Below are 144,179 nucleotides of genomic sequence, written 5' to 3'. Positions count from 1 at the left end.
GTCAGTAGGTGACTGAAATTGGTTTTCAAAAGGGGTGATGACTAAGCTGACTTCAGCTGAAGTCAGACGAAGGGTGATGGTGGTTGAGTCAGAGGAAGAAAAATACAGCCTCATTTATTGAGAGCTCACTATGTACTAGGCAATATGTTAAGCATTTTATGTATCAATACATTATCTTATTTAGTCTTTACAGTAACCCACATGATATAGGTATCACAAATCCCATTTTTATAGAAACAAAATTAGGTGTAAAAATATGAGGAACTTGCCCAAGTTCACAGAGAAAATACGGAGGGTCTGTCTGGTTGCAAAGCGTGTGCCCTTAACATGATGTCATCATACAGAGGCCAGAAATGTGGTTTAAAGGAAACACCAGAAAGGAAGTGACCAGCATATCAGGTGTTTTGACTCATTCCTGCCTGGGTTTTCACCTTCTGATCTGTTCTAGCTCCACACAGTTTCCCCTGGATCCTGAGTTGCCATGGAAGCCACCACATTATGGATCTTTGTGGTCAGTGGTCTCCGAACTGACATATGGGTGTTTATTTAAACATTATATACATATTCCACTGGATTGCATATTACGTATGTTTTAAAACATAAGAAAAAGCTAAACAAATTGTTGAAAGCATAAAATAAAGCAAACATACATGTTCTCAGGTTTCCTTATGCGTCACCCCCTAGGGTGAACAGATCCATTTTGCAGATCACCACTCTAGATAGATCCTACTGCTTCTCTTATCTGAACCTGGAGTTCCCTTCTCCTTTATTTTAACAAAGGTAAGGTTTACATTTATTTTCAGAGTAATATGGGCTTGAAAACTAAGTGAAAATGACAATGAACATAAAACATAAATCTCTTAACCTGACTTAGCCAAAGCCCCGCCATCACTAGCTTAGCTGGGGTAATTTACAGGATTCCAGAACTCTATTCCTTTCTGCCTCTCAGACTCTTTAATAGATAGGGTGGAGGTGAGGAAAAAATACAGATGGTGGGTGTCTCACCAGTTGCACCAGCTATGCCTGGCTATGACACTTAGCTTCAGTTAACACTCGTGTGCTCTGCAAATGTTTTGAGGTCTATACTTTTCTACTGGTTTTCTTTACTCTTGGTTTCCTGTTAAGATCCCCTTTTGAAGAATTTCTATATAGTCTTGTTAAAACTAATATCAAAGGGGATTTCTTCTACTGTAATCAGTTGGGGATGAGCAGAAGGTCAAAGACATTGGCCGCAGCCATTTTGGTTCAAGATGGCAGGAATGGTGGGCAGAATTGGAGCAGTTCCAAACTGGCAAAAGCCAAGTGAAGAAATGAAGCAAGCTGAAGTGGCCACAGGGCTTTCTCTCTAAGGGTTCTAACTTTGTCAGAAATACTGATTCATCCTTGTTCACCTGTTTGCATTTGGAGCCTTCAAATGTTAGCCCCCGTAATTCCTGTAAAGCAGCACAATGGAAGGATGAAAATTTGCATTTCAATTCTAAGAAAGCTTTTTTGTTATTGTTGTTGAAGTTGTAACTGAAGAAATTCACTTGATAGTTTTTCATTATTAGGGGGTTAAGAACATATAAACAAAGCTGAGGATCAGAAAATTCTAAAGCAACCGTTATTAAAACGAACAAAGATGTTTATGAAATCAGACAAGCAGTTAGAGGGAGTGAAATGATTAGCTCTCTGCACGTGTAGTCATTTTTTATATCTAAGGATGAAGAAGCAGATGGTCTTGTTATCAGTTTGCATATTTGTCTAAAAAAAAGCAAACACCACAGGTGTAAGACCCATATTCCTTTCCACATGGTACGCATGTAAGAGTCTGGCTCTGAGTTTGTAATTATAGATGCTGCTTATAGAACCTGACATCATTTTACTGCATCCCAGAGTGCACTGAATCTTTTAGTGAGAAACCAACCCATTTCTAGTAGCCACACTCCAAATCCATTTGTCCAAGAACTTGTTGATATTGCCCTTGGAGGGAGTCCTCTAATGATTCTTTGGTTTTACTGATTTATCAGAAATAATTATAGAATGATTACATTGACAGGCACTGTGCAAGGCACCCACTTGTACCTATAGCTCTTTTGGCGGAGATAAATAAGCACATAAACCTTGATTACTACATTTGTATATCCACCAAGGGGTCCATGATTTCTTATACATCATATGCAAATGCTTTTGGAAGAGAGTTTTATGAGAAAACTTCTCATAATTATAATTCAAATTCGGGTATCAGCAGCACAATGATACCTGAGATTTGGGAACAATGATTATCTATGGATTCTTCTGGAAGGCAAGTACACAAGATGGCTGCCCATACGCCAAATTCAACCGGCTGATGTATTTTGCTTTGCAGATCGTGTGTGTGTGTGTGTGTGTGTGTGTGTGTGTGTGTGTGTGTTGTGTTTAGAGTATTTTTAGACAGAACATTCTCAGTTTTCTACAGTCTTTATCAGTCACTCTTATCTTATTCCTTCTTGGTTCACATGTTAAATTAGTTGACCAGTCTATGGGTCTTCAATTCTGTTAGCTCTGATAGACATGGGAAGAGGAAAGGGAATAGGAAAAAGCAGTAGGAACAAATAGAAAGAGTAAAAGAGAGGGCTGGAACGGAATATAGGGGATTATGTAATGCAGAGGACAGGTAGCCCCAGGCTGAGGACTTGGTCTAGAGCAGATACCACCATGAACAACATGGGGCATCAATGTAGGGAGAGAGGAAGAAACCAGAGGGAGACAGTTACTAATATCTATTATGTATCACAGCCCAGGCATTTTACTCTCATGATCCCTTTTAATAAACATAAAAATCTACCACCAACCAGGTATTCATATAATGAGGTTATAGTCAAGGAAAAGGAAGTTTGGAGGTTAAACAGTTCGCCCAAGATCATGAGTACTAGCAAAGGAGTGGGGCCTCAATCCCAGGGTTATGTGACTCCAAGGCTGATATTTTCCCATTTTTCTACGACACTGGGATTCTATATATATATAGTACTTAGTACTTATATAGTACTAGTACTAGTATATAGTACTTAGTACTATATATATATATATATATATATAGTACTAAGTCCAATTCTGGAGAAAATAAAAATATTTCTTGGTCACATTCTTTTTCATCTAAAATTAAAATAGCTTTATCAAGTACTACAGAAAAAAAGTGTGTATTATTGTAACTTAAATTACCCATTTTACCGAATAAAGGATTGCCCATGAGGAAATTGGAATTACTTTTATCCACTAAGAATGTTAACCCCTCAGATGTAGAAATACAGTTCAAAGAGCAGATCCAGGTGAGTCTGAGTGAGGGTTACTCAACATCTACACTGTGAAGCCATGCCAGGCTGAAATTATAGGTTGAATCAACCGTATATCCCTGATTCTGATTTTTAAGCTAAAAGCAAAAAGATGCAGCATAAGAGGAGATATGTCACTGCTTTGATTACAGAAGTATCTTCTCAGAAGAGTCACTGATAGTAAGAGTGGAAAAAATGGTCTTTGGTAGATCTCACCTAGGTTGTCAGGGACAGGGAGAAAATGAGAAAGTTAGTTGATCACATGGCAAAGCATTAAAGTAGGGGAGAGGATGCCTAACAAACAAACCCAGAGAGTCATATTTAAAAAATGAGAAAAAATAGGCCCTATTACTAAAACTACAGGATGATAAAATCATGCCTGAAATCACAAAGATATAGAACTTCCTTATAATGCATGGTTAACAAGGCACTGTCGTAAAGGAACATAGAAACTATCAGGAAATAATTAAGAGACTGTAAAAGTAGCTCTTGATAAAAGGTACTTAAAAGACCACTTAGCGTGTTTGGACATATGTACAACCGGGACATATGTGTTTCTATTAAGATGTTGGTGACAACAGTAGTTAACAGTAGTTGTTGGCCTCTGAGGACTATTATGAAAATCCATAAGAAGTGGAAAGTGGTAACGAGTTTGTTTTATTGGTGGGCATTACAGTAGTCCAGGAACTCATGAGAAGCCTGCTTGTTTCCATCAAGCATTTCTTCTGATAAGTGACTTGAGTGACCCACCTGTGCTGGGCAGTCTCTGTTTGCCCCTCCAGGTCCCCCTTGCACCTCCTTCACCCTGCTCTGTGCCCTGGGAGGCTGATGTGTATGAACGGCATCCAGATTCCCTTGCCTTCTGGCTTCTAGTTGAGCTTGGCCTGCGGAGGCAGCAGCAGGAGAGGATAGGGCAGGAGAGTGTGTTCAGGGCGTTGATTCCTCTGGCTGCCTTCTACTGTGCTGCCCATTCTTTGTTTCTCTACTATGGACCACAGCTCCTGTGTGTGGAGGAGAAGACGGCGCTTTCCTACAGCTCTGGATGAATTCATGCCACCAGCCGAGGGTGGCATGAGCTCCTGGCTGTTGAGAGCTTCAGTGGGCTTCACGTGAATTCTTCCTGCATCTTTGTAGCCCATCCCTTTCTAAAAGCTCTCCTCAAGTTCCCTGTTGCAGTATGCCTTGAGTGTGCCTGTGTCCTGACTGATAAATCACTGAACTTCAACTTTGACATTTGTACAGTGAGTTTTTGAAGGTCAGGCTATGAAGCTCTTCTAAGGGCTCACAGAAATAATTTTAAGTAACGTTTCAAATTAGAGTAATAAAAGTATTATAAATAATATTATCAACCAAATTGCAAATATGGAAACTGCTTTGAATGAGAGGAAAGAAAAGCCATGTGAGTGTTTACATTAGAGAGTCTGCAGAATCAGCTGTCACAGGAGGACCCCAGGAGGTCTCCAGTGGCAGAATTTTCCTGATCCCTTTAGTTCCCTTTTCATGGATTAATGTCGGGTTGGCCAAGATAAGGCTCAGTGTTAGGCTTCCAGGCTATGCCACAGGGCAAGGCAGAAGGTAAGATTCTGGATGAAAAAACTGCAAATAGCTCACGCTTCTTCTTATGAATTGTGGTAAGTCTTATTTCGGAAATATTTTTTCATCTAAATGCATCCGTAGAAAAGGCCTTAAAATTACATCTCAGCGTCAGATCAACACAGTCAAGTTCATTCTTCGTTGAAGCCGCCGGCTGGAGAAGAGGGTTCGTTTTCACATGGGGTGGAAAATGGTGACTTCAAATTGTCTTCAGTTGCTTTCATTCAGCGAGATTCCAAATGCTTTCCCCATACAACAAGAGAATGGGGAACACCCAGGTTTTTTGAGGTGAAACAACTTCAGAACCAAGGATGGCTGTTTGAGGGCACGTCACAGATCACAGCACTGCTCAACTGGAGAGAAATGAGGTCGGGAAAGAAAAGTCCCCTCCTTCCCAAACCTTCTGGAGCCGTAGAAAGAATCGGATAAATATAGCATCTTGTAAATACTTAACTGGTCCTTGGCCAGAGCAGCAGGGCCTACACCTCTGTTCAATGCTTTTGGCCACTAGAGTAAGCTCCACAAATTTCTGCTTCCCTGCCCCTGTTCCTCAGCATCAGGGAAGACCTCAAGTCTGGCCACTCCCATCACATCACAGGGTGGCCTGCATTTTGTTTATATGCTGAGCTCTGTGCAAAGCTCTCACTAGGAATCATTAAATATAAAATATCAATTTCCCAAGTTTAAAGGCAGCCATGAAAAGGAAAATCCAGTTGTATTTTGGATGTGCTGAGTGAGGTTGCTTCCCCAGGCGAAGAATTTCAAGGTTTCAAGGCTTTCGATCTATATGGTTTAATTATTGCAATATGTAGGGAGGCTCTTGGAGACCCAATCCATCAGCGTTACGAGATGGCCCGAGTCAGGCAAGGCCTCATTAGCTTCTACCATTTTTCACACGACAGGGAGGCCAGTGGGCAGACCTTAAAGTCCTAGGGCTCTTTCCAAAAGCATCAGAGTAAGATACATCCTCTGGGATCCTTTATCAAGGAAACAGGAGGCAGACAAGTGAGAGAAAAGCTGCCAAGGTTTTTAGGTCTTAGAAACAAGCTATATGACTAGTAGCATCAATATTAGGAACCATACAATCCTGTATATCCTTTTTTGTTCCTCTTCTGGAGAAACAAGGGCATAAAAAGGCAGAGAAATTGCTAGTTATCGAACAGAAATAGTGTTAGATCCAGCTTTCCCTTCTCAGAGGCAGTGTTATCTCTGTATCTTTCCAAGTTTTGTTGGCTTGACAGAATGCTGCTAAAAAATGAACAGTCTGTATGCAGGCAACGCTCTAGCTATAATCCTCCATTTAGTAGGAAAATAAGAAATCGCTTTTGCATGATTTGGTAGCCTCTGCCGTAGTATCGTATTACTGAAAAACATGGTATAGTTTCCTTTCCATAGCCCCCAATTGTCTTGTTTAACAATGTAAGGAGGAATTTAAACTAGGTCCTAACTCAAAAAGTTAAAACAAATATTAACCTAGTTATGATTTAAAGCCAAATAATCTGTCCTAATGCATTTCCCTTGTGGAGAGGTACAGGGCAATTTAAAGAGATCTTACAAAAATAATAAATTCTACCTAAGGGAAACGGAAATCTACAGTTCTTTTTTTTTTCTATTTTTTTTTCTACAGTTCTTTTAAAAAGCGATTCACATTTCCAAGGAGCTGAAGGACGGAGTCTCTTGTTAGCAGACTCCATCAGCTGTAGGACCTGACATGGTAGAAGCAACCCAACAGGGTATCTTTCTCGTTTTCATGTAATCGGAGATTTTTTCTTTTTTTTTGTCTTTAAACAATAAGCGAGTCAAGTCATGGCTGAATGGATGTATTGCTCCGGTATTTTAATGTATTACAATTTATGGCAGTATTTACTTCAGCCCTTGGCTTGCTGACACTAAAATTATCTTAAACAGGAATTATAACATAAAATTAGATTAGATATACTTTAACAAGTTTATCTCTAACAATAAATATATACAAATTCTGAAATGAAGTACCCTGCAATTTTCAGCCAGTGCTTGAAGTAATTACACATTCTGTGGTGATAACACCTTCCGGTTTTTTATTGTGCCACAAGCTGGTGAGATACCTCTACCGCGCATGTTAATGCTGATTAGCAGATAAAGTGTACATCTGAGGAGCCTTGAGTTCTGTTGCTTTGCCAGTTTTCTCCTGACTGGAAATTGCAGGCCGAATTTCCTCTCATTCCGACTCGGTCTATTCAGGCATCGCCTGAGCTGTCTTTCTTCAGTGCGTTTTAATCCATCAGAGCTGTTCGCCATTGAATGCCTCACCATTTGTTTTTAATTCAGCAGACTCACACAGTTTCCCCTATAGCTGCCTTTTATAATCAATCATAGGAGAATTTTGACTCTGCAGAACAATAGGTGGGGATGACATGTTTACGCCACGCTCCCTCATCCCTGTTGTTTAGCTGCTAATAAAGTGACATGTTGAAATATGTTCCCGAACCTAGAGGGAGAGAGGGAGGCTCTGTACAAACTTTGTTTCCACTTATGCATCCGGCGCCCTCGGCCTGGAGGAACGCGCCCAGTGACTCCAGTTACAATGAGACTTAAGAGGGATGCTAATGTTTGGGAGCGGGAAGGACTGTCCACCCTGTGCTCTGGGATGGCAGAGATCCAGAAGGTGTGGTCGGCAGCTTCCACAGTTCAAGTTCAAGTTCAAGAAGTACTTATCCGTAGCCTCCATGCAAACTTTAGGCACATTCCGTGACCTCTTTGCCTCTCTTCCCTATGGCCCAACTCTACCTTTGAAGTCACTGGGAGATCCTTTAGGAAGAGTTTTTGCTTTGAGCTGTTGGGTTTGATTAATCTGACTTTACATTCTGGCCCACAGCAAATACCTTTGAGTTTCATTAACCAGGATGTGCTCATCAAGGACCTTCCACACTCTTTTTATTTCCACCTGCCTTTTTGATTTCTACCTCTACATCAATTATTCAATAAAAAATCTCCCCTGCTATCCCCACCATCTGTGTGTCCTCAGCTGTGTCCACGTTTGCTAAATGCCTATTGAGTTCTTAACTGACTGTGTGTAAACCACCAGGGCCCCAACGATGAGCATGAAATGTCCATCAGCTGGGTATGGAGAAGAATCAAAAGGCCTAGAAGAAAAAGTGGTTCAGGAACATTTGGAATTCACTTGTGTGTGTGGGGAAGAGCACTGCTGCCTCTTCCATGTCTCGATAACATGGGTGAAGGTTACCAAAATGATGTGATTGCTCAAAAAATTAACTACGAGGTTAAATACTTATGCATGATAATAAAAATGATTTTGTTGCACCACGATGTTTGTATTAGTCAGCTTGGGCTGCCATAACAAAATACCATAGACTAAGTGGCTTAAACAACAGAAATTAATTTTCTCATAGTTCTGGAGGCTGGGAAGTCCAAAATCCAAGTGCCTGCAGATTCAGTGTCTGGTGAGTCCTCTCCTCCTGGTTTGTAGCTTGCTGCCTTCTTGCTATGTTCTCATATGACAGAAGGGGAAGAGAGAGAGAGAGAGAGAGAGAGAGAGAGAGAGAGAGAGAGCACATTAGCACGAGATAGAGCAAGCTCACAAGGGAGCTTCTCATGTCTCTCTTTTTTTAAAAGCTAAGGACACTAATCCTATCAGATCAGGACCCCACCCTTATGATCTCCTTTAACCCTAATTACCTTCAGAAAGGCCCAGCTCCAAATACAGACACATTGTGGGTTGGAGCATCAACATATAAATTTTGGGGGAGACGCAAACATTCAGTTCAAAACAATGTTTCTTTAGGCACCAAGAAAGAAACTTTAGGCACAGAGGAAAGAGATAGTGATGCAGACCCTGAATACAAAAATTTTATTTTTCTGGACATGTGGTGTGATGTTTAATTGTTTAGAGTTGTATTTCTACTTTTATTAAATTTTAAGAGAAATAATATTAAGTTTTATCTGTAGTAAAGTTCTAATGTCCATTAGAGAAGATTTCGAAAATATAGTTAAGAAAGAAGAAGAAAAGAATTATCTCCAGAAAACTCACCACCCAAAGAGAGTAACTGCTAACACTTTGGTGAATATCTTTCTAGAATTTTCCTATGCAAGCATACACATGCACACACACACACACACACACACACACACACACACACACACTATGCATTCTGTTTTTCAATATGAATTCATAGAGCATTTGCATTTTAGAAATTTGCTTTTTTCCTTTACCAATATATCTTGAATATTTTTCCATGTCATTAAATGTTCTTTTATAACATGTGTTTCCATTTTTTTAATGAGAAAAAAGAGTGGTTTCTGCTGTAGGATTTCATGGTCAACTTGTTTAAATTTATGGCAAGAACATTTTTAATTGAAAGTGTATCAGAATGACATGCCCAGTCCTGGAGAGGAAATGGAGCAGAGGGGAGAAAAAGGGTGTAACCCGAGGACCTGGAAACACACAGAGGACAAATTACTGAGCAAATCAATACTTGAAGATGTGCAAAAGTCACTGTGCCCCAGTTTCCAGCAAAATTCATTCTGTCTCTTGAAGACATTATTTGCAACAAGCCTGGAACTCAATAAAGTTTGTGTTCAGTGATGGGATATGAAGTTGATTTAATAACCAAGGACCCTGCAATTTACTCAGCTGGCGTAGAAAAAGTTGATCCTGTGGTATGACAAATGTGTGAATCTGTCGGATTATGTGGGAAAGTAGCAATCAGCTGCTGTTTAAATACTTGTAGGGATTACTTGCCATCTCTTAAAATCAGTTTCATAAAAACACTTTGTAAGTTTACTTTCTGAACAGCCCTTGTGCATTTGATACAAGAATGCTAATTTGGTGATCGACCAGAAAGTGACTGGCAGGAGCGTCGATGACACTGGGAGCAGACAAATTGAGGCTAAAGCTGTCCTTTGGTTGAGAAAATGTGAATAAAGACATTAAAATGTAGGACAAAGAGGAAACCAGAGGTGAAGGAAGAACTGGGAGTCTGGTTAGCATAATTTAGGAAAGATGACACTTAGTGGGATCTCCAGTCAATTGTCTGGAATATCGTATTCATCTGACAGAGGTCAAATACTTCTGGGACCATGACAAATGGTGCACTTTCAGTGGAGAGAAGAGTCTGAAATGGTGAAGAGTCTGAAAATCATGGCACATTAAGAACGTTTGAAGAGCTGTGTGCATTTAGTGTGAAAAAAGCAGAGCTGCAGTCAGCTACATGTATTTAGCTTGAGGTCTGATGACGTACGTACATACACTCATTCTGTGTTACAACAGATGGCTTGGAAGTTTCTCGCAATGATCTGGCACTGTTCTAGGGTGTTTGAGGCAGGTCTGCGTTGTGGCTTGTTGCTGTAGAAGATCTCTAACTTTCCTTTTAATTGAAGGTTTCCAGGGCCTCACCTTCCTGCAAATTAGCTAAAAGCTCTTTGGTAGAGATGGATGAAAATCCACCAGAAGTTAGTGTTCTCCTTGCAGAGTAGGGAGCGATGGTTGGCAGAAAGGTGCCCAGCCAGAGGCTCTATTTCCCATTTCCCTCCTAGGTGTGGCCATATGACACTTGTCACCAATGGAAGGAGACTGGAAGGGATGGTGCTCACTTCTGGGTCAGGGCTTTTTAAGATACAGCCTGGGCTTCTTCCATTCTCCATTTCCCTGTCTGCCAACTGAGTGCAAAAACCTTCAAGGCCCAGAGGCTGGTGAGCTACAGGTGGAGGGAGCAGGTCCCTTAATCACCTTAATCACTAAACTACCTGCCCATCAGGAACACCAGCTCTGGACTATTATGTGAGAAATCAGCTTTAAAGTGTTAAGCTGTTAAAATATGGGTTTTTATTTGTTACAGAAGCTAACCTAGTGCTTTCATCTGGGACAATTCTGGATGGTGTCCTGTACAAACAAGAACAGAGAAAACAGATCAGACCTTCAAATAAAATAATTATAGGGCAAGTACAGGGATTGTACCTGGACAACTGGGCATAAAGAACTTTGCCTAGGACCAGAGGGAGGTGAGGAAGATGAAATAATGATAATGATGATAATAAAATATATAATTTAATATAATTATTTAATATATTTATAAACTTAATAATTATTATTATTATCAGTTAACACGTACCAGCACTGCACTCGGTAAATTACATTTGATCCTCACAATAACTCTGTGAGTTTACCAATACCTTCCCCATGACAAAAATGAGGAGACTGAGATCCAGAGAAATTAAATAACTTGCTCAAGGTCACACAGCAAGTACGTGACTAAACCAGGATTTGGATGGAGGCTGTATAATGGCACCATTTAATTCTAAGCCTGTGACTTGAAGAAGAAAAACCCTTTTAAATCCTGGGGTCATACTAGCTTTGGAGGGAGAACTACAAGAAGGAACCTTTCTGTTTTGCAGAGATATTGGAACTCTGCGCCATGGTGCACTGTCCAATCTCTTCTGCTAGCGTAAGATTGTCTGCTTTCTTGTCTTCCTTAAAACGTAGCTCCTGCAGAGGCTCCTAAGGTAACAGGAAATGCAGCTTCAGTTCGAGCTCTGCAATGCATTCTAGAAGGGAGCTCATCTGGATTCCCTTCACTGAGTAGAAAGTGTAGCTTTCAGCCAGAAACACTGCCTCTAACTGCCAAGGATCCTACACAGAGTCCAGAATATTCCATTCACCCTACTCTCCACTATGTATCTTAAATCTGTAAGAGGGACTGTCTTCGTATGTTGAATTGTAGTGAAACACACAACTCATGTATGTCCGTGGTACCTTTAACCTGTGATGTAACTTTGGCTTCAGAAGCTCAGATGAAAGGACCCTTTTCTTTCCTGCCTTTAACTGGCTGTTTGTGGATACTCATCTCAGATATACAGATTGGGCCATTTTGTTATTTTGTTGCTGGGTTGTACCAGGCACTGGAGGAATTTGTGTAAAGTTACTGCTGACTCAAACTGAAATTTCCTGTGTCTGGGGAGGCATAGGTACCTACATATTTATTAATACACTTCTCATGCACACAAAAGTTTTGAGAATAATGCTTTATAGGATTGTAGAAAACTTATGTTTCTATAAAGTCTGAGTCTTTCTGCTTAGACATACAGACAGTGTGATGTTTTCTGAGCATCTTTCTAATGACTGAGCAAATGCTTCATTACATTTACTATGTCTAGAGCTCTGTCCTAAGAGCTGGAGATAAAACACACTCTTGAAGCTTTCAGTCAGTTTGGGAAGCAAAGTCAGCTTTTATAGTGCACTGTAGTAAATTATTGCTATGTTTTGTTCTGATTGATCTAGTAAGTTACTTGACCATGCCGCAGTACCCTGACTTCCTAGTTAAATTTTCCATTACAGGGGTGAGTATTATCTCAGGAATCTTTTATAGGGGTTCTCAACCTTGGCTGTCGGTAGTTTCACCTGGCAAATAAAGAGAATCTTGATGCAGCCTGGACCAATTAAATCCAAGTGTCTGGATTGGGGATCAGTGTTTTTCCCCAGGTTTTAGTTCCAATTTCAGGCTTAGCAGGATGTTTCTCTCCTCTGCCTTCCTGTGTATCTGTCCTTTGGGTGCTAGGAGGATGCGTGTTTCCCAGAGACATCCATCATCAGCGGAGCAGGATTTCCATTCAGATCTGATAGAAGGCCACGTACTTGGCTTCCCATCTGGGATGCGAGGTCCAACTCTTTAATTAGGCTTCCCCCACGTCCGCTATTGTATCTCCTTGTAATTACAAGAAGTTGGCATGGCTTGTGTTTGAGCAAACCCATGAGTGATGTAGGCCTGTTTTCTGACATTTAAATTAGAAAAATAGGGGGCTTCCCTGGTGGCACAGTGGTTGGGAGTCCGCCTGCCGATGCAGGGGACGCAGGTTCGTGCCCCGGTCCGGGAGGATCCCACATGCCGCGGAGCGGCTGGGCCCGTGAGCCATGGCCGCTGAACCTGCGTGTCCGGAGCCTGTGCTCCGCAACGGCAGAGGCCACAGCAGCGAGAGGTCCGTGTATCGCAAAAAAAAAAAAAAAGAAAAAAAAATTTGCCAAGAGCAGAATGGAGGGGTTACCAGAGAGCCCTGGACCGAACAGTCTATCTTTAAAAACATCATTTCCTATTTGTTTGTATAAAGCATTTCAGGAAGTCTTAGGTGTTGGGATGATGAGAGAGGTGTAAAGCAGTTCTACCAGCCACCCACAGGTAAGATGTTAATTACACTGGGTGAGAGCCCAACACCAGTTGAAAACTAGATCTGTGAACACTAAGACGGGTGATTTTCCACTGAGAAAATATTTTTCCATTCTGGGGGTTGTGCTTTTGACCTGAGACAGTGATTTAATAGTAGAGCCATTGAGCACATCCCCGATCTCTTCTTTGCCCAGGACTTTCTCAAAGTCTAGGCTAAGGCGAGTGACAGAATCTCTGGCGCGGAAATGCAGGCTCTAACGTTCTCCATTGTTTGCGCATTTCTCCAGATGCCAGTCCACTTCGGCCTGGGTGGTCCAAGCTTGTGCTTCAGGCAGCTGCAGAGGTTCCAGCAGGCTGCAAGCCTCTGACGCAACCTTCCTTGCGAGGACTGATTGGCCAAGAGCTGGCAGCCAGCCACGGGTGTTTTTTTTTTGTTTTTTTTTTCCTTCGCAGCATTTGCACTTTTATGTCTAAGCTGCTACCTCTGCTGAGCTGGATGGAAGCAAAGTGTTTGAGCTTTATTTTCAAAACCGAGAAAGGTTTGTTGGAAGAAGCTGGTAACCAGGTTCTCATGTGCATTTCTAGTAGAGGATGATGACAGTTTATTATTATTCTTTTGGTGGGCATTTATAGATTCAGGTATCTCAAAGTTTCGTGAGTTTTTAATTTCTACTTTATGCTTCTGAGAGCATCACTGATTAAAATGATTGAAAGGATGACACAAGGAGGCACTTTGCTACTTATCTTTTGCATTCTCCCACATTGCTGGTAGAAGACTCAAACATAAGTGGAGCACCTAATTTAAAGAGAACCCCACTTCGATTTCAGGCACAAAGCAAAATGATCACTTCAGTGTCTTGTCTTGACATGTTTCCCTTATCCATTGAGGATACTTGGACTTGAACCAGGGGAGGGAAGAGATTGCTCTTTGTTGAGGGGCATCCAGTTCCATGTATTTTCAATGGCCTGAATCAGCTAATCCTCACAGCAGTCCAATAAGGCAGGCACTCTCAGTGTCCTCATTTGACAACACAGGGAATTCAAGCTCAGAAGGGTCAAGCAACTTGGCTAACATTACAATGTAGGGATGCCAGGAGCCAAACCCTGGTTCCTGAGACTCCAAAGTCCATGTTTTACCATTGCCATTATTTTTACTTCCTTGGCTCAGTCTAATTTGCAGCAGCTAATTCACAAGGCTGGGGCTCAAACCTAGAAGCCATTTAAATAGAAGGAATGCTTTGAACCAGGGGCACTTACTGTCTATCTTATTCGCTGCTACATTCCCCGAGTGTGGAATAGAGTCATATATATGTGTATATACACACACACACACACCCATACACAAGCACACGCACATATACACATACACACACATATATAAAATATATATAGTAGATGCTCAGTAAATATTTTCTAACCAATTGAATGCTTTTTTAAAAAAAACCTTAACTCTTACAATAGTGTTCTTGAAACATGTAAACTTTGATCTCAATTAAGGTCTTTTTTTGTTTTTGTTTTTCTTGGTGTGGGTCTTGGACGCCTCTTCTATATCTTCTATGCTTTGAAGGAAATGAGAGACCCCATTGTCTGGTTCTAACTGGTATAGTGAATGTCAGCAACTTAAGCCCTTTCTGCGGCCCACGAGGAAACCAACTATTGGACATGTGCCTGTGAGGGAAAAGTACAATTTGTGTCTTACCTGATTTGAAAAGCCTTGTCTTGACATTCAGAGGCAAACTGGTGAAGTCCAGGCACTGTCATATCTGGTGAGCTCTGTTTAAATGCAAAACTTATTTAAGGAGACACTGCTCACGCTAGAAATGCCAATAGCCAATGGATATGAGGCCAGGTTTGTCAAGATGCAATATTTTCCTGCCTTATTTTATGGAAATGCAGTATACCATATGTCTCAAGGATTGAAAAATCTGTGGCAATATTGGATACCTAAATTATATCAAACTGTTCTGGCCTGAGTAGATTTACTTAGTGGAACATGTAAGGTAGGAAAGTAATTTAAATGTTAATCTTTTCTGAGAAGCAAAATAATCAGTCTCTTCGCAGAGTATTTTTCTTTTGACTAATCTCATAAAGTATGAAAAGATAGTTATAGTAAAGATCCTTCTGCAATTCACTGAAGCTACTTCTAACCTCTTTTTATAAACTATTTTTCTGCGAGAATATTTAAGAGGTCATATAGAAGGAGTAGAGTACATTTATAATAATAATAATACCAAACGACAGATATTTTTTGTACCAGTTACTGGTACCAAAAAGGACTTTAGCTGTATTATCTCAAAGGTGGGTATTTTTAATCTACATCAGTGTGAATATTGCAGCTCTGAGAGGTTTAAGATCACACAGCCAGGAAGAAGCAGAAATGGGCTTTGAGTTCAGGTTTATCTGAGAACCAAGTTCACGGCAGGCCCTCATCTGCTGGGTACGCTATTTCCTGGTAATAGAGTGAAACATTTTGGTTAGTGTGATTCCCTTACTATTGTCCTTCCTAAAGTATAATCATGCTTCTGGTAGATATTAACTATACTTCTCTAAATATTAATTAGTTGTGTATTTATTAATTAAATTACTTGGCTCTGCATACTGAGGGAGGTTTTTTTTTATGTTATTAAGGAGAATAAATTTATTATATTGTTACAGAGAGGAAAGAAAAAATATTACGCACCTAAAAGTGCAATTGGGAAGGAAAACTTGGAGCTAAATATAATATTTGTCTTGGGATCCAAAACAATGAAAGAAGTTTTATACAAAGCAAAGTAAGAAATTGATTCTTGGATACATTCCTTTCCCATGCATCTGAAAAGTATCAATAAGAGCATCTACAAAACAGTCACAAAATCATGGATGATTCCTTAATATTAGATCGAGCTTCTATTTCAGAAAGATTTTTTATTTTTAATGCAGAAGTGGACGTTTGGATTATTTCTAGCCTTTGGCCATTAAAAGTAAAGCTGCTATGAACATTCATATACATGATATTTTCAGGTTTTTAAATATTTTTGGATTATTCATAGTTATTTTATAGAAACACAACTGGTTTTTGAGTGTTGATTTTGTGCCCTTTAATGTTGCTTAATTTAGTTATTAATTTCACAGGATTTTTGGTGGAACCTTTAGGGTTTTCTATGTATAGGAGTACGTCACATGTGAACAAAAAAATTTTTACTTCTTTCTTTCCAAATTGGATGTCTCTTGTTTCTTTTTCTTACCTAAGTGCTCTGGCTAAAACTTCCAGTACTGTGCTGAATGGAAGTGGTAAAACTGGGCATGTTTGTCTTGTTCCTGGTCTTAGGGGAAAAGCTTTTGGTGTTTCAACACTAAGAAAAAATGATATTAGTGGGACTTCCCCGGTGGTCCAGTGGTTAAGCCTCCGCACTTCCACTGCAGGGGCCATGGGTTCAATCCCTGGTTCCTGAGGTAGGCTGTTTAGATGAGGATGCCCTGCTGTATTTGGCAGAGGACATCCAGACCCAGGAACCCAAATATCACTTTGTAAAATATGATCAGATCTTGGGCCAATGAGGCAATGCAGGCCGTATATTTAGGGAGGAAAACTTTGGTGACCAGAACAAATATAAGAAGATGTCTTAATTCATGACTGACAATGTGATGATGTCACTTGAGAATGTTTTATGGAGAGTTTTCTCTCTTGTTGAAGTTTGGTTCAGCTCGGTATGATTGTTGGGTCAAATTTCAGTATGAGGGCTTCCCTGGTGGCGCAGTGGTTGAGAGTCCGCCTGCCGATGCAGGGGACACGGGTTCGTGCCCCGGTCCGGGAGGATCCCACATGCCGTGGAGTGGCTGGGCCCGTGAGCCATGGCCACTGAGCCTGAGCGTCCGGAGCCTGTGCTCCGCAACGGGAGAGGCCACAACAGTGAGAGGCCCGCGTACCGCAAAAAAAAAAAAAAAAAAAAATTTCAGTATGAGATGTGGAGTGATATGGTGAAGAAGAGTGGGGAGTCCAGGGTAAAACTGCCTGAGTTTGAATTTCAGTTCCATTATTTACTAGTTGAGCATGTTCCTTCAACTCTCTTTTTCTTGGTTTCCTCATCTGTAGAATGTGGATAATGTCCAACTCATAGAGTAATTGGGAAGATAAAAGTGAGATGATCTTGGTGGATATTTTTGCCTAACAGAGGAAGTACTCAACCAAAGTTGATAATAACTGTTAAAACTATATTTCTTTATTATTATAGTTACAGAGAGTGTTGGATGAATCTGGTGATTCCAAGTCAGCTGGATGTTGCTAAGCATTTTCTTCAGCAGGTGTAGAAAGCCTAACAAATGGTTTTTCTCCACTATAGAGAAATGTCCAAGAACCAGAGTCTGGCATGGAGTTCCCACTTCTCTTGCAGGAGCTAAAAAAATAGACCCATTGTGTCTTACTTTCCGATTCGCATTTTCTGAGAGGTTGGGTGTGTTGGGAACTACATCTTCCTGTGTTCCTCCCTTCCTCTCCTGCTACAACCAAACTCATAACCTTTCTAACACCAGATGTGTAGGTTTTTTTTCCCACACCGAGCAATTCTCTCTGATAGCAGCTGGTGTCCTCCAAGTCAGTTCAATTCTGACATTGACTGGAGTTAGTGCAGACCCCAGAGGTGAAGGGCTCAGCCCCATGAGACTGACCCCCACTTCAGATACCAATCGCAAGTTGTAGGTCCCCAGGTTACCCACCACGTCTGTTCAACTTGGCTAAAAGTTTGAGGTGCCTATGACCCACCTCCTTGAATTTGATCACAATCTTCCCTCAACTTCTGCAAGGGATTGGCTCTAGGACCCCCTGTGGATACCGAAATCTGTGGATGCTCTAGTCGCTTATATAAAATGGCCTGGTACTTTCATATAATCTAGGCACATCCTCTCCTATACTTTAAGTTGTCTCTAGATTACTTTTCGATGTAAATACTATGTAAATAGTTGTAAATACAATGTAAATAGTTACCAGCACGTGGCAAATTCAAGTTTTGCTTCTTTGAACTTGGGAATTTTTTTTCCCCTGAGTAATTTTGATCAGTAGCTGGTTGAATCCATGGATGCTGAGCCCACGGATGCAGAACCCGTGGATCAAAAGGGCCAACCGTACTTGCTAGAACAGCTCATAGAACTCAGAGAAACACTTATTTTCAACAGTTTATTGTATAATAAAGGATATGATAAAGGACAGAGATGAGCAACTAGATGAGGAGATACCCCGGGCGAGGTCTGGAAGGGTCCCAGCACAGGGGCGTCTGTCTCCATGGAGTTGGGGCATGCCGTCGTTGGGTGTATTCACCAGTCTGGAAGCTCCTTGTACCCCATACCATTGGCATTTCTATGGAGGCTTCATCACATAGGTGAGATGGATTACTATCTCAATTCCCACTCCTCTTCCCTTTCTGGAGAATGGGGGTGTAGGGCTGAAAACTCCAAGCTTCCAGTTATGGCTTGGTCCTTCTGGGGACTAGCCCCCATCCAAGAGCCCACCAAGAGTCCCCACCTCATTAGAACAAAACACACTGCTCTCACCCAGGAAATTCCAAGGGATTTAGGAGCTCTGTCTCAGGAACCAGAGTCAAAGATTAAATGTTGGAACCCCAGAGTCCTCTAGCACCACTATTCAGAAAGGTTTTAGTGGCTTTGTGTCAGGAAACAGAGTGGGGGCAGTGGTGGGGGAAAGAGACCAATATATATATTTCTAATTATTTTACAGTGGGCCAGACTTTGTTTTTTTTGATATCAGTAACAGACTGAAATTCAGCATCCCTTTTCCAACGCTCCATTGCCCAGCCCACCTCACGCTGCCACTGCCATGCTGTTGTGCCTCCAGTCCATCGTATGTGTATTTTCATTCTCAGTGGTGTCAGGTGTTTGTTCCTTTCTGACACCAACCTTGGCACACACCTCACTTTGGATCTATAATGACTACAGGTCATGTGTTACAAAAAGGCTTATTGCACAGTCAGAGAAGTTGCTTTGGTAACTTAATTGTTTCCCGTATTTTTCATAACCTAGTTTAATACTGCATTAAAGATGCTTTAGTTACTTCACTCTGTCAAGATGCTTTCTTTCTCTCATGCCCAAATCCATTGTAGGGTTATTTTATGCATTTTGGGGGGGGCGATACTTTTAAAAACGTTCAGTAGAATTTCATTTATTTTGATTCTTTGAAAGTTGAGCAACCGTAGTTCTTCAGCCATTTCCAGACTTGCAGAAGTATTTAAAAATAATAAGTTAATTTTTCTAAAAGTACTTTATAATTTGGAACTTTCTAGTTCATACATGGTTCCTTTCCTTTTTTTCCCTTCACTTGAGTTAATGTAATTTATTTTATATATGCTTTGATGACAGATACATATATGTTAAAAGATATTATTATTATATTATTACTCCGTATATTTTATTAGTGTTGATCATTACTACTAATAATCACCAACATTTATATGTAAGATATAGCTTGCAATTGCGTCTGCCTATGATGTTATTATTTCCGTTTAGCGGATTGGGAAATGACATTAAGTGAGAGATGACTAGCAAATGGCAGGGTAGTCATGTCAAGCTGGACCTTCTAACTCCAAAATGCATTCTTTTAGCAAAATACCACGTTGTTTTTTTATTGAGAGTTACTGTACTTACGTATAGGTAAAAGTAAGTGAATCTTATGGAGGACTGTGAAATCAAGATCACCCCTTATCTGACTCCTTCTTTCATAAACATGGGCTCACGTTTCATATTGTGCTAAGTATGTACATGCTTATCTTCTACAAGGGTTTTAACCTTGCTTTTCTAGTCTTAAGATTAAGTGCTTCTTAATTTCTCCTCCCCCTTCCTTTGGTTTTGGTATAGTGGAGATCTGAGGAACTGTAGTCTGTGATCCCCTGTGACCTTGAGCAATTTTCATGACTTTTCTGAGCTTGTTTTACTTTGGAATGTGCCATACAGAAGTCATTTAATATTATTGTTGCATTCATGTTGTATATTATTTATGGGGTCGATTTATAAGAGTTATGGAATTAACAATTTTTATGTTAATCACAGAATAATTCATTGCATCACTCCCAGTTCAAACATCACTCCAGAGCTTTTGATCATTGGCTGAAAGGGATCAGAGAGGCCTTCAGTGAACTAATTAATTAGTTGACTAATCCCTTAAAAACTGTCATCCATATTTTAGTTGAAATAAGAAACCAAGCTCAGAGAAGTGGTGAATGATTGGGAGTCACAGAGCAAGTTAAATGAGAGAAAACAAACAAAATTAGGTCTTCTGATTCCAAACTGGTGGGCAACATCCTTAGTGAAATAGCATGGATCTGGAAAGCACACGGCACGCATGTATCCTGGTTCAGAGGCAACTCAATTAACATGTTCACATTCAGGCATTTTACACCTCTTCCCAGAGTGGGGGACTCACAAGTGTCCCACATGTAAGGTTGTTTCTTTAGAGACTAAAACAACTTCCCAGATATATTAACCTAGACACCCTGGCCCACTCTTAGCTGTTGTAACTACTTCCTGAGAATCAATTCCTGGTACCAAAGGCTTTCCTAAACCCAGACACCAATTATCTAAAGACAGTGTAAGCAGTGCTAGCACCTTTCTCTTCATATTTAGGATAGAAAAGTGGTTTTACATAGAATTCATAAAATTAGCCTGAAATAAATATTTGGATTCGTCCATGAAAGTTCACCCATGCATTGAAACTGTTTATGCAGGTGACCTAGGGATTTGACGCAAATAGCTTTAAGGATCACAATACAGAAACTCTCATGCATGATTAGCTGTCCTCAATGTTTTAGACAAATAAATAGAAAATAATGCCAATTTGCTCCTGTTTACTTTGAGGCCAAACTGATAAACATAAGAAGGAAGAACTGATTTATTTAATAACGTTCAGGAGTTTCGTGCTGTTTCCTCACAGTTGTGTAACACTTTTCCCTTGTCGTAATATTTGTTTGTATCTTGGGGGACCTCTTTTCAAGCATTCTTGGAAGCCGATTCTGTTACTGGAACACTTAACTCCTTTAATTATGTTGATGAATGCTCATTCATGACGTCCATCACTGGCTCTAGAATTCTCATAAGAGGTGCATTTTGTACTATATACGTGTCTTTAACAGGATTGAATGCAAGAGGCATACAGAGTGAGGGTGATAGACTTTTAAAATCATAATTACTGTGAATGGCTTCAGTCTTTTAGATAGTTCTATAAAGGGTTTTTCTGTGACAGGTGAAATTCCAATCAAGTGAAAAGGTGATCTTTTAACTCAGCTACTGTGGGACATATCTTAAAGGTTTTTTTGTTTTTTTTTTTTCCCTCCACAAATCTTTACAAAGCTTGTGAATCTGCATAGGGGAGAAACAGCTCCACAGAAAACTCGTTCAAATGACAGATTTTTACGGTCTAGACATTCCAGAATTTCATAAGATTTACAAGGCTCCAGCAAAATGTGGTAGAAAAACTTGTAAAACTCCAGTGGCTTGAAATGGAACATTTTCATGGAGTGGAAATCAACCTGCTTTGATTAAAATACAGTTCAAAGGAGGTAAACCAATGTGATGTAACAGATTTAGTTAAAATAGTGCCTTTTCATCATCCTCCACCATCCCTTTCCATTTCCTTCTCATCAGTGGAAGATGGTGCATTACAAAGAAGTTACTAATTATTTATTTATTATTTCCATGATCCTGCAACTGTGTCCTTGTTAGGTATATTAGGAAGGAATGTTGCTTCCCTGAAATAGTATCTTGTCAAGCACATACCTGTGCACACACATGCACCTTTTAGACTTTCACTTGGGAGAGAAGCAACTTGTAGATCTCGCTCTAATTGAGGGAAGTGCCATTTACGCCCAATTTAAATGTAGTTTCCACGTCGGATCATAGGGGTTCTCAGCCAAGCTGAATCCTTTCCCACTGAATTTATTGTGTGCTGTGAGTTTGGAAACAGGTGTAGGGGGATACAGTTGGTTTCTGTTCTTCTTGGTCCAAGTCATAAAAATTTTCTTCTGGGGGATGGTTGTGTGTGGATGGTGGCACTGGTGGTGAGATGTAGATCTTTTAGTCTTTATGTCTGCTCCCTTGGTTGATTTTTCTCTTGTTTTTTGCATCTCTGCAGAGAAGATGTTGTGGCTAAGAGGCTGAACCGATAGAGGTACCATCAAGAGGCTTAGTAGGTTGAGAAGGGAGCTTGTCATTAGAGTTAGGGTTGTCAGGCTCTTAGAATTTTCCCTACAATAATAAAGATTTCAAGAAATTATGGTGCGCCAAAATGCCAGTTATTTAAGGAGTGAGATATAGTTTTCTAGTAAGCAGATTTCTCTTGAATACTAGCCACACCACCCTTTTCCAGGATCATGGCACCTGTCAAATCAAGTCAGTCATCTCAAGGTTACTTCTGAGCACAGAATCAGAGCACTGAAATATGGATGGTCTACTATGGTTCTGTTTTTAATTTGTTTGCTTTTTCTTCTTCCAGTTTTATTGAGATATAATTGACATACAGCACTGGGTAAGGTGAAGTACAGCATAATGATTTGACTTATGTACATTATAAAATGATTACCATAATAAGCTTCACGAACATCCATCATCTCATATAGATACAAAATTAAAGAAATAGAAAAAAATGTTTTCCTCGTGATGAGAACTTTAAGGATTTACTTTTAACAACTTTCATGCATGTAAAACATCCGGCATACACTGTGATTCTTACACTTTAGTGTGTCTGAGAATCACCTAGAGGGCTTGTAAAACACAGATCAATGGACCTCATCCCCAGAGTTTCTGATTTAGTAGGTTGGGAGTGGAGCCCAAGAGTTTGCGTTTCTGACAAGTTCCCAGGTGGTGTTGATACTGTGCTCTGGAGGTCCATTTTAAGGACTACTACTTTACAGCAGTAATGTGTTGCTCAAGTTGTATTACAGCTTTGTGACTCATGTCTTCTTTGTCATAGAGTATAATTCCCCAATGACTAGGATACTTGTGTCCACCAAATGTAATTATTTCTCACCTCAGATGATACTTGATAAGCACCAACAAACTCTTTTTTTTTTTAACATCTTTATTGGAGTATAATTGCTTTACAATGTTGTGTTAATTTCTGCTGTATAATAAAGTGAATCAGCTATATGTATACCCATATCCCCATATCCCCTCCCTCTTGCGTCTCCCTCCCGCCCTCCCTATCCCACCCCTCTAGGTGGTCACAAAGCACCGAGCTGATCTCCCTGTGCTATGCAGCTGCTTCCCACTAGCTATCTGTTTTACATTTGGTAGTGTATATATGTCCATGCCACTCTCTCACTTCATCCCTTCCCCCTCCCCGTGTCCTCAAGTCCATTCTCTACGTCTGCATCTTTATTCCTGTCCTGCCCGTAAGTTCATCAGAACCCTTTTTTTTTTTTTTTAGATTCCATATATATGTGTTAGCATACGGTATTTATTTTTCTCTTTCTGAGTTACTTCACTCTGTATGACAGACTCCAGATCCATCCACCTCGTTACAAATAACTCAATTTCGTTTCTTTTTATGGCTGAGTAATATTCCATTGTATACGTGTGCCACATCTTCTTTATCCATTCATCTGTCAATGGATACAGGTTGCTTCCACGTCCTGGCTATTGTAAATAGTGCTGCAATGAACATTGTGGTACATGACTCTTTTTGAATTATGGTTTTCTCAGGGTATATGCCCAATAGTGGGAGTGCTGGATTATATGGTAGTTCTATTTTTAGTCTTTTAAGGAACCTCCATACTGTTCTCCAAGCACCAACAAACTCTTATTAACCAATACCTTTCCTATATCCACCATCAAATATAATATTATTGAGAGACTCTACTTCCTCGATACATTACAGTGTAATTAAGATGATCATAACTTTCTTTAATAATTATTAGATATCAATTATGTTCTTCTGAGCACATCTCTTTGGTGCTTTGCTTGGTTGATAACTGGATTTCCTAGGTAGGCGTTTGGGAATCTGCTTTTTCTCATTAGCAAACAGCTTACAAACCATCTCCTTAAGATGAGGCTATTTCTCTGATAGGCAATCTCTTCTATGAGGGGTTCTTTCACTTGCTTCAATTCCAGAAAGTGGCATTTTTTCTGACCCTGTCCCCCAAATCAAGTGGGGTGAAGTCTTTGTAGTTTCTCATGTACATTTATGATGGGTAATGATACCTCACAATTATTTAGGGCTTATTATGTGTCAAAAGTTACTCTAGACACCTTGCATGTCTTAACTCATTTAATCTTCACCACAACCAAATGAGGAATGCACTTTTATTATCCCTACATTAAAAATGAGAAGATGAAGCCAAAGAGAGGCGAAGTCGTTTGCCAAGGGTCCCACTGATAATACATGGACCACCCAGGATTTGAACCCCAGGGGTAGATATTTGTCTGTTGGTTGTGGTTGGTCCTCCCCAATGTGGGTGTTGAGGAGGGGAGCTTCTCCTCAGTCATTCTCCGTAGTATAGGGCCTCCATTGCTGCTCTGCAACCTGGTCCCGCACAAAGGAAGCAGGACAAGAGGTTGAGAGCAGCTGAAACTGTGCTGTTCTCAGGTCACCAAGTCGTGTCCACCTTGGTGTGGGCTCTACCATCGGGAGTGGACCTTCTCCAGCTTCACACATAGGCTCTGTATAGGTTAGTGCTGATTAGAAAGGAACGCTTGCTCTGCTTTCCTGGGAGGGAAACCGATGAGAACAACATTTTGGGTCCCTTTCTCGCCTCCATGTCTCTGTAAAAGACATTTTAGTACATCCTTGCTGGTGTCCGGCTGTTCCTGTGATGGGGGAGGTGGTGACGAAGTTAAATTCGGGGTGTGTGTACAGGTGGTGGAATTAGAAAGCCTAATTGTGGCCTCACATCTAAGCAAAGTGTCTTAGGTTGGGTTCTCCAGAAGAAGAGCCTAGGAGGGATGTGAGTGCACGTGGTTTATTGAGAAAGTGTTCTCCAGGAAAACCCATCAGGGAGCGAGGGAAGCAGCACAGGCAATGGGGAAGACTTGGGTGAGGAAGAATGTGGCCTCGGGTCAAGTTTACCTGATCCGCAGGGGAAGACCCCAACACACAGAGACCACTGCAGAGCTACTTCTCCTTGAGACAAAGGGGTGGAAGGGCCACTGGGGTGGGTAGGGAGGAGGGAGTGGTGGGCTCGTAACTTCCCAGGTAAAGTGACCCCATCAACTGAGGACAGCTCTTCAGATTAGGGGGGCATCTATGCAACACTCACAGCAGCTGAGGGTGGGTGTACTGGGCCCTGAAGGGGATCTGGATGTGGTAGCAAGCTCTGTTTGTAAATTTAGCTTTCATAGAAATAAATATCTGTATTGTCTTCTGTTTGACTCCTATATCTACTCTACAGATATATGAGGAAAAGAGTTGTGATTCTCACTCTAAAACCCCAGCAGTAGGCCACCAAGCTTCACTCTGCATTAATACCAGCTTGAGATGGCTTAGTTATAGATAAATCACACATTTACTGAAGCTTTTCATTATAGCACTGTAGGATTGAGTTTGTCTAGAAGAAAGAAATGAAAATAAGAATTTGTTCGCTTTGATTATTTTTTTCTAACTAATGAAGGGTATGGCTTCTAGTTGCATATTGTAAAAAAGAGAACAAGAGAAGTCAAAGTAGATATATAAATGGTACTTTTGGCTACTGTTCTTGAGATTGCTCTAGCCATGAAGCCTCCATGAAGACCTCACAGCATATTGGAGAATATCCAGGCTTTGGAGAAGAACAGAGACAAATTCAAATGGAGATTCGGCTTCCACTTAGGAAAACTACTTAATCTCTGAGATTCATTCTCCTCATTCATAAGGTTGTTGGGAGACGCAATAAGATGTTGTATATGAAGCTTCTCTTACAGTCCCTGGCACATAGTAGGTGCATAAAACACAAAAACCACTTGTTCAATAAAGATTTATTGCCTGTACTACGGTAATACATGCTGAGCAATGCACCAGGCACTGGGGCTGTCAGCACGAATACAACACAGTCCTTTGCCCCCGAGTCTCGTGAAGGAAAAAGACACATGAGTAAATAATTACAACATTAAGTGGGACAAAAGAGGTGTAGCTTGGGGAGACCAGATGAGGAAGTAATTGCCTGAGGGAAGTCCAGAAAGTCTTTGCAGGGGAGAAAAAAAATTGAGTTGGATTTCACAAGATGGGAACAAGCTTGCTATAAGGTAGAGGAAACTGTAGAAGGCATGGATGCATGGAAAGTTATGTGGTATTTGAACACTATGTAAAGGGTCCCCAACAAATAAATATACAATAAGAGTTTCTCAAAACTCTGTTTTGGGTCAACCTGATGCTCATACCTCTTGCTATAAACCAATACCCACATTCCATTTTTGTCCTATAAACTTTTGAACTGAATGATTGTTTATTTATGACACTTTATTTCCATCCCCAAACATGATTTCTGTAGGTATCAATGGTCATGATGATAAAGATTGATGATAAAGATTATGAAGATATATTTAATTTGATATAGGGGTATTGGATGCAGCAAAAGTGCATCAAAAAGTTGATAAGTGTATTTTGTTTAATTTGTGTTCATTGAAATGCCACTTAAATAATTGGAGACCCCGTGTTTACATAAATATGGAGTTGGAACATTTAAGAAGAGGCTTTTTTTGTATTAAATAGCATTCCTAATATATCTATATAAATCGGTACCTCCTGTTTTGGGATAGTTTAATCTGAGAAGATTATGGCTTTAAGATCTTTTAATCACTAAGGAGGAACAAATGTGTATCAAGCACGTAACATGTGTTAGGTGCATCACAGTGTCATTCAAGCTTTTCAACATTCTTGACAGATATAAGGAGCAGTCATTACTGTTTGCCTACCTACCTCTACACTCCTCATTACTAACAATACTCTGATTTGTTCAGATGTGTGGTGGAGCAGATCCCTTTCCTAGCCATTGGGGATGAACAATGATACAGCCATAGTGCCATGTCTCTTTACCAGTGATTGGTTTAGACGTGGACATACAACCCAGTTCTGGCCAGTGGGACCTGAATTGACATCTGCTGGGTGCTTCTACGTAATATTTTCCTCTTGGTGGAAAGGCAAAGCTGCAAAAGGGAAGTGCTTCTCACCTTGTTCCAGCTTTGGACATTTTCATATGAAAATATAATTCTTGGAACCACTTTAGCCATCTTGAGATCATGAGGAGGAAGCCAAGGCAATTGCAGAGACCAACTCAATTTCGGAATACTTTAGCTGCAGAATCAACCCTGGAGCTTACCACCTTTGGACTGTGTGATATATTAGAAAAATAAGCCACAACTGTTTGAGCCAGTTGTAGTCAGGTAATCCATTACTTGCAGCCCAAAGCATCCTAATGATATATTCCCATTTTACAGGTTATGTCACTGAGGTGTAGGAGGCCAAATCATTTATTCAAGATCTTACTGATATTGAGCAGGGAAGAAAAACCAGGTCTGTTGAAATCCAAAGCCCGGTCTCTGTGTCTTGTAAGAAAAAAGAACTTAAGTTTAAAAAATTGTCTTTTCTCTTCCTCACATATTGAACTCTATTTCATTCATTTTTTTTTCCCCCTGAGGAATTGTCAGCAAGTGCCTCTTGTCAAACACCAGGATCATGAAGCAGTTCAAAAGCACATGGATGTCCCATTAAACAGCTTTACTATAGAATAGCTAATAATTACAATTTATTGATAGTTTTATATATGCTTTGTGCAACGTGCTTTCCATGAATCATTTTGTTCTTGCAACAACTTTGTGAGGTAGGTTGTTTCAGGTGAGGAAGATGCATTTCTGCAAGGTTAAACCACATGCCCAAAGTCACATAGCTCACAGAGGCAGAGCCAGGATACAAACCCACTTTTACCAGTGTGTTTAACCACTGTGCTATACTTTGCATAGCCCTATAATCCTGCTCGACCTAAGCTATCTGAAAATCTTGAGAAGAAAATAAACAGTTTTCCCAGCTTCTTTTCTGCTTTTACAAGGCAACCACACTGCCAATAGACTTTTCTGCAAGAATACATTTACTTTTGCCAGGACAAAAAAGGAATTAACTTAATGTGGTGCCCATCTGTTTGCCAACAAATTATAGCATCTTAGTTTGGAAGAGATTGTAGCAGCCATCTTGTTCAGGTTTTCTTTCCCAGACTGGCCTCCCCAAGCAGAGGTTATTCAACCTTTGTAGAGAAACCTCCACTGATCTTGTAATGGCTCACCTCGGCATTGCTCCAATTGTTAGAGAACTCTTCCTTTTTATTGATTTTCTTTGTTTTTTTTTTTTTTTTTTTGTAACATTATTTTAGCAATTCTAGGTCTGTCTTCTGTAGAAGTAGAAGCTTTGACATCACAGAGATCTGGGTTGATATCCTCCTGACTGGAATATTGTTTATCCTTGCCCAGTTCGAGTTTGCCTCTTACTAAGATGAACAAGAGCATCTCTAATACTACAGGGTCAAAGTAAGAATTAAAGGAAAGGCTCACAACTCTAGTACAAATTCCCAAGGGAATCCAAGTGATTTGGTTAGACGCTATTACTTTAGGGGTAACACTTTTGAAGCAAGTGACCTCATAGGCCACTCACTGGATTGGAGATAGTTTGCCTGTCTTTGTATCAGGTGCCCTGTTGTGCTCAAGGACCAAGTGTCACATGATAGAACGTCCCATTTTAAGAGTATGCCATGGGTGTACCTCATCAGAGACTGCACATCTTTCAGTTACCTTCTGTAGAGGGCCTCAGACATGGTGGTAACAGAGCGTAGAGTCCCGTCTGGTACCCACACTTAGTTTGGTATATAAGTGCTCAGTAAATATGAGTTCATTTGACTCTTTCTTATTCCACTAGCCAGGCTTTCAAGTTCTTAGAGACGGCGCTCACTCAATTCAATTCATCAAATACTCACTGAATGTACTGTGTTTGTATTAGTTTCCTAACTCTGCTGCAATTCCCCCGATTCAGGGATGCATCTTCCAATTCTTTAGTCTTATTCTGTAGCCCTTAGATAATGACAGATTCCAAACGGGACAAGCCTTCAACATTTGACAATCACCCCAGTTGATTCCAATACACCATTACACTGAAATTTTCATTCTTCAATGAAGGAAGCAGAATTATGTCACCAAGTTATTTTGGGGCCTCCACAATTTCTAATAGCCTTCTTTGGATGGTGAATGGCTGAAACTTTTAAATCTAGTAGAGGTTGCACTGGGATACTCTGGAGGCTTTTGACTGGCTTTCTACTCTTCTACATTTTCTGTTGCCATAGTTGAGACTGTGTCCTAAGCTAGCTCAGCTTCTAGTCAAACAGTCAACGTTTAGTGCACATAAGAATCTCTTGGGGACATTTGCAGATTCCTAGACTTCATCCCCCAAGGATTCTGATTTATATGGAGCCTCAGAGTTGACTTTTTAAAATAATAATCCCTAGGTTATATCATCATTTTTGAGAAGCATAGAGCTAGGGTAAATATAAGAACCCTTAGATTGTCAGCTCAGTGATTTTCCACGAAAGTAACCTTGCTATGGGTTCAGCAGCGATCATCTTCCTGGATTCAGATTCTGGGCTCTTATTTCTTCCTTGTGAGAAAATACTTGCTTTTCGCCCCAATGTTGACCCTTGTCTTGTAACTACTTCCCCCACAACACACACCTCTCAGAAACTGGGAACTTGGCACTGAATCCCAGTCCATTATGACTAGGTTCATGTTCTCTGTACTCAAGATATGGAGTTCTGGACCCAGAATGAAGTAAGGGGCGGGTAATTGATTAGATGAAGATGCAAAGGCAGAATGTCTGATTTGGTGTGGCATCTCCGGTGTGATAAAATTGAACCAGAAACAAAGTAATTGAACCACTGGCACCATCCCTGCAAGTTGTTTTCCTTGAATGTTTCTTCATTGCTCAAATTGCTCTTGGGTTGCTAGCTCATTTGACCCTTGTTTTTGGTTTTATGGCTCTGGATTTTGAATGTGTAAACTCCCTGACTCTCTGGCCTGACCCTGTACCGCATCTAGACTATGTCCTAGTTTAATGTTCTGTCATGTATTCCTATTGAAAACTGATATAATGATAATAATTATGGTGGTCCTGCTACTAATACTACTAAATATCTGTAGGGTACATATTGTCAATATATGTTTTACATTCACAGCAAATATCTGAAGTAAGTCCTATTTTTATTCCAAGCTTTAAATAAAGAAACTGAGGTTAGAGTTATACGGCTGTTAAGTGGCTGAGCCAGAAAGGATATGCAGGCAGTCTCGCTCCCGGAGCTGTGCTCTCGTCGAGCATACATTACATTGTTCGTTTCCGTCGCTGCTATGCCTGCCATTGCTCACTGAGTGACAAAGAAGCCCCCAAAACCCTTCCTTTTTCTTTAATGTATATGGTAAATGGAGATAGGGGACGAAAGTTCCCAATAATTCATTTTTGGAACTCCTTGAGCACCACTGAATTTCAACAAAATTTTTCCCCCAAAGAGCATTTTTGAAACCATGACATTCCCTGTTATCTCTCCTAACTAGTGAGATCATCCCAATGATTCTGGGGGGGCCTCATTGCATTTTATCAGTGGCGCCTTTGTTGTACAATTTCCACTTTTGCTCTTGAAGATACAATAAAAGATTTATGCCTGATGGACTATGATGTGGTTTGCATCTAAGAGAAAAGCAATTCCTTCCAAAAAAATACCATATCCCCAAATGATTTCATAATTGCAAACAGTGTTGACGAGCTCTTTGGCTTAAATCAGTTTATAACATATTTGCTGTGTTTTTGTGTAGATATGTTTTGATGTGCTTGCTAAGGAAAAATAATTAAAACCCCTCTGCCATTTCTAATTGAGAAGAAAGAAATGTAACCCATTAGTTGATGTCTACCATAATAAGATTTTTTTCTCCCTCATTTCATTCCAGATTTGTTTCAAGGATTAACTTGCATTAAATGGTTTCAGGTCTGAACGTCAACCATGTTTCTCATTATTGGAGATCAAAATGGCTTAATTCCCTTTGTGTGTTGGTGCCACTAAAACACAAGGGAATCTTAAAACTACAAACCTCTGATAGAAGCACCACATTTTCCTCGTCAATCTGCCCAGCAGAGCTTGTGTTTTTCCTCCATTTACTGCTGGAAAAATGCTGTGTGCTGACAAGTTTTGGGGTTCTGGCGTCATGCACAGGCTAGGCAAGACTTCCTTTGAATCTAGTTACTGTTGTATTTTCAAATATGCTGATGTGAACTTTGCTTTCTAATGCTCCTTGAGTCAACTATTGTCTTTGATCTTTAAACAGAATGTGGCCATCCATCTAGTGGATTGGTAAAGGACTAGCATCGAGGTTAATCCAGGGGCCTCTGGATTTAAACAGACCTGACTTTAAATTCTCATTCCACCACTAGCTATATAACCTGGGTCAGTTTTGAAAACTTGCCTTGTCTGTAAAATGGAGCTAATGATAGTACCTATTTATTGGCTGTAGAGTGGCATACAAGACCGCATGCATGTTAAAACAGTGCTGAGCAAAGGAGAACGTGTTAAGTGACCAGTTAGTTCTATTGTTATGTTACCCTATTGTAGAGACTATTACCCAGAGTGTTGTGTTACCCAGGATGAGTTGGAGTCTCATTCCCCGTCTGGTATCTGGGTTGGCCTCAGCGACTTGATTAGCCAACAGAATGTGGCAAAAGGAACATTCTGGGACTTCTAAGGCTGAGTAATAAGACACCTGGCAGCTTTTGTCTGGGTGTCTTGGAATGCTTGCTCTGGGGAAAATCAGCTGCATGCTTTGAGAAGCTCAAACCACATAGAAAGGCCATCGATAGGAGCTCAGGTTGACAGCCCCAGCTGAGCTCCTGGTTGTCAGGCCAGCCATGTGAGTGAGTCATCTTGGATGTGCAGCCTTGAAAAGGCAAGAGTTGATTTCAAGGCTTTTGGAGATTCTCTTTCAGTTCTAGCATTTCCTTGTGACCTTGCTAAACTTGGTTATCTGGTTGATTCAAGCTAAACAATTAGACACAAAGAGAGAATTTTGGGGGGCATAGGAGCATAAGGGCAATAAAGAGTACCCCTTTCCTCTGCTCAAGATCTGAACCGACGGAGAGAGAAGACCAAGGAGTAAGGGAGATGGAGACCGAAATATCGCTTTTATGAGCGTGAAGACCGGGCATGTGTCTATGGTTTCCTCATGGAGAACCCCAGAAGGAATTAGGTTTATCTTTTCAACTGGCCCGGGGCACTGACCTCACTCTAGAGGAGCAAAGAACCTGACAGCCTGCTCTCAAGAGGAGATGTCTGGGGTCTTCATGCTCATCTTAGACTCACCAGTCAAGGGGAAGGGGCTGAGGTGTGGAGTGGAGCCCTCCACCTGGAAGGAAACATCGGGAACGGGAATGGGTGCTCCGCTGACAGGACTGTCTACCTCAGTATCTACTGAGTTCAAGAAATAAGTGACCCAAGTTTTACTTTGTGAAGACACAGTTTATGGTGACAGATTCAGACTGAGGCGTTTCACTTTACTTGGAGGTTGAATTGGTTTGTATCAATGATCCCATTCTTTTCTTCTAAGTCCAGAGAGTTCTGGCAACATCAAGTCCCATGTATTTACAAAGATGGAATTAAGTAAAGAACCTTCCTTCAATCATTCTCTCTTCCATCTTTCCCTAACTTCTTTCAATTTATGACCCTAACAATGAATCTTAAATAAACTGCTTCAAAGTCTTCAGCCTAAAGGAACTGATGGGATGATATTAGCAATCACACCGTTGATCGTGAAGTTAAGGATGAAGGTTCAATTTTAGCGTGCCTTAGCTTTAAATGGAGGTAAGTTGTTTTATTATTACAAGCCTTGGCGCCCTTGCCCTTGCCCGGCTATTTAACAAATGTGTGTCCTTGTTTACCAGTGGAACCCAACTAGGGGGTATAAATAGCTGAGTGTGAGCCTCAATGACTACACTTCAAACAACTCCAGGGACGTGTCCTATCGATGGGGTGTGGAGAACGCAGGCAGCGCAATCAGGATGCAGATGTTCTGAGGTGTGTTTTCAAGTTGTGCTTTGCAGGAGGTCTGAGCCACACGCGCGCGCGCACACACACACACACACACACACACACATACACACACACTTTCAGAGTCTTGGAATCTCACATGTATTGATTCCTTCCTTTCTATGCCTTCACTTGGAGGATCTTCTCAGGATCAGGAGTTCTTGCCTCTGTGCTCACTCTTCTCTTACTACTTTTGTTAGAGCACTGATATTGTTGCTTTTTACTTTTTAAAAATCTGTTTCGAATGTTGTACTAGGGTCTGAAGTCTACGGGAGCAGGGTTGAGGCTATCTCATTCAGAGTTGTATATAGCACCTAGTACAGTGTCTGAGCCCTGGAGGGGCTCAGCAAATATCTCCTTGGATTGAATTGAATGACAGCTTGCTTCCCAAGGCAGAGGAGTGCAGGCATCCTGGGTTGAGGTTCTGCTTCTAACCATAATCTGCAGACTCAAATACAGTTTTCAGTGGCTCCTAAGATCCCTGAGGAATTAATCACACTAAGCTTCTTGTTTGGAATAACTTCACTGCCAATACACAAGAGCTACCTAGACTTGAGGCTCTCAACACCCCAATGTAAAGGGTCTCATTACATCATTCCTTGAAGTCTCTGTTATGTCAATCTATGTGACCGGTGCCCATTCCTGCAGGGAGGACTGTAACTGCGACTTGGGCACAGAACGCAAGTGGCGCCCAACAAACTCAGTCATCAGGATGAATAATATCTTAATGCTATAGTTTGAAAACTCAAAATTAATGCAAACATTTCATAAGAAACCAAATATCAGAATTCTAAATCAAGGCCGTTTCAGTATTCTTGATTTCCCTTTCGCCTCTGAAAGGCATTAATTTGCTGCCTCACTCCTCTTGTCTAATCTTGGCCCTGGAGCAGACAGAACCAAAGGGAAGTCTCCTTGGACACGACTTTCCTGATTTTCACCCCTTGATTTTTTTTTTTAACTATATGGGGTGGGAGGAGATGGTATGGGTTTCAGGTAAGCACTAAAAGATAAATGCATAAACAAATTCATAAATGTAAGAAGTCAAATCTGAACTGTGTGTAGGAGAAACGATTTAGCAGGACATGTTGCATAGTTAATAATTGAATAACAAAAGGCTGAAATAAATAAAATTTTTAACAACACTCAGCAATAAGGCTGCAATATTTATTTCTCAGATGGATTTGTATGGCTCCATTTTTATTTGGAATCGATTTTTAAAGGGCTTTTTCTTAAATTCTTCTCAATTCCCGTTAAGCAGTACATGAAAAGTTACTTTAAGTGAGAGCAAATGTGGATGAAATCAGCCAGGGCTCCAACTGCGCCTTCATCCCTACTGGAAGAGCTTTCTTCATTTACATAGGAGAACGTGGAGCCAGAAAAGGGGAAAATACAAACATGAAATCTCCAAGAGCCTTTTGGAAACACAGCAGAAAAACACGTTGCTTAAGTGGAGAAGCCAAGTGGTTTTCGAGTTTCCTGCAAAGCAACAGCTTTAGGGGGAGAGTGACCTTCTGGGGAACGCAGTGGCCCTGGCTGGAAGATTAGGGGCTGACGTTTTGCAGGCTGTGGACGGGGGTGGAGAGATTGTGTAACTGTAGTAAAGCGTCTTGAAACTTTTCAACAGGAAAACAAAGTGGGGAAGAAGCCTTGAAGAGAAGGGAAAGCCTCAGGCAGGATTTTTTGGTTTTTTGGGTTTTGTCCCTGTGGAGGCACAGCTGCGGCTGTATCACAGTATTTCCCACGTGTTTCCTTTGGATCTCTTTACCTGGTGCCAACCCTGTGCAACGGAAGTAGAAGAGAGCTGCTTGATAGCAATCGAATCCCAGTCAAAATGCTGAGTTTTCTCCTGGCTGCTTTCTGGAGCACAGGGTGGGTCTGACTTGCGTAGAAACGCGAGGGACCTTCCCTGTCTGCCTCCCATCTTCCAGTTCTGGAGGGACAGGCTGCAGGCAAGCTTTCCTGCTGCACCAGTGGTGGGAAGGTGGAAAATCTTGGCTTGCTGAGTCTGAAATGAGATGCAAGTGGACCCGGTACCACAGATCAAATTTTCTATTTTTGGCCTTTCAGCCACAGAAATGCACAGTTATGCCAGAGTAACCTTTTCTCTGGAGGAATCATCTCATGCCTTGTTGCACATTAAAATCATCTAGGGAGCTTTAAAAATACTGATGCCAAGGCCCCACTTCAATCCTATTAAATTAGTTGCCCTAAGGGTGGGAATCATGCATCCAAATTTTCTTTTGAGCTCCCCAGGTGATTGTAATTTGCAACCAGGGTTGAGAAATCGTGACCCAGAGCTCTTGAGCCCATAGACAGCCCTTTTCTGTCCTCTGGGTCCACTCTCCACCCAAAGAGCTCTGTGATCTCCATCAGTGGAAGCTAAGACTCTTTTAGTTTAATTCAGTTCAATTACAAACAATTCAATTCAATAAATACTTATTCAACTGCTTTCTTACCCTTCATTTCTGATTGTGGCTCCCATGAGAGTGGTGAGAACCATGTTTCTCAAATAAGAGGTTGGAGATACTTGAGTTTATCTCATTTTTTGGAGCCATAGTTTTTTAAAAAAACCTGTTACACACAGGTTACAAATTTTAAAAAATTATGCATTGGATTTGGACTTTTTTTCTGACACAACACTCTGAACAGCATATGTTTGTACGTATGTAAAACATTATTTTTTAAAGCATTTCTTAATTTTTTTAAAAAATTATTTATTTTATTTTACTTATTTTTGGCTGCATTGGGTCTTCATTGCTGGGCGTGGGCTTTCTCTAGTTGCGGTGAGCGTGCGCGGGCCTCTCATCGCGGTGGCTTCTTTTATTGCGGAGCACAGGCTCTAGGCGCATGGGCTCAGTAGTTGTGGCTCGCAGGCTGTAGAGCACAGGCTCAGTAGTTGTGGCGCACTGGCTGAGTTGCTCTGCAGTATGTGGGCTCTTCCGGGAGCAGGGCTTGAACCCGTGTCCCCTAGCATTGGCAGGCGGATTCTTACCCACTGTGCCACCACGGAAACCCTAAAACATCTGTCTTTTAATGTGTTTCTGTATTCAGTGCATGTTCTAAAGCGTTGATGGGCTGAGATAAATAAGACAGAGTACTTAGCTTCTGAAGAGCTCCCAGGCTGGTGGGAGACCTGAGATGGGAACAAGAAATTAAAGGATTGCGAACTGCTGTAGCTAAAAGGGGTATGTATAAAAGGATGTTTCAGATGGATTCAGAAGGAGGAATTGTGCCTGGCAAGGCAGAAAGGCTCACAGAGGAAGTAGAGGGGAGTAGCCATTCTCCACGAAGGATTCAGGCAACGGGAGGAAGACGTGCACTTCTTGAAGGTGAGAATTAAATGTTTGGCTAAAGGCTACACAGGAAACATAGGAGGAGATAGGGAAGGAACTTGAGGGCTCCCAACTGTCTGTTGAGCTTTATCTGTTGGAATCTAGCATTTCTAAACCATTCTTGCCTCCGGGCTGACTTTTAGATTCATAAATTTGCAGCTACACTTGGGTGTGCTGTGGTGGACAGACACGCTAGGTGGATGAGACCGTAGCTGGTCTGCTTCTGGAAAGTGATGGACAAGCCTTTGGGGAGGCTCTAGAAATGGACTGACGTGGATTTCATACACTAACTGTGGAACCTTGGACAAATTCCCGAACCCCCGTAAAGATTCTCCTGCTCACCTCATAGGGTTTTTTGTTTGTGTTTTCGTTTTGAATGAAGACTCAGTGTATTAGGTGTTGTGTAAAGTGCTTAACAAACTGCCTGAACATAGGAAATGTCAATGAAATGTTGCTCTCCCTGTTGAGATATTGAATTTGTAGCTCCCTTTAATTTTTCTTTGTGTATATTCGGCCTTCCCATTACACCTTCTTCCCAGGTACATACTCAGAGAGACCATCACCCTGGCTGATGATGAGAAGGGCATGACTTTGGACAAACAATAGAAACTGTGTTTTAGGGAGTAGTTACTAAATCACCAGCAAGGAACACCACAGTTCTAGAAGGTTCTCTAGTAGGCTCATCAAGTCTCTTTTACTGATAAGTCCATTCTGCTGTCCATTGTGTCTCTGCTTCCAAAATTAAAACCACCACAAAAATGACCAGGCTCAGTCCATCTGCAGCATCACATCTGATCTCTCCATGGCTTGCTCATCATTCTTCCTTACACTTTAAGACACCACGATGATGAGGATGATATTTGAGAAGGAACTTGAAGAATGCATGGAATGTCTTATGGTTGAGAATAGGCATTCCAGGTGGTCAGATTAAAATAAGTAATGGTATAGAAATATATGTAGGAACAAAAAGTTGTAAAGTAGTTGTTGTGTTGGAACCCAAGTTGTATTTACAGGAAAAGTAGAGGAATAGACCTCAGAATTGAAGCTGAGGCTACAAGGATCCTCCTTAGAGCTTCTGCCTTGAGAACGAAAATTCAGAACATTTATGTACGTGCTATAAAATAGCTGACATCTCTTAAGTAACTTGGCTCCAAATTTGTTTAAAATAGTTTACCTCACCTTTTATTCTGTTCTTTTTCTTTCCTTGTATTTATTTCTTTCTTCCCTTGTGTCTTATCGAGGGCATTTGGGGTGAGGTCCCAATCCTGGCTTGCTGAGAGTTCATCTGCTTCCAATGCCTGTTCTTACTCCACGTAAAGTCACAATCTGTTCCTGGGAGAACACACTCATTTGCACAATAACCAATTGTAATGTGAAAAAGGAAGGATTATAACATCAGTTGGGCTATGAGTGGCTGGCATGGAAGAAGTCCAGCAAGGCGCAGATCCTGTTTCTGTACATATGTCCTTAATAATAATGAAGAAGTAGGGGGTAAATTATGCCAGAAGGGAGCAGAGTCATTTCTGAATAGCTGGTTTTCTGAGGGAGTACATATGATGTCAGCAATTAATTAAGGCCTCAATTCTGTTTTCCTATAAAAATCCTATTTTAGTTGCGGTATCTTTGATGCATCTGCTGGCATAAGCAGGATACAGGCCATAAATAAAAATTCAAAAATATCTCTTTCTTGTAAGAACTTGGAAACAGACATTCTGAAATTGAAGGAAACCTACATAGTATCCAGAAGGATCCCGAGATCCTTTCTAAGATGAAGGGCAGTGAAGTCCATGCTAAATCCAGGCCCTGAGGGATTTGACTGGGAGGGAAGACAACTCTGACCAGAAGCAGGTCCAGGATTTATAACTGGACAATTTCAAATCCACGTTGGATGATACTTCAGTGGCAAAGGCATTTCTGGAAGAAATGTTAAGCAGTGCCCAAAGCGAAGAATTTACCCAATAATGACAGTAAAAACTTTAAAGTTTCAAGATACTGGTAACAGAGGATGGAAGGTTGACAGGACCAGGCATCACAAAGTCCCTTTCTGGCAACTTTACCTAAAATGAGGACCAATGGGTTGTAATTAGAACTCAGGTGTCCTCTTTAAAAAATAAGCAAAGATACATCCAGAACGATAGATTATTTGAGCTGAGAGGGACTCGACTGCACGTTGAAGCCAACCTCCTGTTTTGTGAGGCAATTGATGTCCAGTGATCACTCAGCTAATTTCTATCATAACCAGGGGCAGAATTATGGTCTTGTAAGAACTTTGTCCATGTCATTTTAACGCCCAGCACTCTCTTTATGCATGATCCCAAGAGCATCCTAAATTTTGCTGGGTGAGTCCCAAGGTAGGCGTAAGGAGGAATGGGTATGTTACATGACCACTGTGGAAAATCTGACATGTCAGTGTAAACTACTGGGAAGAGCGAGTAGCCAAAAATCACAAAGAGAGTCCAGACGGCGCTGTGGCCAATTCAATCCAGTTTTTCTGGTCAGCTTCGTGATTTGGGGGAAACAAAATAGGGATTTTTGTTTGGAAATGTAGAATGGAGTTGAGAATTTCCTCAAAAGCAGAGGAGGGAGATCCTTCTAAGTCAAGGCAGTAGGAATGAAGGGGAGGGGACCCAGATACCCAGGAAGGGAGTCCAGGAAAAAAGATGGGGAAGCAGGTGGTGGTTGCAGTGATGGTGGTAGTGGTGAAAGAGCATTTGAGAAACTCTGGATACTTATGAATCTCAGGAAGAAGGGGGACAGACAGAGTCATCTGGGGGTGGGGTGGGGTGGGGTGTGGAAGCAGGGCTTCCTCTGTTGCTGACAAAGCATCCCAGACTCCAGCCATCACTCATGTCACTGATGGGATATGAATGGGGATATGAACTTGCTTATGGGATACAAACCCAATGATGTCTTACTGATTCCAGGGGAGGAAAAGAAAATCAAGTTGTTAGAGGTCAGAATTCTTTTTATTATAAAGTAACTCCTCAAAGGTCCATAAATGAATTCTATTCAGTGACGGAGACACATCAAGGAAATATAGAGCTGGAAAGCTTCCTTTTTTCTCACTATTAATATTGATACATACATTTTAAAAAATGTGTCTTCTAGTTCCAAGGCCAAACCTAAGGATCAAAAAGTGGGTGGTGGCCCAATTCCTGGAAATCCCCGCCCCTTCCTAAAATAGCTGGAATACTCCTCCCACTCATTAGCCTATGAAATTACCCACCCCTATAAAAACTGACAACCCCATACCCTGGTGCCGCTGTCATCTTCTGAGATGGCCCACACCCTGTCTATGGAGTGTGTTTCTCTTAAAATAAATCCACTTCTTACCTAAAAAAAAAAAAAAAAAAGTGTCTTCTGATATACTTGCTTCACCATAATAACAAACAATGTTAATATATAATAATAATAATCTGCAGGCATCCATGTATCAAATTTATTTTCAGAGAATATGCTGGTGGAGAGGCTCTCCACAAAAAATATTAATAATGAAGAGCCTGAGTTCTAGAACTGTGGTTTTTATGAAGATCCTGTTTACTTAAGTTCTAACCTCTGCATAGCTACAGAAAGACTGAGAATTCTCAGCAGTTAGTGTTCTTGGCAATGATCTGGGGAAGTACAAGTGCAGTGTGGGTCAGCACAGAAGGTAGACAGGAAGGAGGTAGTGTGACCAGTAGGCAGCATCCATGAAGGATATAAAGAGAAATATGACCTGGACTCAAAGAGTTGCCACCACCTTATGCTAAGGGCTCATAGTGAAGGCCAATTTTAAGATAAAAACATACCTTTACTGTATGGTTTCTCTGAAGGATTTGTTAGTATTATTAAACACACATATATAAACAGTTAATTGACTAAAAAATAATATTTATTTCTTAAATAGTTTCTTTTTATCTCCTCAGTGAACACTTTTGGTTGTTGACATCAAACTCTGAGTTATAAGAACACCTGTCAAAGGCCTGTTGGAAAGTTCCTTGAAACCAGGTGGATCGGACTGACCCTTTAGTCCAGTTGTAGATGCCCACTGTGGGCAGACTGAGGAAGCGACCCTCTTACCAGGGTGTGCTTGAACAAGGCCCAGGACATTAAAAAAAAAAAAAAAAATCTTGCAATTACACTTTTCTACCACTAGATGATATGCACGTATAAGCAAGATGAAAACCCTCCTACCTTTCCTTTCTGCATCAGTGGCCACAGTGATGATAGGTAAGTTAAGGTATCCAGAATTCAATTCCAGATGTTACTAAGAAAGAGAAACACAATATGAACATGAAGAACTGCCAGCATTGATTAGGTAATAAGTGTGATCATACCAAATTTATCAAACACTTATCCTTTCATCTAGGGGCCATCAAAGTTTACCACCTGCCTATGGGCCAAATCCAGTTTACCACCTCTCTTTGTAAATAAAGTTTTATTGGAACACAGCCATGCTCATTTGTCTGGAACTGATTTTGCTCCACAATGACAGAGGTAAGTATTGAGACAGAGACTGCCTGACTTGTAAAACTTAAAAATATTTCCATAGGGTCCTTTACAGAGAAGTTTTCCAATGCCTGGTCTAAGCACATATAGGTCATACTAACTCATTCAATCTTTACAAATCTATGGTTGTGGGTATGTGTTATTACAATTTTGTTTTAATTTAAAATTTTTATGGGAGTATAGTTGATTTACAGTGTTGTGTTAGTTTCAGGTGTATAGCGAAGTGAATCAGTTATACATATACATATATCCACTCTTTTTTAGATTCTTTTCCCATATAGGTCATTACAGAGTATTGAATAGAGTTCCCTGTGCTGTACAGTAGGTCCTTATTAGTTCTCTATTTTATACATAGTAGTGTGTATATGTCAATCCCAGTCTCCGAATTTGTCCCTCCCCACCTTACCCCCTGGTAACCATAAGTGTGTTGTCTACATCTGTAACTCTATTTCTGTTTTGTAGATAAGTTCAATTGTACCCTTTTTAGATTCCACATATGAGTGATATTGTATGATATTTGTCTTTCTCTGTCTGACTTACTTCACTCAGTATGACAATCTCTAGGTCCGTCCATGTTGCTGCAAACTATTTGTTTTACAGATAAAGAAAGTGATTAAGGACACAATGAATCTTGGCACATACGTTACATGACTGTAGCAGACATACATGACAAAGGCTGTAAGTATTGATGTACACCATGCTTGATACTCTTGGGTTTGTGTAAACAAGATGAATAGCAGTTGGCTTCAAAGCTGTGGGGAACCTAGAAAGAAGAAATTTAAATTATTGCAAGGTCAGGCCAGCCTTCTGTGTGATCCACAGGTAGAAATGTAGCTGGAATTGAGTAGCTGCCCATGAGCACTTTTTCCCGACATGACACTTATTCTGAACATATTGTAAGAAACTCTTTTGACACAGTAATTCATAAGACTGAAGATGACTCATCAAATGAAAACAGTGCTTAACATGTGATTGAAACATCCGTGGTCAAGTGGAGAGACACAGAAAGAAGGCAGTCAAAGGAAGTCTTCTTCTTAATGTCCTAGTTTTTCCCCAATCAAAGGGGGTCTTTGCTCCTTCAGTGCTGGGTATACTTGGGCCCTCAGGAGATCTGCTGGGGATGGTGGAAGCTGGGCGTCAGGCTGGGGAGCAGGGTGGTATCAGCTTTATGATTTCCTAGATTCCTAGTCATCCTCAGGAATGTCTTTCCCAATAGTTTATAATATGCAGTGAAGTATTGGGATAACCCCTGATGGTTCGTTCCACATTTGTGATTACTGAGCTTTCTTTCTTTTTTTTTTTTTTTCCTCCTGAAGAGTTTAGGTAACTAACTGCCTCAGAGTCATACATCATGAGGCGGAGAGGCGAGAATCAGGAGCTGGGTGAACCAACTTAATCCTTTGTCCCACATGAAGAGATGGGACCATATTGCCTAGATTCCAAGGGTTTTCCACATGGACATGCCCCAAGCTCCTTCTCTCCCCTTCCTTTGCTCCAAGGAGACCTCTTCTATTATTCGTCCACATTTTGATGTCCTCTTTTCTTAGGATAGATACCCCATCATCCCTACAGAAAAGGAAGGTGCACTGGACTGTTCCTTCCACTCAATCTTTGTTGACTCTAAGAAAGGGTAGGTGCTAATGTTTGGTGTCTCCTTGGGGTGAGCTGGGGGTGTGAGTGGTGGGAGGGTCAGGGAGGGGAGCAGGAAGGAGAAACTCTGAAGCCTGGCAGAGGGAAGTGGGGAAAGAGCAAAGCCTTCTGTATCAGGGAGCTACTGTTTTCTCCTAAAGAGTCTGAAATAAACAAAGCTTCTTGTAATAATAATTAATTTTCTTCTAAAGAGCATCTGAGTTACACGAGAAATTTATATTCCTCCTAATAACATAGCTTGGAACCCCTCCCCCTGCCTGTTTTTGTAAAATGATAATCCCAACCTCATTATGCCAACGGAGCATTTGCCCCAGTTTTCATTACAGAATGAATGTCCCAAGTCCAGCTCTCTTTTCTTTAATGTACAGGTATGTATATATGTAGGTTCAAATGTATGTATGTATTTACATATTTACAGTTGAATTTTGGTCAGGACAGGGTATGTGGGATAGTGTTAAGCTGAAAATTGATAAAGATAATCTGGGCTTTTGGAATTTAGGAAAAGGGAAAAGGCTGAATGATCAGACATGGTCTTGTGACAGGTAAGTGAGTTAGGTTCTGAGGGAATTTGGATATGTAAAGGAAGGGGCATTTTAGATTATGTGGTGGAGAAGTATGGGCTTGAGTGTGGGCACTTTGGGAGAAGATAATTCTGGTAAGGCCTAAACTTAGGAGTTCAGAACTATCAGGTTAAAGTTTGAACTGGATCTCACAGTCCTGGAAAGAACTAGGACTTTTGACTAGAGAATTATCACTGACTATGAACATTTCAAGGGTAAAAGCATCATGTTTACCTTTTCTTGTCAATTTTTAGCTAAGTGACCACTGACGTGTGGTCAGGTTTCAACCAATTTCAAGTGAATAAATGCACAGCAATGATATTTTAGGAAAAGTAATCCGGGGATTAGGTATGGGATGGATTGGAGAGGAAAGACAGAAAATAGAGAAAGAACAGGAGTGAGTGCAAAGACATACACATATTGCTTTCCTTCACCAAACAGTCCATGTAAAATGATCAAATTTTAAATCTCATTGCTAGTACCACAACTGTAGTTGGAAATGGCTGAACATGAATCAATCATCACAACAGTAACTGTAACCAGAAATAGGAAATGTTTCATAAAATTCTATCTGTTTCGCTTTTGACTGCGTGGCCATGTCTTACTGTGCCCAGTTTAGGATATTTCACAAATGCATCATGATGAGAAAAATTAATCAGGAAAGTAGATTTTGTGTTTGCCTCAATCACAGTCATTTTCTAATTAGTGTGGGGGGTAGCTTATTTAATAAATATTATTTCTTTTTATTCTTACCATCTTCAGATCTATATCTGAGACAGAAATTTGTTTTTAATTGACTTTTTTATTCAATGAAAGCCAGATAAGAAGAAGGGGTTAAGTCTGAGTTACCAAAGTAGGTTTTCTTCAATTCGTAATTCCTTATTCTGCCCCTGGTGCTAGGTCGGTGTGTTTAACTAGAAGGACTCACTTTCAAACTCTCTGTGTTATTGGGTGGAGAAATAAGGACCCAAGTCCATCCCCGGTTGCGCCAAGTGGTGTCAAGTTTGGCTTGCAGTTCTCACTTCCTGTTGACTCCAAGAGAAAGGCTGCAGTTGGCGTCTAAAAGTGAAAAACATGAAGCTCTGAGACCAGTCTGAATTACTAATCACTACATGTCCTGTTCAGTCTAACCACTTTCCAAGTGATTAAATGAACCGGCCAGGTCAGTGACTCAGCTTCTGAGGGGGTGGCCAGCAGTCCGAGCTGGTCTGCACATCCCCGGTTTCACTTCCCAAGGTCTGATCCAGAGCTGCCTCGGAAGGGTGATTTCCCCTTGGAGCTTGTCTCTCTGGGGACAGAAGGACGGACACAGATGATGAAGTGTATAGTCTGCTGGAGAAGGGCCATCTCACCATGAGTCTTTGGCGGGAAAGAGTTGTAAGAATGTCGTCTTTCATCAGCTGGTGTCACTCTTTGGAACCAGTCACAAGTAGCTGGGTGTGGTAGGGCGAAGTTGTCTGAAGTCTGAACGAAGAAAAATATATTGAGTAGGAAACATGAACTTTTTTTCTTTTTTGGCATAACTGTCAGTAGATACAGTATTCCCTTGTTTGTTTCAGTAACTACCAAAGGTTCTTGAAGACGTCACCATTTTAGAGTAGTGTATTCATTTGCCTGGTTTTCTAAGTGATTAGCTGAACTTTACTGCTTTTATGAAGCTTAATGTCCAGTTGCCATAAAAAAAGCAGCACATGGTCAGTGGTGGAAATAGGGGTGGGATTGTGAGGGCCACATGGGAGTGCAATTCCAGGAACTCCCGGCCTCCTATGCAAATTAGATTAAGCTGCTCTGCGGCCTGGGCTCCCAGAGCAGAGAATTCCCATTCCCACCTCTTTTTTTTTTTTTTAGCATTTTCTCTTGTGGGAATTAATAAATCACTTTCAATTTATTTCAGCTACTGCCTGTTTTAAAAAAGGACATCACAGGCCTCAGTTTGTCCACCTTACTTAAGAAAACTCCTTACCAGGTAACCTCTTAAATATTTAAAAAGAAAGAAAAAGATTTTGAGACCCTTAGGAGAAAATACTGTAAGTAAATCAAAGTCCTGTTTTCTCAGAAAGAAAGTTGAGTCTTTTGACTGGCTGTTGCCACCATCCTCTTCAGGCAGTTTCCATACTTGGCATAAAACTTTTAGTCGTTTCTCATATTACCTTTGTTTTGATTAGTTAAAGCATGATAACTTGACAACACTCAAATGTGAGAGCTTGAGAAAGGGAGGGTGGCAGGGAGGAAAGAAGCCCTCCAGCCAGCAAAGCTTTCTTTAAAACTTTTTTTTTTAAACATGAATATTTCTCAAGTACAGGGACTGAAGGTGAACTTGAAGAATACATGCAAAACCACAACCTAGATTCTCTGAAAGTGGCCATTTCAGAGCTCTCTGGAAGGAATGTGTGAGCCTGTGCACGCCAGAGAGCAAACATGCAAATCAGTTCTTTCCCAGGACACCCCAGCGCTGCTGCTTTATCTGCACAGATGTGCTGTGAGCCTTGCAGATAGCATCTGTTTGTTCTATTTATGGGGGGGAAAAAAGCATGTATTTGTGAGCTCGGCAGGAGCACAACTTTCTTTTTGGATCTTTGATTCCATTAGAATTTTTGAAATTTCACATTTTGGAACAAAAGAATTTGAGTCGTCGGTGATTCTAGGTGCTGTGTAATTCCCTCTCCCGTTTATTTCTTACCTGCTTCTCCTGCCTCCCAATTTCATAGAGTTAAAATCAGGGCAGGGGAGATGAAGAGACTTGCACAAGCACATAGAACATTTATTCTTAGTTTCATTCATCATTATTGATTTGTTCAGTTATTAACCAGATATTTATTGAGGATCTGTTATATCCCAGGCACTGTGCAACATCCTAGGACCCAGTGGTGAGCAAAAATGTCACTGTTCTTGTCCTCATGTATTTTATAGTTTACTGGGGGAAATGTACAGAAATAAGAATAATCACACACCAATATACCTCTTCTTCTGTGACAAGTGCTAATTATTGCCCTAAGAGCCTAAAATAGGCACGTTTGAGATGGTCCAAGAGGTAACAGAAGGTTTCCTTGAAGAAATGATGATGCTTCTTAAGCGACCCCTAAGAAGGATGAGTAGGACCTAAGGAGGCATATAAAGGAAGGGTCTTCCTGGCAGAGGGAAGGTTGAGAAAAGACCCTGCGATGGATGGCAACATGAGAGTATGAGAACCAGAAAGAGGGTCAACGTGGCTGAAGTGAAGAGGGAGGGAGAGCAGGAAGGAGATGGGCTGAGCTCCGAGTCAGAGCCAGACGTCACAGCACACTGTGGCTCACTTTGAGCTTTGTTTTAGGAGTATTGGGAAGCCCAAGTAGTGAGCAATGGGAGGAGGGTAAGACTGGATGAGGAAGACCACGGGGGGCTACTGCAGTAGTCCAGGCAACAGGTAACAGAAGCTTGGTCTAAAGTAGTGAGTGGTGGAAGAGAGGGGAAAGGAGTAGATGCATTCAAGAGGTACTTAGAATGTAAAAATGGTAAGATATGGGGAGGGAGGGAGTAAGCGGGGGCAAGGATGACCCTGGGCTTCTGAGTGGGACAAATGGATGGATGGTGGTATCATTCATCAAGCCAAGAAAAGCTAGAAGGTGGGGGTAAAGGCAACATGATGAGTTTATTTTAGGAAGTATTGAAGTTAGATGGTAAGGTATAGGTTGACCATATGGGTCTGGCCCTCAAAGACAAGGTCTGGGCTGGAGATAAAATATTTGTGAATGAGTTGTTTAAAGTTTTGACACTGATGTGATTTATTCCTCTTGAGCATCTTTCCAGAACAACGTGTCTGTAAGTAGGGATAAATCAAATGGTTTTGGACACCAGGCTAAGTGAATTGTTGAACAACTTATTTCATATGACAGGGATTTGAAGGACTGTTGGGAGGTAGGTCTAGTGTGGATGAATTAGGAGATGTATGGTTTCAAGTATATCAAAAGCTACCCCGAGCCCAAATACCCATCATTTTCCCCTTGACCTGTCAGAGGGCCTAATATCGCTAGCGATCATGTTACTCTTTAAGGAATTCTCATCTAATTTGGCTTAGAGTGATAAAACTTTAGTAAAAGTTGTCTACACCAAACTTCTCACTCAGAATGAGGCTGCCTTACAAAATCTCTAGACACAGGGCCTCAGCTCGAACATGTACGTCTGTGGTAGGGAATCCAGTATTTGGCAAGACAGTGCAGATTTTTAGTTCTGTTCCAAAAATTCTTCCCTGTATTGATCTTCTCATCTAGCACGACACAGAACAGTTCTCCTTCTTTTCCACAGAGCAGACCATCAACTGGTGTTAGCCCATCAGTCATCACCATTCTCAGCTCAGCCGCCAGGAGATGAATGAGTTAGATTCAACTGTCATTGAAGCCCTTCAATAGACATCACCTCACTCAGAGGTCACAGCAACCCTCTGATAGACATCACGTCACCTAGAGGTCACAGCAACCCTTCGAGGTATGTATTATTCCTCTAGAAAGAGAGGAGGAAACTGATTCTCAGAGTTAAATGACTTACCCAGTGATGTCACACGAGTTAAGAGCGGAGCCAGGTTTCAAATCCAAATATTCTGACTCCCAGTCCAGAGCCCTATGCAAGCTGCCTCGATAATTTGGGTTTGGGCTCTGTGCTGACTTCTAAAGGTAACACATCAGGAAGGACCAGGGACTGATCAGCTGATAGTGCTGAGGGGGTGCTTACCCACCTGACCCTTGTGGACTGAATGATGCCTGCCCGGCACTTGACCTTATAACCTTGTATCTCTTTAAGAACTGGATAGAACACTCATCTTCACATTTTTTTTTTTCAGATTTCACTCCCTATTAGTTAAAAACAATGAGCATGTATCCCAAATATATTTATATGTGTATATTTGGATTCAGTACAAATATGAATATAATTTTTTTTGTGTGTGTGTGGTACGCGGGCCTCCCACGGTTGTGGCCTCTCCCATCGCGGAGCACAGGCTCCGGACGCGCAGGCTCAGCGGCCATGGCTCATGGGCCCAGCCTCTCCGCGGCATGTGGGATCCTCCCGGACCGGGGCACAAACCCACGTCCCCTGCATCGGCAGGCGGACGCCCAACCACTGCACCACCAGGGAAGCCCTATAACTATTTTTTAAAATTAATTTTTATTGGAGTATAGTTGCTTTACAGTGTTGCATTAGTTTCTAGTGCACAGCAAAATAAATCAGCCACACATATACATATATCCCCTCCCTTTTGGATTTCCCTCCTATTTAGGACACCACAGTGCATTAGGTAGAGTTCCCTGTGCTATACAGTATGTTCCCCTCAGTTGTCTATTTTATACATAGTATCAAATATAAGTTTAAAAAAACATAAAAATATAAATGGAAGTCATAATATTTTCTTTTTTCACCCCAGTGAATCATCTTCATGGATCATCTCTGTCTGCTCCCCCTGGAGGGACCACTGAAATGGAGTCGGGGGACAGGACAGGAGAGGAGCCCAGTGTGACAGGCCATGGCTAGTTGGAGTACACCACCTGGGGAATGTCTGGAAACATTTCAGATGTGCTGACGGTGAGCTTTCCTCTCTGTGCTGCCCAGCTTCAGCTCGGTTTCTGCTAAGATCTCTCTGGAGGTTCACAGGGGGTGAAGGGCTCATTGCCCTGGTCTGAGTTGTTTGTCCTTGGCTTTAATTGCCACTTGTGTCCTGAGCTATGTGGTAATAGCACTAATATTAGCATTTGTTGACTGCTTACTATGTGCCACTGTGTGAAGAGATTTATGCACATTACCTCATTGATCTTGTTACAACCCTGTGAAGTTTTGCTATCATCATTTCACAAATGGGAAAACTGAGGTGTGGAAAGCTGTGACTTACCCACAGGGGTATGTCTAATCAGTGGCCCAGCTGGGATTTGAACCCAAGTCTGTGCTCCACCAAATCATTCATTCTTATCTGCCGTTCTGTACTGCCAGTAGGATTAGGGTTGAGATTCCTGATAGTGTCCTGGAAGGATTTCCAGCACTAAAAGTGACTCAAATGGGAAGACTCATCGGTTGCACAGATCAAAAGATTGGGCTCCCATCAGGTGTGGATAAATGAGAGGAAGCCGTCAGCTTTACGGAAGTGCAAATGTGCCAGTGCAGTTACAAATGAACGTCTCCAGTCGAATCTCAGTCCTTTGTTTCGAGATAATCTGGCTCTCATTGTAACCCCCAGCTTCAGGTAGCAAATATATACTGAATACTTTTCTGGATGAGACCACTGGAGGCTGTAGTTGTTGTTTAAGGCACCTGAGTTCCATTACAGACTATACATGGTTTAACCTTACATTTCAGTGTTTGAATGTGTGTGAGAGAGGTGTCAAGGGGTCCAGGAGTTTTCTTCGTTATCTACCAGAAGGCTTCAGCCTAGTGGAGTCAGGTAGACATGGGTTTGAATCCTCACTCTGGTATATATAAGCCGCGAGAACTTTGGCAAATTATCATTCTTCCAGTCTTAATTTCTTCATCTTTAAAGAGGAGATGATAGTACCTGCTTCAAGGTGGTGCTGTGAGGATTAAATCCTATACATACGCAGTGCTTTGGGCACAGTAAGTGCTCAAAAATTGGTAGCAGGTATTGTTCTCGGTGACCCTGCTTTGTCTAAGAAGAGGCACTGATGGCTTGTTGGTGGCGTGAAGTCCATGTCCTCTGCTGTGTTGGTGATGTCCTAATTGAAAATGAAAGGGAATTTTTTTCTGAATCTCCTCAGCATCTTGCTGCCACAGAAAAAGAAATCTGTTTCCACAAAGAGAAGCAAGAGCTGGAGACACTGGAAGTTTATGGACTGGAGAAGGCGGCTCCGAGAAGAAGAGCATTCTGGCGCTCAGCGACGCTCTCCTGAGCCGCCCAGATGCGGACCAGATGCTGCAAATCTGTAGAGACACGTCGGGCTCAGTGACTTGTGCCATGACTTTCATCCACGTGGGCATGGAGGATATTGACTGATCTCACTCCGATTATTAAGAGTGACTTCAGGGCTCTGGAAACATGGGTGTAGGAGGCTGGGACTTGAGGGGTGGTCTTGACAATCCTCCCAGTTGAGCAGAAGGGTTTCTGGAGCTGACAGCCCTGCTCTGGGGATACATGTCTACTTCACATGCCTCACCCCACACCACCCATAGAAGAGGGCCCAGCAGGAAACACTGAGGGTACTTCAATGGGAAGTGATTTGCAATTTCTGCCTTTGCAGAAATCATCTCTAGTGACTTTTATTTGGTGTTATTAAAGATGATTTTGATGTGATATTAACTGTAGTGATTCTTCCTATAATCACTTTCTCTTTAATCAGCCTGTATGGCCCCTTTTCTAGCTGGAATTTCACTACACTGCACAACCTTCCATTCCATGCTTTTTAAAAAATATGAATACTTTATTTATTTGTGTAATTGAACTATAGTTGATTTACGATATTATGTTAGTTTCAAGTGTATAGCATAGTGATTCAGTGTTCGGCAGATTATACTCCATTATAGGTTATTACAAAATAATGGCTATAATTCTCTGTACTATACAGCATACCCTTGTTGTTTATCTATTTTATATATAGTAGTTTGTATCTGTTTATCCCATACTCCTAATTTGCCCCTCCCTCTTCCTTCTCCCCTTTGGTAAACACAAGTTTTTTTTCTATATCTGTAATTCTGTTTCTGTTTTGCATATATATTCATTTGTATTACTCTTTAGATTCCACATATAAGTGATAATATCCAGTATTTGTCTTTGTCTAACATTTCACTAAGCATAATATTTTCTAGGTCCATCCACGTTGCTGCAAATGGCATTATTTCATTCTTTCTTATGGCTGAGTAATATTCCATTGTATATATATACTAAATTTTTGTTTTGATAAGCGTATTTTGTTCTTCTAAATGGATAAGGATGGTGAAAATTTCTCTTTTTATGTTTGGCATTAGTAGAGGCACATTAATATACCTCTTTTTAACTAAGGGCTAAATGCAAGAGCTGAAACCTGGACACAAAACAAAGAGTTGATTGTAACTGCTTCCCTGCCTTCAGTTTTGCCCTCTCTGTTCCCTGGCCAGTTCTCTCTACTGCAGCCATAGTGACATTTCTACTTTCATCCCTACTGTGTTCATTATTTATTGCTGCTGTAACAAATTACCACAGACTCAGTGGTTTAAGAGAGCACACATTTATTCTCTCACAGGTTTGTAGGTCAGAAGTCTGACATGAGTTTCAATGGGCTAAAATCACGGTGTTTGCTGGGCTATGTTCCTTTCTGGAAGCTCTAGGGGAGAATCCTTTTCTTGGCCCTTTCCAGCTTCTAGTGCTTATTCTTTGGCTCATAACCCCTTCTTGCATCTTCAAAGCCGGCAATGTTGCATCTCTCTGGCCATGCTTTCGTGTTCCCATCTCCCTCTGCCCAGAGCTGGGAAAGGATCCCTGTTTTTAAGGTTCTATATGATCAGATTGACCCATCCAGTTAATCCAGGATAATCTTCCACCTCGAGGTCTTTAACTTAATAACATCTGGAAAGATAACTTTGCCATGTAAGGTGACATATTCACAGGTTCCTGGGATTAGGATGTGATACATTTGGGTGTTATTCTACCTATGACACCAACCAGTCTGCTCCAAGCCCATCATCTCTCTCCTGGACAACTGCAACTGCTTCTTAAATGGTTTCGCTTTGTACAACCTGTTTTGCACCTTCACCTTTTGTTATTTCTCTTCCCATTCACTCTGATATAAAACCATACTGGCCTCCTTGCTGTTCCTTGAACACAGCAAGCACAATTCTGCCCCAGGGCCTTTGCACTTGCTTTTCTCTCTGTCACAAAGACATTTTCATGACTGCCTCCCTCAGGATTCTGTTCAAATGTCACCTCTTTGGGCGGGGGTGGGGGGGGTCTTTTCCTGGACAACTTATATAAGTGAGCATCCTTCCCCCCACTTTCATCAGACTATTCTTTGTCTCATGTTCTAACCTATTGACTCATGACAGATGATATATTTATTTTTTTCTCTTTTCCTTCAAGTCTTTATTTCACTTTTATATTGAAAGATAGTTTCACTGATTATGGAGTTCTAGGTTGACAGTTTTTTTTCCAATATTTTATAGATATAAGTACACTGTTTTCTGGATTGTATTATTTCCGATGAGAAGTCTGTTATTTTTAATTTTCTTCCTCCCAATATAATTTTATGCTTCTGTGATTTTCTCTTTGGTATTAATTTTCAGAGATTTAATTATCATTTGCCTTGATGTGGCTTTCTTTATGTTTCTTTTGCTTGAAGTCACTCAGTTGCTTGGATCTGTGGGTTTATAGTTTTCATCAAAGTCTGCCATTATCTCTTCAAATATTTTTACTGCCTCCCCCTTCTGAGATTCCAATTATACATATGTTAGTTCACTTAATATTATATCACAGTTCCCTGTTCAAGGAAAGTTCCCTGTTCCTTTCCCCCATAGTATCTTTTCTCTTTTATTTCATGTTGTATAGTTTTATGGCTCTATTTTATATCCTCTACTTCTGCCGTATCTAATCTGCTGTTAATCCCACCTGGGGTATTTTTCAACTCAGATATTGCTATTTTTATTTCTATAAGTTTCATTTGTATCTTTTCATATTTTTCACACCATCCTGATCATACTTAGATTTTCTCTACTTTTTTAAACATAAGGAGTCCATTTATTATAGTTGATTAGCCTCCTTGATTTTTACTAAGTCTATCATTTGTCATTTCTGGGTCTGTTTATATTGATTGATATACCTCCTCATTATGAGTCATATTTTTCTGTTTCTTTGCATGCCTAGTAATTTTTTGATTAGTAGATTTTGTGAATTTTATATTGTTAGCTGCTGGATTTTTTTTTATCCCTTTAAATAATTTGAGACTTCTTTCTAGGACACAGTTATTTGTTGACAGTTTTGTTATGGGAAACCTAGAGCAGCCTTTAGTCTAGGGTTAATTTGGCCCTACTCCTGAGAAAATATTCTCTAAGGACTCTATTTAATGCCATGTGTGTTAGGAGTTCTTTCTATTCTGGCTGGTGAAAGTAGTAACTCTTTTTCACACTGTATTTTCCCTGAAGATTATTTTAAATGCTCCCTTTTTTTCTTTGGCCTTTATAGTTTTCTCACATGTATGTACTAATCAGTAGCTAGCCAAAGACTCCAGGGTCACTCTCTGCCACTGTCCAGAGCTTTTTGAGTGAAGCTCTCCCCTCCCTAGTACTCTGTATCCAGAATACACCATTTCTCTCCACCTTGGGCTCTCTGAATCCCAAACTCTATCTATTCAACTCAGGGAGACTGCTCCGCTCTGTCTGGGTGCCCAGTCCCTATGCTGTGGCCAGTAGGTGCTCCCCAGGTATTAAGATGGGTCACTTGTAGGGCTTATCTTATTTGTTTCACGTCTCTCAGACATGACTGTCCTACAATACCAGTTGTCCAGTTTCTGAAAACTGTTGATTCTCCTATTTTATCTGATCTTTTAGTTGTTTAAGCTGTTTAATTTTTTTTGTCTTTTTTATTTATTTAATTTTATTTTTTTATACAGCAGGTTCTTATTAGTTATCTATTTTATACATATTAGTGTATACATGTCAATCCCAATCTCCCAGTTCATCTCACCCAACCCCCCCCCAACTTTCCCCTCTTGGTGTCCATACCTTTGTTCTCTATGTCTGTGTCTCTATTTCTGCCTTGCAAACTGGTTCATTTGTACCATTATTATAGATTCAACATATATGCATTAACGTATGGTATTGGTTTTTATCTTTCTGACATACTTCACTCTGTATGGCAGTCTCTAGGCCCATCCACGTCTCTACAAAAGACCCAACTTCATTCCTTTTATGGCTGAATAATATTCCATTGTATATATATATCACGTCTTCTTTATCCATTTGTCTGTTGATGGGCATTTACGTTGCTTCCATGACCTGACTATTGTAAATAGTGCTGCAATGAACATTGGGGTGCATGTGTCTTTTTGACTTATGGTTTTATCTGGGGGTATGCCCAGTAGTGGGATTGCTGGGTCGTATGGTAATTCTACTTTCAGCTGTTTAAGAAACCTCCATACTGTTCTCCATAGTGGCTGTATCAATTTACATTCCCACCAACAGTGCAAGAGGGTTCCCTTTTCTCCACATCCTCTCCAGCATCTGTTGTTTGTAGACTTTCTAATGATGCCCATCCTAACCAGAGTGAGGTGATACCTCATTGTAGTTTTGATTTGCATTTCTCTAATAATTAGTGATGTGGAGCAGCTTTTCATGTGCCTCTTGGCCATCTGTATGTCTTCTTTGGAGAAATGTCTATTTAGGTCTTCTACCCATTTTTTGATTGCATTGTTTGCTTTTTTAATACTGAGCTGCATGAGCTATTTATATATTTTGGAGATTAATCCTTTGCCCATTGATTCATTTGCAAATATTTCTCTCACTTTGATGGTTGTCTTTTAATCTTGTTTACAGTTTTCTTTGCTGTGCAAAACCTTTTAGATTTCATTAGGTCACATTTGTTTTTGTTTTTTTTTTAATTTCCATTTCTCTAGGAGGTGGGTCAAAAAAGCTCTTGCTGTGATTTATGTCAAAGAGTGTTCTTCCTATGTTTTCCTCTAAGAGTTTTATAGTGTCTGGTCTTACATTTAGGTCTTTAATCTTTTATCAGTTTATTTTTGTGTATGGTGTTAAGGAGTGTTCTAATTTCATTCTTTTACATGTAGTTGTCCAGTTTTCCCAGCACCACTTTTCTCCATTGTATATCTTTGCTTCCTTGTCATAGATTAGTTGACCATAGGTGTGTGAGCTTATCTCTGGGCTTTCTATCCTGTTCCATTGTTCTATATTTCTGTTTTTCTGCCAGTACCATATTGTCTTGATTACTGTAGCTTATAGTATAGTCTGAAGTCAGGGAGTCTGTTTCCTCCAGTTCTGTTTTTTTTCCCTCAAGATTGCTTTGGCTCTTCGGGGTCTTTTGTCTCTCCATACAAATTTTAAGAATTTTTGTTCTAGTTTTATAAAAAATGCCATTGGTAGTTTGATAGGGATTGCATTGAATTTGTAGACTGCTTTGGGTAGTGTAGTCATTTTCACGGTATTGATTCTACCAATCCAAGAACATGGTATATCTCTCCATCTGTCTGTATCATCTTTGATTACTTTCATCAGTGTCTTATAGTTTTCTGAGTAGAGGTCTTTTACCTCCTTAGGTAGGTTTATTTCTAGGTATTTTATTCTTTTAGTTGCAGTGGTGAATGGGATTGTTTCCTTAATTTCTCTTTCTGATCTTTCGTTGCTGGTGTATAGGAATGCCAGAGATTTCTGTGCATTAATTTTGTATCCTACTACTTTACCAAATTCATTGATTAGCCCTAGTAGTTTTCTGGTAGCATCTTTAGCATTCTCTATGTATAGTATCATGTCATCTGCAAACAGTGACTCTTTTACTTCTTTTCCAATTTGTATTCCTTTTATTTCCTTTTCTTCTCTGATTTCTGTGGCTAGGACTTCCAAAAGTATGTTGAATAATAGTGGTAGTGTGGATATCATTGTCTCCTTCCTGATCTTAGAGGAAATGCTTTCAGTTTTTCACCATTGGGAATGATGTTTGCTTTGGGTTTGTCATATATGGCCTTTATTATATTGAGGTAGGTTCCCTCTATGTCCACCTTCTGGAGAGTTTTTATCATAAATGTGTGTTGAATTTTGTTAGAAAAATTGTCTGCATCTATTGAAATGATCATATGGCTTTTATTCTTCGGTTGGTAGTATGGTGTATCACAGCTTGATTGATTTGTGTATATTGAAAAGTCCTTGCATCCCTGGGATAAATCCCACTTGATCATAGTGTATCATACTTTTAATGTGCTGTTGGATTCCATTTGCTAGTATTTTATTGAGGATTTTTGCATCTATATTCATCAGTGATATTGATCTATAATTTTCATTTTTTGCAGTATCTTTGGGTTTTTTTTTTTTTTTATGGTTTCAGGGTGATGGTGGCCTCGTAGAATGAGTTTGGGAGTGTTCCTTCCTCTGTAATTTTTTGGAAGATTTTGAGAAGAATGGGTGTTGGCTCTTCTCTAAATGTTTGATAAAATTGACCCGTGAAGCCATCGGGTCCTGGACTTTTGTTTGTTGGAAGATTTTTAATTACACTTTCAATTTCATTACTTGTGATTGGTCTGTTCATATTTTCTATTTCTTCCTGGTTCAGTCTTGGAAGTTTATACCTTTCTAAGAATTTGTCCATTTCTTCCAGGTTGTGCATTTTATTGGCATAGAGTTGCTTGTAGTAGTCTCTTAGAATGCTTTGTATTTCTGCGGTGTCTGTTGTAACTTCTCCTTTTCCATTTGTAATTTTGTTGATTTGAGTCCACGCCCTCTTTTTCTTGATGAGTCTGGCTAAAGATTTATCAATTTTGTTTATCTTCTCAAAGAACCAGCTTTTAGTTTTATTGATCTATGCTATTGTGTTCTTTGTTTCTATTTCATTTATTTCTGCTCTGATCTTTATGATTTCTTTCCTTCTACTAACTTTGGGTTTTGTTTGTTCTTCTTTCTCTAGTTCCTTTAGGTGTATGGTTAGGTTGTTTATTTGAGATTTTTCTTGTTTCCTGAGGTAGGATTGTACTGCTATAAACTTCCTCTTAAAACTGTTTTTACTGTATCCCATAGGTTTTGAATCATCGTGTTTCTGTTGTCAATTGTCTCTAGGTATTTTTTGATTTCCTCTTTGACTTCTTCAGTGATCTCTTGGTTATTTAGTAACATATTGTTTAGCCTCCATATGTTTGAGTTTTTTACTTTTTCTTTCCCTTAATTTATTTCTAATCTCATAGCGTTGTGGTTGGAAACGTTGCTTGATATGTTTTCAATTTTCTTAAGTTTACCGAGGCTTGATTTGTGGGCCAAGATGTGATCCAGGAGAACGTTTCATGTGCACTTGAGAAGAAAGTGTAATCTGCTGTTTTTGGATGGAATGTCCTATAAATATCAATTCAATCTATCTGGTCTATTGTGTTATTTAAAGCTTGTGTTTCCTTATTAGTTTTCTGTCTGGATGATCTGTCCATTGGTGTAAGTGAGGTGTTAAAGTCCCCCACTATTATTGTGTTACTGTCAGTTTCCTCTTTTATAGCTGTTAGCATTTGCCTTATAAATCAAAGTGCTCCTTTTTTAGGTGCATATATATTTATAATTGTTAAATCTTCTTCTTGGGTTGATCCCTTGATCATTATGTAGTGTCCCTCTTTGTCTCTTGTAACATTCTTTATTTTAAAGTCTATTTTATCTGATATGAGTATTGCTACTCCAGCTTTCTTTTGATTTCCATTTGCATGGAATATCTTTTTCCATCCCCTCACTTTCAGTCTGTATGTGTCCCTAGGTCTGAAATGGTCTCTTGTAGACAGCATATATACGGGTCTTGTTTTTGTATCCATTCAGTTAGCCTGTGTCTTTTGGTTGGAGCATTTAATCCATTCACGTTTAAGGTAATTATTGGTATGTATGTTCCTAATACCATTTTCTTAATTGTTTTAGTAGGTCCTTTTCTTCTCTTGTGTTTCCCACTTAGAGAAGTTCCCTTAGCATTTGTTGTAGAGCTGGTTTTGTGGTGCTGAATTCTCTTAGTTTTTGCTTGTCTGTGAAGCTTTTGATTTCTCCATCAAATCTGAATGAGATCCTTGCCATGTAGAGTAATCTTGGTTGTAGGTTCTTCCATTTCATCACTTTAAATATATCATGCCACTCCCTTCTGGCTTGTAGTTTCTGCTGAGAAATCAGCTGTTAACCTTATGGGAGTTCCCTTGTATGTTATTTGTTGTTTTTCCCTTGTTGCTTTTAATAATTTTTCTTTGTCTTTAATTTTTGTCAATTTGAGTACTATGTGTCTCAGTGTGTTTCTCCTTCAGTTTATCCTGCTTGGAACTCTCTGCACTCCCTGGACTTAGGTGGCCATTTCCTTTCCCTTGTTAGGGAAGTTTTTGACTGTAAGCTCTTCAGATATTTTCTCGGGTCCTTTCTCTCTGTCTCTTCTCCTTCTGGGACCCCTATAATGTGATTACTGGTGCATTTGATGTTGTCCCAGAGGTCTGTTAGGCTGTCTTCATTTCTTTTCATTCTTTTTTCTTTATTCTGTTCTGTGGCAGTGAATTCCACCATTCTGTCTTCCAGGTCACTTATCCATTCTTCTGCCTCAGTCGTTCTGCTATTGATTCCTTCTAGTGTATTTTTCATTTCAGTTATTGTATTGTTCACCTCTGTTCGTTTGTTCTTTCACTCTTCTAGGTGTTTGTTCTTTAATTCTTCTAGGTCTTTGTTAAACACTTCTTGCATCTTCTCAACCTTTGCCTCCATTCTTTTTCTGAGGTCCTGGATCGTCTTCACTATCATTATTCTGAATTCTTTTTCTGGAAGGCTGCCTATCTCCACTTCATTTAGTTGTTTTTCTGGGGTTTTATCTTCTTCCTTCATCTGGTACATAGTCCTCTGCCTTTTCATTTTGTCTATCTTTCTGTGAATGTGGTTTTCGTTCCACAGGTTGCAGGATTGTAGATCTTCTTGCTTGTGCTGGCTGCCCTCTGGTGGAAGAGGCTATCTAAGAGGCTTGTGCAAGCTTCCTGATGGAAGGGACTGGTGGTGGGTAGAGCTGGGTGTTGCTCTGGTGGGCGGAGCTCAGTAAAACTTTAATCTGCTTGTGTGCTGATGGGTGGGGCTGACTTCCCTCCCTGTTGGTTGTTTGGCCTGAGGCGACCCAGCACTGGAGCCTACAGGCCCTTTGCTGGGGCTAATGGCGGACTCAGGGAGGGCTCACGCCAAGGAGTACTTCCCAGAACCTCTGCAGCCACTGTTTTTGTCCACACGGTGAGCCACAGCCACCCCCCGCCTCTGCAGGAGATCCTCCAACACTAGCAGGTAGGTCTGGTTCAGTCTCCTCTGGGGTCACCGCTCCTTCTCCCTGGGTCCTGATGCACACATACTTTGTGTGTGCCCTCCAAGAGGGCCCCGTTTCCTCCAGACCTGTTGAAGTCCTGCAGTCAAATCCCGCTAGCCTTCAAAGTCTGATTCTCTAGGAATTCCTCCTCCTGTTGCCAGACCCCCAGGTTGGGAAGCCTGACGTGGGGCTCAGAACCTTCACTCCAGTGGGTGGACTTCTGTGGTATAAGTGTTCTCCAGTTTGTGAGTCACCCACCCAGTGGTTATGGGATTTGATTTTATTGTGATTGCGCCCCTCCTACCGTCTCACTGCGGCTTCTCCTTTGTCTTTGGATGTGGGGTATCTTTTCTGGTGAGTTCCAGTGTCTTCCTGTCAATGATTTTTCAGCAGTTTGTTGTGATTTTAGTGCTCTCACAAGAGGGAGTGAGTGTATATCCTTCTACTCGCCACCTTCAATCTGTTTAATTCTTAATTAGAAAGCCCTGGATCATTTGCTGTGGGCAGAATTTGGGCAATTGTTCATTAAAAAAAATCTGAAAAAGAAATTTTGGTTTGATTTTTATTTCTCTGACTGCTAGTGAGGCTGAATTTTCCCCAAACGTGTATTGTTTATATTTCTTCTTTCCTGTGTAGACACTACCCATTCTCTACTTTCTATTGCTTTTTCTCTGTCCCAGAGGCCTCCACAGTGAAAACTTTTGTTCCTCCTGTAGTTTGGATAGATTTATGGGACAGTTTTTCATGCTTAATTTCCAGTGCTCTCTCTGTCTAGCAAGTGGGGATCTCCTTTCAGATGAAGGACTTTTATGCCTTGAAGTCTTTTTAGAGAGGTTTTTGTTTTAGTTTGAAATACTTACGGGTAGAAAAAATACATCAGTTATTGGTTTTTCTTCCCATCAATTTACCACTCGAGATCAAATGCCAGGAACAATGCCTAATCACTGAACTTGATTTCTTTTAATTAATTTTGGTTCTGAAAGTATTTTGGCAACTAAGTCTAAATGAAAGGGAGATGAAAATATATCATATAAGGCATCCAACATGTTAGAGAGTGATTAATGAATGCTCTGCTATTGAAGCCTTTTGGGAAGAACTGATGGATGAACTGAGGACAACTGGGAACTTTACTAACTGTAGTTTCACAGTTTAAGCACTGGCCTAAATCTTATCTGAGGGATGTTAGTGGATTTATTGATGTAGAACAAGTCATTGAATTACCATTACTCAGAAGTGCCCTTGATTTTGCTGTATATGAGATTATCATCATTGTAATGACTTTTAAATTTACTATCATATTAGGGTCAGTCACTAAATTTTTGTTACACAATGATTTGAACTCCTGATAGATTTTGATCATATCTGTAACACACAATTTAACTGTCTCTTCCATAAGTCCAGAAATTGTATTTTCCCTTTCTAATGTCTCTACAAAATGAAATTTTATTCTAAGAGAAAAGTTGGGGTAATGCAATTTTCCCAGCTTGTATGTTGGCTTCATATTAATGTCAAGATTGGACAACTTGTAATTTTCTTCATCTATGTAACAGAGAACAGTTCCTTAGTGATGCCTTATTTTCACTGATACTTTATATGTTGTTTATTTATTTATTTATTTTGAGGGGGAGAGCAAGGTGTCAGGATATAACACACTTTTCTTATCTTTCCAGTTGGAGAGTTAGATCTGGTAGCAAGATAGATGGAGATCAGTGGATTGTGTCAGCTCTTTTACTGATAAAGTAAGTTGGAGTAGTGACCTGTATGCTTTGGCCAAGGGAGTTTGCTAATAGATCAACCCTGAATAGACAAACTACATCCACTTCCCCTTCAGTCTCTGACACAGCAGGAAAAATTCAGGTCTTCCCCGAATTGTAGCTTCTTACATTTGGTAGGAAGATAATTAGGAAGAGTGGAGATAGGAAAGGGCTAAGAGAAGCATGCCCTAGTTTTCATCCCAGAGCTACTAATTACCATTGGTTACTTAACCTCCATAGCCTGTTTCCTTATCTGTGAAACAGGATAATACTACCTGCTCATCTTACCTGACTGATATGAAAATTCAGTATGATAACACATATGAATGTGCTTTTTTTTTTTTTTTTTTGCGGTATGCGGGCCTCTCACTGTTGCGGCCTCTCCCGCTGCGGAGCACAGGCTCCAGACGTGCAGGCTCAGCGGCCATGGCTCACAGGCCCAGCCGCTCTGCGGCATGTGGGATCTTCCCAGACAGGGGCTTGAACCCGCGTTCCCTGCATCAGTAGGCGGACTCTCAACCACTGCACCACCAGGGAAGCCCGAATGTGCTTTTTAAAAAGTAAGTTATTCCTAAATGTGTTTCCGGTGGCCAGTTGTTGCTAAATGACAAAAATCTGCTTGAAGAATATAATAGCAATGTAAATAATATAGCTACCCTTTATATATGCCTTTTCATATCAAGCCACTGTGCTAGGGGCTTGACATGCATTCTCTCCACATTCTTTTTAAATGTTTTTTCTATTTTCTGTATCAATTCACCATAAAAATTATGACTGCAAGTTATTCTTATTCTCAGTTTACAACTTGAGAGGACTGCTTCTTCTCAAATAAATGTTAAGTTTTTGCTTTAACTCCTTGCAAAGCTTTCCAAGAGTTTGTTGCTTTTACTTCTTGGAAAAGGAAATCTTAACACCTCAGACCTCCTCCACAAGAGAAAATGGGGGCAGAATCTTGCCTTAAGTCTTCTCATCACTAAGGTTTCCACTGAAGACAAAAGTGCCTGTAAGGGGTATAAGAAGTGGACTTCGGGTGTGAGATGACTGAAGGAGAGAAGTCATGTCCTGTGTGTCAGCATATGCTCAGTGAAAGCAAAGAAATCTCTTCCCACCCATCTAGCTCCTTTGCTGTTTCTTTGCCCTCTCTCCCTCTCCTCCACCGGGTTTGCATGGGCACTGGTCCTGGCTCTAGTCCCCTGGAGGTGGAAGGATGTGCTGAGCCTTGGCTATACCCAGCTTCTGGCTGGTCTCACTGTGCATCTTCTTTGCTCCCCTCCCTGCTCTCTCCCCAGATTTGGGCCCCAAGTTACACTGCCATAAGGGCAGGACGACCTCTTCCTTCTTCTCCATTGTGCTTGGGGGAATTAACTACAGTAGATGCACTCCGTTCTGGCTTTGCCTCATTAAGAGGTCTCTATGGATTAATTCCCGAGAGATCAAGTCTCATTACTTTACTGTGGCAAAGTGAAATTAGTGCAAAGTAACAAGGAGCCAGATTAATGTGGCCCCAGGAAATAATCCATAAAAATCTTATGAGTCCTTTAGCAGGCTGTAAATTGGATTTCAGACAGGGTCAGGGGAGGGGGAAGAAACATGTTAAAACACAATCAGTTTTAATGAATAGAGCTAATATTTTAGCACTTCCAAATAGAAGAAAACACCAGAGTAAATAACTCTGAGAACCCAATGGCAATATTTCCTAACATGTGTAAATAATTGAAATTGTGATTATAATCCTAACTGAATTTTTCTTGCTTTATGGCTGCTAGGAAGTGTATTGTTTATTAAGCATCACAGAACTCTAAATCAAAAGAACAAAAGAAAAGTGGAAGGCAAAAGAAAGAAATGAAAAAGAAAAATATCTTGTCTGGATGATCAGTTGTCTGGCTTAGTCTATAGGCAGGCGAATATGCGGTCTTCAGCTTTTTGCAACAAAGCAGTCAGGCTGTTGCAGAGATATATCCCTTCACAGGTCATAGCAGTTGTAGCAGAGCCTGAAAAGCAAATAAACAACTCATTAGTTGTCCATATAGTGTTTTTCTGGGATAAAGAAACTGACTTTGAAAGAGGGGGAAAATGGTTTGGAGACTGATAGGATACAAATTTCTTCCTTTCCTTTCCTTTCCATTATTTTCTTTCCTTTTTAGCACTAACAGGAATGGTGAAGTGACAGGCACTTTGTAGCGGTACCCAGAAATCCTGTGTCATCAGGTGGTTAAGAAAGGATGTCTTGGATATTTTACAGAAATAGTAAACATAATTCTAAAATTCATTTGGAACTGCAAAAGACCCCAAGCTGCCAAAGTAATCTTTAGCAAGAAGACCAAAGCTGAAGGCACCACACTTCTGAATTTCAAAGTATATTACAAAGCTATAGTACTCAAAATAGTATGGTACTGGCATAAGAATAGAGATATAGAGCAATGAAACAGAATAGAGAGTCCAGAAATAAATCCATGCATGTATTGTCAATTAATCTTCAACAAAAGCAGCAAGAATGCACAATGAGAAAATAACAATATCTTTAAAAATGATGTTGAGAAAACAAAATACCTACATGCAAAAGAATGAAATTGGATTCTTCACACCATAAACAAAAATCAACTCAAAATGGATTAAAGACTTGAATTTAAGACCTGAAACTGTAAAACTCTGGGAAAAAGCTGCTTGACATTGGTCTTGGCAATGATGTCTCAGATATGACACCAAAACCACAGGCAACAAAAGCAAAAGTAAACAAATAGGATTACATTAAACGAAAAAGTTTCTGTACAACAAAGGAAACAATTAACAAAATGGAAAGGCAACCTATGGAATGGAAAAAAAAAATGTAAACCATACATCTGGTAAGGGGTTAATATCTAAAATATATAAGGAATACAACTCAATAGCAAAAAACAAATAACCTGACTAAAAAGCAAGCAAAGGATCTGAATAAACATTTCTCCAAAGAAGATGTCCAAATGCATGAAAAGGTGCTTAATGTTACTAATTATCAAGGAAATTAAAATCAAATCCACAGTGAGCTATCACCTCTTACCTGTTAGGATGACTATTATTAAGAAAACAAAGATAGCTAGTGTTGATAAGGATGTGGAGGAAAGGGAACCCTTGTGCACCATTCGTGGGAATGTAGATTGGTACAGCTATGATGGAAAGCGGTATGGAGGTTTCTCACAAAATTAAAAAAAGACCTACCATATGATCCAGCTATCCCATTTCTGGATATTTATCCAAAGGAATTGAAATCAGGATCTTGAAGAGATATATGCACTTCCATGTTCACTGAAGCATTATTTACAATAGCCAAGATATGGAAACAACTTAAATGTCCATTGATGGATGATTAGATAAAGAAAATGTGATATACAGATGCAATGCAATATTGTTCGACCTTTTAAAAAAGGAAATCTTGCCATTTGTGACAACATGGATGGACCTGAGTAGCATTGCTAAGTGAAATAAGCCAGACACAGAAAAATGCACTGTATGATTTCACTTATGTGTAGAATCTAAAATAGTCAAACTCATAGAAATGGAGGATAGAATGATGGTTGCCAGGGTCTAGAGGGAAGAGGAAATGGGGAAATGATGGTTAAAGGATATAATTTCAGTTATGTGAATTAAATGAGTTCTGGAGATGTACTCTATAGCATGAGCCTATAGCCAACAGTACTGTACTGTATACTTAACACCTGCTAAGAGAGAAGATCTCAAGGGGGGACAGCAGGAGGGAAATTTGTGAGGGGATGGCTGCACTTATAACCTTGATGATGATGGTGGTTTCGCAGGTGTGTACTTATCCCCAAATATCCCCTATTTACTTTACTTATAAGTAAAGCAATATGGTAGACAGAAAAATAGATTACAATGGAATGTTTGAATCCAAACTACAGAATATTTGAAGACTTAATATGTGGTAAAGCAGAAAACCCAAATTATAGGGAAGGGAATCGTTTAATTAAAATATTGTTGGGAGGAAATTGCTTTGTCATTTAGAAAAAAAAGTTAGTTGAGATTCTCAGCCCTTATACAGAGCGATTTCTGAGAAAGCATATGACTGTGTGTACATATATATGTTATGGATTGACTTGTGTCCTCCCAAAAGGCATAACTTTGTTTATAGCAGCCCTAGGAAGCTAACACTATGTATTTAAATATATGTATGTATATAATTATAATAGTTTAATGGTTGATTTGCATATTGAAGTGCTAAAACTAGCTAATATAATTTGATGAGGAAGCTTAAGTGGTACTTTGCCTTAACAGGTTTTTTTTTTAATAAATCATTTGTTTAATTTTTGGCTGCATTGGGTCTTCATTGCTGTACGCGGGTTTTCTCTAGTTGCGGCAAGCGGGGGCTACTCTTCCTGCAGTGCGTGGGCTTCTCGTTGTGGTGGCTTCTCTTGTTGCAGGACACAGGCTCTAGATGCGTGGGCTTCAGTAGTTGTGGCTCGAGGACTCTAGAGTGCAGGCTCAGTAGGTGCGGTGCACGGGCTTAGTTGCACCGCCGCATGTGGGATCTTCCCGGACCAGGGCTCGAACCCGTGTCCCCTGCATTGGCAGGCAGATTCTTAACCACTACGTCACCAGGGAAGCCCCCATCTTAACAGCTTTTAAAACATTTTCTAAAGCAGTGATGATTAAAGCAAAAAGACTAAGATCATTAGATCATTAGAATAGAATGGGAATTTAATGTATAAAAATATAGGAGGAGAGTAAGGATGTGGGCAAGCAACTCAGTCCTCTTCCACGTGGACTTACCCAGGCTTCTTCAGAATGTGGTGTCTGGGTTCTGTGAGCATCCTGAGAGAATAAGGCGGAAGTGTGTGACATTTTTTGACTTAGCCTCAGAAGTCATACAGTACCTTTTCTGACACACTCCATTGGTTACTGTAGTCCCAAAGACCTGCCCAGGCTCAAAGCAACAGAACATAGACTCACCTCCTTTATTTTTAAACCTATTTTACTGAAGTATAGTTGATTTACGATGTTGTATAAATTTCTGTTGTACAGAAAGTGATTCAGTTATACATATATATGTATATATATACATTCTTTTTCATATTCTTTTCCATTATGGTTTATTACAGAATACTGAATATAGTTCCCTGTGCTATACAGCAGGCCCTTGTTGTTTATGCATTCTATATATAATAGTTTGTGTCTGCTAACCCCAAACTTCCAATCCAACCCTGCCCCACCCTCAGCTCCCCCTTGGCAACCACAAGTCTGTTCTCTATGTCTGTGACAGACTTCACCTCTTGATGGGAGAATGGCAAAGTTCTAGGAAAGCACGTGCAATGGGAAATATTGTCGCTACTGTCATAGGAAAATAGTCGGCCATGATTTGGGACTTGGGAAATCCTTGCCCTCTCCATATGTAAACTGTATTGACTATAATTGACTTTGCTCTCTGGGTTTCTTGGATTGGTTCTCACATTTGCTTCCCTGAACTCTCACTGTACCCTCACCTTTGCTTCCCTGTCATTATCTTGGGGCAAAATTCCTGGACACTGGTGATAATTTTATTTTGTGAGGCATTTTGGGAAAAGATTTGAACTTGATTTCCAACAGGGTTAAAGTGGTTGTAGAATTAAACCCAAGTATAACAGCACAAAAACTCGAATGTAAGGCGCTGAGTTTTTGGTAGTTTCAGATGATACAAATGTGAGGAATTGTCAAAGAAATTGTGAGCATGCACACAGCCATACGTGCAACCTTCCAGGTATTCCTAGGTGTGGAACGGCCACAAGAATCTTGACCTCTCACCACATTATTTTGGGGGTTCAAGTCAAGCTCGGCTTCACAAAGCCTATTTCAGGGCCATGTTAAACCTGTCAACTAGAAATTGACAGCTCTATGACTTTAGCATCGAGAAATTCCTTCTGTTCTTTGTTCTGGGACTCCCTCTTCCTCCCCCACTCCAATCCCTACATCCTGTCACCTATAGCCTCTCTAGGGTCCTCAGATAATGCAGAAGAAAAAAAGATAAGTCTGTCTTATAGAATCTGGAGAAGTTGCTGACTTCAAAAATCAGCCCTATATCATGAGAATCAGTTCGATCACGTACAGTCTCAAGTTAAGTTCAAAGAAGCAACCTTTGACAAAAGTTTATGTAAAGAATTTTCATTGTTCCTACATCACCATAGCAACCATCTCCTATAACAAGTAGCTGATGTTGTCTGAAATGAACCTGCAAAATAACCTTAACTTCTAAGTGGGATTCTGATAATCTCATATAAGTGATTTCATGGCCCATGATACCCATGGGCTAATTAGTACTTGATAACTGTTATTTGGATGGAGGTCAGCAAATCTTTGATACCAGAGATATTGCTCAGTCCTTTCTATGCCTTAATACCAATAAATACAGTCAACTCAGCCAATGTGGAGATGGCATAGAATTTCAGTTTTATTTATCTTATGCTTCAATAAAAGATAAATGAAAATAGAGGTACTACAACATTTTAGATAATGGAAAACCACTATCCAAAGGGGAAAGGTGTGTGTGGCTAGGTGGGTGCTAGCATGGTCTCAGGACTCAGTGCCTGCACCTATAGAGGATCAATATAGATTCGTTGAATAATGAAATGAAGGAAGGAAGGAATTGGGATTATGTTAATAATTAACTAGATTATGTTAAATAACGAACTAGAAGAATAGAATGCAATAATGCATTATTGCATTCTATTCTTCACTTGGTATTTTGAAGAAAGGGTCAGTTTGAAATCCTTTCCTCCTTGAGTTCACTATATTGGATAGATCAATTTGTTCTAAAAAGACTGCAAATTCTGTTTGTGGTTTAACTTTGAAAAATTCTCCTTTTTGGTTTAGAAGCACCTGGGTGACATTTTGGAGTTTGTTCTTTTTTTGCATCTGATGCCTCCATGACTGATTCCAGGTAGGCTCAGCAAACACATTTCAGAATTGAGTGAAGGAAGTTGTTAAGATTATATTTCAACTCATATCTAAACAGAGGGTGAGGAAATGCAATTGCAGGAATAATAAAAATGATGAAAAATGATGAAAAAGTCCTTACACAGGACTTTCCCATGGCACTTGGGACACTGAAGATAATAATTAATGCTTATTAAAGTCCTATGGGGTTTGGAAGGGGGCAAAGAGTATTAACTTGTTTTATAGGGGAAATGAAGCAAGAGAGCTTTAATAAACTCCCTCATATCAAGCAGTAATTATGTAAAAAAAAATAAAGCGTGAAGCACCAAACCCCTTTTTCTCAAGCCCTTGCTCACCAAAGCATAAGATTGCTCCTGAATTGCGGTCTCGAGTAAATTTCAGCAAGACTTATCTCTTTTCTTTTTTTTTTTAAACATCTTTATTGGAGTATAATTGCTTTACAATGGTGTGTTAGTTTCTGCTTTATAACAAAGTGAATCAGTTATCCATATACATATGTCCCCATACCCCCTCCCTCTTGCGTCTCCCTCCCTCCCACCCTCCCTATCCCACCCCTCTAGGTGGTCACGAAGCACCGAGCTGATCTCCCAGTGCTATGCAGCTGCTTCCCACTAACTATCTATTTTACGTTTGGTAGTGTACATATGTCCATGCCACTCTCTCACTTTGTCCCAGCTTACCCTTCCCCCTCCCCATATCCTCAAGTCCATTCTCTAGTAGGCCTGCGTCTTTATTCCCGTCCTACCCCTAGGTTCTTCATGACTTATCTCTTTTACCTTCATACCTTGTGCCTCAGATCAGGTGTTCTAAGCCCTTTTTCCACTGTGCAAACCCCAGCCCTCTACTTCCTTCTCTCTCAACAGAAGAAGTTACTTCCTACTTCACAGAGATCCTTCGGTGAACTCTCAACCTACTTCCTCTCTGACTAAAAATTTGTTTTTATCTTCACCCATTTTCTGCTCATTCCTCTTCCTTGTTTCAGTCTCATCACCTTTCACAGTCAAGTGCATCCATTCCTCTCTGGATTCCATGCATTACAGCCGTCTGGCGGGGGGTGGAAGGCAGCAGGGGCTTTTCTGCCACCTGCCACCCCACCCCTACTTCTTGCCTCCTGTCTTAATCACCCCTCCTCCCTTAGCTCTTTCCTGTTAAGCTGAAATCAGGCTCAAAACTCTCCTTCCCTGAAAATACTTTTCCTTGGCCCTGCTTTTCTTTCACATGACTTCCCCATCTCTCTTTCTTCCTGGGATTGCTAAATTTCTGAAAAGAGCAGCCTGTTCTTATGGGTTTCTTTGCATTGATCATTTGGGCTGCTCTTGTTTTCCCAGGGGCGGGGGGCAGCAGGAGCTTTGGAATCAGACTGCCTGGGTTCAATCCCAATGAGAGGAAGACTGGCCTTATCACTACTCTGCTGTTGACTGGGAAAAAGTGATCATTCCTTTAACACTGCCTTTTCAAGCACCAATTTATACTGCTCTGCAGTTTACAGGAGCTCTACTTGGAGAGATAAATTGTTTGATTTTATTTTTGAATTTGAGCTCCTGTCTGATAAAAAGACTTGTCTTTCCTATAAAATCAAGCATGTATATTGTGAAGGAGAAACACAGTTTTTAAATTTAGATTTTTATTTTAATTGGAAATGAGGAAAGGAAGAGGAACAACTACCATGCATAGTGAAAAATATCTGTGCATAATGGTTGGTTACCATTCACAGCTCTTCAGCCTTTTCTATTAAAAATCTCTGTACAGACAGAATGGGATGGTCACTTCAGTCTGTGGGAAAGCAATTTTCTGTAGACTTTATGGTGAGGATAAGGCAATCTTACTTCACTAGTTACCTGCAGGTCTTACAAGCATTTCTTTCCTACACATGGTTTAAAATCACTGATTTGATAGGTAAGAGAGGTCTAAATGTATCAGGGAGATTGTTGTAGAAAAAAAATGTGCCCTAAGTGAGGGGAGAGGGAAGAAAGAGCAAAGGGCTAAGAAGAGTTACTGGTAGTAGTTCTTTGGGTAACTAAAGCACTGTGATGCTAAAAATGAAATTTGATATCACTTATAACAAGAGACTCAATCTAAAGATACCAAAAAACTGAAGAGGACTTCAACTGCTGCCTACAGCTGGGGGCCACCAGACAGACATCCATTTCATTCAGTCAACAAACATTTATGGAGCACTTTCTAAAGTAAACACTTGGAAGGCAGGAGTGAACAACACAGTTCTTGTGCTGAATGAGTGCATGATGTAGGGCATGAGACAGATAAATATCAATAGTTTACGGTGATAAATGCAGTGATCCAGGTTTCCTTGCAGGTGTGATGAAGTGATACAGACACAAGAAACAGGACAAGTATCCTGATGGAGGTGCTGACTGGGCTGTACTTGGAGGAGTAACCCTATCATGGAGGGGTGGGAGTGGAAAGGCATTGGGGAGAGATAGAATGGAGAAAATGGGGAGCAAAGAGTCAGAAGAGTGGAGGGTGCAAGATAGGGATCAAAATTTAAATGATGTTGAAATAACACCAGTGGCAATAAAAATGAGGGTAAAAAATACAAATAAAGAATTAAACTTTGCAAATAAAAGATTATAGCTGGGAATGTAAACCATGACTTAAAAACCCCTGGGAAGAGGATTGTAAATCAGACTGTGTGTGGGTCTGAGTGACCTTGACCAAGCACAGTAATTCTAAGAGCCCAAAACTCTTTAAAAGGTCTCTCAGGCTGCAGATCTCAACTATGTCATGTTCTTGTGTTTCACGGGAAACCACTTTCTACCTATGTTTATTTTCATCTTTGTTTCTCGTGCCCTACTGCAGGGCAACAAAGACTAGATATGCTTAGTGAAGAGTGAGTTTGGTTTGGTCTCTAGATATTCCTTCTCGTCACAAGGATAGATGTGGAATGCTCTAGGCTGCGTCTGCTTTGTAGGTAGAAGTCTGGAGTGCCTCTATTTCCACCATGCCCCTTGAATTTTTCCTGCAGAAGTTATGACTCGTGGAAATGATACCTGATGCTTTCATGATCTCAATTGGCTCAACTTTGTAAAAGAATTCTCATAGTGAAACTGGCAGTTTTCTAAAGAAATAGGCAGTGTGGATAAAGAAACAAAGAACTACTTTTTTTTTTTACCAGTTTTACAGGATGTGGAGGAACTTATACAATGCTTGGCAAATGTTTTTAAACATGGCACTGAAAATGAAAAAAGTGAAGCTTCTGAGAGGGTTATTTCTTTTCTTTTTTTTTCTGCTGTGTATTTGCTCTGTTGAAAGAAAGACTTAAGAGCAAAACTGAGAGAAGAAGCTGTATTTCCTCAGCCCTTGTTATGTTCTACTTGTTTTCACATGTCATTTCACATATGTAACATATCCAGTGAGGCAGCAAGTAGTATTATTCCCATTTTCTAGAGGAGGAACCCCCAAACCAAAAAGATCAAATAATTTGTAGAAGAACAGAGAATCAGTAAAAGAGCTGGGATTGTAGGTCTTGCCTACCTGAGCCTAAAGCTTCAACTTTCCCTACTGTACCAAGTTACAGCAGTTTGGGGCCTCCTTTTATGCTCATAGGACCCTATCCTTCCTCCTTCGTCAATAAAAACGTTGTACTTTTCATTGACGTAAGATATACCCCCAGAAAAGTGCACATGTACCTTAGGGGTATAGTTTAATGGATTTTTCACAGACTGACACATCCGTGAATTAGCTCCCAGATCAAGACACAACGGATCACCAGCATCCCCCAAAGTCCCCTCACGTCCCAGCCCAGTTGGGAACCCCCATATCCAGAGTAATCACTATCCTGACTTCACCATAGAGAGATTTCGCCTCTTTCTACTTTATACACATGGACTCATGCAGTCTTCTGATTCTGGCTTATTTCGTTCAACATTGTTTGTGGGATTCACGCACAAGATTACAAGTCATTGACAATTGTTTATTCTCATTGCTGTGTAGTATTCCATCGTGCAGTCACACTATTACCCACTCCTTTGTTGCTGGGAAATTGAGAACTTTCCTGTGTGGCGTTTGTAGTACACAGAGTAATGATTCCCCCAAAGATGTCCACAGCCTAATCCCTGAGGGTATGCTACTTGTGGCAAAAGGGACTTCGCAGAGGTGATTAAGGTAAAGAACTTGAGAGGGGGACGTTTCTTGGGTTATCCAGGTGGGCCCGATGTAACCACAAAGGTCCTTTATAAGCGGGAGGCAGGGGAGGCATATCAGAGAGGAGACGCAACGATGGAAGCGAAGGCTGGCGTGGGACGCATTTCTTTCTTTTTAACAGAGCCGAGCCGAGGCTTTGCCTGTGCCCCGCCCACCCGCTGCGGCCGCTGCTGCCTCCGCCCTGGCTTCCGGCCTTGTCCCCTCCCCCCCGCCCCCCTCCGCCCCCCTCCGCCCCTCTCCGCCGGGCGCAGGTGAAAGGTCAGTCAGAGCGGCGCCCCGCGCGACCCTACGCTGTGGCACCTCCCAGCGGCCACCGCGGTGACTGGGCGGCAGGTTACGCGCTCCTGGAGCTTCATATTCTCAGCTCGCTCCGGCCCGCCAGCCTTCCGTGGTCACGCCTGGGATACGTTTTGAAGATGTGTTTTGAAGGTGCAATCTGAGGATGGCAGTTGGCCTCCGGAAGCTGGAAAAGGCAAGGCAACAAACTTACCCTTAACTCCTCCAGAGCTTGACGCCTTGAGTTTTTCAGGCCATAAGACCCCTTTAGACTTCTGCCCTAGAGAACTATACGATAGTACATAGGTGGTGGTTTAACCCATGAAATTCATGGTAATTTGTTACGGAAGTAATAGGAAATGAATACAGGGCTATTATGGGTCGAATCACTATGAACATTGTAGTACATGTATTTTGGTGAACATACGAACACATTACTGTTGAGTATATATCCCCAGGAAGGAGGTTGCCAAGTCACAGGATACGCATGGTTCAGCTTTAGTCGATAATGTCAAATGTGTTTCCAAAGTGATTATACCAATATATACTCCCCACTAGAGGTGAGGAGAGTTCTGGTTACTTTCCACCTTTGCCAACAGTTGGAGTTTGCGTTTTTCATTTTGGAAAATTTGGGAGTGTGCAGTGGTATCTCTTTGCGGTTTTAATCTGCATTTCCCTGATGACTGATGCGGTTTAGTACTCTTTCATGTATTTCTTGGACATTTGCATTTTTTTTGTGAAGCGTTTGTTAAGTCTTCTGCGCATTTTTTCTTCCTACTGTCTGATTATTTTGGCTGCAGAATTCTACTCATCTCTGCTTTCCTGAAACCATACTCAATGCTTCATAATTATCTTTCCCTGGTCTTTCCCATTTTTCTAACTCTCATTTATTTAGTTGCCCCAGGAGAAATGCATCATAAGCTGATTCAGACCTAGTCATGATTCACTGTTAAAAGTTTGTGAATATCTCTTTTAGAGCTTTATGATTTCAAAAGAGGCGTTTGCGTCTTGACTGTGCCAGCATCTATGCAGCCTCTTAACCTAGGCCTGCATTGTAAGGCCTAGCAACTCAGCATTTAGACCGCCTGGGGCTTTCCACCGAAAAGCAAAGTCTGACACACAGCCTCTCTTCTCTGTAGCCAAATTTGACTGTTAGCAAGAAAAAAGCTCAATGGTTTATGGAATTCAGGTTTTGTGGGTGACACTAACATAATTGTTGTCTTTCAGTTGCTTGTGTTGCATTGCAAGAAGGAAAGTTTAAGACATTCCGTATTTGGCATTTAATATATACGTTGCCATTCATAGGTGCATGCTTTTAAATTAATTTTAAATTGACAAAGAACATTGACTCTTTTTGGTGTACAGTTCTTTGATTCTTAACACATGTATAGATTCATGTAAGCATTGCCACAGTTAGGACAGGGTGGAGATCCATTACCCCAGACAACTTGCTTGTGTTATCCCTTAAAATGACATCCTCCTCCCACCTGTAACCTGGCAACCATTGATTTGTTATCCATCTCTATAGTTTTTGTCTTTTTGAAAATGTCATAAAATGGAATTTTACAGTATGTAATCTTTTAAAACTGGTTTCTTTAATGTAACATACTCCCTTTGCAATTCATCCAAGTTATTGCATGCCTCTTTTTATTGATCCTTTTATTATTCCTTTTTGTTTTTGTTTTTCATTGTACAGATGTACCAACAGTTTATCTGTTTACCAGTTGATGGACACTTGTGTTCTTTCCAGTTTTTGGTAGTTATACTGCTGTCAACTTTTCTGCACAGGTTGTTGTGTGAATGTAGCTCTCGTTTCTCTAGGGTAAATGCCCAGGATGAGTGTACTAACTTTATGAGAAACTGTCAAACTGCACAATTTGCACTTCCGCCAGTAACATATGAGTGTTCTAGTTATTCTGTATCCTAATCAGTGCTTGATACTGTCAGTATTTTTTATTTTAACCATTCTAATAAGTGCGTTTTAATTTGAATTAAATTATGGTTTTAATTTGAATTTTCCTAATGGCTAATGATGTTGAGCATCTTTTTTGTATGGTCATTTGCCATTTTTATATCTTCTGTTCATTTTGGTGAAATGTCTGTTCATTTTGCCTATTTTAAAAAAATGAATTGTCTGTTTTCTTAGTAAGTTTTGAGAATTCTTTATGTATTCAGGATACAAGTCCCTTGTCAGATATATATGACTTATAAATATTTTCTTCCAATCTGTTATTTGTCTTTTAATCCTCTTAAAAGTGTCTTTCACAAAGAAAATATTTTAATTTTGATGAAAACAAATTTATCATTAAAAAAAATGGATAGTGCTTTTGGTGTCATACTTTAGGGCTCTTTGCCTATATCCAGGCCATAAAGAGTTTCTCCTGGAAGTTTTATAGATTTACATTTTATTTATATCTATAATCCATTTTGAGTTAATTTTTGGATAACAAGTGAATAAACTTGTGTTTTTAAATTTTTTGCTCATAGATGCTCAATTGTTCCAAGATCATTTGTTGAAAAGACTTTTGTTTTTCATTGAAATGTTTCTGCACCTTTGTTAGAACAGACCATATTTGTGTGAGTCTATTTCTGAACTCTCCATTTTTTCCTATTGATATAATCCTTATCCTTTCACCAATACCATACTCTCTTGCTTATTGTGGCTTTATAGTGAATCATAAAATCTGTGTAACATATTCCTCTTTCTTTGTTCTTTTTCAAAATTATTTTAGCAATTCTAATTCCTTTGCCTTACTATATAGATTTTGAAGTCAACTTGTCTATATGTAAAAAAAAACCCTGCTGAGATTTTGATTAGAATTGACTTAAATCTATAATTTAATCTGAGGAGAATTGACATCTTTCTGTGTTGAGTCTTCCAATCCATGAACATGGTATGAATATTTATTTTGGTCTTCTCTGATTTGTCTTATCATCATTTTGTAGTTTCTAGTGTAAAGACACTTTATGTGTTTTGTTAAATTTATTCCTAAGTATTTTATTTTTTGGAGTTGTTATAAATGGTATTTAAATTTTTTTGTTTTCCAATTTTACATTGGTAGTATACAGAAATAGGGTCAGTTTTTGAGTATTAATCTTGCAGCTTGTGACCTTGATAAATTCACTTATTAATTTTAGGAGTTTCTGTTGATTCCTTGAGGTTTTCTATTTGGATAATTATGTATTTCATCTGTGACTAGAAAGAGTTTTATTTCTCTCTTTCCAATCTGTATGCCTTTATTTCTTTTTTTTGCATTACTGCACTGGCTGGGACTTCCAGAATAGTGTTGAATAGGAATGATAAGAGTGCAAATCCTTCTCTTGTTCTTGTTCCTGATCTAAGAAGAAAAGTACTCAATCTTTCATCATTAAGTATAATGTTAGCTCTCAGTTTCTTATACATCCTGTTATCAGGTTAAGGAAGTTCCCTTTTGTTCCTAGTTTGTCGATAGATTTTATCATTAAGGGATGTAAAAACACCCAAAGTGTTTTCTATCTTGGTGAAGTTCCCTGCGAACTTGGGCAAAAAAAGTCTATTTTTGAAGACATTTTTGGATAGATTATCAGCTGCTATTGGGTGGAGTTCTACACACAACTAGATCCAGTTGGCTGATGGTGTAGTTCAGTTCTATATCCTTGCTCATCTTCTACCTGCTAGTTCTGTCTACAGAAAGAAGAGTGTCAGAGTCTCCAGGTATAATTGTGGATTTTCCTATTTCTCCTTTTCGTTCTGCCAGTTTTTGCTTCTTGTACTTTGAAGTTCTGTTGCTAGAGACATACACATTTTAAAATTGTTATGTCTTCTTGATGAACTAACAGATTTATCATTATGTAATGTCTCTGTAGGTGCATGGTTTAACTTAATTTTTTCATCTGTATATGGAATCTGAGAAGAATGTCTAGGGCATCATGGATTCTTGAATGTAGACTTAGTCCTGATTATGTTATGCTCTTTCTGTAAAGCTAATTTGTAAAGGCCTTGACTTTTTTTTTTTTTTTGCGGTACGTGGGCCTCTCACTGTTGTGGCCTCTCCCGTTGCGGAGCACGGGCTCTGGACGCGCAGGCTCAGTGGCCATGGCTCACGGGCCCAGCCACTCCACGGCATGTGGGATCTTCCCGGACTGGGGCACGAACCCGTGTCCTCTGCATCAGCAGGTGGACCCTCAACCACTGCGCCACCAGGGAAGCCCAGGTCTTGACTCTTTTAATGTTAGTTGAGCCAATGGCACCTGCTTGGCTATGTCTTAAATATAGAAAAGTTAGAAGAGCTTGTCATTGAGAATCTTTTAGTACAGTGAAGTCACAGACATTTGTTAGGACAAATAGGTTACTGCTTTTTCTCAAAAACTGTAGGGTAGGAATTAGCTGCTTTTGAAAGACTTAAGTTTCATTTTACAGATTCTGAGTGGATGAAGACTACTTCCAGAATCCTTGGCCAAGGGTTTTCTCCTTCGGTTTTCCTGCATCTCTGCCTGAGAAGACAGGCAGAGTTTCTAGGAAAGAGAAAATACCTATCTGTGAAGTGAGGGAAACCAAACCTAAGAAGATTTTTTTTTTTTCTTTCCATGGCAGCCTTAAGTTCTGGTCACTCACTTCCACTGCACTTCTGATAGACTGATGATCTAATGGTATGTGGCAAATACAACAGTCTCCAGCCCGTTCCACTTAACTCATGGCTCAGCAGTGGAAGTGACACGGTGCCAGTTTTTTCTGAAGCAACCTTTCCTTGTTCCCAGTCTGCCTCTCGAGCAGGAAATGACCATCCTGGAGAGCAACGTGGAGATGCAGCGAGAGGTTAGGAAGGGAGGAAAAAGGAGAAAAGTCTCTTAAAACATTTCTCTTGCTTCTTCTTCTATTTGTCAGGTTAATTATGCTTAAACTAAAATAATAGATGGTCACCAAATTGAATACAAGTCTGAAACCTATTTTCAGAATTAAACTACTGGGGATTAACTGCCTAAATAGTGAACTTTAGTTTATAGCATCAGCATAGCCCTCGAATGAGTTATGGACTTGTACTCACTACAGAACAATCTGTTACCCTCCACATAACAGAAAATGCCATTTATTGCAATTTGTGCAAACTATAAATCAGTACATTATTACTTAGAGGCATGTAAGCTGTGGCTATACTGCATACTCTTGCGTTTGGTAATGGGGTGTGTGTTGGGGGTTGGGGGAGGAATATGGATTTTCTAAGTCTCCATTTGAGTACTTGCAAAGATTCTCAGGAGAACTAATGGTGGCTGCTGTCTTCTTATATTGCAAAGTGGCCTCTCTGTTCAAGCATTCCTCTGGGTCTCAAACAGGTACTGTCTCAAATAATCAGCCTTTGTGGAGGAATTGATTGTATACACTCTGGAAGGAGGTAGAGTCCTTTTGCAGAGATTCCAACCCTGGCTGTACATTAGAACCACCTGGGAGGTGGGGCAGACTTTTGGAAAAACACTGATGCTTATGCCAAACCCCAAACCTTACAATCAAAATCTGGGGGGACACCCGGACACCAGACATTTTAAAAAGCCATCCGGATAATTTTAATGTGCAGCCAGGGTTAAGAACCTCTGCTCTACAGAATAGGAAGAGGAAGAAAACGGAAGATGTAGAGGGAGGATAGCTGTGAGCTGTAATTTTCTCAAATCAAGGTGGAAATGCATCTTGGAGATTTCAGATACAAGCAAATCCACAGGATGCTGCTTGGAGTATTTCTGTGCACACCCTGAGGAGTGAAAAAAGATAAAATTAAGTGTGCCTGACAAGAAGTGAGTAATAAATCCTTATGTTCTCCCTTAAAAATGCAGGTAACTAATAGAGACCTAACATGTGCAAATAAGCATGTACCAGCCTTGCATAAAACTTTTTCCCCTTGGCTTGGTCCTTTACACAGTGCCTCCTGACTCTTTTTATATCATGGTACCCCGAGAAAATGATATTTGATTTGCACGCTGAACTGAACAACTGAGGCTGCAGCCCAGCTGCCCCAGAAGCTGAGGAGTCAATATCTGGTGGGAAACGGGTGCGGCATTTTGTCCCTGGAAGACTGGAGTGTTTGCAGGAGTTTCGAGATATTCCTTTATATTTCCGCTTTTCTTTTTGTTTTTCCTTTTGTGGTTTGATGATTTTCCTTTGTGTTATGCTTATGTTCTCTTCTTTTTGGTTTTTGTGAACCTATTGTATGTTTTTGATTTGTGGTTACCCTGTTTATCAAGTATGTTAACCCCTTCTTATATCTGCTTGCTTTAGACTGGTAGTCATATAGGCTCAAACACTTTCTAGGAAAAAAACTACATTTTATTCCTCTCCTCCCGCTCATTTTGTGAGTTTGATGTCCTCTTTTACATCTTCATGTTCATCCTCTTGCTATTCATTGTGGCTATCATAACTTTCACAGAAATTTTTTGATTTTTTTTTTTAATCTGTGTACTGGCTTATTTAGGTGATTTACTTTTTTTTCCCCCTTTCATCCTACCTGGTTATGTGGAGATCCTTCTTGTCCTTTCAGGTGTTTGAGGTTTGCTGCTAGTGTTCAGTAGGTGTTCTGTGAGAATTGTTCCATTTGTAGTTGTAGTTTTGATGTATTTGTGGGAGGGGGTGAATTCCATGTCCTTCAACTCTGCCATCTTGATTGGCGCCCTTAGGTATTTCTTGACTAGAGTGTACCCCTCAAGACTATTTTCATTTTACCTACAGCGCCAACGAGACACTGGAAACCAATGAGATGGCTGGCAGGATGGAGTCTGTTAAAGTGAGTTATCTTTATGTACTTCTGTTTTATGCCATGTTGGGGAAGGAGTGTTGGTGAAACTGGCAAGGAGCCGGTGGCAGAGCTGGTGGTGAGAACCATTGAGTAGAGGCTGCAGGGAGTCTTACTAGGTGAGGTCTGCTCAATCCCCAGAACCCATCCTCGGCAGTCAGTTGGATGAAGCATAATAGCCGGAGCACTGGACAGGGAGTCAAGACAGCTAGATTTACTCCCTGGCTCTGTCGCAAACCAGCTGTGTGACTGTGGACAACAGCCAAATCCAAGTATCAAATTGGGCCCAGCCAGTTCAGGAAGCTCTTTCCTCTGAAGTCTCATTAAAGATGCTTTTCTCCTTTGTTCTCAAAGACAAAACTGTAAAGACTCATTGAGAATGACGGACTCATTCCCCTCCATGAAACAACACTTATGCAAGATTTAGTAGAGAATTAACCTAAGCAAATGCTTATTTAATTATTATCCAAGTATCCAAACAGAGGCACTTTTGAGAGTGAAAGGCAGTGCTACTAACAATTAAATTGGAACAACAGATATTGACTGGGATTTTCATAGACCAACCGGGATGTGTGGCCACCCTGCCTCTGACACTATTACAGTTCTGTAGTCACCTGTCTAACTTTCCCATCACAATGTGCTCTCTCCAGGGCAGGACCATGTCTTTTTTATCTCTGGATCCCCAGAATTCTGTACAGGGTCTAGGACACATTAGGTACTCAATAGATACTTGGTGGATGAAAGAACGTATGAATGAACTAGTTGGGGACACATTGGGTGACCTTGAGCAAATCACTTGAGCTCTTGGTGCCTCTGGAAAATGAGCAGTAGACCAGCGATCTTTAAGTTCCTTCCAGTCTCCCACCCTATGTGTCTTCCTGCCTTGGGCAGTTTCTGCTTCTATCCCCCATCCTCCCCCTCATCTTGGATGACGGAGATGTGCTCTGTGAGCACCAAAGCAAAGCCCTGGTCCTGAGTTGGAGCTGATGCTGAGATGCCTGCCCTTCTCTGAGCCCAGGGAAAGGTCTCTTCACGTCTGTGGGAGTATGTATGGCAGAAAGGAGAAAGAAATAAAGGAAACCATGCCCGTGCCTTTCTAATTTATGGTTAGGTAAAAAAAAGGCATGGAGAGGAGGCTCAACAGTGCCAAGGTCATAGAATAGATTGGTGACCGGGATAGGAAGAGCCTCAGATGGCTACTTACTTAGGGAGCTCTTTCAACCTGAGCTGGGGAGATCTGAGCCCAAGGAGCTCCTCAGCATAAGCACAGGGCAGCCTTCTTGTCAGCAGCAGCCCTTTCAGGGAACCAGAACTGCAGTCAGATTGAATCATGAACTAGATTAGCCACATTAGAGGTTTAGCTACAATATATTTCAAAGTTAAAACACAGGCTGTGGCAGTGGTATCAAAACCTGTAATTTCTGTTGCAAATGAACAGCATGAAAAATGGCCCCTGGCTACTGGGATAGACAGAGGAATATGTGAGTGAAATAACATGGCAGTTATGTCAGAAGTGGAAGAATAACTGTATTCCAGACTAGTAAATTATTATTACGGCCCAACTGGTAGAGTACCCCATAAGGTAAGAGAATGTGTTTGTATTTTTTTTTTGTACCTGGATAAAATTACATTGTCAATTTTGTTTAGTCCCTATTTAAAACCTGAACATTCATTTTTGAAAATATGTGTGGAACATAAGGTGACATTTGGAAAAAAAAGCATAATTTTCAAAGAATACTGATCCCATTAGTTCTTCTATTACAGATGCCGATGAATTTAACTTTTATAGTGTTGCTAACACATGGAAAGCATAAAATGGACTTTCAGCGACCTAGGGTTTTCAACAATGTCTCAGGGAAGTACCTGAGCTTTATAAAATGTTTTTTGGGGGCATACTGTGGTATCGGGTTGCATGAGCACAAGTCCATGGAATCAGAAATTTCTAGCTTCAAGTCTGAGGGCCATTTCTAATTGATTAAGTGATCTTATGCTACCAACATAATTGTACTGAGCCCAACTTTTCTTATCTTCAGAATGGGGTAGTAATACTTTTATTACAGGGCCTCATAAAGATTAGAAATCACAATATGAGTGAAGTATTTAGCATAGTACCCTTCATACAACAAGACACTCTGTAAAGGAAGACTGATACTATTATCATCATTATTATTATTTAATCTTATACATGATATGAATCTTGTGAAATTAATTAATATTTTGAAATTAATTATTAATTAACAGAGGTTAACGCAAATATAGTGAGTTTACTATGCTGGGTTTTTTTTTTTTTTACATCTTTATTGGAGTATAATTGCTTTACAATGGTGGGTTAGTTTCTGCTTTATAACAAAGTGAATCAGTTATACGTATACATATGTTCCATATCTCTTCCCTCTTGCGTCTCCCTCCCTCCCACCCTCCCTATCCCACCCCTTACTATGCTGTTTTACATATTTAACTTTTGTGCATGTGTGATTTAACTCTGACAGTGGGTTATTTGTGTGTATGGTGAGTTAACTCATCTTTCCAAAGGTAGCACTTTTAAAAATTTTTAACAAAGTAAGCTGTAAAATTCTCCCAATCCGATGGAAAATGCAAGTATATTTCACCTTTATTTATTAAAATATTATTTACTAAATATCAGATATTAAAATATTTAAATGTCGTTTTATATCCAGTGTTAGCTTTAAATAGTCATACATGCACACACACACAAAATAAATTTATTTATTTTTAATTTTATTATTATTTTTTTAACATCTTTATTGGAGTATAATTGCTTTACATTGTTGTGTTAGTTGCTATTGTATAACAAAGTGAATCAGCTATATGTATACTTATATTCCCATATCCCCTCCCTCTTGCGTCTACCTCCCACGCTCCCTATCCCACCCCTCTAGGTGGTCACAAAGCACCGAGCTGATCTCCCTGTGCTATGCGGCTGCTTCCCACTAGCTATCTGTTTTACATTTGGTAGTTTATATATGTCCATGCCACTTTTTCACTTCGTCCCAGCTTAGCCTTCCACCTCCCCGTGTCCTTAAGTCCATTCTCTATATCTGCGTCTTTATTCCTGTCCTGCCTCTAGGTTCTTCAGAACAATTTTTTTTTTTAGATTCCATAAATATGTGTTAGTATATGTTTTTCTCTTTCTGACATACTTCACTCTGCATGACAGATTGTAGGTCCATCCACCTCACTACAAATAACTCAATGTCATTTCTTTTTGTGGCTGAGTAATATTCCACTGTATGTATGTGCCACATCTTCTTTATCCATTCATCTGTTGATGGACACTTAGGTTTCTTCCATTTCCTGGCTATTGTAAATAGTGCTGCACTGAACATTGTGGTACGTGACTCTTTTTGAATTATGGTTTTCTCAGGGTATATGCCCAGTAGTGGGATTGCTGGGTCATATGGTAGTTCTATTTTTAGTTTTTTTAAGGAACCTCCATACTGTTCTGCATAGTGGCTGTATCAATTTACATTCCCACCAACAGTGCAAGAGGGTTCCCTTTTCTCCACACCCTCTCCAGCATTTATGCTTTGCAGATTTTTTGATGATGGCCATTCTGACAAGTGTGAGGTGATACCTCATTGTAGTTTTGATTTGCATTTCTCTAATGATTAGTGATGTTGAGCATCCTTTTATGTGTTTGTTGGTAATCTGTATATCTTCTTTGGAGAGATGTCTATTTAGGTCTTCTGCCCATTTTTGGATTGGGTTGTTTGTTTTTTTGATATTGAGCCGCATTACCTGCTTGTATATTTTGGAGATTAATCCCTTGTCAGTTGCTTCGTTTGCAAATATTTTCTCCCATTCTGAGGGTTGTCTTTTCGTCTTATTTATGGTTTCCTTTGCTGTGCAAAAACTTTGAAATTTATTTGAGTCCCATTTGTTTGTTTTTGTTTTTATTTCCATTACTCTAGGAGGTGGGTCAAAAAAGATCTTGCTGTGATTTATGTCATAGGGTGTTCTGCCTATGTTTTCCTCTAAGAGTTTGATAGTGTCTGGCCTTACATTTAGGTCTTTAATCCATTTTGAGTTTATTTTTGTGTATGGTGTTAGGGAGTGTTCTAATTTCATTCTTTTACATGTAGCTGTCCAGTTTTCCCAGCACCACTTATTGAAGAGGCTGTCTTTTCTCCATTGTATATTCTCGCCTCCTTTCTCAAAGATAAGGTGACCATATGTATGTGGGTTTACCTCTGGGCTTTCTATCCTGTTCCATTGATCTCTATTTCTGTTTTTGTGCTAGCACCATACTGTCTTGATTACTCTAGCTTTGTAGTATAGTCTGAAGTCTGAGAGACTGATTCCTCCAGCTCTGTTTTTTCTTTCTCAAGATTGCTTTGGCTATTCGGGGTCTTTTGTGTTTCCATAAAAATTGTGAAAATTTCTGTGCTAGTTCTGTGAAAATTACCATTGGTAGTTTGATAGGGATTCCACTGAATCTGTAGATTGCTTTGGGTAGTAGAGTCATTTTCACAATGTTGATCTTTCCAATCCAAGAACATGGTATATCTCTCCATCTGTTTGTATCATCTTTAATTTCTTTCATCAGTAGCTTATAGTTTTCTGCATAGAGTTCTTTTCTCTCCTAGGTATGTTTATTCCTAGGTATTTTATTCTTTTTGTTGCAATGGTAAATGGGAGTGTTTTCTTAACTTCTCTTTCAGATTTTTCATCATTTGTGTATAGGAATGCCAGAGATTTCTGTGCATTAATTTTGTGTCCTGCTACTTTACCAAATTCATTGATTAGTTCTAGTAGTTTTCTGGTAGCATCTTTAGGATTCTCTATGTATAGTATCATGTCATCCTCCAACAGTGACAGTTTTACTTCTTTTCTGATTTGGATTCCTTTCATTTCTTTTTCTTCTCTGATTGCTATGGCTATAACTTGCAAAACTATGTTGAAAAATAGTGGTGAGAGTGGGGAACCTTGTCTTGTTCCTGATCTTAGTGGAAATGGTTTCAGTTTTTCACCATTGAGAATGATGTTGGCTGGGGGTTTGTCATATATAGCCTTTATTATGTTGAGGTAAGTTCCCTCTATGCCTACTTTCTGGAGAGTTTTTATCATAAATGGGTGTTGAATTCTGTTGAAAGCTTTTTCAGAATCTATTGAGACGATAATATGATTTTTATCCTTCAGTTTGTTAATATGTTGTATCACATTGATTGATTTGCGTATATTGAAGAATCCTTGCATTCCTGGGATAAAACCCACTTGATCATGGTGGATGATCCTTTTAATGTGCTGTTGGATTCTGTTTGCTAGTATTTTGTTGAGGATTTTTGCATCTATGTTCATCAGTGATACTGGCCTGTAGTTGTCTTTTTTTGTGACATGCTTGTCTGGTTTTGGTATCAAGGTGATGGTGGCCTTGTAGAATGAGTTTGGGAGTGTTCCTCCCTCTGCTATATTTTGGAATAGTTTGAGAAGGATGGGTGTTAGCTCTTTTCTAAATGTTTGATAGAATTCGCCTGTGAAGCCATCTGGTCCTGGGCTTTTGTTTGTTGGAAGATTTTTAATCACAGTTTCAATTTCAGTGCTTGTGATTGGTCTGTTTCTATTTTCTATTTCTTTCTGGTTCAGTCTCGGAAGGTTGTGCTTTTCTAAGAATTTGTCCATTTCTTCCAGGTTGTCCATTTTATTGGCGTATAGTTGCTTGTAGTAATCTCTCATGAGCCTTTGTATTTTTGCAGTGTCAGTTGTTATTTCTCCTTCTTCATTTCTAATTCTGTTGATCTGAGTCTTCTCCCTTTTTTTCTTGATGAGCTTGTAATAGTTTATCAATTTTGTTTATCTCCTCAAAGAACCAGGTTTTAGTTTTATTGATCTTTGCTATCTTTCCTTCATTTCTTTTTCATTTATTTGTGATCTGATCTTTATGATTTCTTTCCTTCTGCTCACTTTGGGGTTTTTCGGTTCTTCTTTTTCTGATTGCTTTAGGTATAAGGTTAGGTTGTTTATTTGAGATTTTTCTTGTTTCTTGAGGTAGGATTGTATTGCTATAAACTTCCCTCTTAGAACTGCTTTTACTGCATCCCATAGGTTTTGGGTCATTGTGTCTTCATTGTCAGTTGTTTCTAAGTATTTTTTGATTTCATCTTTGATTTCTTCCGTGATCTCTTGGTTATTTAGTAGTGTATTGTTTAGCCTCCATTTGTTTGTATTTTGTATAGATTTTTTCCTGTAGTTGATATCTAGTCTCATAGCATTGTGGTCAGAGAAGATACTTGATATGATTTTAGTTTTCTTATATTTACCAAGGCGAGATTTGTGACCCAAGATATAATCTATCCTTGAGAATGTTCCATGAGCACTTGAGAAGAAAGTGTATTCTCTTGGTTTTGGATGGACTGTCCTATAAATATCAATTAAATCCATCTTGTTTAATGTGTCATTTAAAGCTTGTTTTTCCTTATTTATTTTCATTTTGGTTGATCTGTCTATTGGTGAAAGTGGGGTGCTGAAGTCCCCTATTATTATTGTGTTACTGTCGATTTCCCCTTTTATGGCTCTTAGCATTTGCCTTATGTATTGAGGTGCTCTTATGTTGGGTGCATAAATATTTACAATTCTTATGTCTTCTTCTTGGATTGATCCCTTGATCATTATGTAGTGTCCTTTTTTGTCTCTTGTAATAGTCTTTTTTTCCAAGTCTATTTTGTCTGATATGAGAATTGCTACTCCAGCTTTCTTTTGATTTCCATTTGCATGGTATATCTTTTTCCATCCCCTCACTTTCAGTCTGTATGTGTCCCTAGGTCTGAAATGGGTCTCTTGTAGACAGCATATATATGGGTCTTGTTTTTGTATCCATTCAGCCAGTGTATGTCTTTCGGTTGGATGACATTTAATCTATTTACATTTAAGGTAGTTATTGATATGTATGTTCCTATTACCATTTTCTCAATTGTTTTGGTCTTTTGGTTGTTGTAGGTCTTTTCCTTCTCTTGTGTTTCCTGACTAGAAAAGTTCCTTTAGCCTTTGTTTTAGAGCTGGTTTGGTGATGCTGAAATCTCTTAGCTTTTGCTTCTCTGTAAAGCTTTTAATTTTTCCGTGGAATCTGAATGAGATCCTTGCTGGGTAGGGTAATCTTGGTTGTAGGTTCTTCCCTTTCATCACTGTAAATATGTCCTGCCACTCCCTCTGGCTTACAGAGTTTCTGCTGAAAGATCAGCTGTTAACTTTACAGGGATTCCCTTGTTATTTGTTGCTTTTCCTTTGCTGCTTTCAATATTTTTTCTTTGTATTTAATTTTTGATAGTTTGATTAATATGTGTCTTGGCATGTTTCTTCTTGGGTTTATCCTGTATGGGACTCTCTGCACTTCCTGGACTTGACTATTTCTTTTCCCATATTACGGAAGTTTTCAACTGTAATCTCTTCAAATATTTTCTCAGTCCCTTTCTTTTTCTCTTATTTTCTGGGACCCCTATAGTTTGAATGTTGGTGTGTTTAATTTTGTCCCAGAGATCTCTGAGACTGTCCTCAATTCTTTTCATTCTTTTTTCTTTATTCTGCTTTGTGATAGTTACTTCCATTATTTTATCTTCCAGGTCACTTATCCATTCTTCCTGCCTCAGTTATTCTGCTGTTGATTCCTTCTAGAGAATTTTTAGTTTTCTTTATTGTGTTGTTCATCATTGCTTGTTTGCTCTTTTTTTGCTCTCTAGGTCCTTATTAAATGTTTCTTGTATTGTCTCCATTCTATTTCCAAGATTTGGGGTCATCTTTACTATCATTACTCTTAAATCTTTTTCAGGTAGACTGCGTATTTCCTCTTCATTTGTTTGGTCTGATGGGTTTTTACCTTACTCCTTCATCTGCTGTGTATTTGTCTTTCTTCTCATTTTGTTTAACTTACTGTGGTTTGGATCTCCTTTTCATAGGCTGCAGGTTTGTAGTTCCCATTGTTTTTGGTGTCTGCCCTCAGTGGGCAAGGTTAGTTCAGTGGGTTGTGTAGGCTTCCTGGTGGAGGGGACTGGTGCCTGTGTTCTGGTGGATGAGGCTGGATCTTTTCTTTCTGGTGGGCAGGACCACATCCGGTGGTGTGTTTTGGGGTGTCTGTGACCTTATTTTGATTTTAGGCAGCTTCTCTGCTAATGGATGGGGTTGTGTTCCTGTCTTGCTAGTTGTTTGGCATGGGGTGTCTGGCACTGGAGCTTGCTGGTCATTAGTGGAGCTGGGTCTTAGCGTTGAGATGCGATCTCTGGGAGAGCTCCTGCCAATTAATATTACGTGGGGCTGGGAGGTCTCTGGTGGTCCAGTGTCCTGAAGTCGGCTGTCCCACCTCAGAGGCTCAAGCCTGACAGCCGGCCAGCCACCAAGACCCTGTCAACCACATGGCTCAGAAGAAAACGGAGAGAAAAAGAAATAAAGTTATTAAAATTAAAAAATACATTATTAAAATAAAAAAATAAAAAAGTAATTTAAAAAAAAGGAAAATAAAGAGAGCAACCAAACCAGTAAACAAGTCCACCAATGATAACAAGTGCTAAAAACGAAGATAAACATAAAAATCAGAAATTGGTCAGTCGCATACAGCAAACCCCAAGTCTACAGTTGCTCCCAAAGTCCACAGTCTCAATTTTGGGATGATGTGTTGTCTGTTCAGGTGTTCCACAGATGCATGTACATCAAGTTGATTGTGGAGATTTAATCTGCTGCTCCTGAGGCTGCTGGGAGAGATTTCTCTTTCTCTTCTTTATTCACACAGCTCCTGTGTTTCAGGTTTGGTTTTGGCCCTGCCTCTGCATGTAGGTCACCCTCTGGCATCTGTTCTTCACCCAGACAGAAGGGGGTTAAAGGAGCGGCTGATTAGGGGGCTCTGGCTCACTCAGGCCAGGGGAGGGAGGGGTATAGAATGCGGGGCGAGCCTGCGGCCTCAGAGGCCGGCGTGATGTTGCACCAGCCTGAGGTGCGCTGTTTGTGTTCTCTCAGGGAAGTTGTCTCTGGATCCCAGGACCCTGGCCGTGGCGGGCTGCACAGGCTCCCGGGAGGGGAGGTGTGGTAGTGACCTGGGCTTGCACATAGGCTTCTTGGTGGCGGCAGCAGCAGCCTTAGCATTTCATGCCCACCTCTGGTGTCTGCACTGGTAGCCGCGGCTCTCATCCATCTCTGGAGCTGCTTTAGGCAGTGCTCTGAATCCCCTCTGCTTGTGCACCCAGAAACAATGGTCTCTTGCCTCGTAGTCAGTTCCAGACTTCTTCCCAGACTCCCTCCCGGCAAGCTGTGGCGCACTAGCCCCTTCAGACTGTTTTCACGCCTCCAACCCCAGTCCTCTCCCTGGGATCTGATCTCTGAAGCCTGAGCCTCAGCTCCCAGCCCCCGCCCACCCCGTCGGGTGAGCAGACAAGCCTCTCGGGCTGGTGAGTGCTGGTCAGCAGTGATCCTCTGTGCAGGAAACTCTCTGCTTTGCCCTCTCCACCCCTGTTGCCGCGCTCTCCTCTGTGGCTCCGAAGCTTCCCCTCTCCCACCCTTTGTCTCCACCAGTGAAGGGGCTTCTAGTATGTGGAAACTTTTCCTCCTTCACTGCTCCCTCCCCAGGGTGCAGGTCTCATCCCTATTCTTTTGCCTCTTTCTCTTCTTTTTTCTTTTCCCTACCCGGGTACATGGGGAGTTACTTGCCTTTTGGGAGGTCTGAGGTCTTGGTCTTCTGCCAGCATTCAGTAGGTGTTCTGTAGGAGTTGTTCCACATGTAGATGTATTTTTGATGTATTTGTGGGCAGGAAGGTGATCTCCACATCTTACTCCTCTGCCATCTTGAAGGTCCTCCTAAATTTATTTATTTTGAGAATTTCGTGTTTATCCTCATGAGCAACAAGTCAAGGCGGGCAATAATGTGATGGAGATCAGGGCCCTGGCGTTACACAAAGCTGGGCTTCATTCCTGGCTTTTTTTCTTCCAGCTGTGTGACCTTAGACTAAGCCTCTGTGAGCCTCAGCATTCCTCATCTAGGAAATAAAAGCGATATCTACTACAGAATTGTTTAAGGATTAAACAAGATACTACCTATAATTGCTTGGCATGGTGCAGTCTACATAATAGTGTTTGTTACTAAAAAAGTTATATGGGGCCTGGAACTATAATTTGATCAGAGGGAAGAAATATTTATAGGGTTATTTCATATAAGGAAATCATGTAAATATCCAAACAGTTCTTACAAGGTGGTTTGAAGAATGGATATAATTTCTGTGTAGGCAATGGGATCTTTCGGGTCATTTTCATGACTGGACGGGATTATTCACTTAGTGTTACAATACATTTCATAGCTCCCAAAACCAAGACAGAAAGAAAAGCAAAAGTGAACATTATACATGGTTAACTGAGTAATGTATATATTAAGGAGAGGTGAGACCAGATAGTTTTTTTTTTTTTAGAGAAAACTTACTATTTTCATTACCAGCAAGTAAGTGTGGTCTTGGGTTAATGTTCTAGGTAAACTTAGTTTGATTCAGTGTAGTATAGTGTCAAAGCATTTTTCACAACCGCTATTCCAGTAGGAAAATGTGGGTATGATAAAGAAGTGCGGCTGGGATTGGTAAATGTGAGGAAAGCTAGTAAAAATGGTATGGTTTGAGTGGACATTTTTATAGACCAGCATATGTATAGAGATATGCTTTGCTATCTGAGGATTTGAAAAATGGTCTACTTTGTCATCCAGTAATTTTGGTTGTGGGTCTCTTATTTTTGTTAAAACCCCTCAAATTCAGCAGTTTGCACTGGGTGTCCCCCTTGGCAAATATAACGCATTGCCATAATTCAAGTCGTATTCAGTCAACTCTGTGGTTTCAGGGAGCCCATACATTTCAAATTTATTTCCAAGGTCACGAAGCCATCCCCTATGGCAAGTGCAAACCGCCTTTGATGTGGTGGGCACAACATCTGTGCAGACAGACACACTTAACTCATGCAGCGCTTTGATTTCACATTTTGGTTGAGAGGTAAGGTTTTTGAACTCAAATACGTTTAATGTTAAGTCACATCAAACAATTAGGCAAATGGGCCTTGGAAGTGGAGATGGCACTCTGGCTACAAAGTCCGTTCTGGGACACCTGACAAGGAGAAAGAAGGACTCCTGGCCTGTTGCTACCACCATCATCTTGGGTTATGTGCTGGCAGTAACTCAGAATCAGCTCCTGAAACACATGTTTAACACTGAACTTCAGAGCTCCCAAATCTGTCTCTCGTCTTGGTTTCCGAGTTCAGTGAATGGCGCCAGCGTCCACTCAGGTGGCAGTGCCAGAGCTCTGGTGTCATTCTTAAATCATTTCTCTCCTTCATTTCCGTCTCCATCTCCATCTCCATATCCATTGGAGCCCCAAGACTGGTTAATCTTTTTTTTTTTTTTTTTTTTTGCGGTACGTGGGCCTCTCACTGTTGTGGCCTCTCCCGTTGCGGAGCACAGGCTCTGGACGCGCAGGCTCAGCGGCCATGGCTCATGGGCCCAGCCGCTCCGCGGCATGTGGGATCTTCCCGGACCGGGGCACGAACCCGTGTCCCCTGCGTCGGCAGGCGGACCCTCAACCACTGCGCCGCCAGGGAAGCCCAAGACTGGTTAATCTTAAAGTTGCTCACATCTGTCTAGCACTGCTTTGTTCTCATCTCTTGCTTGGATAATCACGACAAGTCTCCTGATTTCCTTCCTGACTTATAAGCTACCTCACTCTTATCCTTTTCTGTTCTGTAGCCATGATGAAATCTTTAAACTACTCCCTTTCTTAAAGAGTTTTTATGAGTTTCTGCTGCCTCCTGGATAATTAAGGTCCAAATTCTTTTATCTGACCTTTAAGATTCTTCTCAGATCTCAGAGAGTCTCCTAGATGGGGGTCCCCAACCCCTGGGCCAAGGACTGGTACTGGTCCATGGCCTGTTAGGAACCAGGCCACACAGCAGGAGGTGAGTGGCGGGCGAGCGAACGAAGCTTCATCTGTATTTACAGCCGCTCCCCATCGCTCGCATTCCCGCCTGCACCATCTCCCCCCACCATCCATGGAAAAATTGTCTTCCACGAAACTGGTCCCTTGTGCCAAAAAGGTTGGGGACCACTGTCCTAGTATATCCCTTACCACCTTGCATCCTGGGTCTATGCTGTTCCTTTTGGATAGAACATACTCTTCAGCTTTCTGTCTTGGCTAAAACCCATTCCTGTTTCGGGGCTCAGCTAGGATATAATTTCCTCTGCAAATTATAACTTCCTACCCTGACTGGCACCCCAGACTCCAAGCCAGGACTGAGTGAGTGAGTCTGCCCCTGCACCTTGCACTCAATTTCTGCACAGGACTTCTTAGGTGTTTCCTAATGCCTGTTCCCTGGTCCACATCACCTGCTGACTGTAAACTCCTCCAAGCAGGGAATTGTTCCAGGACCCAGCAGAGTAGTACATATTCAGTTTTCAGAAAAATATCTGTTAAGTAAATGATTTTAACTCTTCCGCTCTGTCTCCCTACAACTAAACTCCAGACCTTGATATAGGTTTACCTATACATCTGCATCTGTGCTGGGCATAGGAAAGCTTCCTTTATAAAAATGCCACTGGCGAGTTAGGTTATTTTGATTGAATGAAATATTATTAAAAGATATTGGAGCATGAAGTTCCTTCTCTAGTCTGCAGGTAGTGGAAGTGGAGCAGCCCTGATATATAGCTTCTTACAGAGAATAAGCAGGTGGAGGAAGTGCTGGGAAAGCAGACCCAGTGGAAAGGATGCTTTATGCACACATTCCTTTCCTCTTCCCAGTTTACAGAGCTTTTCTGAACTGTGGTATTTCTCTGGGTGATAAGGGAATTCATTTGTCATGTATACTAGTAGTTTTCAAGTGCTGTCATTTATGAAAGCCTGGATAGGCACCAATGGGACTATAAAAGAGCATGGCTCCTGCCCCAAAAGATTTTGGAAGGTTGAAAAGATGAGATTTTAATAGAAGTGTCAATTAGAAAGAGTCCAAATGGCATTTATTAAATGGTTGTGACAATTGAGGTGGGAAATGCTGAATAGAAGAGATGCTACTTGGTAACAGGGCAAAAGAATTGTAAATTCCTCAGTTACTGCTCCTCCATTGTCCCCCATAAAATGAGAGGAATTTGGGCACTGGAAAAAGTGTGAACCTGGAGCCACGTGAATTTGTGACTTTGTCCCTTTTTGGAACAAAACTGGAGGACCTTTCCAGTGGGAAAGGCTGCTTGATCATGCTGATCCTAAATTTTCTTATTAAAAAATGGGGATAGGACATACTTTATTAGGTTATCATAATATAAGACCACATGTGAATTAAAATAGCTCATGTAAACGTCTCTAATGTTATGATTATTTACTTAAATGTCAGGGTTCACGGTATACTGGAATTGCTAACTGCCTAAGAGTTAGAGGAAAAACTTAGAGGAAAGTCAGGTTTTAACATAAGATTCAAGTATCAGTTGTCCAGGATCCAGGAGACAACACTGTGTGCAGAGAAGGTAAGCAGGATGGAGCCATCACATAAGGGGACTAGGAAGGCTATGTGGGGGCAACCAGGCATGTGATGATTAGGGCAGATGCCAAGTCAGGCACTACCAAGCCTGGCCAGGAATCCAGGAAGAGAATGATCTTCTGTATTAGGTATTGGGTTGGCCAAAATGTGTCTTCGGTTTTTAAGTAAAAATAAAAGACACAATTTTCAGTTTTACCAAGAACTTTATTGAACAACGTATTCACCCTTTTGTTCCACTGCCTTCTGCCATTTTTCAGGCACCTTCATAATTCCATCTTCCCAAAACTTTTTATCTTTTTGAGCAAAGAACTGTTCCAGTTGCCTTTTACAGCCTTCCAGGGAATTGGAATTTTTTCTATTAAGAGAATTTTGTAAAGACCTAAATAAATGGAAATTTGAAGGTGCAATGTCTGGTGAATATGGCGGATGAATCAGAACTTTCCAGCCAAGCTTTAACAGTTTTTGCCTGGTCATCAGAGAAACATGTGGTCTTGCGTTATCCTGATGGAAGATTATGTGTTTTCTGTTGACTTATTCGGGACGCTTTTCATCAAGTGCTGCTTTCATTTGGTCTGACTGGGAGCAGTACTTGTTGGAATTAATCGTTTGGTTTTCCAGAAGGAGCTCATAATAGAGGACTCCCTTCCAATCCCACCGAATACACAACATCACTCTTCTTTGGATGAAAACCGGCCTTTGGTGTGGTTGGTGGTGGGTCATTTCACTTGCCTCACGATCTCTTCCATTCCACATTATTGGACAGTATCCACTTTTCATCGCCAGTCACAATTTGTTTTAAAAATGGAATGTTTTCATTATGTTTCAATAGAGAATCACATGTGGAAATACGGTCAAGAAGGTTTTTTTCACTTAACTTACGTGGAACCCAAACATCAAAGCAATGACCATAACCAAGCTGGTGCAAATGATTTTCAATGCTTGATTTGGATATTTTGAGTATGTCTGCTATCTCGTGTGTGGTGTAACTTTGATTGTTCTCAATGTCTTGATTTGATCACTATCAACTTCAACTGGTCTGCCTGACTGTGGGATAGAAATCTCCAGCACGAAACTTCGCAAACCACTTTTGACATGTTCGATCAGTCACAGCACCTTCTCCATACACTAAACAAATCTTTTTTTGCGTTTCAGTTGTGTTTTTACCTTTCGTGAAATAATAAAGCATAATATGCCACACATATTGCTTTTCTTCTTCCATCTTCAATATTAAAATGGCTACACAAAAATTCAACAATTTTGATCTTTTTTTTTTAAATGCATGCTGATATGACAGCTGTCACATACAATCTAACAAAATTGTCTGGAATGAAGTTGAAGACATCTGAGTGCTACTAGGGCTAGCTTACGGAAAAAACCAAACGAACCATTTGGCCAACCCAATATTACTTACTATGTAGGCAGAATTCTAAGATAATCCTCCATTGACACATGCCCTTGTATAATTCCCACCCCTTGAGTTTGGGTGTGATTTGCAAATACGATGGGATTTCTTTTCTATAATTGTATTGTATGGCAAAAGGGATTTTTGCAGACATAATTAAGGTCAACTGAGCAGTTGACTTTGAATTGATCAAAAGGGAGAATATCTTGGGTGGGTGCAACCTAACCAGGTATGCTCCCAAAAGCAGCAGCAGAATCCTGCTGGCCTTGAAGAAGTAGGGCATCATCTTTTGAGATGAGCGAGCCACATGTCAAGAACCTGTGCATGGCCTCTAGGAACCTGAGCAGTCTCTGGCCAACAGCCAGCAAGAAAATGGGGACCTTGCTCATACAGCTACAAGGAAATGAATTCTGCTAACAACCAGTAAGCTTCGAAGAGAATCCTGACTCTCAGATTAAATCACAGCCCTGGGAAATACCTGGATTTCACCCTGGTGAGACCTTCTGGACCAGGCTAAACCTGTACCCAGACGCCTGACTCAAGCAATCTGTGAGATAATAAGTTTGTGTTATTTTTAGCTACTAAGTTTGTTCTGCAGCAATAGAAAACTAACGTGCTTACTCTTCCTTGTCTATTCCACACAGAACTAACTGATACATCCTTTTAGCTCCCGTAGCCTTCTGGTCAGTCCTTAGATAGAGCACCAATCACCTTATTTTGTAATGTTGGGTTATGGCTCTGTTTTTCCATGAGCTCTTTATGAGGATATATCTCTTTACAGAAGCTAAGAATAGTGGAAAAACTTCAATTCCTTAGGAATCAAGGAGACCTATACTCTATTCCTGGCTCCACCGATTAATTGTATGAATTTTGAACCTCTCCAAACATTGGATTTCATTTACAAAATGGCAATAACATCACTAGACCAGTGGTTCTCAAAGGAAAACAATTTTTGCAATCCCCAGGGGACATTTGGTAATGCCTGGAGACATTTTTGATTATCCCAACACAGAGTGAGGGATGCCACTGGCCATCTGGTATGTAGAGGCCATGGATGCTATTAAATGTCACATAATGCACAGGACAACCCCTGATTACAGAGTATTATCTGGCCCAAAGTGTCAACAGGGTTGAGGTTGAGAAATCCTTTATTACCCTAATAATATTATCATAAAGAATGTAAAATTGCTTGCACAGTATCTATTTTCTGTGGGGAGGCTAAAATTCTCTTTTGAGAGGACTCTCTAAATTATTGGAAGTACTTTCATAAACTACACATGTGCTTTCACTTTCCCTACATGGTCCTAAATTTGTCTTCTTACCTCTTTCTCACTCTCCCAAATCATCACATGCATGAAGAGATGTTACAAATAGGAGTTTCTTGTGCAAAAAATAGCATGCAGCCAGAAAATAGTTTGAGAACCATTGGCTCTAAAACATAGTACTAAATAATCCTCTTTTCTCTTTCCGAGGTCTGTGATTTTGTCTGATCTTTAACACATACCTGGGAATATCATCAAATGCTCACTAAATGCCCAAATAGACGAATGCCCTTTTCTTAAAAAAATATTTTGAAATTTTAGCATTTTGCTCTTACTATGTTGTATTTTGAAAATTAAACCTATGGTAAAAATGGGGAGAGAATGATATTGCAGTTGGAAACCAACTGTTACATTGAGCCATTTATTTAACATTTCTGAACCTCCTCTAAAGGAGATATTATAATAACATTTTTCTCATAAAATTGCAAGAATTAAAGGAAAGCTGGTAAACTCCTCCCATCTTTCAAGATTCAGCTCAAGTCTCAGAACCTTTGGGAGAACTTTAGTAGCTCCCACTGTGACCATACTGTTCTGCTAAAGGAATTCCATCCCCATGTCAATTATTGCACATATTTATAGCACATTTATTTCTTTGCACTTCTGTTTCCTCCACTTAAAGATGTATGGGTCATTTTTTAATTGAACTTGAAAACTTTGAGATAATTATAAATTCAAATGTTGTTGTAAGAAATAATACAGAAAGATCCCATGTGCCCTTTACCTTTTTTCTCAAAGGTAGTATCTTAGGATAGTACCAAATTACAACCATGATATTGAGGACAGCCAAGATACAGAATATTTCCACTACCCCAAGGATCCCTCATGTTGCCTTTTTACAGCAATAACGACAGCACTTCCACCCTAGCCCCTTCTTCACTTCCTGGTGACCATGGTTCTGTTCTCCATTTCTATAATGTTGTCATTTCAAGAATGATGTATAAATGGAAGCATGAAGTACATAACCTTTTGGCACTGGGGCTTTTTTTAACTCAGTACCATTTTCTGGAGAGTCATCCAGGTTGCTGTGTGTATAACTGCTTTTTATTTTTTATTGCTGAGTAGTATGTCATGATATGAATGTCCTGGAGTTCATTTATTCACCTACAGAAGGACATCTGGGTTGTTTCCAGCTTTGGGCTATTGTGAATAGAATTGATGTAAACATTCATGTGCAGGATTTTGAGTTAACTGGAGTATAACTCAAGTATAACTTGAGTATAACTCTTCATTTCTTTGGGATAAATGCTCAAGACTGTTGCTGGGTATTATGGTAGTTGCGTGTTTATTATTTTAAGGAACTGCCAAACTATTTTTGAGAGTGGGTATAGCATTTTACATTCTTGCCAGCAATATATAAATGATCCATTTTCTCCTCATCCTTGCCAGCATTTGGTATTCTCACTGTTTTTTATTTTAACTATTCTGATAAGTGTGTAGTGATATATCATTATTGTTTTAATGTTCTTTTCCCCAATGTGTCATGATGTTGAATGTCATTTCATGTGCTGTTTGTCATCTGTGTATTTTTTTAGTAAAATGTCTGTTCATATCTTTTGCCCATTTTCTATTCAGATTATTTATTTAATGTTGAGCTTTGAGAGTTCTTTACATAGTTTAGATACTAGTCTTTTCTCAGACTTCAGCTTGTCTTTTCATCTTCTTCACAGTGTGTTTCAAATAGTAAAAGTTTTACATTTTGATGAAGTCTAATTTACCAATTTTTTCTTTCATGATTTGTGCTTTTTTTGGGGTCAAGTATAAGAACATTTTTCCTAGCCCTATATCCTGAAGATTTTCTCCTATATTTTAAAAAATGTTTTATAATTTTACACTTTACAGTTAAGTCTGTTATGCATTCTCAATCAGTTTACAAAGTGTGAGACTTAGTCTGAGGTTAAGTTTTTGCCTATGGATATTCAGCTGCTCCAACAAATGTCTTTTCATTTGTTGAAAATATTTTCTCTCATTCAGTTGCTTTTGCACCTTTGTCAGAAATCACTTGGGCATATTTGTGTGGGTCTATTTCTGGGTTCTGTGTTCTCTATACTAGGCATATTTGTGTGAGGTTATTTCTAACTTCTCTATTCTGTTTTATTGATCTGTGTGTCTGATCTTCTGACAATACCACAGAATCTTGATTATTGTAGCCATATGATAGGTCTTGACATTGGGTAGATTGTTTCATTTCACTTTATTCTTATTTTTCAAAAATGTTAACAATTCTAATTTATTTGCCTTTCCAAGTAAATTTTAGAATAATCTTGTCCATATCTACACAGTATCTTGCTGGGATATTAACAGGAATTGTGTCAAACCTGTGTATCTTTTAGGGAGAACTATATTTTTGCTACATTGAGTCTTCCAGTACAGGAATATAGTTGTATCTCCTATTATTTAGATCTTCCTCGGTTTATTTTATTAGCATATTATAGTTTTTAGCATATAAATCCTCTAAATGTTATGTTAGATTTACACCTGAGAATTTCATTTTTTGAGTGACTATAAGTATTATTATTTTTTAATTTCAGTCTCCATGTCTTTGTTGCTAGTATATAGAAATAAAATTAATGTTTTTGTGTTTATCTTGTATCTTCCTATCTTGCTGAAATTACTTATTAGTTTATATGAGGTTTTGGGGGTAGATTTCTTGGAATTTTCAATGTAGACAATTACACAATCTGCAGGTAAGGGCAGGTTTACCTTTTCTGATTTCTATGCATTCTATTTCCTTTTCTTGTCTTATTGTATTGGCTAGAACTTAACAGCAGCATATTGAATAAAGGCAGTGAGAATAGACATCATTGCCTTGTTCTTTATCTTAGGGGGAAAGCATTCAGAATGTTACTATTAAATGTGATGTTAACTGTAGGTTTTTTATAGATGCATTTTATCAAGTTGAGAAAATTTTTCCTCTACTTCTATGTTTCTGAGAGTTTTGTCATGATCTAATGTTGAATTTTATCAAATACTTTTTCTGCATCAATTGATATGACCATGTAATTTTTCCTCTTTAGCCGGTTAACAGGGTGGATGTCATTGACAGATTTTCAAATATTGAAATAGTCTTGTATCTTGGAATAAACTCCATTTGATTGTGGTGTATAAGTCTTTTTATATATTGCTGAATCTGCTTGCTAACATGTTTTTAAAGAATTTTTGCATCTGTGTTCATTAGGAATATTTTTACTATTTTTGACTGGTTTTGATATCAGGATAATATTAGCTTCATAAAATGAATTAGGAAGTATTCCCTCCTCTTCTGTTTTCTAGAAGCAATTTTGTTGAACTTGGTTAAATCTTTTTTAATGTTTGGAGTATTTTCCAGTGAAAACGTCTGGGCTTGGGGATTTCTTTTTTGGAGACTTTAAATTATGAATTTGATTTCCTTAGTAGTTACAGAGCTATTCAAAATATTTTATGTGAGTGTATTGTGGTAGTTTGTATTTTTCAAGGAATTGGTTCATTTTATATAAGTTGTCAAGTTTCTGTGTTTAGAATTTATAGTATTTCCTCATTATCCTTTTGATGTCTGCAGATTCTGCAATTAGGACCTTTTTTTTTCTATACTTGAGATTGCTAAATTTTGTTTTCTTTCTCTGTCATGACTCCCCGGGGGCGGGGGGGATGGAAGTCCAAGCTCCCCACTTGCTTTCCATTGACACTTTGGCAGAGATCTAATGGGGATGAAATTCCTGGCCCTCTACTCTGCCGTCCTTCGTACTGCCTTGGTGAGAGGGTTATTTGTGAGGCATGGGGTGCCTTGTTACAGCCAGGTAAGGGTAGAAGTCTAGGTTTCCTGTATTGACCTTTGTTGCCATGGGTGGAGGTGGGACCACTTTTATTTTTTTGCCCATGTTTGGCTGGAGTAGACTGGTTATTGTCTAACAGTTTTCTGTTTTGTTAGGATGCCTTTTGACTAGACAGGGAAGGTTTTTGATGTTTTCATTTTTTTCTGAGCCTGCTGGTACTCCCAGATTGCTGGCTTCTTCAGTTTTAAGTCTGGGGTATATGAGGGAAAATGAAAACCCAAGTAACTCACCACTGTGTCCTTCCTTGTGTTCTGAGGTCCCTAGTTGGTCTGCTTTATTCTTTCTGTATTTCAGAGTCTTTTATGCTCATTTTGTATATAAAGTCTAGGGCTTTTAACTGTGCTTAGTGGGAAATTGAGAAAAGTATATTAACTCCATCTTCCTGAAAATGGGAGTTAAATAGTACTTTTTATTACTTTTCTTTTAACTGTCAGTACCTAGTGGGGAGGTATTTAATGAAGTTTAAAAGAGACAGTGGTAGATAAATTATTTTAAAACTGTAAAGCAGAAAATATTATTATTTTTCCATTATTTTTTGATATTAGAGAAATTATGAAAGCTTCTACTGGTTACTAATGATAGTGGGTTTTAAGATTGTTTTTGTTTGTTTCCTCATTTGATTTTATTGGAGTTAACTCTAGTGAAGTGGAATAGTCATGGTGGGACAGCACAAAAGGAAACAAATATCATTAACATAGATGAGCTGATGCCAGAAAGACTGATAACCATTTCAAATTGCCTGGTAAACAGGAAGTCCAGGAAAAATATGCTTAATGAACACTGTTCCTTTTGAATTAAGGCAAAATTATTGCTTTTGTATTAATCTAGATCTGCTCTCTATTTCATCAGTAAATCTTTCAGAGACTGAATTATTGTGAAGAAAGGATGTCACCGAGGGGTGGGCAGTCACGTGACCTGGGGGACGCTTTAATAGGTCAACATGCGACATAGCTGAGACAACTACTGAGAATTGCTATTCTGTTGAGAAAAGAAACACAGCAAGTTTGACTTTGTGGAATAATTAATACTTACCTGAATGGTTGTCTGTAAAGAAAATTTTGGTAAGTTGGATTCCATTTTTCCATTTGGTTCCATTACATATTTAGAGATAAATCCTCAGCATGTATAGTAGTCACATCACAGTCTAAAACTTTGCTTGCCAAAGAGCCTTCCCTGAGCACACATGGCCCATACCTCTCGTATAACATTCATCCCGTGAAATCTGGAATAATACCTGGTTATTATTTCAACTTAAATATTTTCTTTGAAAATCTGAGCATTAATTTCATGAAACCAGTTTTCTTTTTGTAGTGCTTTCTCTTGACAGAAGCACGTCCTTAAATTGAAGTATTTGAAGCGTCATAAAATGATTATATTCTGTCAAATATTTTGGTTCAGTATTAAGAGTCTCTTTTTTTCCTGCTTTTCTATATAGTTCACAGAACCACTCAAGGCAAACATCTTCCTTCAGTTCTTTCTTGCCTTTCATTGTCCATGTCTTCTTTCTACCTCCTACCTTCTTGGTGAGTTAGTGGGCATTTATTTTTTTCTGGGAAATTCATAACTCTGTTTCTTTAGATATACTTCGCATTTCACCATTAACAAATGGACCTTCACGATAAGGAAAGTGTCACAGCTATATTGATTATCACCCTTTCCTGAAGGTGTAGTAGTCTTGGGTTCTCTTCTTAGCCTCAGTGAAACTAGCTACCTGGTCGTGATTCAGAGCATTGGGCAGTCATATAAATCAGCAGCATGAAGTAAGTGCAGCCACGTTCTGAAGTTAATACTTCAGCTCATGTGACTTATATTGACTAACAGGCCAATTACCATTATTCTCCTTGCCTAGCATTTTCTTTCACACCTTGTTCATCTAGCTTAAATGTTGCCTTCATGGGGAAGTCATTGCCTCTGTTAGGTCATTTTTCTTCTACGTGTTCATAGCATTTATTATTTCATTCATTCAATCAAAAATATTCATGGTGTACCTATTGTATGCTAGGAGTGATTCTAGCTTTGTATACTCCAGCACTGCCTGTCTCTTTGTGAATAATTATTCAGATTCATAGTCACCTAACATCTATTGAGCACCTACTGTTTGGCAGACTTTGTGCTATGTAGGTTCCCTTGCATTGTGGGCATTTTTGCTTTTAGTTGCTTCTTTGTACAGATTGTGTAATTCTTAATAGACTTTGAACTCCTAGGGGGCAGAAACAGTGTTTTATACACTTATGGTGATGTTGATAGTGCCTGGTATGTAGTAGGTACTTGGAATATATTTGACGGATGAATGAATGGATTAAAAAAATAAGCAGGGGGCTTCCCTGGTGGCGCAGTGGTTGAGAGTCCGCCTGCCGATGCAGGGGACGTGGGTTCGTGCCCCGGTCTGGGAGGATCCCACGTGCCGCGGAGCGGCTGGGCCCGTGAGCTGTGGCCGCTGAGCCTGCGCGTCCGGAGCCTATGCTCCACAACGGGAGAGGCCACAGCAGTGAGAGGCCCGCGTACCGCAAAAAAAAAAAAAAAAAAAATAAGCAGGGCTGACTTCGGTGGTGGAGAAAGGTATGTGTGTCATTGCATGTGAAAGGGTAAGGTTGTCTCTGCTTCTGGCATCTGTGACACGTCGTTTCCATCACCAGCAGATCCAGCCAAATTGACTGTCCTCAGATATAGAGATGTTTTCCCTCGATCAGATTCTGTGCCATTTACTGTATACAACTTGAGGCCCAAGTATGCTCCCCTGATGAGCACGACATTTTATTTGCATGCACATAAGCAAGTCAGAGGGCTTAATTTGGAAGTGCAACCCCACTAAGAAGGCATTTGTTTGTATTTATTTAGAAGCTTTGTTTGATGGGCACATGGGGGTGATCTATGACATGGAAGCTTGGAAAAACTGATGAAAGCTAGATCTCCCTTGAAGACTGCATTTTGAATGAAAACATGTTACCTTTAATCACCCTCTGACCTCTTTTTGTTCTTGTTCCAGAACATTCTCCCAGGCCTCTTCAGTTCTTTTGTCTTGATTTTTATGGACTGGTTATATAGGCCTTTGGTGTTTCAGGGAAGTTTTCTGGTGGTTAGGTAGAGTATGTTTGAAGGGAGTTTACTGATGGTTGGTGGGATATGTTTGAGGGGCGTTTGCAAGGGCTGACATGCTCAGATTACTAACAAGCAATAGCTGTCACACTCCTTCAGGTGAAATATAGCTATTACCAATCCATCAAGGTAAATTTATGCTGCCTCAAAAACACTGGGCTGATTTTTTTTCTGATTTTCTAAAAAAAATGTCATGAATGTGGCGGGTAGAACGAGAGGTTCCGTTTTGCTTCGTTGCAAAGTTGCCTCCATCCAAGAGTGAGGCAGCCTGCTCTTAGTTTGTTAGGTTACAGGTATTTCCTTTGTTGGTGGAAGAGTTGAAAAATAAAATAAAAAGAACAAGAAGAAGTCAATTTCTGTTTCTCACATCCAACAACATTGCATGGTATCTTTATTTAATGGATGAGTATATACCTCACAGACTTCTTATGCGGAGAGATTTGACATGGGTAATGAAATAGGAAACCCAAAGCAAACACCGAGGGAAGGAAACGGTTAGTTTAGCGCAGTCCCAAACGCCACCCAACTATTGCCTTCATTTCAGGCAGTCAACAGAGAAGGTGGCCTCTTTCTCCTTCAGGATATCTGTTCGTTTCATAATTAACCAGGAAGAAGAAATTTTTTCTGAAGCTTTTTTGATTGAGGGCTTGTAATTTAAATGGAAGCTACTGCTTTCAGGATTAAGCACATTGCAAAGAAATGTCTCACAGGTTTTAGTTTTATAAAATTTGTGATGACTTATACTTACACAAAAGATTAACCCTGTTGGTTTGTGCTGTTTCCTTTTTAATGCCAACTTCATCACACACAGAAACACCTGAATTTAACTGCAATGTAGGGGGTAAAAACAGATATAAATTCACATATACCCAAGGATCCTTGAAAACGTTTTTCTTGTTTTATACCTATGAAAAGTGATTTATAACCAAACCAAGGAAAACCTCAAGTTACCAGTGCAGTGAGATTTATTATTATTACCCAAAGTCAAGTAGGTTGGAAAGATTATATTTTATTCCAAGATTCATCCAAATCACACTGGTTTGGAAATCACCTTAAACTTTAATTTTTTTTCCATTTAAACCAGCACTTTGTATTCACTCTTATCTGCAGAAGTTAAGGTAATTTCAGTAGTGCTTTTGTTTTGTAATTTTATAGCTTACTTCAGTGTTGTGAGATTGGCTTACAGAACTTGCTGTGCAATGCTTCCACAGTTTTCTGACTTTTCCCACATTGCTATTGAGATGTGTATATTTTACATTCAGTGTACGTCCCTCAGGAAATATGAACGAAGTTGGTTAATTGCATTTACTATTTAGAAGACAATAATTATAATATACTTTTATATAGTGCTCTAGTTTACAAGGCATTTTCACATAATTATATCATTTGATCCTTAAAATAGTCCTTTGATGTCAGCAAGGAGGATATTATTATCTTTATATTAGAGAGGAAATGGGTTCAGAGGGGTTAAATGGCTTGTCTGAGTTCACATGATTAGTAAGAGGAAGAACTAGGATTAGAGAGTGTGAAGTCAGAGTCCACAGCTGCCCAATTACCACAGTGCTCCTCCATTCTGCTTTGGACCAGAACCCAAGGAATAAGGTGATTTTCTCCAAAAAGGGTTCTTATTGCATGGTACCAAAGACAAAGTATATACTCTTGAAACTGCCTCAAAAATACTTACAAAGCAGTAGAACAGCAACTATGAATAGGGTCCTTAAAATTTTCAGGGTGCACCTTTAGTGAGTATTCATGAGGGAGAGCTTACTGTAGAAGACAAGTTTGGAGATTACTGCTTGAGCATATTGCGTTTGAGTCCTCTGAGAAGCAGACACCAAGACAGATAGGGTTAGATGTATAAGAAATTTGTTAGGGAAATGCCTGGGCGGGCAGAAGTGCAGGCAGCGAGCTGGAGGAGGTGGGGAGAGCCTTCAGATCATGATGGAGGTGTGATGCCTGGGAAGGAGAGAAGGAAGGTGCATTGATGGGTAGATAGGAAGAGTCTCAGACTGCAGCCCAGTTGTAAGGAAGTTTGCATTCAGGCTGACTGGGAGGCCTCAAGCCAGAATCTCCCATGGAGGGGTCCTCTATCTCATGGGATAGGGTCTGTGTTTGCAACCCTGCTGGGCTCAGCCACTGGCTGGGAGTGGCCTGCGGGAAGCCCCAGCATGAATGTAGTGAGGGATTCAGAGCACAGCAGCTGCAACCAGTCAGCCAATTAGATTCCCCACGGCAGGAGATCTGAGGGTGCACATTCACAGTCACCATGGATTTGTACAACATTCATTTCCCACTTCTTCAAGAGTAAGGAATAAACAAAAATAACAGCAAATATTCTTGGCAAAATGCAGGCACATTACGAGTAAAATTAGATGCTCCATTATCACCATTAACAAACTGGCCTCTTAATATAAGGGAAGGTTAGAAGAATTCTGGAAGACTTAGATTTTGGTTTTTCAAAGGTTCTATTTGTAATCCTTCTTGACAACCAAAGTGCATGCTCTGTGAAGGCAAGAATGGTGAGCTATTTTTTTTTTTTTTTTTTTTGGCTAACACAGGCACAGTGCCTGATCTGTAGTAAATGCTCAGTCAATTATTGTTGAACGAATGGATAATTACAATTGAAGGGAAGGGGCATATTGTCATTTCTGAATGTTTTTCATTTCTACAGTATTTGAATGACATCTGAAAGTGTTTCTTTATTAAGCTTGTTAACAATGTTGATAAGCTAAATTCCTGGAGTGGAGGTGGCTTTGGTTTAAGAAATCATTAAGGTCAGCCTTCTCTGATCTAATGACCTTGGATTTGAGGACTTGTGTAGCTGACTTGACCTGGTATAGCCCCTCCCTCTGCACACTAGTCTGCAGATGGCCAAGTGTATTTGTCTAAAATGGCTTGCACTTTCTTAGCATCCTTGTGTAGGCAGAGGCACTAGGGATGGCAAAGAGGAGATGAAAACTCTGGATACATAGGTGAGGCCATTCCACATTTGCAACATCAGCAGTAATTCAGTACTTAAAAATAATTTGTTCATGAGTTTCAGGTTATGTCAAGGTTTATTTGCGTGGCATCCCAGTGCATGTTTCTGTCAATAAGACTCCTGATTCCGCAGGCTCTTTGGACACCTTTGATTCTTCCTTTCTCTCGTATCCAACTAGTCAAGGAGTACAGCCAGTTCTTTTGTCATTTATCTGTTAAGATCTTTCCTTCTGTTTTAGGAAACATTAATTAAGTGCCCTGACTACTATGAATAACCCTGATGGGTTTCCTTACCTCAGAGGGCTTTCATCCACGTGTACAGACGGTTCTCCTTATCCTTGGGTTCTGCATCCCCAGATTCAACTGATCTTTTTTTGCTTGTAATTAAAAAACAATTTTTTTTTATTGGGGTATAGTTGTTTTACAATGTTGTGTTAGTTTCTACTGTACAGCAAAGTGGAGTTTCCTGTGCTATAAGAAGTTTCTCATTAGTTATCTATTTTATACATATTTGTGTATATATGTCAATCCCAATCTCCCAATTCATCTTTTTTTTTTTTTTTTTTTTTTTTTTTTTGTGGTATGCGGGCCTCTCACTGTTGTGGCCTCTCCCGTTGCGGAGCACAGGCTCCGGACGCGCAGGCTCAGCGGCCATGGTTCACAGGCCTAGCCGCTCCGCGGCATGTGGGATCTTCCTGGACCGGGGCACGAACCCGTGTCCCCTCCATCGGCAGGCGGACTCTCAACCACTGCGCCACCAGGGAAGCCCCCAATTCATCTTTGATCAAAAATATTTGGAAAAAAATTCCAGAAAGTTTCAAAAAGCAAAACTTGAATTTGCTGTGCATGGGCAACTATTTACATAGCATTTACATTGTATTTACAGCTATTTACTTAACATTTACATTATATTAGGTATTATCAGTAATCTAGAGCTAATATAGAGTATGCAGGAGGACACATGTAAGTTATATGCAGATACTATGCCATTTTATATGAGGGACTTGAGTATATTTGGATTTTGGTATCCTGGAGCCAATGCCCTGTGCATACTGAGGGATAACTGTACATAAGTGTCATGTGTACTTGGACTTCAGTCTCAGATCTGCCTCGAGCTGGCAGTTGACTTTAATGCAGATCATTTACGCATTTTCAGCTTCAATCATCTCATTCATAAAATGAGGATAATAATTGAAGTGGACTTGAAGTGAGATAATACACAGAACGCAGCTACTATAGCACCTACAGATGATGGTTTCTTCCTGCAGCCAGGAAACCCAAGTAGAATCCCTGACACCACTGTCTGGTTAATCTTCTAAAAGGATAATTTCACCTGTCTCTTTAAGTCAACTCTGTTGCCTTTTTTGCAAACATCTCCTAAGGTGTGAGGTCAAGGAACCACAGAACAAATTTCAAGTTTATCAGACTGCCATTCAGTGTCCTCTACAAGCTGCTCTTTTCCTAACTTGTTAATGATATCCTCTATTATTTTCTTAGAGAAAATCTCCTGTTCCAGTTGAGAAATAAGTTTGCTCATTTTCCCTTTTATGCCACATGTGGGCACACCTCTGTACCTTAGTCACACCTCTGTAAAGCTGAAGTTCCCTTTTCTTCAAACATCCCAACCCACAGCCCACAGTGATCCTAATTCCATTGCTTGGCATGTGATCCAAGGGACTGACCTCTCTGGGCCTCCGTTTCATTATCTGCAAAATAATGGTGAGTAATCATCACATCCTAACATTGTAGAGATTAAATGAGATAAGATATGTGAAGCACATGGGCAGTGCCAGGCATATAGCAGGGACTTACTAAATATTAACCACTGTTATTGTACCTGCTTTGTTTCTGAACTCCTCTTCACTTACTGTCTAGGCATCTGTGGCCTCAAACCAAACTCTGATGGGCCACCCAATATGTACATATATATTTTCTCTATTTAATTTTACTGAAAGTACAACTTTTTAACTTGAGTCCTAAGTGATGTTAAAATTAAGTCTGCTATCTATTTGGGAATTAGCATAGCTTGCAAAACATCTTGGTTCATCTTTTTAGAAAAATTCTCAGTCTTCTTAAATGAATTTTCCATGTTTGAGGACAGAGATAATGTTTTTTGTTGGTGTCAAAGACAGAGCTTTTTGTTTTAACGGTATAGTTTACATAGAGTAAAATTTACCCATTTTAGCATGCAATTTTGTGAGTTTGGGCAGCTGTATGTCATGTAATCACCATCGCATCAAGGAATAGAATGCTTCCATCATCTCCCTCCCCACCAAATTTCTTTGTCATCCTTTCTAGTGAACCCCTCCTGACACCCAGCCTCTGACAACACTGATCTGTTCTCTGTTCTATAGTCTTGCCTTTTCCAGAATGTCATATAAATACAATCATAAAGCACATAGCCTTTTGGGACTGGCTTCTTTCACTTAGCATAATGCATTTGAGGTTCAGCTATGTTGTTGCATGTATCACTAGTTTGTTCCTTTTGTTTGGTGAGTAGTATTCCATTGTGTGGGTATAGCACAGTTTGTTTACCCACTTACCAGTTGAAGAGTATTTGGGTTGTTTCTAGGTTTGGGAAATTATGAGTAAAGCTGCTTATAAGCATTTATGTACAGGTCTGATCATAAGATTTAATTTCACTTGTATAAATAACTAGTATTTATACTAGTTGTATTTTGGGCTCATATGCTACGTGTATGTTTAACTGTATAAGGAACTGTTTTCTCGAGGGGCTGAACCATTTTCCCTCCCATCAGTAGGATATCAGAGTTTAGTTGCTCCACGTCTTCACTAGCACTTTTTATGAAGAGAGTACTTTTCACATAATAAGCACTGAATGTATTAAAAGAAATTTTAATCTATGTTGCTTACAGGTGATTCCAATGCTCTTGCTATGACCACTATCTCAACAACCTCTCTTCTGAGTTAACTAACTCCTGAGTATGACTCAATTTCTTTCTGGAAGCCAGAGCACCTTTTCATTAAAAACACAATATTGGGTTTGGCAGTTGAAGAGACCACATAGGTTTTATGCTTCATTAGAATAAAACTCAAAAACCAAACACAATAGGCAGGGGGATGAGGATTAATAATCTTCCATTTCTGGAGAGTAAAAGAATCCTCTATATTAGTTCAGTTGAAATGGGATCCTGCTTTAGCTCACGGTCAGTCCCTGCCCCCAGGCAACCACACATTCTCTGGTTGCCTGATTGGACCATTCACAGTATTTCCTGTGAGCAGACTCTTTCTGAGGCCAAGTAACTGCAGTTGTGGGGGGAGGTGGGCAGAGGGAAGTAATGAAGCACTAACTAGGTGCTAACAAAGGGCTACAGCTAAGAGGAGAGAGTGTGGAAATGTGATAACGAAGAACTTCTAATTATGTTTCAGGGGAAACAGAATCTTTAAGAAGCCCTACATTGAAAAGGTCATTAAAAGAAACAGAGGTTCATGTGTATGAGAGTTAACACCAGTCTGCTGGAGTGGGTCGGAAAGGCAAGTGAGGGAAGGCTCTGTTGATTTACCTGTATTCATAGTCATGAGTGAAACACAAAGGAATTCATGGAAACCAGCAACCACTTCATTTAGAAGGGGTGATTGCTTGGCCCAAGACATAGGCAGAAAATAAAAAACAAAGCAAAACTAAACACAAACACAAACACAACCATATTTCTGTAAACTTCTTGAGCTATCTTGAACAATTTTCACCAGGTTTTCCTTGTGCCAGTCATTCCTCTGTGAAAAGAGATGGGAAGTATTTACTGATTGCTTTATTCTAAAAGCAAAAGAAGCTTAAGAAAAGGAAGATTTAACACTATAACCATGGTAAATAGAACTAGAATGGAAGAGGTCAAATGGTGTAGCAGACAGAACTTCTGAATGGGGATTAGAGAACCCGAGTCCAAGCCCTGAGTTTGCTGCCAACCAGCACTGTGATCTTGGGAGACACTTATTAATCTTCTTGCATCTCTGTTTCCTTGTCAATAAAATCAAGGTATAAGATCCTTTCTAGCTTCAAGACCCCATCATTCTAAATAGTAAACAAAATGCAAATGATTGCCTTTCTTTTTGGAAATATTTTTCTATGGTTTTTGGCCAGAGACTTAGGAGGTAGTCCTAGCTCCCATCGTTTATGGTGTTGGGAATCCACTTACAAGAATTGTCCCTTTAAATTGTCTTAAAATTCTGATGCATGTTTCATGGACATTCGGAGTTGTGAATCTTGTAAGTATTTCCTAAAGAAGTTTCAGGTCTCTGTTGTTTTCTGTGGGCAGATCAGCCGACAAACACCACAAAGCAACCATCCTGAGACTTAACTGGAATGCTATGCTAAGACTATTTTCCATTTTCATTACAACTGCCATAAGAATAGAGGTACATCACAGCAATTTTAGCTTTTCCTATTCCTTATTGCCTCATATGTTCTGTGAATTACAGGGGTGTGTGGTATTTCCCATATGCTCTGATTTGATTTACTGCTCCTTCCAGTTGGGATTTTACTAACCTATGAACGAGGAGGGTGTAACAAGAAACTGAAACTCATGATGTGGGAAAGGTCAAAACAGTACTGAATCTGGGATAAAGAAGGAGTGTCAGAAAGCATCGATGACAGAGTTGCATTAATTGCCACTGCTCTCTGAGCCTTCTCTTCCCCTGTGTTTGGATAAAAGCTGCAGAGGCAAGAGTATGGGGATCAGGATCCCAAGAGCAGTGGCTGAATCTCCCTCATTGAGCCTTCGTGATGGGACTTGGATGACACAGTGGGGAGTCTCCCCATTTTTAGGAAAAGTGCCTTAATGCAGAGGATCAGAGTCTGTCATATTGACATCACAGCCAGAGGTGTATCAAGATGGAAAGGGAGACAGAGAGTTAATTCATTCCCATTTAGGGAGTGCTTTAGGCTTAATGACCACATCATGATATATATATTCACTGAGTTGCAGACATCAAATACATTTTTGCTTACAACACTTTAGATGCCATTTTGTTATAGATAAACTGATCAAATCAATAGTTAATTAAGTGATATATCCTTTTACTGAACGACATGGGCAAAACCAAATGAGTCAGATTACGTAAGAATGTTACAAATTTTCTTTTTCACCTTGAGGCATTTATTTTTAGGTACAGTAATAGACAAATTATTATAATAAAAGTATTGATTGGGATTATAGCAGGATGCAGTACTAGCCACAGGCTAGGCATTTATGAAATACTTATTAAATAGAACGTTTTCTAATACTATCCACCACCTTTCAAAAGATCTTGTACATTTTGTCCTTTCTGATCTATTAGCAATGTAGTGGAAAGAATCCTGGTCTCATAGCTATTACCTGGTTGATGATTTGGATTAGTCATTTTAACTTATTCAGAACTTATTTTTATCATTTACAACAAGAGTCAATGAACTGTGGCTCCCAGGCCTGCCACCTGTTTTGTAAATAAAGTTTTATTGGAACACAGCTGATCTCATTCATTTACATAACACTTGTGTCTGCTTTCACCTACAGTGGCCAAGGTGAGTAGTTGTGACAGAGACGATAGGGCAAAGCCAAAAGTATTTACTCTCTGGCTTTTTATGGAAAAAGTTTGCTGATCCCTGATCTACAATGTGAGAGAGATGGGTCAGTAGCTTTAACCTGTTTTAAACTTGTGAGACCCATTTTTCACTCTAATACATAAAATAGGCAAACCAAAGTTTTTGTGGTTGAGGAAGTGGTTAGGGTTGAAGGGATCCACCCAATCTGGCTCTCCCTGCCTCCTAAGTTATTGCCAAAGACCCCCAGGGCTCCAGTGTAAAAAACCCTCTGAAGAAGTCATCTCCAAGGTATTTTACAGCTTTGGAACTATACATATAGTTTCTTATTTTTTCAGCATATGTGGAAAAGTAGACCTCAGTGATAGGTTTACCTCTTGTTTCTGATCTTCCATTCTAAGGCGGTGGCAAGGCTTCATTTGTCTTTAAGCCAATTTCAGTTGGTAGGACTGTGGGGATTCAGCAGGTCTTAAAGTTTCCATGTTTCTTAGAAAACTTTGGTATACTGATAAAAGAGAAACTAAAGCTACACTTCAAAAACAGACCCCAAGGGTAGAATCTATCAAAGCGTAATGTCTCAACTGCGACATGCAAGTTTTCCTTTCAAAGCATGGACCAATGGGTAAATTGTTTATTTGCATATACTGTAAGCCAGCTTTTCTGATGATGGAGGCAGCAAAGGAATTGGATGTGGTCTAACAGCATAATGAAGTCCAATTCAGTTAGTGTTTATGGAGTGCCCACAGGGTGTGGGCTATTGTATTTAACAAGATAAAAACCTCTGTGATGCTCATTTTCTCATTAGTGCATTTCTAAGGCCTATTTTGCCTTTCCAGATAACCTGGAAACATTCAGTTCTTTGGAGAAAGTCCCCAGTGAAAGATATATCCTTATCCCTTGACTTTTTAGTGTGTGAAGGAACGAAAATGGTAGTGAGGTAGGATGGAGTAGAGGAAAGGAATTCATAACTGTGGACTATCTGATTACATGTCTTGTGCTGTACTGTCATAAAAATTTTCGCTTTCCTTTCTCACAACTATTTAGAGAGTGGGAATTAAATGATGTAAATGTGAAAACAGCAACTTCCCAAAGTCACGCAACAAATAAGTAATAGAACAAGGATTCTGTGTCTGGATGCTTAAATGTATCCAATTGTAGTATCCATTAGCTCTGGTTTAAATACTTAAAACACATAATATGTATGCATGTAAATATCCATATGATTAAATATATCAACAACCACATTAAAGTTGGAATTATCATTCTCAGCGCATGAGACAGTGTTAACTTTGCATCCTTAAGTTGTCTGTATGACTTGGGAAATGATCTCAGTCTTCAGTCCAAATAGATAATAGGGGGTCGTCTCAGTGAGAGATCAAGGAGACTATATCCTTCTCAAGACCAGGAATGGGCAACATTTTCTGTAAAAGGAACAGACAGTAGGTATTTTATGCTTTGTGGGCTACATGGTCTCTGTTGCCTGTTCATTTCTGCTGTTGTAGCACCATAGTAGCCGTGGCCAAATCTAAACTAATGAACATGGCTGTGTTCAAATAACACTTTATTTGTGGACAGAATTTCATATAATTTTCAGATCATCACATTCTTTAGATTTCTGTTAACCATTTAAAAATGTAAAAAATGTTATTAGCTCACAGGCTTTACCGAAACAGAGGGCAGGTTGGATTTGGCCTGTGGGCCTTGTTTGTCAACCCCTGCTTTAGACTAGTGCTGCACAATCACTGAGTAAAAATCAATGAGAAAGCTTGTTGAAAATGTTTTTTCAGGCTTCATTCACCTCTAAAGGTTCTGATTTAGTAGGTCTGGGTTGAGGTCCGTTATATGTATTTTTTGAAAATCCTATACAGACATACCTCAGAGACATTGTGGGTTTGGTTCCAGATCACTGCAATAAAGTGAATATTGCAATAAAGCAAATCACACAAAGTTTTTGATTTCCCGGTGCATATGAAAGTTATGTCTACACTATACTGTAGTCTATTAAGTGTGCATATATTTTAAAATGTACATACCTTAATTAAAAAACACTTTATTGCTAAAAAATGCTAACCATCATCTAAGCCTTCAGTGAGCAGTAGTAGTAACATTAAAGGGCACTGAACACAGATCACTGTAACAAATACAATAATAATGAAAAAGTTTGAAATATTGCTCGAATTACCAAACTGTGACACAGAGACATGAAGTGAGCAAATGCTGTTGGAAAAATGCTAGAACTGCTCGACGCAGGGTTACCAAAACCTTCAATTTGTAGAAAACACAGTATCTGTGAAGCACAGTAAAGTAAAATGCAATAGAATGAGGTATGCCTGTAGGTGATTTTTTGGCAATGTAAGTCAAGTTTCCAATGGAGATAAGAAGCACAGTAAAATTAGAACAACTCACAGAGTTTTATTTGTGGGAGCACTAAATTGTAGAAAAATGTGGGTGGGGTGTAGGTGAGCCTTAAGGAATAATGCAGGAACCCAGGACTAGCAGCAGCAGATCTGCTACCACTAGGCCTGAAAGGGTAAGGGGAGAAAAGGGGCACTAGAATCCAGAAGGAGGGAGTTGGTGGAGAAATCCCCCTGGAGTTCTGTGGTGTTGAGAGAACCATCCCTCTGAAGCAAGTTTGTAGGAAGGGAGCCGGGGTAATAATACACTGACTTTACTCTTTCCCTCTCTTAATCTTCTGGCAGGAGCCCCATTGATCAAACCCAATCAGAAAACAGGGAGCACTGAAGCCCTATTGAAGTGGTCCATACTGGTTAGCCTCCTGACTGGAGAAAAATGAAGAGTAAATCGGAAGGGACAAACAAAAGATACCTTGAAGAGTGGTACAGGCATAAGAACTTTGGCCCTCATCTCTCCTCTTATTCCGCAATGATACTTTTAATCCTAACTCCCTGTTACTGCCCAGGGCCCCAGGTAGTCATGGCAGACAATAGCTGACTCTACCAACCCCCTTGACTGCCTGCCAAACGTCTGGAGGGACAGTTTTGTCACATGCTCTGATGAATGAGGGTTCAGGGGTATTTGGGGTATCTCTTAGTCCACAAAAGGTGTGAAATTGATCCACACAGGAAGTTGGTTGAACGGTTGGGGTCTGGGACCACAGATCCAAATGTCAGCAGTAAGTCTTAGTCTCTGATTTCCCTTCTGTTGATATACTTGGGAGAAGAGAGGCAAAACTTGTAAATCCTGGGCAGAGGGGAGAGGAGTGGGAGAACACAGGAGGCTTTGCCGGGGGCGAGGTGGGGGGGTGTCTCCTGAACCTGAGGTTAAGACTCACTTTCATCCTAGGTGTAGAGGGTTATAACAAGTACCTACTGATTAAAAGAGTAAATCAGGGCTTCCCTGGTGGCGCAGTGGTTGAGAGTCCGCCTGTCGATGCGGGGGACACAGGTTCGTGCCCCGGTCTGGGAAGATCCCACATGCCGCGGAGCAGCTGGGCCCGTGAGCCATGGCCGCTGAGCCTGCGCCTCCGGAGCCTGTGCTCCACAGCGGGAGAGGCCACAACAGTGAGAGGCCCGCATACCGCAAATAAAAAAAGAGTAAATCATTTCTTGTGTAAACAACAAGTGGATGAGACTGGAAAAAAATTAATCTAATGGTCAGGGAGGGGAAATGTCAAATATTAATATATGCTGTAATATGTATATTATAATATATATTGATATATTGAAACCTCAGATATTACCAGAGGGGCTGGAAGGTAGGGGAGACCAGTGATTTGGAGCAGAGACACTTGATATCGGATCATGATGACTGGGAAAGCCTTCTGGATTTGGTTATTAAAAGTTTGATAGTGACCATCAATGTAGTACAATTTCAATGAACTCGAAGGAAAAAAGCTAGGCTTACACGGTTTAAAGAGAGACGGGAGGAAATGCAGGCTCCTGGGCCCACAAACCTAGGAGCGCTTTCATTGGATTGCACGCACCAGAATCCTGAGCAAAGTCCACCTGACAGGATGGCCCAGGAGAGGAGAGGGCAGTTTAGTTTACAATTTAAAAAGGGTAATGAGAGTTTTAGAAAACTTTCGAGTTTCTAGAATTTAAACTTAGTGGTTGCCAGCCCTGAAGGATATAATTCCTGTAAAATACGTCCATTGAAAAGTATTGCTCCAACTTACTTGTCAAGACCTCTCAATTTCCAAGATGATTCCATAGCTGAAAAGTACTTTGCATGCTAGGAGGTGCTGAGTGTAAACGTCATCTGAAGGTACAATGGACTTTTCTACCAGTGGTTTTATCCATGTTCGGTAGACTTTATAGCAAAATCCTATTTCTTAATTCTTTTATGTTCCCTATAGCTGCCTGTATATAGTGGGACTGTCCAATCTAGTTTAGACAAAGAAGAAACAGACATAAGTATAAGCTAAAGGCTGAAAGCTAGATCTCTTGAGTTGATTTTGGTTCTTAAGGATTGTGGAGCTCAAAGGCAAGAGCAAAGAGAACATTTCTTTGAGAAGGCGCCACTGTGGTCTACGATATTTTACAGATCCATTTGGCTTTTGCTTTTTGCATAATAACCATCCATTTATTTTCCCATTTGTCTAAATTTACACATTCATATGGTTTACTTTATACATAAGAAGACACCACTCCCCCTTACCCCCCATCAGTATGAAGCAATGAAGAAAATCTGTTTGCCAAATGAAGAATTTAAGAGATTTTCAAAAGGGGCATTAATGAATTGGTAGTAGCTCTGGAAAAAAAAAAAAAGAATGGCAATTTTCAAATTAGTAAGTTTCCTCTTTGCTCTTCTCCAGAAGATTTTAAATGGATTGTCCTAACCTCAAGCCAGAAAATCCACTTTTCTCTTTAATATCCTGATTATCTAATAAGTCCTTGCTTCATTACTTATTCTGCTGTTCTATCCTTACATTTTCAGACAGAGCCACTTCCATAGGAATGTCAGGATAGAACTCCAATATTTCAAAGGAGCTCACACATAAGGTGTGGAAAACCTGCTCTGCAAAGATAGAGCTCTTCTCCTATTACCCTTTTCATTGACACTTAAGCAGAGCTTGAGAAATTATTAGACATTTTTCACTTGGAGATTCTTAGATAATAAGATAAAATATATAGCTGGAATTGGCAGTGATGAGACAAAATAAAGAAGTAACTAACTGATCAATCACCAGAGTAGCTAATTGCCCTAAAATAAGTTTCCATTTTCTTTGATGAATTCTCTCTGGCTCTGGATATCTGATTAATTACAGTGTGTAAATCGAAACTAGCTCCTCAGAGGTGAGAAGCCACTAGAAATTCTCTTATAAAATGTTCAGTGAATTCTTTTCCCTAAATCATGAATTGCTGCTTAATCACAGGTTACTTTTATTCAGCAGTGTAGAAAGGAATGACATAATAATCCTTTGGAAATTGCTGAGACTGCTTATTTTAAAATATATGTATAAAATAAAATATCCTTCCTAAAGACATCTTTGAAACCAAAGATCTCAACTCTGTTGCTTGATTTAGTTTTTTTTTTTTTTTAGTAAAAAGTTTTTTTATTTTATACTGGTGCATAGTTGATTAACAGTGTTGCGTTAGTTTCAGGTGTATGGCTAAGGGATTCAGTTATACATATACATGTATCTATTCTTTTTCAAATCCTTTTCCCATTTAGGTTATCAGAGAATATTGAGCAGAGTGCCCTGTGCTGTACAGTAGGTCCTTATTGGTTATCTATTTTAAATATAGTAATGTGTAATTTAGTTTTAAGAATAACCCCTTCCTCAATCCCCAGTGTTCTGCTTGGTTACCAGTTTTTGTTTTTGTTTTGGTTACTTTTCATGTCTATAATCTGTATCTTCCTCAAACTATTGTGTCATTTTCTTCTAGTTTGTTCTAGTTTCTTCTAGTTTGTAAGTTACTATTAAAATATCAAACTTTTCTAAATATGACTATAAGATTTGATCACCTCATAACTATAATTGTCTCCCAAATTGAGGATTGGGGGTGAGGGCAGCAGAGGTGGGAGTTGTGGGAAAAAGAATTAAAAAAAAAATTTAAAGAAGATCACATTTACGATTGCACCCAAACATTAAATGACCTTATTTTATTATTTTTTTTATCAAAGCATAGTTGATTTACAATGCTGTATTAGTTTCTGGTGTACAGCAATGTGATTCAGTTATACACACACACACACACACGCATGCACACACACACATATACTCTTGGGAAAAAGAAATTTAAATGGTTCTCTTCTCTCTTTAGTTTTTGTTATTTAAAAAAAAGCTTGTATTTTAGGAGTAGTAGATGAAATGGAAAAGGGAGCAGGAGGTGTGGAAGGAACTTTGAGGCACTTCTCATCTTCACAGAAGAGCATTTCAATGAATAATTTCAAACACACACACAAACAAAACAAAAAACATAGAATGATGTTCTGATTTCCTATTTCTGTTCTTCCCATGTTCTTTGTTGTACTTTGCCCCTCCACAAATGCTTTCCAAAACTCACCTTTAAATCCTCAGGATGTAGAATGACATGCCTACAAGACGAGACAGAAGCCATTAGTGAGGACAGGCCAAGTGCGGTGAGTTCCAACCCCCCTCTAGAGGAAGCAACAGTGATTTGGGAGGAATGTGAGCCTGGTGTTCCCAGATCTCTGTCTTTTCCAAGAAAATCTGGAAATCTGGATTTTTTATGTGAAATTTCTTGAGTTTTGAGTGCTGGAGACTAATTCAATGAAAGGAAAAACATTGCATGGGCCAATGGCACACACGTGCAGGCCAGATTGAGTCTTCAGGCCACCACTTTGCAACCTCTGACAAACATAGTATTATAGGCTTTGGTTAGATCCCTGCTCTCGGGACTTCATTGCCACCAAGAAGGAGAAATTGCTGTTCATATGCTTTGATTTTAGTATGAAAACAGAATGAAACTGACAAACTCAGAAGTACATTTATTTGCATGAGAGATCAAACTCTTGTTCATTGTCTTAGTGAGGAGAGAAATGAGGAATTATATATCTATTTAGTTTTTTTTTTTTTTCTCCCAGAAGCTATTTTTAAAAAGTCTTCATTAGCTCACAGAAATACTTTCTAATTTCACAGAGACCTACAATTTATACATTTTTAGTTTTATATCAAGGAACTAGGATCAGTCAAATACACTTTCATCTTTTTTAACATATATATTTAAGTAAGGCGTCAATCTTTAATTATACACTTTTAAATTTGCACATTGTAAAAGTCCTGGCTAATGTCATCATTAAACAGAGCTAGACTCTTTTTTGTGTGTGTGTAAAATTTATACTTGTTTTGGTTCATAAGACAGCCAGCCAGAGTGATTAAGAGTACCAGCTTTTGGGTGAAAACGATTTGAGTAAACAGTGGTTAAGAGGGTAACTTTGGAGTGGGAAAAACTTGAGTTTGAATCCCACTTTTTTCACAGCATGTCCTTGATTAAGGAGCCTAACATCTTTAAGCTTCTGTACTTACCATTCACAATGTTAGCAGTGTGACTTGAGTGCTTCGTAGCTACTGGATAGACAGAGACTTGGTGAGCGGTTAGGATGAAGGCTTTGTTTCAGGAGCAACTAACAATGTGGGGCTGGTAGGTGGAACCAGATAGTGGAAGATCTTGAATACCTGTGAGAAGTTTGTCGTCTAGGGTCCAATTTTAGAGTCCAAGTTGGAATCTAAGTTTGTAGATGAGGGTGAAGGATAAAAGCATTTGAGTAGGGGGCAACCTTGAGAGAGAGGGTGCTTTAAGCAGAGTGACTTAGCAGCAGTGTCTGGGACAGATCAGACTTGTGGCAATCCATAGGAAAGATGCTATCCGTCTGGATTAGATCATGATTGTGGAAACAAAAAAGGAGAAATGGGTTTAAAAGATATCACTAGATGTGACTTTCATATGAATAGACTCGATATGACATTCTTGTGTTTTTGGAAAAGCTACACTGCAGCAAATATAAGAATTTCAGGGTTATTTTAAAGGTAATTTATGGTTGGTGAAAGAGAAAGGAGAGCTAAGGCCTGAGAACTGAATAATGTCTGAGGTTAGGAATCAAGATGAGAAAATATACTAGAGGAAATGGAGAAGAAATAAGGAGTTTGAAGAAGAAACAGAGTATTCTAATGATAATAGTTATTTTTGTTTAAAGATTTCAAGGTGCTCTTATATCCCTTATGTTTTTAATGTTCTTGACATGATAATCCATATCTCACTTACCTCCTAGGAATACAGCAGCTTTCCTCTCCTTGTATGCATACGCCAGTTTTATATGCCATAGGAGCTGTCTCTCCTAAGAGGTTTTCATCACTTGGCTTCATATTATATGCCTGTCTTTGAGTTGATGTGGGGTTATATAGAGGGACAGGATCAAGGAAAGTCACAATCTGATGTAAAATATGATACTTCATTTCCTTGTCCATTTTGTTTGTATCTAATATCAGCAAGGAGTCACAGGCTATTTCATTTTTCTCCTTAATGAGTTGTATGATTTTTTTTTTCCTTAGTTAGTTGTATGAGTTTCATTTTGTTAAAAATATGGCTGTCAGCTCTTGCAGAGCTGGGGCCTTCTTCTGTTGTTGCTTCTACCCAGTAAAATTTTATATTATGCCTTTTGATCTTGTCTCATGAAATATGAAATTGAGCTGTGAATAGGTTTTTGCTAAATTTTAAATGGTACTTTTAATTTATTTTCCAAACTGAAGCATGTCCTTATCACTCACTCTATTATGTCTTGTCATACTTAGTACAAACTATAATAAGAGATGAGGTAAAAATTTGAAAATGATTGATTAGTGTTTTCTGGATGTTTAAATTTTTATTTAACATTAATTAATTAACATATTTGTTCATTTACTCTTGTCTCTGTCCATTTTAAATATGGCTAGATTAGGCCACAGTTTTCTTGGGCTTTCTTTCACATCAGCTTGACATCACTCATCTGATAGTTTGAGAAACGAGTCTTTACAGCACTCCCTTCCCTTCTTTATCTATTTAGCTCTAATTTTATGTTTTTCCCATTTTCATGTATTTGTTTCATTTTCAAATATCTCATTTAAAAAAATTGTTATATTTTTATTATTTTTTTTTCTATTTTTAGTTTTTTAAGGAACCTCCATACTGTTCTCCATAGTGGCTGTATCAATTTACATTCCCACCAACAGCGCAAGAGGGTTCCCTTTTCTCCACACCCTCTCCGGCATTTATTGTTTGTAGAATTTTTGATGATGGCCATTGTGACTGGTGTGAGGTGATACCTCATTGTAGTTTTTTTTTTTTTTTTTTTGCGGTCTCACTGTTGTGGCCTCTCCATTGCGGAGCACAGGCTCTGGACGCGCAGGCTTAGTGGCCATGGCTCACGGGCCCAGCTGCTCCACAGCATGTGGGATCTTCCTGGACCGGGGCATGAACCTGTGTCCCCTGCATTGGCAGGCGGACTCTCAACCACTGCGCCACCAGGGAAGCCCCCTCATTGTAGTTTTGATTTGCATTTCTCTAATGATTAGTGATGTTGAGCATCCTTTCATGTGTTTGTTGGAAATCTGTATATCTTCTTTGGAGAAATGTCTATTTAGGTCTTCTGCCCATTTTTGGATTGGGTTGTTTGTTTTTTTGATATTGAGCTGCATGAGCTGCTTGTATATCCCACTACTGAGCATATACCCTGAGAAAACCATAACGCAAAAAGAGTCATGTACCACAATATTCATTGCAGCACTATTTACAATAGCCAGGACATGGAAGCAACCTGTGTCCATCGACGGATGAATGGATAAAGAAGATGTGGCACATATATACAATGGAATATTACTCAGCCATAAAAAGAAATGAAATTGAGTTATTTGTAGTGAGGTGGATGGACCTAGAATCTGTTATACAGAGTGAAGTAAGTCAGAAAGAGAAAAACAAATACCGTATCTAACACATATATATGGAATCTAAAAAAAAATAGTTCTGAAGAACCTAGGCGAAGGACAGGAATAAAGACTCAGATGTACAGAATGGACTTAAGGACACAGGGAGGGGGAAAGGTAAGCTGGGATGAAGTAACAGAGTGGCATGGACATATATACTACCAAACATAAAATAGATAGCTAGTGGGAAGCAGCTGCATAGCACAGGGAGATCAGCTCGGTGCTTTGTGACCACCTAGAAGGGTGGGATAGGGAGGGTGGGATAGGGAGGCTAGAGAGAGGGGATATGGGGATATATGTATACGTATGGCTGATTCACTTTGTTATACAGCAGAAGCTAACACAACAATGTAAAGCAAGTATACTCTAATGAAGATGTTAAAAAAAATTGGTACCATTTTGATTTCCTTTTTGGTGTCTTGAGGCTTGCTTTCCTTTCCTTCTTCCCTTTGATGTGATTGAATTTAGTTAAGGTCCTGGAGGATGGAGACTGTTTGTGGCCCCAAAGCTCAAGTTTGCACAAGTGGACAATAAATGGATTCAGCACACAAATATTCAGGATTGTTTCGAGTGTGAAGCACCAAGTTAGATGCTGGGATACAAATTCAAATAAGATGTTGCTCGGGGTCTCTGCAAACCTAAACTCCAGTAGAGAGATGGGCAAGTAAATCAGCAGTTGTATAAGGGATGGCAAGAGCTCTTCTAGAGAGCTGCAGAGGTTGGGAGTTAGGGAAGGCTTCTTGGAGGAGGCAGCCCTTTTTGAATTTTGAAGGATAAGTAGGTGTAATTAGAAATGATACAACCTGATCTTAGATTGTATTAGTGGATGAAGAGATGAAGGGAGGAGGATAAGAGAAATATTAGGAAGATAGGCTCTGTAAGACTTATGATTGTTGGGTGATGGAGAAAGAGGAGGTGAAGGATGCCTCTGAAATTTCTACCTTGGACTACTGGGCAAGAGGTGGTACCTGTTTGGCAAATAAAGATTAATGGAAAAGGAATAAGTTTAGAAAAAAAGAGAGGTGATGATTCCAGGAATGGTCATTTCTCCTTTATCTCTACTCCTTCATAGTCATTCTTCTTCCTACTGGCAGAGTATTTAACTAGAAGGGATACAGCCTTGAACTCTGATAAAAACATGTGGCCACCTAGTGATACATTCCTTCCTCTTGAGCTTTACACGTTGGGGGAAGGAAGCCAGGATTGGGAGGGGGAGCATGGGGATGAGGGACCCAGATCTCCTCCAAGGAAGGACTTGCTGCCTCAGTCCTCAGTCATCTGGAATGACTGAGCATGATGCGGATACAAAAATCGAGGCATTCTGCACCACGGGAGGTACTCTCGTGGAAAAATTCTTGCTCTAGAGTGCTCTGCTAGGTTGACCAAGGCTTTGTGGGATCTGTCATGCAATTTGATTTCCTCCTCTGCCCCATCCTGTTTTCTTCTTTTTCCCTTCCTAAGTGTGATTTCTAAGAAAAATCTTAGAAACTCCTTCTTAGTGTATGCTTTTGGAGAAGCCAACGTGTAACACGTTTCCCTGGAGAGTTTTCAGAACTCTCAGCATTTCTGGGATTGCTCAAGCTCTCTTTCCCCCTGGAGTTCTAGAAGGAGAAGGGGGTCAGGGAATGTATCCTAGAATATAGTGGAGTAAGGAGCTGCAATTATGTCCCAATTGTTACTGGCCTGATAGGATGAGGTGAGGTTGCCTTAGCTTGGGAAGAAATGAATCTGAGAAAACAAGTGAGCAGTGAATTTTATGATTGGGTTAAAGGTACTTCCGATGTCCAAGAGGGCTTTAGTTTAAAACCAACAGATTGCAGCAGTTGTCCTAAATGGGAGCTTCCTTCAAATAAAGAATATCAAAGAAACCATGGGAAAGTTTGAAGCAAGTTTAGTTGCTGTGAACTGGAATACTTTAATCTCTTATTAAATGAATGCAGAGTGATAATAATATAATGATACCTTGCATTTAGATTACGTATTTATTTTCCCCAAGACGTTCCTAAAGCACCATAATGCAGTCTTTTTTCCCTTTACTTCTGACTTTTCCTCAAGTGGGGGAAGGAAGAATAGAGGTAATTGAATCTTTAATAGCTAATGTCCCATTTTTTGATGCAACTTCTTCCTTAATTCACTTGTATTAGAGCTATGAAATACTAATAGAAATGATTTTCCTTCCTGTCCCTTTGACAGTCTAGGGAAGGCTGTCAGAATAAGGAATGAGATGGTTTGTATGAATAGAGCAATGCGGGGTTGTATGAATAAGGAATCTGCCTACTGAATAATCTACAAACAGAAAAATCTATGCCATGATTGTCAGACATTGATACCGAGTCCTAAAGTCTTATCGTAATCATTAAGAAGCTATCATTATTGATCTTTGTGTATCTTAGCAGTGTGCTCAGCAGGTATTCTGCTAACATTTTATATATACTATTTTATTTATTCCTTATGATATTTCTGGGTGGTATTTTTTCCCTTATTTCAGAGAGTGAAAAACTCAGACTCTGTTCGAGTGGTTGAGTAAGAGGTCCAAGTTCTCAGCTGGTAAGAGACAGTGCTGGGATTTGAGTCCAGGGGATGTTTCATGCCAGAGATGGACCTTCTAACTACATTGCTTACTGCCTTCCTAACGTGGAACTCCCTGATCTGCAACTGCTATACTGACTCTACAGTTGGAACGATGGAGTGTGTGTGTGTGTGTGTGTGTGTGTGTGCACGCACACGTGCGTGTGTGTATGTGTGGCAGGTTGGGGGTTGGAGGGGAGTCTACTGAAATAGCCCCTGAGAGTACAGCCTGCTGAATATGCTTAAAATAAAACAGCTTCACCAGCAGAACCCCAGGCTCCTACTGAATATTCCATGTTCCCAAACTCCCCCTTCATGGAAATCTTTGGCTTTTCCAGTGCAACTCAGGGAAGAAGATTTGACATCTTCAAGGATGCAATCAAAAAATAAAGGAATAACAAACAATAAACATTGTACAACTATGCTAATTCATGCCCCAAAGGGAAGGCAACAGGAAAAACCTAGAGTTTGCCAAATGGATAAACAACTGAACTGCTAGAGACAGAATTAAGACTTCAAGATGATAAAAGACTTGTTATAAACAATGGGAATTGGAAAAAAGAAAGTCGTACTCAGCCAAATCTCTCAGATATGTGTAAGCAACTAACTGCCACTGATAGATGGATGCATCCGTTTCTTCATTTTAATGAAGACTATTTGACTTTGCATGTTCGCATGGCTCTCTGTATTAAAGTCCTTTTCCGGTTGGTACTGATGAAGCAACTCATAAGAGTCAAATGCTTACACTGCAAGCAGGGCAAGAAGTGGGCTCAAAATGGAAAGCGCATGGCTCAGTTTGTCTTGGGTTCAATACCTCCTCCCCTCGTCCCTCATGGGAGGGAGGGAAGCATGCGTAGAATGGCTGACCCTATTTTTGGATTCCTGCTGGGCCATTGTTATTACATGTTTGTTCAATATTGTTATCCTAGGAGCAATCTTCCCTAAATTGCTACCTTCTACATCTGATATTATTTAGAACAATGTACAATTAGCCACATTTCTGCATGAAGAACTTTTCTTCAAAGCAAACATGATAAACTTTGGTAGCATGGTACCCCTACAAATAATGCTTGATTGAGGCTGCTTAATTTAGTAATTTATTTATCAGCTTAAATGATCCCAGTCATCTTTGCATATGTCAACATCCATTTGTTTTGTGAATATATTGGGGTCAAAATCAGCTTCTCATTCATAGGAATATTTATCTGTACCCACAGATGCATCTGAGTGTGCAGTTGATATCGCCTCATGCTAATCCATAAAGAAAAATGTTCTAATTAAATTGCTTTTATATTCTTACTGGGAGATATGTTAATTTGTATTGTTCTGATGTAATTACTTTTGTTTATTTTTGTCTCTCCAACCAGATTTTGAACACTTAAGGGTAGAGAACAAAATTTCTATTTTTTTATAACCTTGTCTCTTTTCCCTATCCCAGTCATCAGTAAATGCTTTTAAAATTTTGCACCCTGCAGAAATAGGTGCTAAATAAATGTTTGTTAGGTGACTTGGTAGATTTGTATATTCAGACAAGTAGGTAAATAGCCTTAGAGGTATAGCCTAGTTCCTAGTAGGTTGAGTTTTAGAAACCAATAAAAGTGAACCTTTGAAGGATTTTGGTGGCCAAGCAAGGTTCCTCTGGTGTTCCCCAGGATTGATGACTGTTTCTAGCAGAGGTGTAGTCATCAGAGGAATCAAGTTTAGCAGCATGAGTGGAGGAGGTGGGACCTACACTGGTGAGTCCATAGAATAGGTGTTCTCCCAAGACTCTTTCTCCTAAGCATCTCATGGTTTTACTTCTGACATTTCAATTATGCATTTTTCAGTTATGCATTGCAGCCTTCGTTGACTTTTCATCACTGTCTTTTCTACTGTCACATTCTCATATTACTTTAAATCTGTGGGAAGGGCGCCATTTTTGTAGAGTGTGCCTTGGTGAGAAAGCGTTTTCCTCCAGCCCCGTCTCAGAGGTCTCCCTATGGTTTTGTCTTTCCCCTGGAATTATGAAAAGTGCACTCTGAAGGTGAAGTTGTATAGTTTAGAATGCATAGGCCACACATCTTCCATTCCTTGTTAGAGTAACCCACGCCATCCCCCCACCCCCTTCCCATTCTAAGTGACTTCTGGTCAGGTCCATTTTTTTCCCAATATTTTATTTTTTCAAATATTTATTTATTTAATTAATTTATTTTTGGCTGCGTTGGGTCTTAGTTGCGAGACGCAGGATCTTCATTGAAGCATGCGGGATCTTTCATTGTGGTGCGTGGGCTCTTCGTTGTGGTGTGCAGGCTTCTCTCTAGTTGTGGCCTGCAGGCTCCAGGGCGCATGGGCTCAGTAGTTGTGGCATGCGGGCTTAGTTTCCCGACCAGGGATCGATCCTGTGTCCCCTGAATTGGAAGGGCCAGGGTGGGCAGGTCCATTTGAAACTAGTAGAGAAAAAAAAATCATGGGTGCAGCCAGCCTTTGCTGATTGATTATTTCATACTTGTGAAACAATTTTCTATACCAATTATGTCTTTGCAGATGACAGAAGCCATTTAGTCTAATGACCATAATAATTAATTTTCATCATGAAACAGATTGGTTAACGATGCTGAGGCCTAGATTTCATTATGGAACTAAAACATAAAACTTGCCCACACTCCCGGAACATAATTTTCAAGTTTGTAAAATCAGGGAGTAAATGCAATCATTACTTTTCTGATAAAATCAACTGAGGCAAAGTTAGAGTGAAAGTGTGAAGGGCTATACCAGAGTATTTTGTTTTTTGCGTCAGCTGCGATTCTCAAAAAGGAGCTCCTGGGCAGCAGCATCAGCATTAGTTGAGAACTTGTTAGAAATGCAAATTCGTGGACCTCACCCTAGAGCTGCTGAGCCAGAAACTCTGCAAGTGGGGACCCAACCATCTGCATTTCCACCAGGTGGTCCTGATACGGCTCAAGTTGGAGACCTACTGGTTTAGAGAACAAAGGAAAGATTTCAACACTGGCTTTCTTGTATTTTTAGAGTCTCTTACTTAAGGTATTGGGGGCTATAGGCCTTTCCATATTTGGAAGGACCTCCACCAAAAAACCCAAAAGCAATATTTGTTATGCTAGAGTGAATTGTCTACCATTTGGGATGTTAGACAGACAAGCCAGAATTCAGGCAGAGATTCGTAATTTGGGTTCAAGGGACTCCCCTAACCACCAAGACATCCAATAGGTAGAATTCAATAGATCTATGATCCCAGTAACATTGTAGGCAATTGTTAGTATATTTATTCACTTTTTGAACAAATACCAATATTTATAGAGCAGCATTTTGTGTCAAGACCTGTTCTAGATGCTGGGGTTTTAGCAGTGACTAGAAAGACAAAATCTTTGCTAACCTTCTAGAGTGGAGAGGCAAGCAGAAGCAGACAAAAACACAAGTCTATATCAGCATGTGAGATTTCGTGCTGCGAAGATAAATGAAAGGTGATAAGGGGATAGAGGATGAGTGGGACTTGAGGGGCTGCTGGTTTATATAGTTGATCAAGGAAGTTCTCTAAGATGAGCAGGCATGTCAACAGTGTAGGAGAAAGGCAAACAGATATTTGGGGAAAGAGATTTCAGGCAGAGTAAACAGAAAATGGCATGCAATTGGTGTGTTTAAAGGAAAATAAGAGATTTGGCTAAACTCATAAAGCTAATGATGAAGCCTAAGTATGCTTGGCTCGTTCCACTGCGCTGTACTCTCTCTTACTGATGTCTCTGGAGGATTGTTATCTGAAAAGACCTGTGTCCATATACGCTTGATGACAAGACTTGTGGTTTATGTGATGGCAAAGCTACTATATTATACCCCAGGCTGGGCCTTTTGTTTGAACTGATTGGCTGAGGTTGTTCTTTTGGATGTACGACTGACTCGGTCACTTAAATGAAAGTCATGTTTATATAACTCTTGATGCTCTTCGGAGAGAGAAGAGGAAAGAAACAGAGCTTCCCTGTCATCCATGGTGACATAATTTTTTAAACTGCCATTGATTGAGCACTTGCTATGTTCCAACACCTAGCTAAGTAAATGACCCAGATTTTCTTCTTTTAAAACTCATTTTTGTTTTTGGTAGTGATCAGAATATACTAGTCTGTGAGCTCCACAAGGGCAGCAATTTTATCTCTTTTCACCCTTGAATTTTCCTGGAGCAATGCTTGGTCACAGTAGACACACAATAAATATTTGTCCAGTGAAGGAATGGAGTAATTTTTGTAAGTCATACAGCTAACAAGTGACAGAACTGGTATTTGAATCCAGTCTGTGTGATTGCAAAGCTTTAACTACTGTCCTGCACCATGAGTTAACCTGGATGGAATGAGGGGAAAAGATGGAATATGAAGGTTGAACATAAGAGCAGTGTGGAAGAAGCAACTCATCTGAAGCTATTAATAAAGAAAGCAGAAGTAGCAGGTCTTCTCTCCTCATGGCTGAACTTGTCTTAGACTTTCTGGGGCTAAACAGAAAACTGTAACAATGCCAATTCTCTGCCCTCTAAAAGAGCAGACTGGCAGGACTAACTCTCATGGAATAATTAGTCAGCAATACAATAAATTAAGTGGGATGGCATCTCATTTCATCCTGTCTACTCTAGAGCTTGCCGTCTTTGGAATCGCAAGCATGAAACTTGAAAATAACAAATTTCCATGTTGGAAACTGAAATTATATCAATATGAGAATGACCCTTGTGCTAGTTTTAATTAGTTTCATTTAATCCAAATTGCCACCATTTCTAATTTGCTGAAGCATGCTCTTCAGATACAGTGCTGGATGGATGTGTGGAGAGGTCTCTCCCCTCCCTCCTTTCCCTCTCTTTTTCTTTCCCTTACCTACCCTCCTCTTTTCTTTTTTTCCCTTTCCTTCTCTTTCCCTCTCCCCCATCCTTCTTTCTCTCTTACTTTTAAAATTTATTTTTCTATTTCCAAGTTTGTGATTGTAACCTTATAACATTGATGTGGATAACACAGACGTAATTGTACCCACTTAACACGTGAGAAAAACTAAGTCATTGCAGACATTATGTAATTTGTGAATTTTGTGGTGAGGATGGAAAGAAACCCATATTTCATAACTTCAGATACCTTGTGCTTTTTGATAAAAGTCCCAAAGTAAAGTCTCAGGTTCGACCATGGGTATCGATTTACAGTGTATGATGAATAATGATGCATTTATTAAAGTGAAAGTGAAAGAAAATGAAGGCTAGCTTGGAAGTCCTAGGGTTTTAGGAGCCTTTCATAAAGATAGGATTATATTAAAAAACATATTTTTGTGGGATTAGATGAACCATGCATCGAGGGTGCCTATCTTTAGGTATCATTTCCTGCCTACTCTTGAGTAAGAATCATTAGGTTGGTTCATTGTTTTGTTTTGTTTTGTTTGTTTGTTTTTGCCAGTAGGTGATACTAGCAATGTTTATAGTGTTTGTGAACCTGTCTTGATAGGAGGAAAAAAGGCATGCTTGGGTTTTTTGGGGGTTAAGTAAACTCTTCAGCCTCTGTGGTCAACCAGGAGCCTTCAGCTAGAAGCATTTCCTTGGGTTCTGTGGTCTGCCTGCCAAGAACACAATCTCTAAATGGTTAAACGTTACTGTTTAAAGAGTTTTGGTTTTACAAAAGAAGAAGGAAAAAAAGGAGGGCACTCTTGTAATATTTTTTTTTCCAGAGCAATTAGATTACCAAACACTTCTGATAATATGATAGAGCCGGCACCAACTCATTTTCTGGGGAACATGCTTTTAGATCAGAAGATAACTTTTCTCAAAAGACGTTCTGGTAATGAAGCTGTGTTTGGGAGAAGAGCAGCAAAACAAGCTCATGGCTTCTCATGTCATTGTCCTGATCCTTACAAGGCTGAGATTTCTATAAGCAGGTAAGTCTTGTTGGAGACAATGTCCCAGTATAGCTTGGGGAGAAACAAACAAGCAAACAAACCTGTCAGATAGCTGAGATACTTGAAGTGGACCATAGAAGGTGCAGAAGGGTTATGTTTCAAACGTGTTTTACTATGAAGCATCTGAGTTGTAAGAGAACTTCGTTGATTTACAGGCAGGTGGTTGCAACACTAACTCTAATTAAATGATACCATTAATATGAAGGGGAGTGAACATGACCTCCATCTCCGGTTTCCCTCATCGCCCTCCACAAAGCAGAATGAGAAAGGAGACATGACCACCGTCTCACCGTTGCCTAGTTTGGAGGCAGGGTTAGGCAAAGTGGTGAAATTCTGAGCTGAGGACTTCACTGCAGACCCCAGTTCTTGCATCCCAAGGGGCTGAGTTGGAAAGGAGCCCTTGGCCGTGAAGACTGTCACTCAAGCTGCTGGAGTTTTCATTAGTTACTCTTTAAACCCCACCATATTATGTCTTTTTCTTCTTCATGCATTAATAGAGTTAAGGATTATTTGCTCAGTGCTAAAATTTTTAGTTTTGGTCCACACTGGAATAATACTCCTTTTTCGGTATCCTTCTGCTGGTGGGTGGGCAGGCAGGGGGCATCCTTATTTGCCTATCTGGCAGCACTATTGTGAGTTATATTTATCGACTGGAAACTTGGCGAGGCTAATATTTTTTCTTGATAACAAGATATTACCCTCAATTTTTTACGTACAGGACTCCACAGCAACCAGGTGGAACATACATCATTAGCTCACTGAATAATGAATATATTTTAAACCAGGACTTAAAGCTGTTCATTTATAGTATATTAAACCCCTCCAAAAAAGTTTAATGTAAGCCCAGCTTTCTGCAGTAGAATTAACTACATCAAAATGAGACTTTTTAAATTTGGGGGTTTTCTTGGTCAGCTTTATTGAAACTCATTCCACTTTCCAAGAACTAAAAATTAGCATCCTGTCTTGACTGTTTGGAATTACTTACTGTCATCTGTTTCAGACGTTAAAGGATGTGATTTAATATCAGCAATAAGGCCCTTCTTCTTCATTTGGCAGGTGTTAATTATTTAAACACTATTCATTTTAATTTGTTTCCATCACTCTTTTGAGTGATTTGCTTTACAGGTTTCATTATGTGCGTTTCTTGAAAAATAAAATCAAAAGGAAGGCAAGCTGTAGCCTTCGAACGGCACCGTGCAATCTTGATAGGTGGGGTGAGGCAAGGCTGTATTTCCTGTATTATGATCTCCATGATCTCTGCTGATGGAATGTAATATACAATACATCGTTTTTATCTTCTTTATAATAAACAGTTGCTCTAGGCACAAAGCCTCAGGTTCCTGCATGCTAATGATCCTGGCTGACCGGAGAAAGCCTTTGCATTTCCTGATCTGTTAATTAGGAACGAGCCACAGACAACCAGAGTGATTGAAAATATAGGAGGGACATTTCTCCCCATGTAATCACTCCTTTCCTGCATTTTGGGTGTCATCCTCCTTGTCAATTCCTGCTGCTTTGTTCCCTCCAGCTAAACTGGCTGCTCCTCCATGATGACTTATGTTATAGAAAGCCGTGTGCTTGTGTTTCCCCCAGTAAGGTGCTTGTCAGAGCTTCCTCTGCTCAGATGGCATGGCCCTGTGTGTGCTTGTATGGAAAATCATCTCTGCACGGGGCAGAAATGCTGGTGTCAGTTAAGTCAGGTACTAGTCTAAGTGCTTGATAGAAAACTTTTTCAGGAGACTAACATCTAAATTTGAAAAGCAGAGGGATAAGGAGAAAGAGAAAACGCTTTCACAAGCCCTCTGGGAAAGGAGAAGCTGACAACCCAAGGTTTTTCTCACTTGTACACAGTGAAGTAAGTAATTTCATCTCAGTGTGAAATGGAAAAGGCGGGTGTTTGTTTAGATTGAGCTCATTCGGTAATGATTTTAACACTCACTGGAATCTCTTAGCCAAAGTATTCCAGGGACAGAGTCTGTAATGAACACTTATCCTCCCAATTAAAGTTTCAGTCCCAATGAAAATGTTACCTGATGCTCTCTGCTTATTTTCAGTTTTTCAGTCTTTGCTCTGTTTTTACCTTCATGATTGGTGGCCTCATTCATCATTTTCCCGGTGAAAATTGTTCTTCCTGTGGCAGCCAGGAACAAAACCAAACAGGCTGATCTTCTTGCTTTAAAAATCAGGTTCATCAAACTCACTGACACTTCAGATTTGAAGTCTAGAAGGTCGGATTAATTTCTGGATGAAATAGCTTCATTTTCTTGACTGAATGGAAGAGAAAGTCATATGTCTTTGTAAATAAAATGTTAATAAACAAAAGCCTTAAATGTTTCAGACATGACTCAGTTATCTAAGTTAACTGTTATTCCGGGAGCTGTTTTCCAAATTTCTGAGATCGCTTTAATTTTGGTGATAGAGGGATACCTGTGGTTGAAGTGGTGGCAAAAGTATGTAATGTGAAGTGCACTTTGTAATGAAAAGCACGATAGCCTCTCTTGTCATTCTTCTCCATGTGTCCACAGAGCCTGTGAAGACAATGTGTGTGGCTTCAGTGGAAATCATCACAGGATTTGGGAGGGGGATGGAAGCCCATGTAGATGAGGAACAGGATGAGAACTAAGGTCTTTGAAAACATTTCAACGATTATTCTTTCGCTTATTCATTTATTCAACAAATGTTAACTGAAGGCATATTCTGTGCTACGGCGGGAGTGGGGATGGGATACGTGTTTAAATGAGAGAGGTCACAATCCAGTGGGTCAGACAGACTGTGAACAAAGAATATTAATTGGCGTGTCACATGAACCACATACGCCGTGTTCCAGATGAGCTGAGAAAAGAGAGATGCTCTTATTCTGGGGAGTTTGGGAAGGCTTTCCAGGGCAGGTAGTATTTGAGTTGGGTATTGAGATATGGGTAGGCATTCATCGTGTAGAAACGGTGATAGGTTGGGGAGACTGGTGGTGGAGGGCATTCCAGGTGGAGAGGAGGAGGGAGCTTGGGAGAGCACTGATGAAGATGTCAGAGAGGGCTCAGGTGGTACAAGGCCGTGCTAAGAAGTTTATTTATTATTTTTTCTCCCAAAGTGAGTGATCCTCCAAAAGGGAGGGAAGCAGGGAAGAGTCAGCATTAGGAGGGGAGTTTTAGAAGATCACTCTGATGACTGAAAGGAGGACATATTCAACAGAGGAGAACAGATGAAGATGGGAGACCAATGAGGAGAATTAGAGGAAATCAGGAAAGGAGATAGTGACCTAAGCTAAGGCATGGCAATAGGTGTTAAGTCAAAAAATGGGAAGGATCTGAATTGTATTTCATTTGCAAGTTAACAAGTTCGTCTGCCACAGTTTTACATACAAATACGGACAGAACAGAGAAAACCCAGGATTAGTGAAAAATGCTTTATTACAGCAAAAACAGCAGCCAGAGCAGCCTGCATGAGTTCCCCACGCCCCAGTCCCCACTGGGTGACTAGACCAGGAGGTGTTACCTATGTGCATATAGTGGGGTGCACCACAGGAGAGGACCCCACCTTTGAGTACACTCTGGACTTTTATAAGGTCCCTAGCAAATCTTCTCATCTCCCCTCCAGAGAGAGAGATTATTCATTATCAGGAGAGAGAGAGGAAAGGCATCTCTAGGTTTACACCCTGGGGTGTAAATAAATGCCTCTGGAGAGATGCATCTCTAAGTCTCTCCAGAGGGATGCACAATCTCTAGCTTCCTAGGCTGTCAGCTATTTAAACATGTCCTTTGCTCAGAAGACCTACAGTGTACAAACGTGGGAAATCCATGCAGGATTGTTTCTCCACACGGACATGGAGAGGAAGGGCTGAATCAACGAAATTTATGGAGAATTGTCGATAACAAAACCAAACCAAACCCTGGAAGCTGATTAGATGGGGCAGACAGAGGTTGGGGAGTGAGGCTGAGGGAGGCTTAGGTGTGACTAAGGTTCCTGATTGGATAGATATAGTGGTAGGTGGGGGGTAAGAGAGGAGGAATTTTTTTTTTTTTTGATGGTGGTGGTGGATCAGGGGTGCCGACACAAGGCACAAGTTAAATGTTTAGGGGTTGGTTTGTATAAATTGACTATACCTGAAGATAATAGGGTTCTCTGAGAAGTGACTACTTTTTTGCATCATCTGCATTGCACAGATAGTAAGACAGGAGAATACAAATAGTAGAGGCAAAAGGGGCCAAAGTTCCAAGTGTCATGTGGGCTCATTAGTGTTTTGGAGGGGAAGGTGGCTGTGGTGTCCTGGCATGCAGGAAGAACTAAGAGCTGTATATTACTTACTCTTATTTTGGGAAATGGGCTTCAAGGGGAACTTGAGCTTGCCTAGGGTAGAGCTCCACAGAGCAATAACTCCTGCAGAGCGGACCCTTGACAGGCTCTGGACAGGTGAGAAGTAAAATGACATAAGGTGGGAATTGCCCAGTTCTGTAAAAGCTTCTTGTGAGTTGCTGTAATGGCAGAGACTGGGAATCCTGGAATGCATCTTTCATTTTTATGGAGAGCGTACAGCAAAGTGTGGTGGAGAGAGCACTGGACCAGGAGTTAGGAGGTCAGGATGACAATCTCAGCTGCATCATTGACTATTCACGGAGGCCTGAGGAATTGCTAGGCTACCTGAGCCTTTTAATCATCTTTAAAATGGGGAGAAGATTGCCTTCTGTGTTTTGCTGATCAGGTGAGAATATTTCATAAACTGTGACCATCTTGCAGTTGTAAATTATTACCACCATTATAACCATCGCCACTGCATTTGAATCTGAATTCTACAGACATTCAGTGAAGGTGCTTCATACGTATTAGGTATTTGAGTAAAAGATGTTGATGATAATTTTTTCTTCTCTTCTCTCTCTGTATGAGAGACCATTTTCTTTCCCTTTTCCAAAGCTTCTGGGATGGGTAATCATGGCTTTTTATGTGTGTATGTGCCTTCCTCTGTTATATATGGAAAGTTCTAGAAAGCTTGTACCTAAATCAATATAAGGCAAATAGAAAATTGCATTGTAATTAGATAAGAAAGTGTCTTATCATCCCTTCACTGGGTTTAAAATATGAGAGCCTCTTATGGAAAAAATTAGAGGTTCTTTTACCCTGGTTGAGGTTTACTTTTAAGGAGAGCCTTCTTTTTCTTTGGCGTCTATGGTATTTTAAATACAATTTTATTACCCATGGTATCAAATAACTGTATATTATCCAACGTGCAGAAGGTATTCTGTCTGGATTGTTATTAAAATGTCAATTATTATTGCATCACTCTAGGGCTGGATATTTAATCTGAGAAAATAAACTGAGTATGTACCCTCCTCCTTCGTTACAGGGCTTTGGGTTCTAACTTCCTTTCTGGTATATAACTACTGGCTGCTAAATACATGAGACTCTACTTGATCCTAATGTAGTATATCAAATCCTTGTTATAACTTGTCTTCAGAAGTTCACATGCATTTCCTCTTTAGTCAGTTTAAAACATTACACACTACCCTTTATCTTTAATTATTGCTCTTTTATATACTAATTGCACTGGGTGAGTTTATAATTTTGGTACTAGCTTGACCTTTTGAATCCGTGCATTTTATTTCAGCCTTGAGCACCTAGTGAAGGTGGGAGATTGAGAAAAGTTCGGTTTGGCTTCCCAGGTGCCATAGATGATATCTAAGATAGTTCCATTCTGATGTCTGGAGATTACAAGAAGAATGGGGAGAAGGTTGATGAGAGGAGATAGAATGCTTTTCAGAGAAGTATGGAGACACATAATGTTAGCATCGCAAAGATTCTAAGAGATCCTTTCATCCAGAGTCACAAAGAAATCACTCAACCGGACTTGTGAAGGCAGCTTTTTCTGAGGAGCAAAGCTGGGCGAAATCCTCTTCCTCGTTGAATCTTGTATCATCTTTGCTCCCCAGGTTGTGTCCTTCCTACCGGAAGTTTGAGAAAGAGCTCCAAAGAGGGGAGGGCCAAGGGGCAGAGAAATGTCGACTTAGGGAACAGGTGTTAACGGAATTTAGCTCAGATTTCATTTCATGGAAAAGAAATCAGTGAGTGTATGATCTCCTAAATGTGACTAGATTGCTTAAGAACTAGTGAAGATTTACAAACTCCTTGAGTTGTTTCCTCTGAACTTCAGTAGATTTTTGTACAGTTCTTCCAGTTTAGGGCATGCTGGGTTGAATAATAAATTGGTGATTTTGCACTGCTCTGTTTCACACCTGTTAAGAGTTAACAAATTGCAGCTATTTTCTTTGAAAAACACTTTTCAAATAATTTAAATACTGCCCTGCCTTGGACATTACAAATTCTTTACACTTGACTAGTTGTTAGAGTTGTGAGAATAATCACCCGAGTTCAAAACACCTGGAATTCTCATCAGTTCTTGGGAAACACTGCCACCATTGTCCTTTGGGTGGTTTGAGCTAATGGTAGAGTTACTGTGCAATACCCCTTTATTTGAGACTAATAAATTCATAACATCTTTAGAAAGTATGATGCTAACCCATTGGACTCTTGCATGTACTCAGTAATGTCTGCATTTAAAAAGGAGAGAAATGGGACTTCCCTGGTGGCACAGTGGTTAAGAATCGCCTGCCAATGCAGGGGACATGGGTTCAAGCCCTGGTCCGGCAAGATCCAACGTGCCGTGGAGCAACTAAGCCCGTGCACCATGACTACTGAGCCTGCGTTCTAGAGCCCGCGAGCCAAAAGTGCTTAGCCTGCGTGCCACAACTACTGAAGCCCACGCACCTAGAGCCCGTGCTCTGCAACAAGAGAAGCCACCACAATGAGAAGCCCGTGCACTGCAACAGAGAGTAGCCCCTGCTCGCCGCAACTAGAGAAAGCCCGCGGGCAGCCATGAAGACCCAACGCAGCCAAAAATAAACAAACAAAAAAATAAATCAATAAAAAAGAAATAGAAGGTGTCACACACAAAAGAAGAGAAATGGAAACTTTCTTCTATTGCTAATAGAAGAAAGCATCTATTTACGCGTAAGGGCTGTAGCTTCAGTATCTCCTGAGCAAGATTACGCAGTGTGTGTTCTCGCGTGTATGTGTGTGCGCACACGTGTATGGATGTGAATGAGCATGTAGTTCATGTAGTTCCAGCATGGAAGGTCTGGAACCTGGAGGTGCAGATGTGCATGGGGGTGTATTTGGTTGTAGGTGAGGACAGCTTGTCTCCAGCTCATTTCAACATAATAGGCGGGAGACAGCATAGCTGAGTTTCCCCAAATGGCTAGTCCTGTAGCCTATCTTTTTCAATGTCACTGGATTGATCGATCATTAAGATGCCTCTCTTTTTAAAAAGAGACAGCCTACTGACAAGCAGAATGGGTATTTTTTTAAAAAAATCGAAACAGGGAAAGAAGCCGGACAGACTGAAAAAAAAACGATTTAAAATATTATTTTGGAGAACATTACTACCTTTTGCTAATCTTTTAATTCTGATAAGTAGCAATGATTTCATTGGTGGGCAAATCTCACTTCCTTGATAAAGCGCCTCCTGTCTCCTTGATGGGATCTCTTCTCTTGCTGATGTCCAGGGGCCTCTATTGTCTGTATCTCCCACTTGTCAGTGAATCTCATCTTGTTTTGATTTGATTTTTGCTCATCATTTAAATTTTTTGTCACAGTTGGACTTTGTCTTTGCTGGTAAGTAGCTCACAAGCTCGTTGGGGATAGGACTCTCATGCGTCTGTGTTTGCTTAGCATAGTAACTTAAACAGGGTAGGTGCTAAAAAAATGTTGGCTTCACTGCTGGTGAATAACTTCAGTAGTTCAAGAAGCAGTTTTGCTCCTTTCCACAGCAGTAAACAGCCATTAGTTTGTAATTGTAAGGTTGCCTAAGGCCGTCTTCAGCCTAAAAGTGAGTGTGAGCCATCTATCAAGGAAACAGAAGTATTGAGCACAGTAAACATTTGGGTGTACATTTGGCCTGGAGGAAATTTTTTGTCTATTTGTATGGCCCAAATTCTTCAAATAATGACTTATTCTCTGTGTTTATGTTCCTGGTTATCAAGGAAATCTAAATCTAATCTAAAAAGGCAGAAAAATGCACTCGAAATGTAGACTAATGGTGAGTAAAATGCAAGGATAATTTTGAGAGTGTCTCTTAGAAAAATATCAATAAACATTCCAATGTGAATCCAGGGCTCCAGGACTTAGATCTTGGGGTGAAAGCTTGCACTCAGCTCTATAAATGATTAAGATTACAGGTTGTTCTAAGCATTAATGTCCTGTGTGCAGAAATACTTCTGCTCACTAGTCTGCCTGCAGCGAAGCGACTCCTAGGATCCAGTGTGCCTCCCGACCCTAGGAAGTTTCAAGAATTCTTAATCAGTCGATTTCATGTTTTTAGGCTAATTCCATTTCCTATTCTGAAGACCGAAAGAAAAACATCAGTGCTTAAAAAAAAACAGCTTAGGATTCTTGCTTTTATCTTAGAGAATGTGATTATTAATGGCTATTTTAGAAGTGCTTTTATATTTGGAGGCATTTTTCCACTCTTTTCTTATTCATGTATCCTGAAACTGCACCCAGTAAATCTCCCCTTTCTTCCAGACTCTTCCCTCTTGCTATTTCAGACCCTCAGGCAAGCCTTTCATCCTCCTTCTGTATGCCACAAAATAGACAAGCTAGTTGGAGGCCTGCAGCTTTTTGTGTGTGTCAAAGGAAGGGATCCAGACTCCTTTAACATGGCAGCACCCATTGGTCAATCCACTTCACTCCTTTCAGTAACCACTGACCACCCCCCAAAGTCCCTTGGCACCTCTTTCCTTGAAACCAAGGCCCAAGGAGGTCAGACAGCCTCTTTTGCTTTGCCAAGCATCACTCAGCCTCAGCTGAAGTAATGTTTACATATATGATCATTCCATGCCATTTAAAATATGTAATGGATACTGTGAAAACAATAGGCATATTCAAGCTGCAACGCGGTGCATGAATGGGAGAAATATTCCAATACTCATATCAGAGCCTAATAGGTATAATTTTGCTCAAGATAGAGTAATACGCAGCAGCTTTCCCCAGACTGCTGGGTACAACAAAGAAGTGGTTGTCAACCTTTTCAGAATCAGATGTTAATGATATTTTGTGTCTTTGTTGAGTCTGTGGAAAGCAGCTACTGCACCTAGAAGGGAAATGACTTCCATACCGACCGCCCTCAGCCAAAGTCATCGGGACTGGGAGAGCTGGACCGAGTCCATATTTACATTTCAGGGAGAGGTGTGAAAGAAGATTTCAAGACAGAATCGACTGAGCTGCCTCCCACTTGCCTTCCCCTATGTTCAATCTTATCAATGCTATGAGGGGTCTTATTATTTCCAACATATAGAAGGGGAAAATGTAATGTAAACAAAGGGCTGATGTGTTTTGGCAAAGGAGGGAAGTTTTTCTGCATTTCGTGTATTTTTGGAAACCCCTGAAATCCCAAAGTCATACATCTTCCAAGGTTTGGAGGAGCATTCATCCAAGCATCGTCTGTACTCAGCAACTTGGAGAGCAGTAACTTTGCTGCATCTTTTGTAGTAAGCAGATAACTATTCGGTCTCTTTCTCTGAGCTGGTTGTAAAGAGCTGCAGCCATCAAATAGTTTGCTTTTCACATCTTCCTAAACCCCCCTTTTGTACCATCGCAGTCTGTCTTCAACAAAATTCTATTTTCATGTGCTTTACGAAAAAGTCTTAGTTCTCATTTCAAGTCCGCCCAAAAAGTAGGGCCTCTCAGTACTCTGTTCCAGCTGCTGGGAATCTGGCCACTCTTTTTGACGAGATACATATAATTTTAATTTAAATCTTTAGACACTGTATAGCTAACTATTGAGATTCTGACAGACTCAGCTCTGAGGGTCAGATTCACTCCGTTCATAGGAATAACACAAGCCCTACTAATAATCTTAAAAGCAGAAATTATACCACAACCTCTTTTTAACACCATGCTTATATTGAAATCCCACTTTCACAGTAATTGTGATGTCTTTCAATAAAGACCTTCTGACAGTTATCCAAATTAATATTGGTATACTTCCCCCTGTCATGTGTGCCCACTTATGAAGACTATGTCAGCTCATCTCTGTAACTGTGAAAATTTTATTATAAAAATTAAATCACAAGCAACATGTCTGCCAATATGGAACCTCTTATGTTTATATATGTACTCCTGTCAGAGTTCCATGTAAGTTCTGAGATACTTTATAAACATGGTTGTGATTGTACAATGTGTCGAGTAAGACATTTTCCAGATTTGGTCAATTAACGGGACTTTGGCGAACCTAATTCAATCATTTCAGTCATTTTGAAGTCTGTTTCTGATTGCCACAGCTTAGTGTCTTGCTACTCCAAGTATTGTTTGTGGACCAGCGGCACCGGCAGCACTTGAAGCTTGTACAAATGCAGAATCCTAAGCCCCAAAGAAGACCGACTGCATCAGCTGCAATGCTGCTGGCCTGCCGACTACGCATGAATAGCAAGGACCTAGTGGATCCTAAATTAGCTGTTCAGGTCATTTTGAGGTTAGACAGCTTTGGAAGTATGTATGCATTTTTTTTTTTTTTTTTTGTGGTTAGGAGGGAATTATTTTAAATATGATTAAATAATATACTAACACCCTCTAAGTTATGTGGTTTCCAAAAAAACCTGTTTTATTTTTTAAGAGTGTGCTTTTGGCAGAATCTGACTCGTTAATGTATTAAGTTATGAATTCCTAATGGTGACTGTTGGAAAGAATATGCAAACAGTTTGTACATTTACAATCAAGTATTTCAATGCTTTAAATGTAATAATTAAATATCATTGGTAATCTATAATAAAAAACTATTACAATAGCAATAGGTAATATTTATATAACAATTAGTATGAGCTAGGTGCTCTTCTAAGCACTTTACGTATATGAACACATTGAATCTTTCTGACAGTCCTATGAGATGTCTTATTATTGTGCCCACTTTAGAGATGAGAAAACTGAGGCATTGAGAGATAGTGACTTACCCAAGTTCACATAGCTAGAAATTAGAGGAGTGGGGATTGTTCTGATTGCCCTTTATAAATACTAGATGGTGATTAAGCAGTGACTTCTAGCTGAGATTGTCTTTTAGAGCCCAGTACGCTCTCTTGTTTTACATATGAGGGAAATGGGATTCAGAAAAGCTATGGGACTTGCTTAACATTACAGATAAATTTGTGCCAATTGGACATATATCTCAGCCCCTGTATAGATTATACCCTTGAACTTCATAGCCTCCCAAGGAAATAGGCAGGTGCCCTGATGTCATACCAGTGACAGCCCCATTTTGTCGCATTGCTTCAAAGAAAGAGATTGGCCTAAGTACAGGTGATAACGCTTATACATTGGATGTTCCTTGTGTGGCAGAATCGCTCCCTCTCTTTTTCATACTTCTGGTCAACCCTGTCCATATGTGTAAGGTTGTACTAATCACTCTGATTTGCATTATTTGTTGACATGTCTACTTTATACCAGGGCTTGAGAGCTAAGGCCGTATTTCATGCTTCTTTATAACCCTAATAATTACCATGGAATATGACACATGGTAAGCCCTGAGTAAATCTTTGTTGTGTGGACAAATGACTACCCCTTACTGCTGCTTCAGATATGCAATCCAGATAGGTGTGAGGCCCAGGTGGCTTGGGCAGGAATGGAAGCAACTAAGCCCAACATAAACGTGAAGAGATGGGGGGTATAGTTTCATGGGCTACTGGTGGCGTTGGTAGTGCTGTGTGCATGTAAGAGCATAGTTTAGTGTTTAGGTGGTTGACTGTTTCTTTCCTGTGTCTTTTCAGTTTTTCGTTGTAATTCTCAAAGGCTCCAACCCCCTTTCTTTACTTCCTTTGTATAACACCTGGCTTTATACCACATGTGGAGAAGAACTGGTGAATGCTTGTGGGGATCATAATGAAATTGCTAATCTGTACCTTGGAGAATTTACAATATTAGCCTTCTCTGGGAAATGTTCTCCTTGAAGTATTTTATTTATTTAACTAGAAAAATGAAATAAGCACTAGATGAATCTGCTGGTCAAGGTCAGGGAGAATTGTTAAAACATAAATGTTTCAATTTTTACTAGCCTATGGTTTTAAAACAAAGTCACAATTACTTTTAATGATCAAGTGAGTCCTTACTAGTCCAAAGAGTCTGTGGTCAGAGTGTTCCCCAGTTATTTTTAGGGGTCCCCATAGGGTTGGCCCATATGTTCTCGTAAACTGGTCTGTCAGCTGTAGTTACCACTTGGTTCCTGCTTATTTTTTATTTTCCCTCCGGTTCTAACTTGTATTTATCTACAACCACTGTCTGCCAAGCCCTTTTGTGAAGTGTCATGGACTTGGTGACAGTGAAATGTATTAGGAAAAGCCAGGAAAAGTCATCTGAAGAAGAATGAGAGTCTTACCCTATCAGATTTATTTTTTTTAATTAAACTATTTTAATATGATTCACATGTATTTCTAAGAAATAATTCAGTGAGGTCTTGTGTACCCTTCACCTAGTTCCCCTCAGTGGTAACATCTTGCAAAACTATAGTACATTATCACAACCAAGATATTGATAGTGATACAGTCAAAACAGAGAACATTTCTGTCACCACCGATATCTCCACATTCACTCCCTCCTGTCCCCACCAGCTTCTGAACTCCTAGCAACCATTAATCTGCTGTCCATTTCTGTAATTTTTTTTCATATCATGAATGACATATAAATGGAAACATTTAGTACATAACCTTTTGAGACTGGCCTTTTTCACTCAGTACACTTCTCAGGAGATACATCCAGGTTTTTGTATATGTCAATATTTTGTTCCTTTTTATTGCTGTATAGTATTCCATGGCATGAATATACTATGGTTTAACTATTCACCGTTGAAGAATATCTGGGTTGTTTCTAAATCTAGGCTAGTACAAATAAGGCTGCTGTGAAATTTGTGTATAGGTTTTTGTGTGTACATAGTTTTCATTGTTTTGGGATAAGTGCTAAGGAGCACAACAGCTGGGTTATATTATAGTTACATGTTTTATTCTTTAAGAAACTATTTTCCAGAGTAGATTTTTCACTGAGTATAGGATTCTGGGATGATAGTTCTTTTAATTCATCAGTTGAAAACTTTTTGGTGACTTCCTTTTGGTCTCCAGGACTTCTGATGAGAAATTTCCTGTTATTAGATTCCTCTCCCCCTCCAATTATTGGTAAGGTATTTCTCTCTCATTGCTTTTAAGATTTATTCTTTGTTTTTAGTTTTCATAAATTTGACTATGATGTGAATTTATTGGGATTTATCCTGTTTAAGATTCACTTAGCTTCTTGAATTTGTAGATTTGTGTCTTTTTGCCATATTTGGGAGTTTTCAGCCATTATTTCTTTGAGTTCTTTTTAGCCCTGCCCTCTTTCTCATTTTCTTCTGGGTCTCTGATGACATAAATGTTACATCTTTTGTTATAGTCCCACAGTTCCTTCAGACTCTGTTAATTTTTTCAGTCTCTCTTCTCTGTTTTTCAGATTGGGTAATTTCTGTCTTCTAATTCGGTGATTATTATCTTTATCTCTTCCATTCTGCTCTTGAGTTCATCTATTCAGTTTTTGATTTTGGTTCATATAATTTTCAGTACTTAAACTTCCATTTGGTTTTATTTATATCAACTTTTTGTTTGCTGAGATCTTCCAGTTTGTATCTGTTTCAAGTTTATGAGTATAACTCGTTTTAATATGCTTTGCTTTATTGTGCTTTTCAGATATTGTGTTTTTTACAAATTGAAGGTTTGTGGCAACCCTGGGTTAAGCAAGTCTATCAGTGCCATTTTTTCCAACAACATTTACTCACTTTGTGTCTCTGTGTCACATTTTTGTGATCTTCACAATGTTTCAAACATTTTTATTATTATTATGTTTGTTATGGTGATCTGTAGTCAGTAATTTTTGATGTTACTACTACGACTTGCTGAAGGCTTGGATGAGCGTTAGCATTTTTTAGCAAGAAAATTTTTTAAATTAAGGTATATACATTTTTTAGACACAACACTATTGCACACTTAATAGATTACAGTATAGTGTGAGTAGAACTTTTATATGCACTGGGAAACCAAAAAATTCATATGACTCACTTCATTGCAGTTGTCTGAAGATTAACACACAATATCTTTGAGATATGCCTGTATTCATAATTGTCCATTGAAGCCTTTTTATGATGGCTCCTTTAAAAATCTTTTTCAGATAATTCTAACATCCTTGTTATCTCAGTGTTGGCATCTTTGATTGTCTTTTTTCGTTCCATTTGAGATATTCCTGATTATTGATATGATGTGTGATCCTTGGTTGAAATATGGACGTTTTGGGTATTATACAACTCTGAATCTTATTTAAACCTTCTGTTTTAACTGGCTTATTTTGACTCTGCTCAGCAGGGGAAGAGGGAGGAGGTGCCACCTCTTTCTTGCAATGTGAGGGTAGAAGTCCAGGTTCTCCATTGGCCTCCATTGACACTTGAGCAAGGATGGGGTATCTCCTGGGTACTACTGAAAGGGATTGGGAGTTCCTGCTGCACACTAGACCTCCATGATAACTCCCTGGCTGGCAGAAGTCAGAGTGCTTCACGATTGCTTGCCACATGGTTTCCACTAACACCACTGGGCAGGGGGCAGGCAGTGCCCTCGTTACCACTGGGTGGTGGTGAAAGTCCTAATTCTACTAGTTGTCCTGTGACATCACTCCAGTGTGGAAGGGGCAGGGTGCCTCCTTACTCTCAAGTGGGGGTGGAAGCTGAGACTCTCTGCTAGGCCTTTGCTGGCCTGGGTGGGGATGTGGGCACAGTTTTTTTTTTTTTTTTTTTTAACCCCCTGTGGTGTTTGGCAGAAGTAGAGAGACTGTTGTCTAAAAGTTACATGTTTTTTCTAGGCAGCCCCTTTCTGGTCCTTTGGCTAGAGAGACATCTGGCTTTGTTGAGGCTTGCTTTCTTTTTTAAAAAAAAATTATCTGCAATTGTTGGTATCTCAGGATTGTTAGCTTCTTCAGTTCCAAATCTGGATATATGAGGCAAAAAGAAAGCATAGGGAGCTCACCACTATGTAATTCCAAAGCCCCTAGCTACTCTGCCTACTTCTGTCTTTCACTGTCTTATTAAGTTATTTTTATGTATAATGTTCTATGGTTGTTATTCATATTCATGGGAGGATTAGGGGAAAAAATGCCTACGCTAGATAAAAAATTCAGCAAATTGTTCATTCAACCCATTGATTTTTGGTGAATGGGCTTTTGGCTGATTGATGTTTGCTGAGTTGCCCTAGAA

This window comes from Leucopleurus acutus, assembly GCF_964270905.1.
Source record: "Leucopleurus acutus genome assembly, chromosome: 17".
In the NCBI taxonomy this organism is placed as follows: domain Eukaryota; kingdom Metazoa; phylum Chordata; class Mammalia; order Artiodactyla; family Delphinidae; genus Leucopleurus; species Leucopleurus acutus.
Note: the sequence above shows the minus strand (reverse complement) of the source record.